General features: G+C 45.9%; 47 protein-coding genes across 47 annotated transcripts, besides 3 other annotated features; 23 read left to right on the top strand and 24 right to left on the bottom strand.

The window, feature by feature from the left end:
• Positions 1–1864: 1864 nt before the first annotated feature.
• Positions 1865–1870: a sequence feature (Short protein (VTN00DRAFT_5954, KAL2010147.1) was converted to a misc_feature.).
• Positions 1871–11505: 9635 nt separating this feature from the next.
• Positions 11506–11533: a sequence feature (Short protein (VTN00DRAFT_5955, KAL2010148.1) was converted to a misc_feature.).
• Positions 11534–11648: 115 nt separating this feature from the next.
• Positions 11649–11674: a sequence feature (Short protein (VTN00DRAFT_5955, KAL2010148.1) was converted to a misc_feature.).
• A 7680-nt stretch (positions 11675–19354) lies between these two features.
• Positions 19355–23608, top strand: VTN00DRAFT_5956 (uncharacterized protein; the record flags this gene model as incomplete). The annotated part of the gene is made up of 4 exons (XM_069432538.1): positions 19355–19681; positions 19752–19821; positions 19875–23198; positions 23247–23608. 4 exons carry the CDS (start codon positions 19355–19357, stop codon positions 23606–23608), a joined length of 4083 nt encoding a protein of 1360 aa, XP_069288388.1.
• A 699-nt stretch (positions 23609–24307) lies between these two features.
• VTN00DRAFT_5957 (uncharacterized protein) lies at positions 24308–25558 on the top strand (the record flags this gene model as incomplete). Its single annotated transcript, XM_069432539.1, has 2 exons — positions 24308–24464; positions 24516–25558. The coding sequence occupies 2 exons, from the start codon at positions 24308–24310 to the stop codon at positions 25556–25558; spliced, it is 1200 nt and encodes a 399-aa protein (XP_069288389.1).
• Positions 25559–25638: 80 nt separating this feature from the next.
• Positions 25639–26547, bottom strand: VTN00DRAFT_5958 (uncharacterized protein; the record flags this gene model as incomplete). Its single annotated transcript, XM_069432540.1, has 2 exons — positions 25639–26459; positions 26511–26547. 2 exons carry the CDS (start codon positions 26545–26547, stop codon positions 25639–25641), a joined length of 858 nt encoding a protein of 285 aa, XP_069288390.1.
• Positions 26548–28186: 1639 nt separating this feature from the next.
• Positions 28187–28473, top strand: VTN00DRAFT_5959 (uncharacterized protein; the record flags this gene model as incomplete). The annotated part of the gene is made up of 2 exons (XM_069432541.1): positions 28187–28222; positions 28282–28473. 2 exons carry the CDS (start codon positions 28187–28189, stop codon positions 28471–28473), a joined length of 228 nt encoding a protein of 75 aa, XP_069288391.1.
• Positions 28474–28521: 48 nt separating this feature from the next.
• VTN00DRAFT_5960 (uncharacterized protein) lies at positions 28522–29189 on the bottom strand (the record flags this gene model as incomplete). The annotated part of the gene is made up of 3 exons (XM_069432543.1): positions 28522–28710; positions 28774–29070; positions 29145–29189. 3 exons carry the CDS (start codon positions 29187–29189, stop codon positions 28522–28524), a joined length of 531 nt encoding a protein of 176 aa, XP_069288392.1.
• Positions 29190–29701: 512 nt separating this feature from the next.
• Positions 29702–30557, top strand: VTN00DRAFT_5961 (uncharacterized protein; the record flags this gene model as incomplete). Its single annotated transcript, XM_069432544.1, has 4 exons — positions 29702–29750; positions 29799–29988; positions 30047–30402; positions 30463–30557. The coding sequence occupies 4 exons, from the start codon at positions 29702–29704 to the stop codon at positions 30555–30557; spliced, it is 690 nt and encodes a 229-aa protein (XP_069288393.1).
• A 364-nt stretch (positions 30558–30921) lies between these two features.
• On the bottom strand, positions 30922–32057 carry VTN00DRAFT_5962 (uncharacterized protein; the record flags this gene model as incomplete). Its single annotated transcript, XM_069432545.1, has 4 exons — positions 30922–31109; positions 31168–31412; positions 31505–31943; positions 31997–32057. The coding sequence occupies 4 exons, from the start codon at positions 32055–32057 to the stop codon at positions 30922–30924; spliced, it is 933 nt and encodes a 310-aa protein (XP_069288394.1).
• A 2648-nt stretch (positions 32058–34705) lies between these two features.
• Positions 34706–36880, top strand: VTN00DRAFT_5963 (uncharacterized protein; the record flags this gene model as incomplete). Its single annotated transcript, XM_069432546.1, has 1 exon — positions 34706–36880. One exon carries the CDS (start codon positions 34706–34708, stop codon positions 36878–36880), a length of 2175 nt encoding a protein of 724 aa, XP_069288395.1.
• Positions 36881–37000: 120 nt separating this feature from the next.
• VTN00DRAFT_5964 (uncharacterized protein) lies at positions 37001–37768 on the bottom strand (the record flags this gene model as incomplete). Its single annotated transcript, XM_069432547.1, has 2 exons — positions 37001–37463; positions 37515–37768. The coding sequence occupies 2 exons, from the start codon at positions 37766–37768 to the stop codon at positions 37001–37003; spliced, it is 717 nt and encodes a 238-aa protein (XP_069288396.1).
• A 903-nt stretch (positions 37769–38671) lies between these two features.
• VTN00DRAFT_5965 (uncharacterized protein) lies at positions 38672–39333 on the top strand (the record flags this gene model as incomplete). Its single annotated transcript, XM_069432548.1, has 3 exons — positions 38672–38687; positions 38803–39107; positions 39199–39333. The coding sequence occupies 3 exons, from the start codon at positions 38672–38674 to the stop codon at positions 39331–39333; spliced, it is 456 nt and encodes a 151-aa protein (XP_069288397.1).
• Positions 39334–39374: 41 nt separating this feature from the next.
• On the top strand, positions 39375–40328 carry VTN00DRAFT_5966 (uncharacterized protein; the record flags this gene model as incomplete). The annotated part of the gene is made up of 2 exons (XM_069432549.1): positions 39375–39418; positions 40157–40328. 2 exons carry the CDS (start codon positions 39375–39377, stop codon positions 40326–40328), a joined length of 216 nt encoding a protein of 71 aa, XP_069288398.1.
• Positions 40329–40361: 33 nt separating this feature from the next.
• Positions 40362–41297, bottom strand: VTN00DRAFT_5967 (uncharacterized protein; the record flags this gene model as incomplete). The annotated part of the gene is made up of 4 exons (XM_069432550.1): positions 40362–40386; positions 40435–40928; positions 41004–41083; positions 41156–41297. The coding sequence occupies 4 exons, from the start codon at positions 41295–41297 to the stop codon at positions 40362–40364; spliced, it is 741 nt and encodes a 246-aa protein (XP_069288399.1).
• A 480-nt stretch (positions 41298–41777) lies between these two features.
• On the bottom strand, positions 41778–42690 carry VTN00DRAFT_5968 (uncharacterized protein; the record flags this gene model as incomplete). The annotated part of the gene is made up of 2 exons (XM_069432551.1): positions 41778–42145; positions 42387–42690. 2 exons carry the CDS (start codon positions 42688–42690, stop codon positions 41778–41780), a joined length of 672 nt encoding a protein of 223 aa, XP_069288400.1.
• Positions 42691–43801: 1111 nt separating this feature from the next.
• Positions 43802–44458, top strand: VTN00DRAFT_5969 (uncharacterized protein; the record flags this gene model as incomplete). The annotated part of the gene is made up of 2 exons (XM_069432552.1): positions 43802–43954; positions 44042–44458. 2 exons carry the CDS (start codon positions 43802–43804, stop codon positions 44456–44458), a joined length of 570 nt encoding a protein of 189 aa, XP_069288401.1.
• A 562-nt stretch (positions 44459–45020) lies between these two features.
• Positions 45021–46064, bottom strand: VTN00DRAFT_5970 (uncharacterized protein; the record flags this gene model as incomplete). The annotated part of the gene is made up of 2 exons (XM_069432554.1): positions 45021–45771; positions 45835–46064. The coding sequence occupies 2 exons, from the start codon at positions 46062–46064 to the stop codon at positions 45021–45023; spliced, it is 981 nt and encodes a 326-aa protein (XP_069288402.1).
• A 1083-nt stretch (positions 46065–47147) lies between these two features.
• On the top strand, positions 47148–48671 carry VTN00DRAFT_5971 (uncharacterized protein; the record flags this gene model as incomplete). The annotated part of the gene is made up of 4 exons (XM_069432555.1): positions 47148–47271; positions 47336–47453; positions 47514–48288; positions 48342–48671. The coding sequence occupies 4 exons, from the start codon at positions 47148–47150 to the stop codon at positions 48669–48671; spliced, it is 1347 nt and encodes a 448-aa protein (XP_069288403.1).
• A 1603-nt stretch (positions 48672–50274) lies between these two features.
• On the bottom strand, positions 50275–50553 carry VTN00DRAFT_5972 (uncharacterized protein; the record flags this gene model as incomplete). The annotated part of the gene is made up of 2 exons (XM_069432556.1): positions 50275–50349; positions 50431–50553. The coding sequence occupies 2 exons, from the start codon at positions 50551–50553 to the stop codon at positions 50275–50277; spliced, it is 198 nt and encodes a 65-aa protein (XP_069288404.1).
• Positions 50554–51752: 1199 nt separating this feature from the next.
• On the bottom strand, positions 51753–52356 carry VTN00DRAFT_5973 (uncharacterized protein; the record flags this gene model as incomplete). Its single annotated transcript, XM_069432557.1, has 3 exons — positions 51753–51904; positions 51998–52277; positions 52333–52356. The coding sequence occupies 3 exons, from the start codon at positions 52354–52356 to the stop codon at positions 51753–51755; spliced, it is 456 nt and encodes a 151-aa protein (XP_069288405.1).
• A 765-nt stretch (positions 52357–53121) lies between these two features.
• VTN00DRAFT_5974 (uncharacterized protein) lies at positions 53122–54423 on the bottom strand (the record flags this gene model as incomplete). The annotated part of the gene is made up of 1 exon (XM_069432558.1): positions 53122–54423. The coding sequence occupies one exon, from the start codon at positions 54421–54423 to the stop codon at positions 53122–53124; it is 1302 nt and encodes a 433-aa protein (XP_069288406.1).
• Positions 54424–54753: 330 nt separating this feature from the next.
• On the top strand, positions 54754–55122 carry VTN00DRAFT_5975 (uncharacterized protein; the record flags this gene model as incomplete). The annotated part of the gene is made up of 3 exons (XM_069432559.1): positions 54754–54850; positions 54907–54988; positions 55050–55122. 3 exons carry the CDS (start codon positions 54754–54756, stop codon positions 55120–55122), a joined length of 252 nt encoding a protein of 83 aa, XP_069288407.1.
• A 485-nt stretch (positions 55123–55607) lies between these two features.
• On the top strand, positions 55608–59209 carry VTN00DRAFT_5976 (uncharacterized protein; the record flags this gene model as incomplete). The annotated part of the gene is made up of 2 exons (XM_069432560.1): positions 55608–55875; positions 55935–59209. 2 exons carry the CDS (start codon positions 55608–55610, stop codon positions 59207–59209), a joined length of 3543 nt encoding a protein of 1180 aa, XP_069288408.1.
• Positions 59210–60068: 859 nt separating this feature from the next.
• On the bottom strand, positions 60069–60928 carry VTN00DRAFT_5977 (uncharacterized protein; the record flags this gene model as incomplete). The annotated part of the gene is made up of 4 exons (XM_069432561.1): positions 60069–60163; positions 60242–60590; positions 60659–60720; positions 60841–60928. 4 exons carry the CDS (start codon positions 60926–60928, stop codon positions 60069–60071), a joined length of 594 nt encoding a protein of 197 aa, XP_069288409.1.
• A 296-nt stretch (positions 60929–61224) lies between these two features.
• On the top strand, positions 61225–61882 carry VTN00DRAFT_5978 (uncharacterized protein; the record flags this gene model as incomplete). The annotated part of the gene is made up of 2 exons (XM_069432562.1): positions 61225–61689; positions 61787–61882. 2 exons carry the CDS (start codon positions 61225–61227, stop codon positions 61880–61882), a joined length of 561 nt encoding a protein of 186 aa, XP_069288410.1.
• A 286-nt stretch (positions 61883–62168) lies between these two features.
• On the bottom strand, positions 62169–63157 carry VTN00DRAFT_5979 (mitochondrial 54S ribosomal protein uL3m; the record flags this gene model as incomplete). Its single annotated transcript, XM_069432563.1, has 2 exons — positions 62169–62275; positions 62362–63157. The coding sequence occupies 2 exons, from the start codon at positions 63155–63157 to the stop codon at positions 62169–62171; spliced, it is 903 nt and encodes a 300-aa protein (XP_069288411.1).
• Positions 63158–64578: 1421 nt separating this feature from the next.
• On the top strand, positions 64579–65249 carry VTN00DRAFT_5980 (uncharacterized protein; the record flags this gene model as incomplete). The annotated part of the gene is made up of 2 exons (XM_069432565.1): positions 64579–65011; positions 65098–65249. 2 exons carry the CDS (start codon positions 64579–64581, stop codon positions 65247–65249), a joined length of 585 nt encoding a protein of 194 aa, XP_069288412.1.
• Positions 65250–65733: 484 nt separating this feature from the next.
• On the bottom strand, positions 65734–70245 carry VTN00DRAFT_5981 (uncharacterized protein; the record flags this gene model as incomplete). The annotated part of the gene is made up of 11 exons (XM_069432566.1): positions 65734–65952; positions 66063–66232; positions 66298–68548; positions 68619–68636; positions 68698–68745; positions 68801–68941; positions 68995–69045; positions 69098–69220; positions 69290–69374; positions 69501–69544; positions 70030–70245. 11 exons carry the CDS (start codon positions 70243–70245, stop codon positions 65734–65736), a joined length of 3366 nt encoding a protein of 1121 aa, XP_069288413.1.
• A 444-nt stretch (positions 70246–70689) lies between these two features.
• VTN00DRAFT_5982 (uncharacterized protein) lies at positions 70690–71142 on the top strand (the record flags this gene model as incomplete). Its single annotated transcript, XM_069432567.1, has 2 exons — positions 70690–70776; positions 70855–71142. 2 exons carry the CDS (start codon positions 70690–70692, stop codon positions 71140–71142), a joined length of 375 nt encoding a protein of 124 aa, XP_069288414.1.
• A 93-nt stretch (positions 71143–71235) lies between these two features.
• On the bottom strand, positions 71236–72466 carry VTN00DRAFT_5983 (uncharacterized protein; the record flags this gene model as incomplete). The annotated part of the gene is made up of 2 exons (XM_069432568.1): positions 71236–72356; positions 72448–72466. 2 exons carry the CDS (start codon positions 72464–72466, stop codon positions 71236–71238), a joined length of 1140 nt encoding a protein of 379 aa, XP_069288415.1.
• A 2787-nt stretch (positions 72467–75253) lies between these two features.
• VTN00DRAFT_5984 (uncharacterized protein) lies at positions 75254–76869 on the top strand (the record flags this gene model as incomplete). Its single annotated transcript, XM_069432569.1, has 3 exons — positions 75254–75408; positions 75476–75859; positions 75927–76869. The coding sequence occupies 3 exons, from the start codon at positions 75254–75256 to the stop codon at positions 76867–76869; spliced, it is 1482 nt and encodes a 493-aa protein (XP_069288416.1).
• A 922-nt stretch (positions 76870–77791) lies between these two features.
• Positions 77792–78128, top strand: VTN00DRAFT_5985 (uncharacterized protein; the record flags this gene model as incomplete). The annotated part of the gene is made up of 2 exons (XM_069432570.1): positions 77792–77811; positions 77912–78128. The coding sequence occupies 2 exons, from the start codon at positions 77792–77794 to the stop codon at positions 78126–78128; spliced, it is 237 nt and encodes a 78-aa protein (XP_069288417.1).
• Positions 78129–78162: 34 nt separating this feature from the next.
• VTN00DRAFT_5986 (uncharacterized protein) lies at positions 78163–80513 on the bottom strand (the record flags this gene model as incomplete). Its single annotated transcript, XM_069432571.1, has 3 exons — positions 78163–78406; positions 78469–80199; positions 80257–80513. 3 exons carry the CDS (start codon positions 80511–80513, stop codon positions 78163–78165), a joined length of 2232 nt encoding a protein of 743 aa, XP_069288418.1.
• A 4743-nt stretch (positions 80514–85256) lies between these two features.
• On the top strand, positions 85257–87242 carry VTN00DRAFT_5987 (uncharacterized protein; the record flags this gene model as incomplete). The annotated part of the gene is made up of 4 exons (XM_069432572.1): positions 85257–85678; positions 85735–86853; positions 86914–86992; positions 87060–87242. The coding sequence occupies 4 exons, from the start codon at positions 85257–85259 to the stop codon at positions 87240–87242; spliced, it is 1803 nt and encodes a 600-aa protein (XP_069288419.1).
• A 1433-nt stretch (positions 87243–88675) lies between these two features.
• VTN00DRAFT_5988 (uncharacterized protein) lies at positions 88676–91768 on the bottom strand (the record flags this gene model as incomplete). The annotated part of the gene is made up of 1 exon (XM_069432573.1): positions 88676–91768. The coding sequence occupies one exon, from the start codon at positions 91766–91768 to the stop codon at positions 88676–88678; it is 3093 nt and encodes a 1030-aa protein (XP_069288420.1).
• Positions 91769–92229: 461 nt separating this feature from the next.
• VTN00DRAFT_5989 (uncharacterized protein) lies at positions 92230–93269 on the bottom strand (the record flags this gene model as incomplete). Its single annotated transcript, XM_069432574.1, has 2 exons — positions 92230–92491; positions 93208–93269. 2 exons carry the CDS (start codon positions 93267–93269, stop codon positions 92230–92232), a joined length of 324 nt encoding a protein of 107 aa, XP_069288421.1.
• A 2408-nt stretch (positions 93270–95677) lies between these two features.
• VTN00DRAFT_5990 (uncharacterized protein) lies at positions 95678–97192 on the top strand (the record flags this gene model as incomplete). Its single annotated transcript, XM_069432576.1, has 3 exons — positions 95678–96239; positions 96293–96800; positions 96871–97192. The coding sequence occupies 3 exons, from the start codon at positions 95678–95680 to the stop codon at positions 97190–97192; spliced, it is 1392 nt and encodes a 463-aa protein (XP_069288422.1).
• Positions 97193–98317: 1125 nt separating this feature from the next.
• Positions 98318–99076, bottom strand: VTN00DRAFT_5991 (uncharacterized protein; the record flags this gene model as incomplete). Its single annotated transcript, XM_069432577.1, has 3 exons — positions 98318–98376; positions 98473–98561; positions 98790–99076. 3 exons carry the CDS (start codon positions 99074–99076, stop codon positions 98318–98320), a joined length of 435 nt encoding a protein of 144 aa, XP_069288423.1.
• A 2081-nt stretch (positions 99077–101157) lies between these two features.
• VTN00DRAFT_5992 (uncharacterized protein) lies at positions 101158–104596 on the top strand (the record flags this gene model as incomplete). Its single annotated transcript, XM_069432578.1, has 5 exons — positions 101158–101455; positions 101508–101628; positions 101680–101728; positions 101783–102170; positions 102222–104596. The coding sequence occupies 5 exons, from the start codon at positions 101158–101160 to the stop codon at positions 104594–104596; spliced, it is 3231 nt and encodes a 1076-aa protein (XP_069288424.1).
• A 1680-nt stretch (positions 104597–106276) lies between these two features.
• On the top strand, positions 106277–108867 carry VTN00DRAFT_5993 (uncharacterized protein; the record flags this gene model as incomplete). Its single annotated transcript, XM_069432579.1, has 2 exons — positions 106277–106644; positions 107457–108867. The coding sequence occupies 2 exons, from the start codon at positions 106277–106279 to the stop codon at positions 108865–108867; spliced, it is 1779 nt and encodes a 592-aa protein (XP_069288425.1).
• A 47-nt stretch (positions 108868–108914) lies between these two features.
• Positions 108915–109507, top strand: VTN00DRAFT_5994 (uncharacterized protein; the record flags this gene model as incomplete). Its single annotated transcript, XM_069432580.1, has 2 exons — positions 108915–109057; positions 109222–109507. The coding sequence occupies 2 exons, from the start codon at positions 108915–108917 to the stop codon at positions 109505–109507; spliced, it is 429 nt and encodes a 142-aa protein (XP_069288426.1).
• A 411-nt stretch (positions 109508–109918) lies between these two features.
• Positions 109919–111347, top strand: VTN00DRAFT_5995 (uncharacterized protein; the record flags this gene model as incomplete). Its single annotated transcript, XM_069432581.1, has 3 exons — positions 109919–110255; positions 110328–111285; positions 111341–111347. The coding sequence occupies 3 exons, from the start codon at positions 109919–109921 to the stop codon at positions 111345–111347; spliced, it is 1302 nt and encodes a 433-aa protein (XP_069288427.1).
• A 3357-nt stretch (positions 111348–114704) lies between these two features.
• VTN00DRAFT_5996 (uncharacterized protein) lies at positions 114705–115029 on the bottom strand (the record flags this gene model as incomplete). The annotated part of the gene is made up of 2 exons (XM_069432582.1): positions 114705–114899; positions 114946–115029. 2 exons carry the CDS (start codon positions 115027–115029, stop codon positions 114705–114707), a joined length of 279 nt encoding a protein of 92 aa, XP_069288428.1.
• Positions 115030–116428: 1399 nt separating this feature from the next.
• Positions 116429–117182, bottom strand: VTN00DRAFT_5997 (uncharacterized protein; the record flags this gene model as incomplete). The annotated part of the gene is made up of 2 exons (XM_069432583.1): positions 116429–116514; positions 116837–117182. 2 exons carry the CDS (start codon positions 117180–117182, stop codon positions 116429–116431), a joined length of 432 nt encoding a protein of 143 aa, XP_069288429.1.
• A 5549-nt stretch (positions 117183–122731) lies between these two features.
• VTN00DRAFT_5998 (uncharacterized protein) lies at positions 122732–123496 on the bottom strand (the record flags this gene model as incomplete). The annotated part of the gene is made up of 1 exon (XM_069432584.1): positions 122732–123496. One exon carries the CDS (start codon positions 123494–123496, stop codon positions 122732–122734), a length of 765 nt encoding a protein of 254 aa, XP_069288430.1.
• Positions 123497–123790: 294 nt separating this feature from the next.
• On the top strand, positions 123791–124351 carry VTN00DRAFT_5999 (uncharacterized protein; the record flags this gene model as incomplete). The annotated part of the gene is made up of 1 exon (XM_069432585.1): positions 123791–124351. The coding sequence occupies one exon, from the start codon at positions 123791–123793 to the stop codon at positions 124349–124351; it is 561 nt and encodes a 186-aa protein (XP_069288431.1).
• Positions 124352–124663: 312 nt separating this feature from the next.
• Positions 124664–125230, bottom strand: VTN00DRAFT_6000 (uncharacterized protein; the record flags this gene model as incomplete). Its single annotated transcript, XM_069432589.1, has 1 exon — positions 124664–125230. One exon carries the CDS (start codon positions 125228–125230, stop codon positions 124664–124666), a length of 567 nt encoding a protein of 188 aa, XP_069288432.1.
• A 2226-nt stretch (positions 125231–127456) lies between these two features.
• VTN00DRAFT_6001 (uncharacterized protein) lies at positions 127457–129996 on the bottom strand (the record flags this gene model as incomplete). The annotated part of the gene is made up of 6 exons (XM_069432590.1): positions 127457–128636; positions 128690–128983; positions 129032–129078; positions 129131–129457; positions 129512–129797; positions 129842–129996. 6 exons carry the CDS (start codon positions 129994–129996, stop codon positions 127457–127459), a joined length of 2289 nt encoding a protein of 762 aa, XP_069288433.1.
• Positions 129997–131341: 1345 nt separating this feature from the next.
• On the bottom strand, positions 131342–133359 carry VTN00DRAFT_6002 (uncharacterized protein; the record flags this gene model as incomplete). Its single annotated transcript, XM_069432591.1, has 2 exons — positions 131342–133248; positions 133308–133359. The coding sequence occupies 2 exons, from the start codon at positions 133357–133359 to the stop codon at positions 131342–131344; spliced, it is 1959 nt and encodes a 652-aa protein (XP_069288434.1).
• Between the last annotated feature and the right edge of the window lie 1230 nt (positions 133360–134589).

Genomic DNA, 134589 nt, shown 5'->3' on the forward strand with positions numbered 1-134589 from the left:
CGGACCCGCACGAACACAGGTCCACCACCTCAACAAAAAACACCATCTCAACACAAAATATTTTGTATATTCAATAAAGATGCATTTTTATCAACCACCACAATGCCTAAATCCTATCATAATATAGAGCATGAAATCCAGATGGCCCTGCAGATAATACAGGATGGTCATTATAGCTCTATCTCAGCTGCAGCCTGCACATTAAATGTGCCTTACTCAAGGCTATATGTGTGTTCAAAGGGATGAGAATCTTGCTCCACACAACAATCAACCAATCTGACATTTTTGCCAGCTTAAGAGCTTGCATTATGCAGCTATATTAATATCCTAGATGGCTTTGATATCTCATCTACCCAAAAGATGATACAGAAAAGCACCAATTCAATTCTGAAGGAAGCCCACAATACTCCACATACCCTGCCACCAAAAGTGGGAATGCATTGGACCAAACAATTCCTTAGACACCATCCAGAATACAACAGACAACAACAGTGAGTTATTGAACAAGAAAGGAAAGAATCTTATCATATTGATAAAGTAAAGAGATGGTTTAATCAGCTCCAAGAAGTCATTGAAAAGTATGGGATTACAACTGCAGATATCTGGAATTTTGATGAAACTGGCTTTCAAATTGGTGTTGGAAAGGATCAATGGATACTTACCTGTAAGCCTAAAAAGAAGCTTTTTATTGCAAGCTCTACCAATTGTTAATATGCCACTGTTGTTGAAGCTATTTGTGCAGACAGATCCTATATTCAACCCCTTATTATCCTCTCTGGCAAGATCATGGAAAAGCACTGGTTTGCAGATCTTAAAGCCCATACTCACCTTACTGTCACAGAAACTGGGTATATTAATGATCAAATTGCATACCAATGGATTCAACACTTTCATCAGGAGATAAAAGCTTGCCAACAAGGGGAATATCAGCTTCTAATCTGTGATGGCTTCAGATCGCATTTGATATATGAATTTGTCAAATATTGTGAGGATAAGAAGATTATCTTATTCCTCCTACTACCCCATTCAAGCCACTTTCTTCAGCCTTTAGATGTTGGAGTATTCCATATTTTCAAGCATAATCACAGTGAAGCAGTCAATGCAGCAAGTCAGAGTGGATATACAAAGTTTACAAAGCTTGAATTCCTTATGGCAATTAAATCTATTCAAAAGGCAACCTTCAAACTGCAGACTATCAAACATGGCTTTTAAAAGACTGGAATTGTACCATTCAACCCTGCAATTGTACTGGATAACCTGGAATATATCTGTTCTTTCTACCAGTACAAGGATTCAACACCCAAACCTCCTGCAAGTGCATCTTCTGTTGGAAGCACCCCAAAAACCATTAAAAGATTCACAGAATTTGAAGCTAAACTGCAGAAGCTTCAATCTAACTCATGCAAAATATCAGGAGGCTTTGGAAAAGCTATATAAAGACAGTGTTGCACAGTCTTAGTTGGTTATGGAACTACAGAATGAAATCTGACAAAGTGATGCCACACAAAAGGCTTATTCACACTGGTATGATGCTTCTAGAAAGTGTCTAAACTGTGTAGAGGTTGTATCTAGTCAAGATATGAACTATATGGCAAAGATTGAGCAAAAGGGTACAGATCTTAAGGCTTTAAATTATCTTCAGCCTAAATGGCACAAGGTGATGGCTGAATTGAAAGCCTACTGCATTCAACAGGGAATTAGGTTAAAGCAATAAAAATTAGATCTTATATAGTTTCTAATCTATATTCATATCTACTGTTGTTTTTATATGCATTTTTAATATAGTGGTTGAATAATTTGAATATATATATTGAATATCTGAATATTTTGTGTTGAGTAGGTGTTTTTTGTTGAGGTGGCGGACCTGCATTCGCACGGGTCCGGAATATCCTAGGATATGGGAGGGGCTGGTTATACTGCAGATTATTTTGCTGAAATAACTCTCTTTATCTATATAAATACTAACTTTATCAGCAAAGATGTAAGTATTAGTGTTACTAGCAAAGCTGCAACTTATTATAAGATAAAGCTAATTACTGTTGAAATTGCCTATTATTAAACTGTATATATATCTGAAAGTGTTATTAAGTAGTTGTCCTCTCTTGTTAATAGTTTGAAAATTAAGAAAAGAAGCAGACTCTTATTCTGCAATAAATATGTTTAGAGAAAGATATATTAACTTCTAATTAGCAAATAATTAAAGCTAATCTGCAATAAATCTAATAAGTATATTATTTTAAATATCTGTGGCCTATTCAATATATGTTGCAACTATTTATAATAAATAATACTTTTCTACTCTTATAGATACTGCTATCTGCTTCTGCTAAGTATTTCTTAAATATAAGAATAAGATATTTAAAAAGTTTAAGATTTTTAAAGTATAGCTATATTGTCAGTTTAGCTACAAGATTAAGATTGTTAGCAGTAATAATTTATATAAAAATAAAGCTATAATTTCCTTTAATAAAGAAGAAATTATCTGAGATTCTGTCTCTGTATATATTAAAAAACTTAATAACATTATAAAAATTTAAAATTAAACTCTTATTAAACTATTAATTGCAGTTCTTATTAAGAATCAGCTATCTTATTATCTCTGAAGAGACATTATAATTATAACTTATTATATTAAAAATTATTTATTATATTATATAATTAGTATTACACTATATAAAGTCTTTTATAGCAGAAAATTAAATATTTATTACTTTTATATGTTTAGCTATTAATATTAGACACCAATTTTTAAGAAAATTTATAATAGCAAGCTTGATCTATATATAATTAAATATAAATTTATTAAATATGTCTATAGATACTATAAAATTTATAATATTAAGAACTACAAAATTATACTATCTAAAAATATTATTTTTAAGAAAGCTAATATTATCTAACTTTCTAACCTTCTTTACAATCTGGATAAAAGCTCCATTCTACTAACAGATAAATAACAAGCATAACAAGTTATCTGCTAGCAGATTCTTTATAATTTTTTAGATATTATTTCTATAATTTCTTCTCTTATACTGGCAGCACTGCTAATAGTATTAAAGCTACTATAACTACCTTCTTATCTGCAGACTATAAAGCAGCTTTCTGCACAGTATCTATTATCTTAATCTGTCTAATCTGTTATTCAGACTACAGCTTCTATGCCAGCAGTTTTTCCAGCTTCTGCTGTATAGTATAAAAACTCTTTTAGAGTTTATATTTAATAATTATTATTTATTTATAATTTCTCTAGATAATTATATAAGATCTTTTACTATATTCTACTATAATAATAATTTTAGATATTGTAGTTTTATTGTAAAGCTAGTTTTATTAAAATTCCAGATATTATCTTTATAAATACTATATTTCTAAATAGCTTTATACAGTTTTAAACTACTATTTTATAATTAATTTTAATTCTTCTGCTTTGCTTACTAATATATAATTCTCTAATTATATCTTATATATAGTTTAGAATAATATTTAATAAAGAAATAGACTTAGTTAATTTTAATAACTACAGTAGAATTTTATAAATATTTATAAAGTAAAATCTGTACTATTTTATATAGAAACTCTGGCCAAATTAAAAAGCCTTATTTATCTGTATCTATGCAGTCTCTTAATAAGAACTTTCTTTTTAGAATCTGTTAATTTATAGCTATTAGCATATATTTCTATATATAATCTTCTTTAAGCTGACAGCAAAGAGTAGTCTTAAATATATTAAATATCTTAGCAGCTTTTAATTTTAATTTAATTTTTTAGATTTTATAAGCAGAAATAGCTATTTGTATATAATTTTCTTAAGATAGAGACATTTTGTGTAAAAATAATGATAAAAATAACATATTGATAAATATTAATTTGAATATTTTGGTAGATGTAGTGAAAATTCATTACTTTAGTTGTATTTATTACTTGGCTGTAGACTACATTATTTCATGTGTATATAGCTTTAATTTAGAAAGTATTGTAGTAAGATAACTAGATATTTAATATAATAGATGTTGGTTAGTGGCCTACTTGATGTTCTGGCCCACTCAGTGTCTGATTATATTAATGTAATTGCACACCAAGTAGTCTGAAACACTAAGCAGTTTAAACCTCTATTGTGCACCTTAACTACCTCTTTATACCAGCTTATTTGGCCACAATGGTGCTGGATAATAATACATTAAAGAAAGAATATTTCAATTAGCTCTTAATACTTATAAAAAGAGTCTTTTTAAGTTAATTTCTAAAGCAGCTTTAGCATACAATATCTCTCTAACAATATTAAAAAAATGTAATGTAATCAGACACTAAGCAGACTAGAACATTAAGCAGGCCATATAACTAACTAATATAATATATTTATCAACTTCAACTACAAATATGCCACTAAAACAAGCAAAACAAGTGGATTCAGCAGTTCAGCAAGAGGGCCTATCTTGCTTGCTATCAAAGCAATTCAATCAGGTCAAATAAAAAGCATTCAAGCAGCTACAAAAGCATATAATGTGAAGTAATCTATATTAATCTACTAAATTAATCTATACATTACTAGCTTACAGATACTTAGAAGCTTGCTATATGCATATATTTAAATGTTTTAAGCAATATTAGTATCTGTGCCCAGCTTTATATGGAAACTGCACAGATTTAATTCTTTAGTAAGATTATTTAGACTAAAGTACTTAGAGTTCTTTACAAATTAGTAATTATTAGTTTTTCAGATTTCTAAAGATATATTAAATACTATATAAAAAAGTAGAAGACTGAATATTTTATACTTGTTAGTCTAAGAATATTTTAGACTAGTTTTAATAGTTTAAGAAAGTAGTTAATAAGAATAGTATATAATCTGAAGATATCTATAACTTTAATAAAACTAGGGTTAAGAAAAATATTAACAGATAATCACTTAAAATTTTATTCAGAATAGTCTCTTGTGTTTTAGTAGCTGTAAGCTTATTCTATTATAAAAACAATAGGTAATAATAGAGCTTCTCTACTACCTTTTATACTTATAATGTCAGCTAATAAAGTAGATTAAATTATAATATAAGAAATTACAAGATAACTACTTAATAAAAGTCTCTAAATTAGACTATTTAAATAATAAATTAGTCTATCAGTAGCTTTAACACTAAGAGATATAGCTACTATTACTTAAAAAGTAATTACTAGCTTCTATTATTTAACAGGCATAATTCTTATTATATATATAAATTAGATTTATAATAAAGATCTACTTAAATTTTTAATAATATTATATTTTAACTCTACAAACACTATACTTAGATAATTAATATTATTATTTATATAAACTATATAAAGTTCTCTTAAATCCAAATTTTTGTATTCTCTTAAATCTATGTGTTAAAAGGTCTTTAAATTATTTACTATATACAAGTAATTTGGTCAGACTAGTCTAATATTATATAATTCAGATAGTGTTATAAAGACTAGAAATATATTTTAAAATTAGTTGTCTTAGTCTTAACTTTATATATCTTATCTAGTCTGCATATCTAGATCTATTAAAAATTTTAAACACCATACTAGATAGATCTGTAAAGGCATTCTAGATAAACTTAAGTAGAATTAGTATCTAGATCTACTATTAAAAAAGGCTATTTAGCAAGCAAATTAAGAATAATCTTAGAATAGTAAAGCAGCTAAAAGGAAATAGAAAGTTTACTGCAAATTTTAACATGAATCTACATACTAGAAAGTTTTATATATCTGTAAAGCTTGCTGTATAACTAAGAATTAGAATAATAAGGTTGTAAAAATATAATAAGCTAATAAATACTGGTAAGAAAAGAATATAAAATAGTATACAAAGTATTTTAAACTGCAAACTGTGAGAAGTATAAAGGAGTTTTAATACTAAAATAAGAGATTTTAAAAGCAGTTAGTTTAGTAGATCTTTTCTAATAGCAGGTTGAATTTAACTTATCTATAAAAGATTGGTGTTAAGCATAAAGTTAGAGTAGCAGGCATATTAAAAATATACACTTAAATTTTAGAAAGTAGAGTAGCTAGTCTCTATAGACTAGACTTTTAAGTACAGATAATTATTCTACTATATATACTACTATGTTTCTTCTATTTTCTCTAACTACTTAATATTAGCTTAATAATATAAAATTTTACTTTATATATTACTGCTAAAGCAGTTATTGCTATAACTATAATAGCTTTAAAATACTATAACTTTAAATATAGAATAATTTACTTAATAAAGTACTACTAGACTATATAAAATCTATTTAATTTTAATATTAATCAATTCCAAATTTAGCTTATAATTTATTAGCTCTTTTATAATACTAAAATATATGAATTATCTTATATATAAATTACAAATACTACTATATTAATGTGTCTCTTTTATTTTTCTATTATTTAGCTAAAGCTATTTTTAATAGATTATGCTAAATTATTCTATAATTAAAATAATAGTAACATTTCTAAAATTAATTATCTGCTAGATACTTCTAAGAATAAAACAGCTAGCTTTATTATAATAGAATTATTAAATATTTTATTAAATAAAAATATTATAATTAAATTTAATATATAATTAAAGAATATAAAAATAGTCATTTTTAAAGTATTTATATATTATATCTTAAATATAAAATATGCACTAAAAAATTTTATAATAAAATTATATAAATATTATAATAGACTAAGAAAGTAGTGAAAATATTTAATTTATAATAAGTATAAATTATAACTTTACTAATTAAAGAAAATCAGCAGCTTTTAATAATATCAACTAGCAGCCTATAATAATAAAGTTAGTATTTTGTCTTATTTAAAAAATAGATAACATTATAATCTATTTATTAATATAAATTACTAATTAAAGAAATATAACTGTCTTCATAACTTATATAATAAATAATGTTCAAGTAATATAAGATTTAAAAAATAATAAATCTAAGAATCTATATCTAATATAGATATAAAGTTAAAAACTTTAATATAAAATAATATTTTTTTAAATTAATTAATAAACTAGCTAATATAATCCACAATTGAGCAGTTTATATAACTGAGCAGTCCATTTTTCATGCAACCACAAGATATTTAAAGCTTTTCAACTACAGAAATAGAATTTAATCAGTCTAACTAACAGTGAAATATAAAGCTATTTACTAGAGCAGTTTCTTATAATATATTTAACTATTTAATAGCTACTGTAGCATTGTGAAGCACATTATTAAGATATAGATATAGATTTATTAGACTACTTATTAAACTATATATTAAGCTGCTGAATATAATTTTAGCCTTTCTGTATAGATAATAGAGTATTATTTTCTATAGTAGCTTAATTTCTTACTTTTTTTAATTTATTACTTATTTTCTGTATGTAGTCTTGATTCCATTCTGAAGAAGATTTATATTTATAGCTATTTAAGCAGCCTTCTCTAGATAATAAATATAAGATATTAAACTTCTACATAGCTTTCTTGTACTAAGACTTTTCTGCAAGCTGCAAACTTTATAATCCAATTAATAAGTATTATGAGATGTTTGAAAAGCAGAAGATATTAAGCCTTCAGCTAGTAGTGATGGTGTTAATATTTAAAGTTAAAATGTGATTTTTGAAAGAATATATTCTTAATTAAGTAGTTCAAGGCCTGCTTCTGCAAAACTACTGTATATATTAGCTGAATTAAACACTTCAGTTATGCAGATAGATATAGAAATTCTTCTTTGTCAATATAATTGTTGCTAGCAATTATTCTTGCTTTAAAAAGCTTTCTGTATGCATATTTAAGCAGGCTAAAAACACCAATATCAAGAGATTGCAGGTGAGAGACATATATAGATATACAGAGACAGATAATTAAATTCTGCTTGCAGAAATTATTAAATTTAGCAGTTAGATAGTTACTATAGTTATTAAGAATAAGCAACTATTTTGTATCAGTTATATAGTATCTGAAATATAATTTAAATATCTCTTTTAATTAGTAAAGGCCTATTTTATCTGTTATTCAGCTATTCTTGCTAGTTACAATTTACCAGTCTTTAGAAAACGTAAATTCTTAATATTAGATAGTCTGTTAATTTATTATCTTAAGTATAATTACTAATAATATATACACTTCTTTTAAGCTTACAGTTTTAATAATAGTAATTTATTTATAGTTTCTCTAAATAACTTTTTTAGATTTCTTACTATATTCTACTGTAGTAATAATCTTAATAGTAGAGCAGATGTCTTTTTTTTTAAAATTTCAGATAACATATATTATAAGCAAGTAAGACAGATAAGCAAGTGAGACACTCAATTGCACCTTCTTAACAAGAAATATATAAAATTAATTATAATATTAGAAAATTAATTAAAACTATTCAGTATTATCTTTATTAGATATTTTAATATCTTTCTTACAGATTCTTATATTATATCCTGAATTTCCATATGTTTTATAGCACTATTTTTTTATCTTAGCTCTTTTTTATAATTACTACTTTAATATATTTCCTCTTTTAATCTGGTTCTTTATGTCATTTTAGGTCTGAATATCTTGTCCTTTATTAAGATTTATACTTCTCTCTTATTAGAGATATATCTTTTTAGCTCTATAACACTTACTAAGTGCCTTATTTTGCTTTTAAAGAATCTAATTCTCTATCTTTAATAATAAGGCTATCTGGTGCATTATTTATACTGCTCCCTTTAATAAATAATTAATAGCATTATAAATTGAGCTTATTAAGCTATTTTAATAATAGGTAATCTGATGCTTAATAAATTTTAATTATAAGATAGTCTGTTAGGTTATTTAGTGTCTTAAAATCTTAAGAAATAGAGATTTTAAAAACCCTCTTAACAGACAGTAGTGTCTGCAGTCTTATATCTAGCTTTAAAATAATGCTTTCTAGGTTAAAAGGAATTAGATCAGCCCTTTAAAAATCTTCTTAAATATTCTTTACTGTTATTGAATTCTGAAACACAGCAAAAAAAGTGGAAAGTCTTTTTTGATAATATAAATTAGACTAGTCTATATCAATTTCTCAATTTGCTGACTGTGCAAACATTCGATATTAAGAGGCTGAAGAATATAAGATAAATAAGGCATACAATGTGTGATAATATTATTCACCTTATAAAAATCTTAAAATCAGTAGAGTAATAGCTTTTATGCCTATTAAGAATAAGAAGGCAATATTAATCTGTAGTGCAAGACTTAGTATACTTATTAAGATGCTGAATCTATTCTAAGCCCTCTCTTATTGTTCAGCCATTTTCAGATATAGAAATCACCCAATCTTTTAGTAAAGAACTATCAATATATTAGATTAAAAGATAATATTTGCCTGCAACAATAATAAATAGTGGAATTGTCCAGCCTTATAAATTAATCTCTTAGATAATTGTAACTTATTTATAATCTTCAGAATGTACTAATCTTGTATTTAAGTGTTAATTAGTGTTTGTAACTACCATTGCTGTTAAGATAATTTTTATTATAAATTTAGTCTTTTAAAGTTGTAGATATCTAACTCTGCCATATTATATTTTGTAATTATATTTGTATAAGAGAAAATTAGCTATAAACTAGAAGTAGCTAGTTAAAGCTTCTATTTAAATAATATTTTTAAGTGATTAAATTCTAGAGTTTATTACTAAGCTTATTAAAGAGTTCTTATATTTCTCTAGATAAATATAAGATTTATCTGCTAATTAGCAGAATTCTGTAAGTTATAAAACTTTAATAAGACTTTATCTGCAGATTTTGGAGCTAATATTAAGCTGTTATTTGTTAGTTAAGATTAAAAGAGATTGATTTTAGATATATAAAAATCTCTAGTATTCTATAAATATTCTGAATTTTTACAAAATTAGAAAACAGTAAGTATATTTAGCAGTATAATTATTAATTTAATTCTGAATATAGACAAATATAATTAAATACTAAGTAGTCTAAGATATTAAGTGGTCTAAACCTCTATTATGCATTTTAATCACTCTTTTATACTAGCTTATTCAGCTACAATAGTACTAGGTAATAATATATTAAAGAAAAAATATATTTAATTAGCTCTTGATACTTATAAAAAGAAGCCTTTTTTAAGTTAATTTCTAAAGCAGCTTTAGTATACAATAATTCTTTAATAATATTAAAAAGATATATTAAGGAAATCACTATTTATAAAGATTTAATTACAAATTATTATAAATTAATAGATACTAAAGAATTTATATCTTTAGTATAGATTCTTAATCTAGACTGATATAGCTTATCTTTCTGAATATTAACAGTATACTATTTAGTGTAGTTATTGCTTTCTGCACAGTTATCTTTATCTGAAGCAACTATTAGTAAGAAATAAGTTAACTTATATTAAGTGCTATATAGAACTGTGCCCTAAATATAGCTAAAAGTATAATTATTAATAAGCTAAATATGAAGATTTAGAGCTTATTAAGAAGTAGTTTAAGCAGTTTTATAATACTATTTAAAAGTATAAAATTTTTAAGCAAGATATTTGTAGTATAGATAAAACTAGCTTTTAAATAGATATATATAATTTTAACAGCTAAAGTTATCTGCAGATTAGAAATATATAAGCTATACAAAGCTATACAATCTGGGAATTATAAATAGATAACTATAATTATTATAGTAAATATAGCTAAATAGATTCTATATCTATAGATTATTTTTACAGTAAAAAATCATTAATCTTAATAGTATAATGTAATTGGACACCAAGCAGGCCAGGACACTGAGCAGGCCACATAACCAACCAACACAATATATTCATCAACTTCAACTACAAATATGCCACCAAAACAAGCAAAATAAGCAGATTCAGCAGTTCAGCAAGAGGACTGTATCTTGCTTGCCATCAAAGCAATTCAATCAGGTTAAATAAAAAGCATTTAAGCAGCTGCAAAAGCATATAATGTGAAGTAATCTATATTGACCTACTGCATATATGGGCATTCTACATATGTTGATGCAGAGCCAAATAGTCAAAAGCTTACTGCAACTGAAGAATCTACACTTATAAAACAGATCTTATCTATAGACTAACAGAGCCTATTACTAAGAATCAGCACTGTATAAGATATGGCCAGTCTTCTACTATTAAGTTAATTAAAATCTCTAAGCCCTCTTAGCAAGAAATGGGTGTAACAATTTATTAACTACCATAATAAGCTTAAATTAAAATACAGCTGCAGATATAATCATTAATAGGCTCTATATGAGGATCTAAAGATTATCAGAGAGTGATTTTAGCATATTCTTAAGATTATATAGCAATTTAATATTACTAAATAGAATATCTATAACTTTGATAAGACTGACTTTTTAATAGAAATAATAGTAACTACAAAGATTGTTACTAACTCTAAGATAAGAGGCTGGTCTAGAGCAATTCAACCAGGGAATTAAGAATGGATAACTGTGATTAAAGGAGTCAATTCAGCTGGCTAGGCCCTGCCCCCAATGATTATCTTTGTAGCCCAGAATTACCAATCTAATTAATATCCAGAACTGCTAAAGGGCTGAACAATTAGAATTAGTAAAAATGGCTGAACTAATAATTAGCTTGGATATGTTGGCTAAAGAATATTTTTGATAAATATACCAAAATCTGTATAGCAGGGAGATATCACCTACTAATTCTTGATGACCATAGCAGCCATGTATCTGCTGAATTTGATCAATTCTGCACTGAGAATATGATCATTCCTCTATATCTTCCATTATATTTATCACATCTATTACAGCTGCTTGATATTGTCTGCTTTGGCCTATTGAAACACACATATGGGCAGGAAACACAGATCTATATGCAGCACAGCATCAATCATATTAATAAGGAAGATTTTATTGCAATCTATCAGCAAGTATGCCTGCATGCCCTGACAGCATCTAATATATGCAGTGGATTTGCTGCAGGAGGCCTGGTTCCATATAAACCAGAGCAGATGTTTGACCAGCTTCATATGCAGTTGAAAACACCTACTCCATCCACCAGGCACATCCCATAGCAATCAATCATCTAGCTGGACTGCTGAGACACCAAAGAATGCTAGGGAGCTGGAGAAGCAGGCAAAGCTTATTAAGCACCTCTGGTGACAGCATACACACAGTCCTCCTAGCCCAATCAGTGAAGCAGTTGATCAAGTGGTCAAGGGCTGCCAAATTACAATAAATAATACACTGCTTTTAGAGCATAAAATCAAACAGCTATATACAGCAAATTAATATTAAAGATATAAATAAGAGATAACTAGATCCTATATTGCTATGGGGGGTATTTTGACTGCTGAAGAAGGTCAGCAGCTCACTCAGCAAGCTACTTAGATGCAGTCAGAGGGGGTAGAGGAAGATGATAAGCAGCCTAGGAAATATGCATTACTGCAGTGCAGCAACTGCAATATTCAAGATTATATTAGGGTCAGCTGCCTAAACAGATAGGCAATTATTTTATATATATATAGCTTCAATTTAGGGGGTGTTGTGGTGAGATAACTAGATATTTAATATAATAGGTGTTGGTTGGTGGCCTGCTTGGTGTCCTGGCCCACTTGGTGTCTGATTATGTTACTAAGTTACTATTAGTAATAATAGCTGGATAAATAATATATTAGGCCTTAAATAGCTTTAAAAGATATTTAAAAAGTATACAGCTTCTTATACTATTAGCAGATATTATCTACTAATTCTAAATAATTGTAGTAGTTATACTACTGCAGAATTTAATAGATTTTATATAGAAAAGAATTATTTCTTTATATATACTATTTTATTTCTTGTATCTGCTTTAACTATTAAAATATAAAATATCTGTATAGCTAGAAGACTGTAAAGATAATATAGAATAGAGTCTATTTTATTAGTAAGAAAGATTTTCTATATATCTATTTTACAGTCTATTAACAAGCTTTATCAGCAGTAAATATAAATTTCAAAATAAATTTACTGCAACTAGTCTAATTTCACTATTGTCTACAAGAGTGCTTTTAAAGCTTTATATTAAACTAAAAAACTAATACTAACTAATACTACTATTAACAGTATATAGTAATTAGTCTTTTAATTTAGAAAAATAATATTAATAATATAGTATAAATTTTTGCTAAGAACTAAAAGATAGACTAGTTAAGTAAGAAGCTTAACTACTAAATAGCAGACTTATTCTGTATTATTAAAAAAGTAAATAATATTTATAAGCTTAATTTATCTAAGTTATTCAATATATACTCTATATTCTTACTAGACTAGCTGTAAAAAACTGTAACAGACTCTCTATTAGAGCAGATTACTAACTCTCTACTACTAATAGAAGTTAATAATAAAAATAGAAGATTGAAAATATTCTAGTAATTTAGCTGTGCTGCAGAACTCTTTAGTACTAGATTAAATAAGTTAGTTATAATAATAATTCTATATAGTATTATAAACAATTTTAAAAGCTCTCTCTATCTGCTGTAGATATTTTATAACTATTACTCTAATCTCTTTAAATTCTTAAAACAGTTGAATAATTAGCTAAAATGGTAGAAGAATAGAGAAGAAATAAAAAACTGTAGAAATAATAATAAACTGTTTAAATAGACTTAATATATCTAAGAATAGGTATTTTGTTAAAAAGATTAATATAATAATACAGTGTAGACTAACTAATAGAACTAAGTAGATAAACAGTTAGATAAACAGTTAGATAAACAGTTAGATAAACAGTATAGTTCTACTATATTAATCTGTTTATATCTTAAAACTTCTACTATGTCTATAATTTCTCTTTCTTTTTTATGCTTTAAATCTTGTAGAACTAGCTACTATAGTTAATATGTTAATTGCTATATCTGAGCACTATTATATTAATATTATCTACAGTTTAGCACTCTGTATAAGTGCTACTATAATGCAGTAATTGTTATATTATAGAATATAAAGGTTACAATATTTTAATTATAGTAGTAATTAGTTTTTATATAAAAATACATTTTTTATATAAATTAAAAACAGGTCTACTTTTTAAATATGGCTAGAATTATATAGAAGGTGCACAGCTTACTTATAGATTATATTAATAAATAAATGCTAAATATAAGCTATATAATTTAAACTTAGTATATATAGCTAAAAATAAAATATATAAATTTAAAATTATAAAGATTAGAGAAAATAAAAAATTAATATATAGTATAAGTATAATTATATTAATGTAATCAACCACTGAGCAACAAATACCACTGAGTGATAAATTTTTGCTGCACCCACTATAATTTTGAAGCTTTTCAACCATCAATACAATTAAATTAGACTATCTAGTAGTTGAATATATAGCTATTTATTAGGACAATTCCTTATAGTATGTCCAATAGTCCCACAACCACTGCAGTGTTGTGAAGCTTACTGTTGAGGCATAGATATGGGCTTATCAAGCTGCTTATTAAGCTGTGTATCAAGCTGCTAAATGTGATTTTGGCCTTCTTGTATAGATAAAGGGTATCAGTATCTAGAATAGCATATCTTCTTGCCTTCTTTCTAGTTTTCTGCTTATTCTCAGCTTGTAGAGTCCTAATTTCATCTTAAAGAAGAAGATTCATATTTATTGTTATCTGTACAGCCTTTTTAAGATAATAAATATAAGATATTGGACTGCTAGAAAGCTTTCACTTTCTTATATTAAGACTTTTTTGCAAGCTGCAAACCTTGTAATCCAGCTGGCAAGGATTCTGAGAAGTTTGAAAAGCAGAGGAGACTGAGCCTTTAACTAAAGCTGATAATGTTGATGTACAAAGCTGAAAGATAATCTTTGCAAGAATCCACTCTTTATTAAGTGGCTTAAGTCCAGCTTCTGCAAAGCCTTTATATATATTATCTGGAGTAAACACTTTTGCACAAGCAGTTGGATATAGAGATAGAAAGTCTTCCTTGTTAATATGGTTATTGCCAGCAATCATTCTCTTTTTAAGCAGTTTTCTGTATGCGCACTTAAGTGGGCCAAAAACACCAATATTAAGTGATTGCAGAAGATAAGAGGCATATACAGGCATGCAAAGACAGATAATTGTATTCTTCTTGCAGAAAGTATCAAACTCTGCAGTTAAATAGCTACTATGGCCATCAAGAATAAGCAACCACTTTGCACCAGTTATATAGTATCTGGAATATGGTTTAAATACCTCTTTTAACCAGCAAAGGCCTATTTTATCTGTTGTCCAGCCATTCTCACTAGTTACAATCCACCAGTCTTTGGAAAGTGCAGATTCTTGATACCAAGCAGCCTGTTGAGATGCTGCTTTCAAGATAATCACTGGTGGTATATAAATCCTCTTTAAGCTCACAGTCTTAATGATTGTAACCCATTTGCAGTTTCCCTGGATGACTATATAAGGTCTTTCACTGCATTCTACTGCAGTAATAACCTTGGAGGTTGAGCAGAGCCCCATAGCAAAGCCAGTTTTTATCAAAATTCCAGATATTATCTTTATATATGTCATATTCCTGAATAGCTGCATATACAGTTTAAAACTACAGTATTATAACTATTGGATTCTCCTGCTTTGCATGCTGATATATAATCCTTTAATTATATCTTGTACACAGCTCAGGATAATGCTTAACAAATTTATAAGCCTAGTTGATGCCAATAACTATAGTAGGATCCTGTAGACACTTACAGAGTAATATTTGTGCCATTGTATATAGAAACTCTGGCTAAATTGGAAAACCTTATTTATCTGCCTCTAGTAATTATTGAACAAGTGTTACCTCTTTAATAGCCTTTAATCTATGGCTATTAGCATATATTTCTGCATATGATTATCTTCCTTTAAGATGAGTATGAAGGATAGTCTCAGACACCCCAAAAATCTCTGCAGCCTTCAGTATTAATTTAACTTTTTAATTTTTATAAGCTGTAATAGCCATTTGAATTTGGTTTTCTTAAGATAAAGGCATTTTTAATAGTGGTGGTGATAAAATAATGTGTTGAAAAAAGGAAGTGGTAGGGTGGAGGAAAAATTTGTCACTTAGTAGTATTTGTCACTCAGTGGTTGATTACATTAAGCTAATACTATATATAAGCTAAACAAAATAAAAATAATAAATTTTTAGCTTAGCTAAAAGTTATAATTAAATTAAACTAATATGTGCAGTAGATTTAAAGTTTCTAATTTAGTTTCTTTAAATTGCTAAAGAATGCTAAATAAGCTTATTAAAAATATTACTCTCTTAATTACTACTTATAGATCTGCAGATAATAAAAAAACCTTTTATACTACTATTAAAGTGTAAAAGCAGATAGAGCTTATTAAGCAACTTATTAATTGCAATATTTAAAGTTCTCTAATTAAAACTATCTATTAGCTAGCAAAAGCAGCTGAATCTATTATATATAAAGTTCTTTTTCTAGATTAGAAGGTAAAAAAGCTTTATACAGTAAATAAAAAGTAAAAATAAAAGTATTTAGCCTCTAGATCTTATATTACTATTAAAAATATTTTAATAGAGTTTAAAAATTAATAACTTACTTAAAAAGCTATATAAATAATAGACTTAGTAAAATTAGTTTCTAAAAAGTGTGTACTATTATAATGTAGTAACTGCTATTAAATTAGTTATATTAGAACTAGCTGCTCTAGTAAATCTAGATAATTTAAAAATCTTTATATTGATTTAATTATGTAGTAGTAAGATCTTATAATTTTCAACCTTAGTTAAAATTATGTTTAGCTGTTTTGCTTAGATATCTTACTTGCTTGTAAATTATATTAATATAACAACTTTATTAATTTCAACTATTAAGATGCTATTAAAACAATCAAATTCAGCTATTTAATAAAAAGGCAGAATATTGCTTATAATTTAATTTTAAATAGTTAAAAATTTATTTTTACTAAAAAATTTACTCTTCTATAATAAATATTATCTGCAGATTAATATAGTTTAGTCTTGTATAAAATATAGCTAGTTTATTACTTTTAAGCTGCTTAAAATATCTAATTCTGTATATAGAAAAATAGATACAGTACTTTATTAATTACTATAAAAATATTAAATTAAAATATAGCTGCAGATATAATTATTAATATACTTTTTATAAAGATTTTTAGATTATTAAAAAGTAGTTTTAGTTGATTTAGAATACTATAGTAAAATATAATATTTCTGAATAAAATATCTACAATTTTAATAAGACTAGATTTACTATAAAAATAATTTTAATCTTAAAAATATTACTTTTATATTTTATATATATACTTAGACTAATTTAGAAAGATTATTATCTTTTAAATTAGCAGCTATATTAAAGCTATTCAATCTGAAAATTATAAATAGATAATTATAGTTAAGACTATTAACTTAACTAACTAGTTTTTATTATCTGATTATTCTAGCTAGTAAGCAATATTAATCTTCTTAGTATACAGAACTACTATCAGACTAAATAATTAAGGTCAGCAAGAATAGCTAAATAAATAATTAACTAGAAATACTTTAGCTTAAAACTTTAATAAGCATATTAAACTGTATATAGTAGGCAGATATTAGCTGCTTATTTTAAATAGCTATAGAAGCTATGCAACTATAAAATTTAATTATTTCTATACTGAAAATAAAGTTATTTCTCTTTATCTACTATTTTATTTCTGTCACAGAGTGGCTTTTAGAGAGTATTCTAGAAGCTAAACTACTATACTACTAGTAAAAAACTAAAATATAAAGCTAATAGCTTTGTATTACTCTTGCTTATATAGCTTCTTACTATACTAAAAGCATTTTAGAAGCTAAACTACTATACTACTAGTAAAAGACTAAAATATAAAGTTAATACTGTTTATATTATCTCTATCTTACTTAGATACTGCTCTTAGTGTAATAGCACAGCAGGCATCTAGGCAGTAAAATAGGCAGTGTTGAGTATTTCTTTGTTAGAAGTTCTAGATTCTTAATTCTGGATATTTAATTCTAGGAATTCTTGATCTGAATCTGTAGGTTCTGAATATTGTTGATCTGGATCTGTAGGTTCTGGATATTCTTGATCTGAATCTGTAGGTTTAGAATATTCTTAAAAAGGTTAAAGTAAAAAGAAATAGAAGATGCTTTTAATAATGTGATGGCACTTAGTTATAATATTATTTAGAAAAACTATGGTAGCTTGTTATACAGAATTAAAAGCATAAGAGGAAAAGAAAGAAAAGAATTTGCAGAGCTTTTGCAACATAAGATATATAGGCAAGTAGAACCAGCAGTATCTCAGAGATAAAGAAATGCTCAACACTGCCTACCTTACTATCTAGATGCCTGCCGCGCTGTTACACTTAGTATCTTCAGGTTTTGGCAGCCAGACATGTTTATAAGCATTTTAGAAGGCTATATAAACTAGTCTTTAGAGATTATAAAGGCACTTTATTAGCTGCAAGATTTTTTTAAATAGCTAGTATCTATTAATCTGAAAAGAGTAAAATGTACTTATACTTAGTTTAATTTAAACTTCTAACTAGTTAGCTTTATATTATATTATAGAGTAGCTTCTAGAAAGTATTCTAGAAGCTAAACTACTATACTACTAGTAAAAGACTAGAATATAAAGCTAACAGCTTTATATTGCTTTTACTTATATAGCTTCTTGCTATACTATTACACTATTAATAGATAAGTCTATTATAATTAATTTGTCTTAAAGCTATTATTATATATTTTTATTATATATTAAAAGTAATAACTTTAAAGCTTAAATTATTAAAAAATAACTATATATAATTAATAAATTAATAGTTAAATAATTATATAATTATAGTTAAAAGTATATAAAAGTTATAATTAAAAACTAATTTTTAAAAATATTAATTAATTATACTATCTTTACTACTCTAGTATTAATATTTTTTATATTTTTGTATACTTTATTTAAATTTACAAACTAACTAAACTTCATTATTATAATATCTCTTATTATAATTTAGTAAAGCAGTTAATATAAACAATTATAAAGATATAAAGATAGGTAGATCAGTAAGTGCAAGAGCTTTATTGCTGACCCAAATTAGCAGGAAGCAGTATGTCACGTGATAAATACTGTATGGCTGATACCACCAAGTGGAACTGCAAGGTATTCGTAGCCACGCCTCCATACTGTGTGCACACTTAGAGGTCTGTTCGGTCCGCACCGTACTTAACCTAAATAGGACCGCCTAAGTGTTCACCGCCTTCAACAATAATCAACACTGCAGCAAGAACACCCCCAATCCCCCTTTCTATTCCTTGATAACATCCCTACAACCGCACTGGGCGCTGCTTAGTGTAAACCACGACCACATAGCAAATGTGCTTGGTGTTTCGAGGTTCATAATTTGTTCTCAGCAATGTTTGCACCCGACGCGGCCGTTCACTCAACGGTTTCCTCGCTACGAAACCCTCGAAGGCGTCAAAGAACAAATTCAGATGATTCCGTCAAATATCCAAAAGCTAAGAGGCAACGATCCCTCCTGCGAGAGGATACCTTTGAATTGCCCAGGTGTTTTGGGACAGAGCACGACGGTTGTGAACAGTCCTACGAAGTCCAAACATCTGCCGCTCCTGCTAGCTCAAGCATTGTCTCCGAGGACAATATTGCTCAGAAGCAGCTTGTGTTTAGAGGGCCGAAAAAAACGGATAAACAGGGCGATCATATCAACGGGACTGTAATATTGGTAGTGAACATCATTTTCATCACCTTCATATGATGAAGTGACCGAGACTAACCTGATTTCATCACTGCAGTCCAAGAATGATTATTACATTGTTTCACAGCTTCCCTCATTGCCTGACCAGATCCGTGGGATAGAAACTGGTAAAGTGTCCAGTGTCACCTTCAATAAGTTGCTACTAATTTAGTCATTTTAGTTCCTCCGGAAAGCTTCTTTGCGACTGATCAAGGTTACGCACTTATCTTGACACAATGCTATGCAATAGTTTGGCCATACGCCATTTCTGAATCCTCTCCATCCCCCGCCGACGTCTTCACTGTTATGATTCCTGATTCCTGCAGAGATCCTAGTGGTGGCACACCTCTTGGTGTCTTTGTATCGAATACCTCGACTGAACTCCCGGGGTTAATGGTTGTAATACCATCCACAGGGAAAATAATATACTGGGAAACCGTGTCACATGCTGCAGTTCTGGGACTAGTTAAGCAAAAGCAGAACGGACTACAAGGTTCAGTTCCAGGCTTGCTCTCCGGAGAACGCGTTACCGAAGTTATAAACGCGGAACCTTCGGGCATCATCGTCACCTTTTCTTCGGGTCGAGTAGCCCATGTTGCTGTGAGAGACCCTCAGGGGAAACCAACAGTAATCGTCAGTTTTCTTCGCAGTATGACTAGGGTCAGCAGTGGAGGGTTCCTTGGCGGGATAAAGAGTGTTCTGGGAGGTAGTTCCTGGAGACAAGAGGTAGCTGCTGCAAGACCGGGTGAATCTTTACAACGGGGCCAACGTGATATCATAATCGCTACCTCTACTGGCCTTCTGGAGATATGGGATACGCACTGGAACAACGGGAATACGCTGAAGAAACAAGTGGATGTTAAATATGACATCTGCGAGGCCCTTGGACAGGATTACATTGAGAGTGGCAGTCAGCATAACCTTAAGGTTTTAAATTTTGTGTGTGCGCCATGGCAAGACAACGACGCGTCTGACCCGGCCATTGACCGAGCAATGTCGCTTTTCTTCCTGGTTGCCTTGCATCAACCGCAAGATCTAAAAGCATTAACAACCTTGGCAGTTGTCAGGATGAATATTTCTATCTCAAGTAGCGAAACACATATTGTTTCGACTCACCCAGTTGAACGCCAGAAGCTTCCTTCAAACTTTGAAAAGCTGAAGCCAAGGCTCCATATTCCAAAGCCCTATGATACCGCTTTCATTTGCTTTGGCCAAACAGTTGTTCTGTTGTCGTTGACAAAGATGAAAGAGTCGCCATCATCGCAGTTACTGGTTGATTCAAGTCGCATCCCTGTTCCTTTTCAGGACTGCATCCGATTCCGCGATGAGGAAAAATATAAAGTACTAGGCAGTGGTTTTGAAGACCAAAGTGATGAACAAAAACATGCAGCGTGCCTGGTCATGGTTCGGGGCTTTGGCATAATTCGCATCACCGCCTTGCCGCGCCAGAGTCCAGAAAGCGACTTCGAAGATGCCCAAATAACTGCGAAGCACAAAATCGAACAGGCTGTTTTTTATGGCAATATGTTGGATAGCCCTTTGGACTTTGCCAACGGAAACGAATTGGACTTTCCGCCGCAGGAGTTAGAACAGGCAGCACTGGACATTTGTAAGGAGCTGCTTCAATCAAGCTCTAAGTTCATATCGAGTGCAGCTCTTTCACTTGACCAACATCTGCGCTTACGAGCAAAAGCACTTGATGATTTAGCACTTCATCTGATGCGACATGGTTGCCCGTCAAGGTTAACCCGTTGGCAACTGCTATGGGGTGCCGAGAAACTTGCTGCTCAGAGGGCTATGTGGAAGGTCGAAGAAGGATTTAGGAAGAAGAAGAGTGGAAAACCGACATTTCTGGCTCGTGTGATTGAACTGATGAGTGAAAAGTTCAAGACAAGATATGAATACCAAAATGGTGAAAGCGATCGTGTGCGGCATTGGTTCATACATGATACGTATAGAATGGAGCATATTATTCCATGGATCTTCAATGCTATTCGAGATCCAAAAGGAAACATTTCACGACACGGGCAGCAGTTCTCGGACCAGGTTTTGGAAGCCAGCGAGCTTTCACTTTCAGTACTGGAGACAGCTTTCCGATTCAGAGAAGAGCATTCTGGACTATACGGTCTCGGAGACGAAACACTCGAAGATGGCGTGCTGGCTTCTGGATATGAAGGATTGCCTGAATTTTGGACTTCTCGGAGCGTAGGATACGCTGAAACTGGACATCTGTTGGATCTGGAACTTGATAGCTGCAGATCTTGGTTGCAGCAAACAGCACCAAGGAATGAGACACCCGATCCTCTTATAATCAGGCAGATCGCACGTAACAGTTCCCGCCAACTTCGAGTTCTTGGGCAGATGCATCGTGAACGAGTTCGTTGGCTCTCTGCGCAGTCTGACTCAAAATTGATAGATGAGAGCCTGGCCATTGAGACGGCTCACTTAAGACAGAGAAAATGGCAGCTGTTCAAAATGGCAGGCATCGGGCAGTTAAGAGATGCTATTTCCTTGGCTGAGGAATTTCGCGATATGGGTGCGCTAGTGGAGCTCATAGTTGAACTCCAGGATCAGGCGAAAGGCAGGAATGTCCATCAAGGTGTGTCGGAAGAGGATTCTCACGTTGACGAGGATTTGAAGCGGTTTGGGCAGAGAATCGCAAGCTACTTCGACAGATTTGGTGAATCTTGGGCAGATGCATTCTTCTCCCGGCAAATATCTGTTGGACAACCTGGAGTCTTGCTGGCGATGCGGAGCTACCAGCCCCATGTCACCCGCTTTTTGCGCAAGACTCCTGGACGTTCACGGCTGGGTTGGATCAATGATATAGTCGGTGAGAATGATTACAATACCGCGTCGCGCTCTTTGGAAAACCTAGCTATTGAGCATGAATCTGATTTATGGAGTCAACGTGTCGAGATCTCTCTTGCGAAACTTACGAGGTTGGCATCATGGGAAAAGAGCGCTGCGTTCGAACAGTCTGATGTTCGAGAGGAAATAAAACGCCTTGACGATTACGCGGAAATAGGTATGGTTCAGGAATTAGTTTACGAACATGTCCTACCTGCATTGCACGGTGCGATCGATCACAAAGCTGAACTTGAACTGGCGATCGATCATTTTGGCAAGCTCACTGAAAATCAACCGTCGCTCCGTGAAATTCTTGAAGACGCTCTCGGGAAGCTAGTTGCCAGAAAAGTAATCGATGTTGAGCAGTTGGTCGATTTGTTAACCCTGATGGATCCAGTACAGTTCCTTGAGGGCGAAGACAATGGACTTCTAGGACGCGAATTTTATTTGGCTCTACATGTCCTTCGACTCAGTGGCTATGCCCATACAGACCCAGCGTACTATGAGATGTTGCAAAAGCTGGTGTGGCGGAGATGCATGATCCGTGATAATTGGGAAGTCATCGGAGAAACATCTCAGAAGCTGGATGATGAGGTCGAGGCTCATGTCCGTGATACGGCCCTGTTTCGCACTCTGGCCGAGTGTCTCAAAGAAGGTAAAAGAGATAAATCCTTTCCGACTTATGTTGCTGACTTTTTCATAGAACGTCTGGAAGGGGTTGACGATCGCCCTGTGTATGCCCGGTATTCTCCTTCAGAAATTCTTAATCACACTTCTCACTCCGGTTTCCTCAAATCGCGGTTCCGCCCTGAGCATGGTGCTCGGATACTGCATGATCTGGATAATGAAGCCGAGATCTTACGTCGTTATGTCGAAAAGGGAAAGCTTGAGGTCTGGTTCAGGGATATTTTGGCATCAGTGGAGGCATTTGTGGGGGGCTCATCATCTGCAGGGCTGGCCACAGTTCATCTGAAAGCTCAAAACCAAAGAGCCGGAGTGCAAAAAACATTGAGCCCTAGTCCTACCCGATCATCAGATGTGAAAACCAGACTGAATTGGCTTTAGATGTAGAAAACATGTACACTACCAAACATTGATAATTTATGGTTTGTATCAGTAATAGAATCTGGTTGATAATGTGGATTTACTACTCTTTTAATAGCCATTTTGTGACCAGAATAGCCGTCATGGCAAGAATAAAATGATGTAGAATGTCTATATTAGTAGGGTACGGTATTGTATAAATGCAAAAACTCAGCATTCTATTCTCTTTACTTGAGCTGCAGTTGATACATGAGATGAGCTGTACAGTACAGTAGGTTGCCAAAACTTTCGTATACTTTCGCCTTGCTGCTTAGTAGCTTGGTGGATTGCTGTTCTATAACCATGTGACTTTGAAGCTATTCCAAAGCCACTTGCACATTGTGCTAGGTAACAGATGCTAAGCAAAGCCAGCTCAGCTCAAGATATAGTAAAAGCAGTGAGGTAGATGGATTGGACAGGGGACTTTCCTCGATAACAGAAATGTTGGTTAAGGAAGGAAAAAGAATGAAACTTTCAAGACAATCAATCACATGATGGTTGTCACGTGTTCCTATCTCTCCCTTTGCAGAAATAATGATCAACGGGCAATGGTAGCTTATGCATGAAAATGATCCTGAACGTCCAGGGCCATGATGGCAATAGTTATGAAGCTACCATAAAATGCGATGTTCTTAAAAATCAGCTGACCTCGAAGAGCTCATAGGTCTGATCTCTGAGAGGATGTTACCTGCCCTTCTCCGCCTTAAACGCCCTCTGTGTCCGGTACGAGTCGGTAACTATGCTGAAATTCGGCCTTCAATGGGCTTAGGAGCAAGCGCAGTATGGATTCGTTCTTTATCCACCAGACGCAATTTGCGTACTGCTCTTTTTTTCCCTGGTTTGAGTCCTTTGCTGATCCATTGGGATGATGTGCGCTGAGACTTGACAGGCCACGGGGTGCATCGCGTCGGCATGGCCACTCCTTGGGTCGATAATTTTCCAAATACTGCTCGACCATTCATGGACGAAATGGACAGTATCTTAGGATTCCATCTTTCTCGTATTATATCGGATGGCCCAAATTCGGAACTGAACAAGACGGAGAATTCTCAACCGGCAATAATGGCTACCTCGATCTTGATCCTCCGAGTGCTTGAAAAGGAATTCGGTTTTGACACAAAGTCACGCGTGGATGTTTCTCTCGGACATAGCCTGGGAGAGTATTCAGCTCTGGTTGCGGGTGGCTACATTGATTTCAGTTCAGCACTCAAGATGGTTCGGCGTCGTGCTGAGATCATGGCTCGATGTAGTCGCGACGCTTCCCAGCTATCAGGCGACAGTTACGGAATGGTAGCGTTGGTCTGCGAGCCTGATCATCTCGGTGAACTGATTGTGGCTATTCACGAATTTCTAGGACTTGGGTCGGCAGGCTCAAAGGACGATTCGAGTTACGAAGTGCCTCCCATCCAGCAAGTCATGATTGCAAATATCAATTCCAAAAACCAAATAGTACTAAGCGGCAGTATTGAGAGGATCAAGACTCTACTTGTCCAACTTCGTCAGTTTGGGGGTCACGATCCACGCGCTGTGAGGCTGAAGAGTGAGAGTCCATTCCACAGTCCTATCATGGCACCAGCCGCGAGCTACATGAGGAGCGCGCTGGAAGAGGTTACGATCACCTTTCCAGCATTGATGCCATGCATATCGAACGTTACTGCCCTCCCATTTCAATCAAAAGACGAACTTAAAGACCTCCTGTCCCGGCAGTGTATTGAAACTGTGAGATGGTGGGATAGCATAAGATACTTGGATCAAGAGCAGGGGGTAAAACGGTGGATCGGCATCGGTCCTGGTAAAGTTGGCAGAAATCTAGTCGGAAAGGAAGTCGGCAGGATCATGACCAAGGGTGGAGGCGTCTGGGCTATTTGTGATCCGAGAGAAATCGAGGATATATTGACGGCCCTTGAAAAGACTGAATTTGACGATTCATAGGGGTTTTTGAAAGATCAGCAAAACCCGAACATTCGGCAGAGAATTCAATTTTAACTAAAATCTATACTGGTCAGTCTTCGCTAAGCGTTGTTCTTATCTTTCAAACCCTCTGGTCCTTGACCCCATCGCCCAGCTCTTTTACCCCATTTTATCATGCCCCATGCGTGAACCCAACTAAAACTCGGAGGACTGTTGCTAGCGTCTGTTTGAGTTACACCATGGTGACGGGCAGGTTCGCTGTCGTTTTGCGATGCCTTATTGCAGGATGTACTTGAGGCTCGAGATCGCGATTCCCAGTGTCTATTGTGTACATTCAATGGGCGCCACCAATTGGATGTGGTTCTATTCCACCAACGAGACCCACACATTTCCCAGATTCTACTCTGTGCTCGCCTGAAGGCAAACTTCTCATCCTCTCCGATATAGAGTACAGGACGTGTAAAGTCCGGCCTCTGTCCAGAACAGTGTTCTGCGTTGACTCCCGGCAATCTATTTTCTGATGGACTGTCATTGTCGACCGCCTGATGATACGTGGAAACATCCATCCTTAGTCCAGAAGTCTGTGGTCTATCTCTTTTAAATTCACCCAGGTTGGACGGCTCGCAGGGCTCATATTCGATTAAGGTGCGCCGCTCTCCATCGTATACTGAAGTGTTCGGTCGAAAAGGGTAATTCGTATCCTGATAGATCTCTGAAAAGGTCTCTTGCCAGACGTTGTCATTGTCGATGTTTTCCGCTGATATGTCTTTTCCGTTGCCCCTTGTTTCTGGAAAGAATAGATCGTCGATGTTGACGTCTGCGCGTATAAGCAATCGGCAGCGTGCCTCGTAAAGAGCATCGAGGAGGGTAATAAATCTTCTCGCCTCGTTTTTTAGGTCAGATGAGAGAGCTGGGACTCTGTCTAATATAAAAGTGTGGTAAGAGGCTGCTAGGGATATATAATCAGCCGGACCTAAGTTCGAGCCGCATAGCTCGGTAAAATCCCACATTGTGATGCCTGCACGTTGTCTCGGAACATGGAGCTTTCTTCCATAGACGTAAAGGTGACCTGTTTGCCACTGATCTACAGTCAAACCGACCTCGGACAGAACAATATCAACTATACGTGTCCATGCCGGGCATTCTTCGCCTGGCAACGAGGCCTCTCCAGACGAATGGACATAGAAATATGTCGGCGTAGAATCAGAATGGATCTGATGCTTTGCTTTACATTCTCGCACCTCTTTACCCCTTTTGATGATAGAAGTGTAGTCGGGATCGAGGTCATCTAGGTGCCCGTCAATGGAAATCTCTTCACTTCTGTATTCTTCCCTCCTCCAATCCTTGTCACCTTCCATCTCCAAAGTATCGCACCTTGATCTGAGGATATCCAAGAAAACATGGAAGTCGTTCGATCTTGCAACCTCGTCTATTTGCGCATCGAAGATCCCCCGTCTGGAGGCGAGGCTATTAACAGATACTTCAGGCCTCGAATATGATGAGCGGAAATCGATGCCAGATGCCTTCGCAAGATCTTCTGGAAGCCTGTTGCTAGTTGCTATAAGGACCCCGCCCATCTGGAAAAATGACACCAGAAGAGGACATAAGAGTCTTGATGTTGCTCGATCGGGCAGTTGGAATTCATCCAGGAATATAATAGGAGACACTGATACGAAATCTTTGGCAAGGGCAGTAATCGAATGTTCTTCATATGGATCCCGGAATGAAGTAGGAGAAGGTGCTGCTATTCGCTGCTTTTCCAGTCGTCTGATGACTTCCAGAATGAAATTATTGAAATGCCATCTTCGCTTCCGGTGTGTAGGTAGTGAATTGGCCAGTAAGTCAATGAGCATGCTCTTGCCTCTGCCAACTTCCCCATGTAAAAGTAGTCCTCTTGGTGAGGCCATATTTCTCACTGAATCTAGATCACTTTTTGAGAGGGTGAGAGCCAGCTCCTCCTCGCTCCGTCTGTCTGGTGACCAAATGGACGTCCACGGGCGCATGCGTTCGCCTAACGCACGAATAGACTGCACTTTTCCTAAAGAGCGACTGAAATTGTCCAAACGATCTCGATAGTCCAATTCTGGCTCGTAATCCTTGAGCTCGAAATAAAGCTTCTGCAAATGCACTGCCACTCGAAGCTGGGAAGCATCCGGCTTCAATTGCTTCGTCGCAATTAGTGTTCTATACTGTATCAGTGGATTAGTTATTGTTAAACTTGTCGATCTGGGTGTAGCGACAGCCATTGGTGGATGTTAGCTTAGGCGGAAAATCCAGGGAAAATCGACGGGCAGCTGGGTCTGCTGGCAGGTAGACTTTGGTGTCAACTGTGATGGAAGCTTTGGTGACATTGATAAATGTTATGCCTGAGAAATTTCACGTGCCATACCCCCCACATTAGGTAGACGAAATCGAGTAGCGACTGGCTAGTGGGAAGGCGGGTGTCGACACGCACGCCTGAGGGCCTCGAAGAGGATAGTCTTCCCAACAGAGTGATAGCTTTGGCGTGAATCTCTTTATATGATCGACTGATCTATAAAGGGGATATCTGCCCAATGAACTCATAGTATATAGGATGCTGAGACTTATTTATATGGTTGGATTCTTGAATGAATGACATTCGAACGATTCATTTTAGGCCAAACATCAATGGTCAGCTGGACTACGTTAATAGAGGTTAGGAAGGTCAGGATCCCTTCGGTCTGACAATGTCAAACTGTGTAATTCAACTGTGATATAAACAGCGAACGTGTTCCATGACTCTAGCTTGCCACTACTTCGTTTCAGGATTTCTTAGAGCACAACTGAACCAAAGGACACTGGTACCGGATACTTTCCAGCGGAGTAGATCCCACCCACTATTCTCTGACTTGATATCCGTGACATGGACTAGGTCCAAGACACATTTTGGTGTCCGTAGCTCTGTGCACAGGTAAATCCCAATCTCTGACAGCTCAGAGAGCAAAAACGAAGTCTCGGCGGTTTTAGATATTAGCCAGGCCGGGAGCCCATGAGTCCCCGATTCGCTTGACCTCTGAAATAAACGCCTGGTTTGTGATTTGCGGAGTACAGGAGGGAGCTAGGGTGGCCTTCACAGTAGAGACGTGGTCGTCAGGGGCATAGAAAGGATTCTGCAGAAGCTGGATGTAGGCAGTTTGCAGAGCTCGAAACGCCTAGACCAAGAGACGTTACATTAGTGTGGATTAAACAAAAGAATAAGGCCAAGCTGTACACACCGGCTTCAGGTCCGAATCTCTTAGACCGGCAACTGCAGTCCCTTTGCGTTTCTCCGAGTCCGTACTCATTGGGCATCCTGCCATGTCGACTATAATCAAGAACTTCACTCCCGTGTTTGTTAGCCAGCCATAGGCCGCAAGTCTCTCATCAACCGCATGTAGCAGGCCAAGGTCCTGATCGACGGAGGTCTGCTTCTGCCGAATCTCGAATATGTCGAGACATGAGTTCAAGAGAAAAGAGAAGTCTAGGCGCGACTCTAGGTGAGGCGGGAAGAGCGAGACATGAAGCGGCTTATCCTTTCGGCCAGTTAGCCAGCTTGTGCGACTGAATTGCTGTTGTGTTGGTTCAACAAGTCGGTGCACTCTCGTACATTCTTTCCGATAATCCCAATGCAAGCTATTGTAGGGCCCGCCATCTGTGAACTACCCTCTTGCGGATGTCTGTAAGCCGTTAACATCCGAAGGGGGGCCACAAAGACTCTCAACGAGGTGTGGGCTCGGAGTCGGCACCTGCTCCAGACTTCCGGCTTTTGTGGGTGTACGAGTATGGAGAAATGCGGGCGGGGGCCAATTACAATTAGGGAGCTTGTAATCTAATTTCAAGCCCCATACAGAAGCGTATCGTCACGAGGTTCCCTTTATTCAGCAATTTATTAAACTTGGAGGCCCATGCAGCACTCTGATTTGCCCGACTGGCGATAGTCACTGATACTGCGCTAGTACTATATATGTTTAAATACTGCCCGTTCATGATGATAGGTACCACTATTACAAGCTTTTGATTTCAAAGAGCCGCGGCCCGCACGGGTACTATGCCCTGATCTCCACTTGTCGCCACCCCCAGGATCAATTGATCGTGTCAACCAGTGGACGACGTAGGGCACTCGAAATCCCACTTTCTCCTTTGCGCGGTTACTGTCGACATTAGATGGCCATGTTGTCTTTGTCCAGGACTGCAGTGCCTAGTGCACTGCGTGGTAGGTTTTGTACCAATGCTACAAAGTGAATATACTGACCAGCGATAGCCCAACTGCGACTCGTCTCATCTCCTCGCATACAGCAGGCCGCATCAATTTCAAGTTCATCATCGAGGTCTGCATCAGCGCTCGAGCAACGGGGAGAAGCCGGTCCACCTCTCACTACCTCTGGAAAGGTGCGGAGGGAGGTGCCCTTACCCAGTCAGGAGAAGAAGGAGGGCGCATTGCAATATGCCTTGTTTGTCTCCCTTTGTCGACTTCATTTATGTGTAGGCACTGATTGTGAAATAACATAGGACAACTCTTGATCAAGTTGCAAACTGGGCCCGTCAGAGCTCTCTATGGCCCATGACCTTTGGTCTCGCCTGCTGCGCTGTTGAGATGATGCATCTATCAACTCCACGATACGACCAAGATCGCATGGGAATAATTTTTCGGGCATCTCCCAGGCAGTCGGATGTCATGATTGTAGCCGGTACATTGACAAATAAGATGGCTCCGGCTCTCAGACAGGTCTATGATCAGATGCCTGACCCGCGCTGGGTTATCAGCATGGGCAGTTGCGCGAATGGAGGTGGCTACTACCACTACAGTTACTCTGTTACTCGAGGTTGTGACAGAATAGTACCAGTCGACATTTACGTGCCCGGATGTAAGTTTTTCATTCTTCCCTTCTTCGAATTTTCATCATTGCTTATTCTGGTCGTCGAAGGTCCACCCACATCGGAGGCACTTATGTACGGCATCTTTCAGCTTCAGAAAAAAATGAGGCATACCAAAATTACACGTATGTGGTACCGACGATAGAGCGTTTTGCGTTCTTTCGCATCCGGGACTGTGTCTAGCTCAGTACAGCTGGGGTGAGTGACTAGCGGAGATATCTGTTGGAACATGGATTTGCGCAGAGTAGACCTTAGGTTCAGTTTCAACTCGATGGTTCAACTAAGCATGCACCGTTCTTTTTCCCTTTTCCGTTTCATTCAATGCTTGAATACATACCATTTACTGGGAGAATTACAGCCATAAGAACCCATCATTGCCTATAGAACACGTCATCCGTGCATTTGTCGCGTGAAATAACAGGATCAATCAGTTAAATGTTTTATACACTTGAGACTTCGAAACTCCTATTTGACCTCGCCGTGCCGGTTGCTCGCCATACTTCTGCTGCTTACCCGTTAACTACGACACCTCCATTTGGATGCAAGCATTGTCCCGAAATATAACTGCTATCTTGACTTGCAAGAAAAACGAAGCATGTTGCGATTTCACTTGGCTGCCCTGGGCGACCCATGGGGACTGCGCTGAACTGTTCCATAGCCTGGGTATCCATAGTCGACGGGATGAGAGGTGTCCACACTTTCAAAGCCCCTGGTTAGCCACGGTAGACAAGTGTATAACATATCTCTAATCATACCTGGACCAGGACACACGCAGTTGACACGGATGCCTTTGCTGATCTGTTGATTAGACAATGCTCTGGTAAACGCTACGATTGCCCCCTTGGTGGCTGTGTAGTCGAGAAGATCTGGTCGACCGATATAATGATTGACCGACGAGCAATTGATGATTGTTGATCCAGCTTTCATGTGCGGTAGTGCATACTTGGAGAGATAGTAGAAAGGATAGATATTGGTTTCGAAAGTCCGTTCCCACTGCGCTCTATTGGCAGGGTGGTTAGTCCATCTGTCGCTACACACTTTGCCCCCGGCAATCCAGAGTCAACGAGAATTGACAGGGCAGGTGATACTGACTCCTCAAGATCCTTGATATCATGGATCATATTTTGGTAAGCGGCATTGTTCACCAGGATGTCGATACCTCCCATAGTTTGAAGGGCAACCTCAACGATCCTTTTGCAATTTTCTTTTTTGCGAACATCTATTGCCAATAAGTGGCATTCCCGGCCATTTTCCTGTACCCGCCTCTTTGTCTCCTGCGCGTCCTTCTCTTCCTCTGGCAGATAGATGATTAGACTTGAGGCGCCTTCCATCGCAAACAGTATTGCGATAGCGCGTCCAATCCCGGAATCGCCACCAGTGATAATAGCTCGTTTTCCCATTAGCTTTCCAGCCGCTTTGTACATCTGATAGCCACCATCCTCCGTGGGAATGTGGGTGGAGACGGGCTTTGGATCTTCCATTTCAGCTTGCAGCCCAGGCTGTCGTTGATGCTGAATGGGAATTTGATGCCCTACATTTCCTTAGGTCAGTGACCAACTCACATTGATGAGCTTTAAGACTAACCAGCTTGAAACTGAGATTCGGCACCGCTGGCCTTTCTGACTGTGCATTTGGCAGCTTCCATGTTGTTGCTTCGTTGATCCTTTGTTTTCCAAGGGAGAGATACAAAAGGGTGTGAAACCTGAGCGAGCCTACTTCTGTAGCAGAGAAAGGAGAAAGACGAATCATCGAATGGACTGGGCCTTAAAATCCGGACATCGAGTTCAGTGCATGTTCTCTGCCATTATAAATAGAGACAGTACCCTTAGGGGTTGCCGTCACTGTGACATGTACACAAACTATGTTAGAAAAATGCCTCCGTTTCCTGTTAAGGTGATCTATGCTTAACCTTGGAAGTATGAACCGCCAAAGAGCTCTGCCTTCACAAACTTTTGGGTTATGTGCGGGTATTTTAGTCTAGTGCATACCATTAGCACGTCTCAGGGATTGAAAAGGCCGGTTATCACTTCCTGGTAACCTATATGTTTGGCCTCGAGTTGCGTCAATCTATTTTCTCTGGCCGAGAGCGAATTCAAATTCTGTGAACATGGCATTTTCTGCCGAACAAGGTGGCGTCGTGCCCTCTTTCTATGACTGAAACATTGTTATTCTCCAGTTGATGTAACATCCGATTGACGGCTTTACCCTCCTGTATAGTCTTCTGGTGTCATCGTTCGCTTGGTGTCCACATCCTTGACACATGTCCATCGGAGCAAGTGCCTAGCTCTAAGGTATTCAGCGACTATGGGCGAAGTACCTCCTATGGAACATAGGGAAGGCTGCGTACTGTCAGAAGTTCCATTGCGCCGCTGATGAGATGATGATACAACGTGAAGCCACTAAACTACCTAGCCAGTTACATCAGCCAAGACCTTTGGTGAAGAGGTGCGCACAATCCGTGTTCGCCATCCATCCTTTTTGCTCCATAAATCCTCTTTGATCCTGACGTCAGAGTAGTCTTGTAGGGTAAAAGAGCACTGTTCTTGCCATCAGAACCCTCGAAGAATAATAATAATAATAATATTAATACTAATAACCGTCAGCAAAAAATGGCCTGAAAAATTTTTTATCCTAAGTCATGCTATGATATCTCAAAAGTGTCCACACCCATTTTTTCCTTGTCCATACCTTTTATCTATTCATTATTTTATTGTATCATGTATCATAGTAGGGAGTCTTATCATACTCCCCTGTTGCTTATCGGGAAAAAATTTTACTATGCTCTCAGATATCCGCATTAGTAATATTATTCTATATCTGTCAATATGCGTACTTTGACTGCCCCTTCTGACTTCACCATTATCGCTCTCACTTTACTGGGGAAAACTTCTCCACGAGGGTGAAAAACATGGGTACCAAACATATCACCACACCATTACCACAGAGACTTATGATATGATAAGGCAGCGCATCTGCAGTGCTGTTTACTGATTGGTAGTCGAGAATGCCAACCAGCACCCCTCAACTATATTGCAAGGCTTCTTTATATCTCGACAAGGCTTATATTGGTACATGGCGATTTTTGGTTCGCCATTACGGAGTCGACGCCGGTGGGAGTCCCTGTTGCGCGCTATGGACATGGACGCGGGCACGGACTCTGGGGTCAGATTTTGATGCAGCCCTTAGAGCTCACTTCCAGCAACCCTTACTGCCAGACAATCTCTGAACCTCTAGCCACTTAGCTGAAAGCGTTCTGATGTAGTTTGAAGTCACATTTTTCTGGTGAGTTGCTTACAAGGATTTAAGAAGGGTGTTATACGGTTTCAAGAACTACTCTATTCTTAAAAGTAACCAATTCAACTTTCTGCCTATCAAGAAGATTCAGTTAGCGAGGATGGATAGCAGCAACCAAGATCCCTGTCTGTGGGTGTGCTGGGAATAATACTACTCCGGGGATCAACCGCAGTAGAACTTTTTGTGCAAGACTTAGGAACTTAAGCAAGGGTCACTAGAACCGCGGGTACTTCCGCTTAATAATTTCCTAGAAATACAACTACATTCGTGGAATCTTATGACTGAATATCGAGAAGCGAGTATATAGTGTCTCTAAGTGAAATTATATGTACTGAGTATCGTGTCAGGCAGACCTAGAGCTACTCTAGGTAGATAACTGGAGAGTAAGGATATTTGGCTAGTTTACTCCGTACTCAGTCCAATATACTGTGTGGAATCCCAAATCGGATTTGACACACTAGGCAGACAGTAATTATTGCCAAATTTGCACCCGTCTCACCTCGTGCCCATATCTGTTTCAAAGGGATAGGACCTGCGTAATTTTTCTGAAGGACCTGGGATGTTCTTGAACTGGTTGGGACTGCTTGACGGATTTCATTTAGTAGATAATTATCAACCGGAATCAGAATGCATGCGTGTCCACCTTTAATTCAGAGAAAGGAAACAAAGCTTAATGACTGAGATGACAATATGTATGCCCTGGTACCAGGTGTGAAGCAGGTAGGTACTTTCTAAGGTATCCATGTACCTATTATCAGCGATACAGAGCTAGCGTGCCAGTAATCCTGGAGTGAGGTCTGGGCATAGACGGTGGGTACTGTCCGCCCGGACCAACCAACACCAACTCACCTTCACGCGCTACCCAACGAGGTCTCCGCATACTCGCGTCCATTAGCAATTTTTTTTCTCCCTTCTCCACACTTCTAAGCAGTTGAAAGCACTGTTTCTCCCAACTTCAACAACTGCCTGTGAATATTCAAATCTCTATGCTCTTTTACGATGGCAGCGACACTAGCGACAGACAAAGATGGGTTTAATTCGGCTGACTTCGCAATCGGTGGCGCATCGCCTACCCCAGATGCTCCTCGGCGTATTCTCGATTTAATCTCCTCAACACCGCATTCCTTTCTATGCCCAACGAGAGAATTGTATGCTGCATCGGTTGCTTCTGCAAAAAGTTATCTGGATCCACTAGCCATTGCCGTGAACAGATCGCAGAGTGCTCGCCATAGAGAGAATGGGAGGAAACGGAAGAGGTCCGAGCTTGATGAAGATTTCGCAGGCTCTATCTTGCAGCTGCAGCAGCTATACGTGGAGGGTTTTACTGCCAGTCAAATCTGGGAACAGGCAGCAATAATCCTCAAGTCTAGTAAAAGAGAAATAAAGCGGGATCTTTCCCTTACTATATCAAAAAGATCCGCTTCCGCACCGCAGCCCGAAGTTGAGCTGATGCATTTTGGCAATGGTTCTGAACCAGAGAGCTCCGAAAGCTATGGCTCAAGCAGTCAGTTGGAGGATGTCTCGGAGCTGTCAAGCACAGACGACGCTGGCAACGTGGATTCCAGGTCTCGACATGAAAATTTGGGGAAGGAAGATTCAGACGCGGAAAGCAACGTTGGTGAGATGACGGATGGAGAGGGTGATACTACAGGATCTGTACAGGAAGGTCATAACGTTTACGTGCAAGATCCCTATGGCTTGAACGATGGTTTCTTTTCGATCGATGATTTCAACAAGCAGTCCGAGTTCTTCGAGAGGCAGGATGCCAGAGGTGACCATAATGACACTGCAAGCGATGAGGAAGACATCGACTGGCATGCTGATCCTCTCGCCCTTGGAAATTCCATCTCTGATACGAACAAGAGATCCCAAGACCGAGCGCCTGAGGCCGATGCGGGAGACGGTAACACCACTGACACGACCGAAGAAGAGGGTCCTACGTTTGGTGACGCCAATTCCGAGTTTGATTCAGACTCCGAGGAGGAGCGACCGTCACATACTGGCGCTGAAGACAGTTCCACCTGGATCAATACTAATGACATAAAGTACGCGGACTTTTTCGCTCCACCACCGCGAAAAGCCTCTAACAAGAAGATGCGGGCACTCCCAAAGACGCAACCAGATGAGGACGATGTTGAGAACGATATTCAACGTGCCATGGCAGATGTCCGTCGTGATCTTTTCGAAGACGACACTGATGAGGATGTCGATTCGGTTTCGTCGAACGGCGATTCTCAAAGTCAAGTCCATCGCTCTTCCCATGAGAAGCAGCGTGCAAGAATAGCGGACGAGATCCGTCGACTGGAAGCAGCAAATGTCGCTAAGAAAGAATGGATGCTTTCTGGTGAAGCGAGGGCTGTTGACCGACCTGTCAATTCGCTTATTGAAGAAGACATGGACTTCGAGCGTATTGGAAAACCAGTTCCTGTCGTGACCCATGAAACTACTGAAGACATTGAAGAGCTCGTCAAACGGAGAATTCTATCCAAAGAGTTTGATGAGGTCGTCCGTCGCCACCCGGGTGCTTTAGCTGGTCAGGATCTGAGGAGAGGTAGATTTGAGCTCGATGATACAAAACCGCAACAAAGTCTTGCTGAGCTGTATGAGGCTGATCATCTCCGCGCTACCGATCCGAATTATCTGGATCAGAAAGACCACCGGTTAAGGCGCGAGCATGCTGAGATCACCCAACTATGGAAGGGGATAAGTTCCCAGTTAGATTCGCTTTCTAACTGGCATTACAAACCAAAGACGCCCCAAGCAAGCATAAACGTAGTCACAGATGTGGCGACCATCGCAATGGAGGAGGCGCGGCCGACGGCTAGTGGTGCCGTTAACACGACAGGCGCACTCGCACCGCAGGAGATATATGCCCCTGGAGATGATGGCAAGGTCGGCGGAGAAGTGATACTCAAGAGCGGAGCTTCTGTGGCCAAAGAGGAGATGACTCGGGAAGAAAAGATTAGACGAAGACGGCGACAGAAGGAGAAGATAAAGAAAGCTAATTCCGGAGCTGCCGAACAACAGTCCCAAAAGGCGACACAGAGGCAGCAACTCATTTCAGACTTGAAGAAAGGCGGCGTCAAGGTTATTGGTGATAGAGGCGAGATGAGGGATGTCTATGGGCAGAAGGTGACTTCGAGTGCAAATCAGGGAGATGTGCTCAAGCTGTAGAAGACAAGAAAATTTTTTGCACAAGCGGCGTTGCTCTACATCAAAACCAATATTTATCTATCAGAACAATTCATAAGTGCTTTGGCTTCAGCTATCATTAAGTTGAGATCCGTTGCATCATTATTTGTTCGCAGATCGTGGACGAATCAAATAGAGGAAAATATTTTCCTTAACGTAGACCTCCCGGTCGACGTCATTTCGGATTTCCACGACGTCGAATATCTTCTTTGCCTGCTTGATGAACCTAAGGTCCGCGCGTCGGCGCCGTTTGAAGCAGAAATAACATAATGAATCTGGACCCAAGAGACTCTGCAGAGTGGAAATCAGCAGGGGAAATGCTGGCTCAAAGTAGACGCAATCCGCCGCAAGAACGATGGATGGATGGGTAGGAATGCAGTCTGGGAGAGGGTCTCCCCAATCGAGGACGTTGGCTCTGACGGTGGAAGAGAGGCCATTCAGCTTTATGTTGTCTTCCATCAGAGACAGCATGAGCTCCTGGTCCGTAATGAAGATCGGTGCATTGACAGAACAACCGCGAGCGACCGCAAGCCCCACGAGGCCACCGCCCGCGCCAAGCTCAACTCTGCAAGGATCAGTCCAGAAAGTCCTAGGCGACAGATAGGGGCATACAGACATTGTCTTGCCAAGGAGATCGGTACGATGTTCGCGGAGCATGTACTTTGCTAGCACCATTCCAGCCGGCCAAAGTTGGCCGCCGCATCCGTCCTTGAGATCTTCCTTCAGCAGGAGTGGTTCCTGCAAAAGACCATCGAACGAGACGCTAGTGATTCCGGCTGCCTTGAGCTCCCTTGCGGGGACCAGGGACTCGCTGATACCGAAGGGAGCATCGGAATCTGATGAGACTGAACTGGTCTCGTGAGCCTCCATGCAGGAACAAGCAGAGGGGTTCGAATCGACAGGTGATTAATGCGGCGATAGGGTTCGGAAAATTGGATTAGACGACTAGAACGACTGGACGGTGTGTGCGGGGAGGGTTGAAGGTGGGAAGAACCAAAAAGAAATCGACCTTTGATGAAGAAGCACCATGAGGGCACCAATGGGTGCGAGGGATGCAATCCACCCCATCCATGGATGGATTGTTAGATCTGTAGTTACATTACGTGTACTGTAGTTTATACAAGTAGACATTTTGCAGGCTGCAGATCGTTTGACGTGCTTTTGTGGAGTTTTTGCCAGTTAAAAAACGTTTTAGGGTTTTGGGTTCAACATCTCCTCCACTCATCACGTAAGTACCTTGAAGGAGTTACCAAGACAGGCCGCTTCCGGCAGCGATGTGTTTGATCTTTTCTTGCTTCTGCTCATCCAGTTCCATCAGGCTGCTGCTTTCGTCCAGCTTGACGTCATGCTCCAACATGTGCTCTCTTCGCGTCCCATCTTCGGATTATGATGTTAAGTGATTATTTCGTACGGAAGACTTTGTACAGCTATCTATCCATCGATGTCGGATCATGGGTCCGCACCTTGTCCTTTGATGCCGGTTAGTAACTACGAAGTTGTCTACCTAATGTTTTCTTGCGCGTCCATCGTTGGCCGCAAGTGGCAATGATCATTCCTCATCATCACCCTTCGGTCATGACGACGTCATTGCATTTCTCTTGGACCCAAGCTTCAACATGTGACACCTCATACAGTGTCCGTTGAAAAGGCATAGAGTCGCCTCTGGGTGTTCTTGTTTGTAGCTCCGTTCCAAATCGTGTCAACTCGGAATATCTCTCTCTTCCTCAGTCGGTTTCTCTCAAAAGTCATCCGATTTTCAAACCTACTTTCACAATGACCACTCTACATTGTAAGTGTCTCAATCCCTAGCTAACAATTGCCTTGAAAAATGCACCAATTGCTAGATTCCATTTTCAGCCTTCCAGCTTGACATGGACAAACTTCTGACCCGTGAGGACCTACAGACCTGCCCCCAGTGAAGCCCTCCGCAATCGCGTTGGGCACCGTGTTTACTCACACGGCTTCTTTGGGCATACTCGCCCCCGTTTTCGGCGATACCTACCATCGTGCGCAGGCTGCAAACTCCAAGGAAGAATTCATAAAATCGAAAGAGGCGGCCGGCGCTGCGGCAGCCTGGGGGAGCTCTTTAATTGGAAGCGCTGTGCAGACCTATGGAGTGGCAGCTCTGATCAACGCAACTGGTACTTTGAGCTACAAGGGTGCTGCCTATCTTGGGAGTCTCATCTTCTTTGCAAGCTCGGCCCCGAGCGTACGTCCTCCCGTGTTTGCAACATTTTCTACTAGTTTTTCTCTTCAATTTGCCATCTCTGTTTACTAATTTATTTTCGAGGTCGGTACAGTTTATCACCCAGATCTTCGCTGAAAAGAGGCCGCTGGATACTGTCGCTGTGGGAGCAGTAAGCCGAGTCTTCGAAACTGTAGGGCTGAGTCTATTCCTTACCTGGTGGGGAACGCGCACGAATCCTTTCGATTAGAAACCTGTTTGCATCGGAAACTTTTTGCATGTCGATAGAAAATGAGATGGCAGCGAAAGCGGCTGTCACTTAACCAACCTCGACTGTCAGCTGTTTGTACCTACTAGACCTGAAACTACTGAAGGTTCCAAGCACTCTAAGCCTTGAATACGCACAATATCTGCTGGTACTAGGTCCCAACAGACCTGGTTTGTCCATTAGTCTTAAAGGAAGCAAAAGAAGCACATATCGCCATTGCCTTCATGCGTAACACGCCACGTCGCTGTGCGGCCTTCATATATAAGATTCGAGAGTCTTCCAACTTGAAACGATCATTCGAATCGCACTGAAATGGCGAGGTGAAATAAAACTTGCTCGGCATCCAACTGCTGGCCACTCTCGGGTCAGGTGTAACGAGGAAAACAGTAGGAGGGCCCGCAGTAATTCTGCTGTAAACCGTCCGAATACTGCCCACAAGACCTGTCCTGGTCTCAAGTCTGCCGTCGTGTTTGTTTTACTTAAACGTAAGCTGATGGTGTGTTCGACGCCCAGATGCTTAGAATACATTGACAGCAGGTACAGGGGGTTAGTAGTGGTAGTGGCGGTGGTAAGAAGAGGCAAACAAGAAACATGGACAACCATCGTTTCCGGTTCAACCCAGCCCGCGAATAATCCGTCCGACGTAGCTCTTGATAGAAACGGCGGGTACAATGTTGCCAATATGGAAAAATTTAATTGAAAGACCTGATTCTTCTTTTTTATGGTTTGGCTGGCTTACGGAGCATAGTGATGAGACAGAAAAGACTCAGTGATTAGCGACTCACTCTCGTGAAATGGGAATAAGAGTGTTGTCCAAAGACCACTGTAGCATTGCGGTGACTGATAACGAGACATTTAAATGCAGTCATTGGACAGTAATACGAACAAGTTCAACGCATATGGTCGGAGAAAGATTGACAATCGATCCCAAGTCTATCCACCTCAGCCTATCTATGGAAAGAAGTAGAGAGATGTAGAGAACGTATTCCTTGAGAGTCTTATCACACAGGTCAAGCAAACGTACGACACGGGTATCTGTACAAGGATGTCAGCTTCAAATATCAATGGAAGGATAAGACTTACTTCTCTGGATACCCATGCTCTGGGTCAATACGGTATTTCGACGAAGAATTCAAATTACACGGCAGTGGAGGTAACCCATTAGGTTCCAGAACTCCCTGAATGCCCTTTTTATCTTTCTCGAACAAAGGGGCCAAGCCCCGTTCTTCCCCTTCCTGCTTTACCGCGACCAACTGCTTTGCACCAGCTTCCCCTATTTGAAGGACATGGTCTTTGGGCGCCGTCTGGCTGCCTACCGTGAGAAGTCCCACAATATCTGCCTGGTTGATCACGCTCAGCCTGGGATAATTCCTCCGCACATCGCGTTTCCAATAAGGGTTATCGGCGATGTCGCCTGCCGGAACAGTGACAGGGTCATCATAAGACTGAGGAGGTAAAGCTCCTGGCGGGGGGTTGCGGTACTGCGGATTCAGTGGGACACCCGTCGAGCGGTTAGGATCCAACGCTAGAAGGCGCCGGAGACGCTCCCATATTCCAGTGGATTGGACAGTGTATTTCTATACTCTTTTAGTAATGGAAGATGACAGGATGATATCGAGGTCTACGATGCCGACCAACGATGGGACACTTACCTTGTGAACCGCAATAGCATTCGAGGCCGATTTGGCCGCTTTCAGAACTTCGCGAGTCATTATGGGAAAGGGGACGAATTCTAGTAACTGTAAGTTGCACTGGACCAATTTAACCAAACAGAATGGCATGTGGGTGAAGTTTGTTGGCATACCTTCCCTACCCCAAAGGTTCCTGGGTCTACGGATGCGGAGAGGTGCTGTTGTCTGGGGTCCCGTACGGGGGGGGATGGAGACCATACCCGGGGTAATTATATTTCCGCAACTCAAACCGTGGGGAGGCGGGATGAACAACATTTGAAATTAATCGTGCCGCTGACAGCCTGCCCACCATGAGCGGTCTGTGGAGCAACCGTATTTTTGTTAATGAAGAATTGACTTCAGTTGGACTCTGTATCGGCATCACCTGAATGTCTTCGTCACGTAAACTCCTACCCGATATCCCCAGTACCTACCTAGGTACAGCGCCGAGCTCCTCGAGGTCCCCAGAGCCGATGAGACTAATTCATGGCAACACTGCGAGTGGGAAGCCTAGTATTCTACGTTGCCCATTCAAAATTAGGCTACTCACAATAGCATGCACGCAATGCAATTCCGACATTCGTTCTAATGTAACCAAATAGACCTCTCCAGCAGGGGGTAGCAGCAAAAATAGCGAAAATTTATACCAGCTTAATATCTCGAGAATCCTAATACCGGCAAGAAATACAAAAGTTCATCCATATATCCACTCTGCCAAGGTAATTGATTGGGGGTTATATGCCAGTATTCTAGCAGCTACACCCCACTGGGAGATCCATCACGTCCTTTCTCTGTACCTTTAGGTGCCTCTTGGGTTGAACTCGCAGCTACCAATCCATGCACTGCATTTACAGTTGCAGCCGGCCCGCCTTTTTCTAGAAGCAATATTTTGCCTACTTTATCCACAACGGCAACCCCTCTGATGGTTCCTTTGGGGGTCTTTTTAAAGCCAAGAGCTGAAATCAACGTAGCTTTAGGATCACAGAGAAGGCTGTATGGAAGGTGCTGTTTGGTTTTGAATGTCGTATTTGCCTTGGGTGAGTCTGTCGATAGCCCGTAGATTGACAGTCCAGTCGACGTGAGGTTTTCATAACCATCACGGAACAAGCAAGCTTGCTGTGTGCCTTCATTGATGTCAGCTTTACTGTAGCAATATTACGTTTCTCACCGGAACAAAAAAAGTTTATAGCATATGTGGCAAACCCCTACTTCACCAGCTCGAGCAGGAGGCATAGTGGGAGAACCCATGAAGTCCAAAGACAGAATCTACATCAAAACCAAGAGAAACAGTAGTAACTGGCTGAAAGAAAAAGGACCAAGACTAGCATCGAAAAACTGTTCACGGAAATGAAGTTGGCAACTTACATCCAGGAGTTGAGGCTCTGGGGTATGTGAAAAGCACTACTCCCGATTCACTAGACTCCACCAGTGCTTTCAGTGTAGTCTTTACACCCTCGTTTGTTTCAATCTCGCCGCCAAATCCATCTAAGGAAAGAGTGTCGCCCACGCTGGGAATGCTGCCTGTTGGAGAAGTATCCGCAGAACTGGTGCCAGCTTGCTTGTCTGGTACTTTAGATTTCGTTTTGGAACGTGCCTTCTCGACACCCTTTGCCCTTTTCTCGGACGACTGAGACTCTGCAGGTGCCTTGCGCTTTCTGAGCTCGACCATCTCCACAGACTGACGGCGCAAGATATTGAAAAAAAAAATAAAATAAAATAAAAAGAAGCAATGGAAGACAATGTAGAACAAAAGCGAGCGACCAAATGCAACGACAATTTCGAGTACGATGGTATGGTAGAAGCTGGTAGCGATGCTTCAATCAACCTCACCGCTTGCATTAGGAGGACAGGAGGTCGGGGAAAGGGGACGCCGATGTGGGACGCGGGAGGCCGCCCGTGTTGGAGACGCCCATGGATCGGATCGCGTGAGAGAGTTCTCCGTACACACAACAAGTATCATCGCATTTTAAGGAGTACAACAAAGGTCAAGCGAGTCCTCAGCGATGACAGTCATGTTCTCGGTGCGGCCGCTAATCGGTGTCCCTCGCAAGGCATCAGCAATCCTCACGTGCGTGTATTCCCGTTTACTCCGGACGTCAGGATGCTTGCTGCAAGATCACCGGTAATAGGTCGCCGACCTTTTACTAAATACCAAATAGTCCAAAGACCCCGCCTTCTCCGATTTTCCTTGGCAATGAACGTAATCTGTCGAAGAATAATAATGCCCATGACATTTTACTGTGTACATACTCTGCGTAGACAGGTTCGGTGACGTTTCCAGCTGGTCACCGGAACATCCCGACCAGTTCGGAGTTATGAAAGCCCCAAGCACCTACATTAAAAGTACGTTTGTCGGGTCAGTCGGCTTTTGCTGACCGGCGAGAAGCTGTAGTTGAATTTGAGCGGCGAGCCAAACTCCAGTCTCAAGCGGCCCGCTCAGGGACCGAGCGTAACCTTGGAAAAAAGACTTTTTCCCGACCTTGCGCATGTGAGCCCGGAGATCTGCCATCCACTTTTCATCCACCCGGTGATACCCTCATTCTTGCCTTTGCCTTGTGTCTTTTTTGGCCCTTCCTCTTCGTCTGTTGGTGCTCCGATCAACCCACGATCTCCCCGCATTGTTTGCCTGGTCCTGACCCAAGTCAGGCTGCTGTTTTTATCGTCTGCTTGCGTTTCCATTTGCGCGTATCCGCATCCGAATCCCCGGTCTCTCAATATTTCCCTACCACGCCAAGGCAGTTTGTAGGATCGCTCTTCTCCCTCCTTCGCCTTGCTCCGACATGAAGGTATTTGCATCGTCCTGCACCTTTGACTACTCGTGGAACGAGGTGTCTACAGCAAACTGGCGCAAATATTGTCCATGGAATGACAAATCTACCCATGTCGTGGCTGTAGACACATTGTCGAGGGTTGTCGACCCACATACAGGCATTGTAAGTCAACCCGACTGTTCATCTTTTTGGAGTCTTCTGCGTAATGTCGATGGAATATTGCTGGGCTAACCATCCTGCCATCACTAGCTGCGTACGGAGCGTCTGATTACTTGCAACCAGTCGGCACCACAATGGGTATTATCATTGTTCGGGGGCAATGCTACCTCACACGTCTACGAGGTTTCTTACGTTGATCCGGTTGCGAAGAAGGTTACAATGTGTTCCACCAACCTCACGTGGTCAAATGTTCTCAACGTTAGAGAAATGGTTGTATATCAACCATCCCAGTCGATGCCTGATTCCAAGACCGATTTCAAACAAGAAGCAAAGATCACTGCAGTCTGTAGTGGGTGGCAAAAAATCAAAAATAAAGTTGAAGAAGCGAGCGTGGAGAGATTCAGTCAAAACGCGAAGAGGGGTCGCGAAGGTTTCGAGACCGTCCTTGAGATGAGCCGAAGAGTCTTTGGTGAACAGCGCGAGCGTGAGAATCAGAACATGCGATGATGAGTGTTTAGAGCTCGCCTTCTGCATTTCGGTTGACATCTCTCCGTGGTCCTTTGTGAAGCGATTGCATATTCTGGCGTCCATCTGTCTATGAAAGCATCTGGCATGAGTTTGGCGTTTCCGTTTTACTCTTTCCATTCTTTTTGTACTTTTGTTATTTTTCAAGGCTGCGGGAAGCAAAAGTTTCGGTTGACGGCGTTTAGGATGACATTCACGCTTCTACCATTACGAGACGAGAGACAAGAACGGTTTGAAAACAGTGCTCAGTGCCGGATCTTTGTTACAACCATTGTTTTTCAGCAATCTCTTTTGTATTTTCTGCTTTCTGAAGAAATGGGGGCATTGGTGACTGCTACCATAGAAGTTTCGTGGAATTCGTTGAAAGGCAGTATATATATAGTATACACTGAGCAAGCATAGCATTACATATATCCCCTTGCCAAAAGGTCAGATAGTCATTCTCCATACGCCTGGATCATATACATCCCCTTGTATACCGGAACGCCTCCCTGGGCCGGTGTGCAATCATGATCATGGGAAGTACCTTGCGAAGACCAAGGCATCAACCTAGAAGACCACCCAAAACCACACGTCCGACTCCAGCGATTTCATTTTTTGCGCCACTTCTGCTGGCGTCTTCAAATTCACGCACCACACCCGCAACCATGATCTTCCGCAGTTTTGAATCAGCCTTGGAGAACATCTCACCTAATGCGGCTGTGCAAACAGCAGGACTCGATACCAGACTAACGAGCCGGGTATAGCAGTCTATTAATACATCGCAAAGCGTAGCAAACGTCTCAAAGAAATCGGGATCGAATGGCAATGATGGTGTAAGAAGATAGGAGTACTCTTCTCCGGGAAGAAGATCCGAGGACTCTGTATTCGGGAAAGATGTTGCCGCAGTTGCCGAAGAGGTAATATTCCCCGTTATAGCTTTGCCGTCGGGAGCATCACTAGATTGCATGGGGAGACCGATTTCTGTTGCGGAGCTAGCTCTTCTCGTTTTGCTACCCGAATGCGTTGCCCTTCTGAACATCTGCGGTATTCTCGCTCTTGCCAGACTTGACGATGAGCTTCCATCGGGCGGGTGCACTTGTTGAAAGGTCTCGAATTCGAGCAGGAGAGCGTTCAGGGCACGAAGATACTCGAAGGGGGTCGAATTCACGTCGAGAATCGGTGGTAGGGAAAGTCCCAAAAGTAGATAGTTGATTGCACGGCGGGAAAGCTTCCGTGGGTCAAAGTATGGCATCTTGGTGAGATCATTTTTGGAAAAATGTACTGTATTAAACCAATAAACTCGGCCTTCATGACTGTAACCCGATGAGTATCGCCAGTTTTATGCACGTCTCTCGGAAGAGCGGGAGTCAACTCACGCTTTCCTCAGGTAGTCCAAAGTAGATATTCGCTTTGACGCCATGTCGTGGATATGTTGATAAATGGCACTCGCGCTCTGCGGTCCGAGTGTTCCACCGCCGCTGGCTTGAGGTGGAGGAAGGGGCGGGACACCACCAGTTCCGTGCAGGGTCTCATGATTGGAATGTCCTGTGATTGAAGATTTCGTATCCCTTCGAGACAAACCCGGGCCAAATGTAGACGTAACCATCTTAGCGGGAAGGGGGTCGCAGTCGATAGAGAGGGTGGTGTCGCTGTTGTAAGAGGTTTGTACTTTGTACGGCCGGCTTGCTTACCCCTGGCTGCTTGCGTCTTTTACTGAATCGCCTAGAGGTAGTCGGGGAAGAAAACAGCAGGGGGAAGTCTACCGGCGGCTATGGGAAAATCAGTTGGAGGATCTTCTCTCTGGGGATTTTTTTTTTGAAGAGATAGACGGTCCGGGTCGTGGTGACGGGACAATATGCGACAGGACCCAACAACCCCTTTACGGAGTACCTAATGACCCGTGGATCTGGAGGAGCCGCGCCCGTGGAGGGACTGGCAGTAGCACGTAGTTAACTCCATCCACGAGCAGCTCCCGCTTCTCTATTCTGGCAGAGGTCGGTCTCTACGCTGCCAGCACCGAGACAGATCGATACAAACCTAATTGTCGGGCTCCTAGGTATGGACTTGGGAGACAGAGTACTACTCTAGGTAGTCTATGGTACGCAATGATAATAGCAGTCTAGCCATGGGGTTCGACTAGCGTGGGCCCGGCTCAGGGGCCTTAATTTAGGTAGTCTCTGGCGCTGAGGGCTGCTCAGTACTGGAATCCCATTTCAAGGAGTTCGTGTATGGCTGATGATCCGGCCTGAGCTTTGTCCCTAATCTGATGACATCACTGATGTGAACTTGAACTAATATATCATTGTTAAGAGAGCGATAAGGGCGTTTTTTCCCGATGATCTGCCTCCCGCCGGACCACTGGAACAGTCGGTCCAGTGTCCACGGATATCCCGTGCGGCGTTCGTGGAGGGGAAGGAGGGGTACTAATACTACTACTAGTGAAACGAAGCCAACGTCAGTCTTCTACTCCTGGGGGCGAGGGAAATTACATTGTCCTATTCTGTCTACGTACAGTATATAGGGACTACCAAAGGATTTTCCTAGAAAAGTTATCGAAGTTGAATCATCACCCCTTTCTTTTTCTTTTCTTTTTTCCCTTTTGACAGTCCCCGTCCCTGCCCCGCTGTTGGTGTCCAGCGCCGGCTACGGGTGTCAAACATAAACGCATAGTCAACGGACGGCTTTCCCTATGGGGGCTTCTCTCGCAGAACAGATTCCTCGACCCGGGGAATGGCCGGTGGATCCCCAAGAAGATATACCTATTTCTAAAGACCGCATCTGGGTAGATGGATGCTTTGACTTCAGTCACCATGGTGAGATGATAGCTCCCATCATTTGCCTCGATGTGCACCAGTTTGCTGACGGTGGCGCCTATAGGCCATGCTGGAGCGATGCTTCAAGCTCGGAGGCTAGGGAAAGAACTGGTGGTGGGTGTCCATTCTGACGAGGCAATCCTTGAAAACAAAGGCCCGACAGTTATGACACTTAAAGAACGGTCAGTGAGAAGGAATACACCGAGATTGCTTTTGTGTTGACGTCCTCGTGCCCCTCGTAGGGTTGCTGCTGTCGATGCATGCCGGTGGGCTTCCTCATCTGTTCCTCACGCTCCCTATGTAACATCCCTCCCCTGGGTCTCGCACTATGGATGCTATTACGTCGTTCACGGAGACGATATAACCTCAGATAGTAATGGAGATGACTGCTATCGATTTGTCAAGGCTGCTGGGCGTTTTCTAGTGGTGAAGAGAACTCCTGGAATATCCACTACCGATCTTGTTGGCCGGATGCTTCTATGCACGAAGGGACATTTCATCAAGTCGTTGAAGAACACATTGGCAGGAGAAGAAGGGTCTGGTAGTCCAGAGGAGCGAAAGCAGTTTGCTGCAGACCTCCTTCAGAGGATTCGGGACTACGCAACTGATGAAACTGGCCTCCAGCCCGGCCCCGAGGTCTGGACATGGACTGGCTCAGATTCAGCGAAGCTTGACCATACGATAGAAGAAGCTGGGTCATTTGAAAATCTTGTTCCAGGAAAGCCGCCCAGACCAGGACAGCGGATTATTTATGTTGATGGTGGCTTTGACCTTTTCTCCTCTGGCCATATTGAATTCCTTCGACGGGTCCTATCAAGGGAGGAGGAAGAAGGGCGCCAACGGGGTTGGTATGAACCGCAGCAAAGAGAACAGAGAATCAAGGATTATGGAGAGGACTACGGGCCTGCATATGTAGTCGCCGGCATTCACGATGATGATGTCATTAATCATTGGAAAGGTCTCAACTATCCCATAATGAATATCTTCGAGAGAGGCCTCTGCGTTCTTCAGTGTAGAGTCAGTTATGCCCCGCTTCCTCCCCAGCTGGTTTCTACTAACATCTTCCTCAGTATATTCATGCGGTTATATTTTCAGCTCCATTCACCCCGAACCAATCCTACTTGGAGGCCATGCCATTAGGTGTCCCAAACGCAGTTTATCACGGCCCGACGACATTCATCCCTCTCACATATGACCCATATACAGCCCCGAAGAGGATGGGTATTTTTAGAGAGGTTGATAGCCATCCTTTTCAGCATGTCAATGCCGGTGAAATTGTCCAGAGGATTTTGAAGAGCCGCGACGCATTCGAAGAGAGGCAACGTCTTAAAATGCAAAAGAGTGTTGCGGAGGAGGAATTCAAACAGAGAGAGGCAATGGAGCGCCAAAGCCAGGGTTAATGGCGAAAGTCAGCCTTGGAATAACGGAACACACGTCTACTACTTCTACTGATCCCTCGTCAATGTTGCAGGATGTTGAAAGAATTGTCGCAGATAGACAACTTTTGTTTACCAATTCACTGATCATAAAAGCTTCAAAACTTCCCGGCCCCATCGCGCACTATGTTTGTAGAAAATACATTTGATACGGTCCTAACTTCTTTTCTGGTTAGCTGTCTGTGTTAAGATACCTTCTATTTGCATAAGCTAAAATGATCATTGTTCTACAACACATTCAAAACTTGAAAAGATGAGCTGCTCAACCTGAATGGTGGGCGTACAAATACACTGACAGAGGGAAGTGGAGGGTATGTGTGTACTTAAGTGTCTAATTCCCTCTCGGTATATATTTTTAGTTTCCTTTACTACCACATTTTCATCTAAGAACTTCAGAATTTTGTCTAGAATCCTCGTATTGCTTGACAAGCTAAAGAATATCGCTACATGTACTCTTTATGGGCCCTGTGAAATGAGCGGGATGATGAGACTTTGGATCCTTTAAACGCAAGATTTATTGATTTGCAATTAGCAAGGACAGATTTTCAAAGTCGTCTAGCGTTTACCTAGCCACTTAAGATAGGCATTCAGGAGCCCGAAGCTGACAGCACATCGAGAATGAATGAATGACAACAAGCAGCCAATGTCTGCTTGTGAACTTTACATCAGCCAGATACTATTTTAAATACAACATAGATAGCCTCTTAGCATTAAATAGGTATCTATTGAGAGTTTTTCTTTGCCATCAGAATGGCAACGACGGTGGCACGGACCGTGTATCCGAATTCTCATTCTTCATTTTGTCAGATTACTCATGATAATATTCATTTGAAATTTTGGAACTAGAAGCTGTATGCTAGGTCTTCCTTTTTCTGTTCTCCTTTCCTTTCAATGAGCTCCTCTGGTCACAAGTCTTCGGAAGTGGGATATCACTGGAAAATATGTTATCACTGAGACTTAAAATAGGAACTGACAGCTACCACTACCAGTCTATCGTCTACAAGAAATGACTAAGCCTATAAAGTAAAACTTGACGATAGTCCGGAGAGTGCCGCAACTGTCAATAAAACCGTTCTACGTAATAGAGTACTAAGACTAGCGAGACAAGGATGCTGAATAGTCCGAGTTTAATAGTTACTAGAAAGATACTTTGGCATTAAACTCATTCTCCAACGCTTAATTCAGATGCGATTGATAATAGCAGATCCGTAAATTGAATAGCAGGATAAGATTATGAAATACCATATGAGCATAAAGGAGCGCAGGGATCAACAGCAAAACTGCGTACCAGAGTAATTGCGGTCACAATTTCAAGTAAAGCATTTTGTACTTGCTTAGTAGTACTGTGATGAGAAAATTCTGAATTTTCAGCGCTGTACAGAATTGAAGTAGCGCAGCATTTTCCGTATTGAATTCAGCCTCCGATCTGACGATTCCTGCACCGAAACTGAGCAAAATATTCCACCCAATGTCGTACCTCTCGAAGCAATAGAAGGGTAAACGATAGTATGGAGAAACAGTTGGAAGCTGCAGCAATGAAATGCATCCAAATACTGAAAGCTCGTTGTTAAGACCGGGCGGCTAACTTTTGAGCGAGATCACCCATAGCTTCCCAGTATTTGCGCTTTTCAGCCCTCCGTACCTAGCTCGCCAGTGAGTTAGAAAATGTATCAATTATGCCAGCTAGAGTGGGTATAATTGGCGAAGCTAGACTCTTTCTTACCTTCGTCTGAGCTTTCGATTTGCCGACAACCTTTTGAGTGAGATCCTTGATCTTATCCGCTCGTCCATGAATCAAATCGTACAGCTCCGTCATATGCCCTTCCAGGCTTTCACTGAGAACCATTGTACTCCGGAGCTCTCTTGTAGATGTGCTTTGGTTGCTTAGCTGGATGTTATTGAAATGAGAGAATCCCAGCGCGTCCAATCCAATGTGCACTAGTTCCTGCTGTATTTTGCTCCATTCTTTCCATAATTCGTTAATGTTACTGCCGTAAGTATGAAGATTATCATGAATCTCAGCCACGAGACCACCTAAAGATCCATCTCCTCGGCAGTCCGTTTGACGCGATCCGACCGCTAGGAGTCTCTCAACGTCAAGGGAAGCGAGGATGGCAATTTCCTTATGCTGCGAGAAGGAAAGACCATTCGCATGCGAGCGAATAGTTTTTTCTAGTTGCTGCTGAAGTTCAGTTTCAGCTCTAGAGAGCAAAGCTCTCGTATCTTCAGCAATCTCCAAGCGTGTAGTTTTGAGAGAATCTGTTGTGCAGGTAACTAGTCAGCGCGGATGTACAGATAGGTGAAGGGATAGTTACCAGAGAAATCATTCACTAGCTCTTTATTGGCCAAGGTCTCATTTTCCCTATAGCCAGCTGATATTTTAATGCCTGTGATTTTGGACGCAGTCTTCTCTTTGCCAAGTTTCGAGACCTTCATCGGTGACGAGCGTCTCCATCTCAGCTTGCTCTTTTCAGAACAGGTCCCTGAGTAGTCGCCTGATATTTTCGGTATACCTCGAGCAGAAATGTTGGCAACAGATACTGCTTTCTTGTGATTTCGCTTGGCTGATGCCCTGCGCTTGCTCATTCTGGGAAATGTGACGTATTTGCAAATCTATAGTTACCAAAGGAGGAGCAGAGTAGGCAGACAGTGCTTGCAAGTTACAAGATGGATGGATTCAAAGACCAAAAAATGGAGGCTATGCTTCATGAGACGAGAAATGAGCGGAGGTGTATGTCGTTGTTCGGGAGCGGAGATGGCTCAGGGACCTGAGCATTTTAACGTCCTTCGCGCTTTACACGAACGAAAACAGAAAGAGTTAGCTTAAAACCCACCATGAAATAGAAGGAAGGAATAGCAATTTTCTAATGAAAGAGCCGCGTCTGTATGATACGACCGTAGAAAATTGGAGCAAAGGATTGCTAGAAGCAAACAGATCTTCCTAACATACTAGACAAGGCAAAAATACAAACTCTACAAAGGTCACATGGCACCAGTATATAACAATTGCATAGACTCATCTCCCTGGCCCGCTTTCTTAAGTGACTACTCCGCTGGCACTAGAACTCCCTTTTCTTCCAGTAATTTGGAGAGTTCACCGCTCTGGTGCATCGACATCAGAATATCGCAGCCCCCAATGAACTCTTTGTCCACATAGAGCTGTGGGATAGTTGGCCAGTCCGAGTATTCCTTGATGCCTAGCAACACGAAGGTGACTATTAGCGGACAGATCACACAAGCGCGGAAAGAAAGGAAAGAGAATATAACAAACGAAAGCCATTGTAAGATACCTTGTCGCAGCTCCGGATCCTCCAAGACATTAAATGCTGTAAACTTCTTTGGATCCACTCCCTGAAGGCCCAGAATTTGTATACTTGCTCGTGAAAAGCCGCACTGAGGGGTTTCGGGCGTGCCCTTCATGAACAGGACGACTGGCGCAGACGCCACTGCCTTATCGATTGCTGCTCTAGTTTCCGCAGATAGAAGTCGAGCTTGGAGGGGCGACAGCGGGAGGATTGCAGCCGGACCTGATTTCGCGAAACACCTCGACCGCGCAGATTGCCGGAAGGCCTGTGTTTTCTGGTAAGGATGCAGGACTGAAGCCGAGAGTGTGTAATATACGTACCGAGAGAGCTGTCCTCGAAAACATTGTTGTATCTCTGCTAAGATAGAGGAAAAGAGTGGGCTGCCAGCTGTGCGTAGTCAATGGTAGCAATCTCAGTGATGGTGATCAGAAAGAATGGTTGATTACTGCGTACTTTTTTATGGCAACTCCAATTGATCGGAAGTGATGGATTAGTGTTTCTAGCAGTGCCACAGAATGCTGGAACTAGTTACGTCGATGGCTCCACAACCCCATACTAAACAACAGTACCTTTGTATTAGTAAATGGAAAACCAACCGATCAGCCTGACCTTTGGCTTCACACGCTGGACACATCCGCAGGCGAGTCATGCGCCAGAGGATTTGGACTGGTGCAGCAGTGCATTCCTTCAACCGTGCGTGCTCATGGATCGCATTTCTGTCCCTTTCTCCGCTGAACGATACTGCGGGGATAACAAACTCCATATTCTGTTAGCAGCTGGTGGTATTGCAACGATCAAACTTCGAAATATCGCCGAGGCTCTAGGCCGTCATAAGAATGTCTCTATACGCATAGTCGTGACAAGCTCTGCCGAGAGGTGCTCCAACGTGTCGAACAACGTCCGCCGAGACTGGTGTGGATGCACCCTTCTTAATCAGTCGGAAAAAAAAGTTGCAATGCGGAGATTTCGCTGAGCCACGGTGGATTGGAGAGAAATAGTTACCATTATTGGAAACTACGCTGGCCTGAGCGATGAAAACACATGAACCTTACAGTGCAGTTTATTCAACCATGCAGATTAGGGATCATTCAGGGAATCATGATCTACTCTTAGTTTGGGTGGGTTTCTGTCTTTTCATCGTACAGACCCAGGTATCGAGCCAGATACTCCCCGAGCAGCCCAAGTGTGATTCCTCCACCGGTAAACCAGCATCCATTCTTGAACCACCACCAGCAGTTCTTTACATCCTTCAGTTGAACCCGCAAGATCATGATACCGAGAGATAGGATTGCGCTGCCGCAGCTGCCGATAAAGAAAACAGGGCCAGCCCCCGCCGCCACGCCCGCAGCGGCAAGGAGCGTAACTTGAGTCACCGCTAACCCAGAAAGCACAGTCTTTGTATTGTGCTCATGACGCAGTGCAATTGATTTGATCCCTGCCGCTAGGTCATCCTTTATATCCATATGTGCATATATCATGTCATACAATACTGTCCAGGCGACACAGCTGGAATATAGAGCGACGGTGGCCTCCAATGCATCACGGTTTGTGAGAAGATCAACACCTAATGCTGGAAACCCCATGATCGCTCCCCATGAAAAGGTCAGTCCTAGGACAAACTGGGGGTAGTTCGTGACTCGTTTGGCAAGTGGATATGTTGCCACGAAGAGCAGGCTGGGAATGCCATACCAGAGGCATTGAAGAGGAAATTGAAGAAGGATCTCAAGGCCGGCCAGGAGCTGGACCCCAGTAAAAACAACAGCTTTCTGAGGAGTTACAGCTCTTCTGGCAATAGGGCGGAATCTTGTCCGTTCGACTTGCGGGTCCAGATTCCTGTCCCACAGATCGTTAATCGTGCATCCGGCACCTCGCATGATCAGGGCACCGGTGAAGAATAGCCCCGCCATTGTAGCAACCTGGAGCGGTGTTGCAATCGGGGCTGTAAATGGTGCTGCCATTAATGTCGAGAACAGGCAAGGGAAGAACAGGTAGTATGTTCCCGTTGGCTTGTCAAGGCGTATCAATTCTGCGTATGGTATCCATGACTTGGGAAGAGACGCAACCAAACCGCTTTTCGGCGGCGTATACCGAGCAACAACTGGTCCTGTTGCAGGATTGATCGACTGTGTTATGGGAGATGATGAGACACCGGCATGTTGTGTAGAAGCGACAGAGGAGTTGTTTCTAAACGGTTGACTTTCCTTGTTTGTTATATGCGGCCTTATAGATTGCTGAAGCTTCAGAGCGTCCGCAAACTTGAAGTTCTTGTGGAGGCGCGCGGCAGTTCGAGCGTGAGAGACATGACTGATCGATGATAAGTGACCCAGAGGCAGGAGAACCGTTCTGCTTCTGCTAGAGCGTTGGCTGAAGCATGCGCGAGAAGGAATGCTGAAGCAGTACGAAGGAATCATGTTGTTGGAAGCAATCGGGAGACTGTGCGAAAGGCTTTTGCATGAGAGGAACCGCATAAATAGCAAGACGACGTCGATTTTCAGGTCAGGCACTAGCCATGTCCATTCGAATGGTGATGAAGCTCGCTACTGCAGACCGTCCACTGAGGTTTGAAAACACTAGTTAACTCAACCTCAAAGCTGACCAACCGACCTCGCAGTATGGGCCAATTGGGCCACTAGGACTCTGATCAAATCACGAATTCACAGAAAACCATTTGAGTGAAGCAAAGGGTCTGTCGTATGTGAATAATGATAGACCATTCATAGACCTTGGAAATCAATCATGCAATGTTTGAACGCTTTGCAGCCGTCGATCCCGGCAAAGACCGTGACGTGCTTAGTCACCAGGCGGGTTCTCACAGGGCGCGCCGCCAGGTCCTACTGAGTACCTACAGCTCTCCCTGCGAATAACTTTAGAGAACTACCTAAGCACCTAAACAGTTGAATCGTTTGCACAGTCGGTCAAAGCGGCAAGGACGCCTAACAACATCGGGAAAGGTTACAGGGCCGCTAAGCTACCTAGGTACTTCCAGCGTCCCATCAGGTGAGAACCATAGGCACCTCCATACTAATACTACTCCCAGCTTCTACTCCGTGCAACGATTTACTCCGCACTCTGCACACCGCACTACTTCCTCAGCGCGACATCCAACTTGAGAAGTCTCCACCTGTAGTTATTTTGAAGAGCTCATTTGTCCGTCCGATAAACAGCTCAAGTATCCCGCATGGTGGGAGTCTAGTTCGGCCTTGCTTTGGAGTTCGCTATATTGCGAAGGCAGCTTGCGCGCACATTATTCCATGGGGGGGCACGAGGGGACTTAGTCCGACCACATAGTGAATACCTCTATCATCCTGCGATTCCCTTTTCCCTATCGGCCGTAGTGCCCAAAGTGTTACCGCATGGATTCGCTGACACCCTCTGGACCACAACGGTATTCCATCCTCGGTCATCCTTATAATAACTCACTGAAGCCATTGTCACCTTGTAAGGTTGCAAACTATGCGGAAGGACTCATACCCTCTTTCCATTCTCATCTGCGCCTTAGTTTGACCTCGTTCCTGCTTACTATGACGCACTCTGCCCGGTTGTCCCTCTAGTGATTTCGACGCGCTTCTCTTAATCCTCGTTCCGAACAATTAGGATGCCAGCCCAACGTCCCTGTGCGGCATTTGAACCGATCTCACCTGACCTGGATCTCACGGCTCTCGTGGAATCGACGCCGAACTTCGAATTTGCCGTGAGAATCCACTGCGATGCGATTGATGAGCAAGGCCTGGAAAACTTCGAGAAGTTAGTCCTTCTTCACGTGGTACTAGGGGGAAAGCCTTTGGTGATTGAGGGATACGATCGCCGACTGGAAAAATGGATATTCTCGGAGCAGTGGCTGAGAGACAACTATTCAACGAAGAGTATGTCATCCCTACTTTTTTTTGCATGTTTCTTTAGTTGTGGATCCTAACTGTATTAGCCGAAATTGCGCGGAACCTGACAACGAAATCGAACCTTCCTCTCTCAATCGGTCACTATCTAAATAGCATGGCTCTTCTAACCGACCAATGGAATGCGGAAAACTACAAGGATCCCAATCGTCAGAGAATCTATCTAAAGGATATAGACTGCCCTCCTGTGTGGCGTGAAAAGTTGGAAGAACTCATTCCTCCATTGCTCTTTTATCTCAACGAATCAACAGGCGATGTTGGTGGTCCGGGTGCACCTCTCGAGCCAAATCCGAATGGCCCTGGAATGAGAATTGGCAGGGGAATTGCGAAGGCAGGGGATTTAATGAGCAGCCTTCCGCCCGAGATGAGAGCCGATAATTTGATGTGTTATATTGGCCATGAAGGCACTTACACGCCGTCCCACCGAGAAATGTGTGCCACTCTAGGTCACAACATAATGGTAGAGGCTTCGACTGGGCTCGTTGAACACGGCAAGCCAACGAAGCCTGGGTCGTCCATTTGGTTTATGACGGAAAGCAAAGATCGTCATCTCGTCTCCGAATATTGGCTATCTACACTTGGCCATGACATCGAGATTGAGAACCATTTCGCTCAGATCAATGCGTGGAAGGCAGCCCCGTTCAAAACATATGTCGTTGAACAGAAAGTCGGTGATTTCATTATCATTCCTCCTCTCGCCCCACACCAGGTTTGGAATCGGGGAACTAGGACGATGAAGGTCGCCTGGAATCGCACCACTGTTGAGACTCTGGAGCTGGCCTTGAACGAAGCCCTGCAGCGGGCAAGGATGGTCTGCCGAGATGAACAATACAAGAACAAGGCAATCGTATTCTACTCCCTCGACAAATATTCAGACCTTCTTCGTCGGGTCTCAGAACAGAAGCTCAATAGTCCAAGGATTCGGCAACTGCAGAAAGATTTTCGGCGACTGTTCTCTCTGTATACTCAAATCCTTCTTTCAGAAAGCTTCTCGAGAGATCGACCAGAAGAGAAGAACATTCAGTTTCTTCCTTTTGACAGCAATGTGACTTGTGCATACTGCCGATGTAACATCTTCAATCGGTTCCTGACTTGTCCTTCGTGTATTGGCACTCTTCCATCAGGTGAGGAGGATAACTATGACATTTGCATGGAGTGTTATGCCATGGGTCGGAGCTGCGCTTGCATTTCAAAACTGAAATGGGTGGAACAGTTCCGCTGGAAGGAATTGACCGAGAAGCATGAGACGTGGAGACAACAGATACTCAGTTTCAGCGGCCAACTTAATGAGTACCCTCAGCCTTTACATATCGAGAGAGATCGATTGGGCAAGAGAACCCTTGCCCAAATTTGCCAGGAGGAATTGAAAAGACGCCCCTGGGTCGACATTACTAAGCCAGTTGCCCGCATCGAGGATGCCAATGATGATGTCGATGTAGATGACGAAGGCCGTGTTAAAAAGCGGAGAAAAATTCGCCGATCTGACAAGTGGCGCAAGGAGCATGGGAGCTGCCATATCTGCAAAACTCAAGAACCGACATGGAAGCTTGCTTCCTGTACATCGTGCGGTCTGAATTACTGTTACGGTAGCCTTTTCAGAGCTTTCGACATCATGCCGCAGAAAGTTATGGAGGAATATTATTGGAAGTGTCCAAAATGTCTGAAAATCTGCAGCTGCGGTGCTTGCAGACGAGATCCCACTATGACCCCATTTGAACCTACAGGAACTTTGCTCGGCAATGACACAAGAAAGATAGCAGATCCTCGAAGTGTGGAAAGTTTGGTGGACTTCAGCCACTCGAACATCGTTTGGCTCAAAAAGGCTGGCGATGATCATCCCCATGATACCCGTCGGTTAAGAAAACGCCAGGAAGAAGCCGAGAAGGCTAAACTGAGCGAGCCTAATTTGAATGAGCATTATATCGAACAAACGAGCCCCGGCGCCGTTGAAGTAGGGATTCTACGTTTAGCAGAGTATGAAGGCGTCCCCATCGACCACGGTTTAGGCTCTGGCAGTCATGGGGATGGTCAACATTTAGACGGACAAGAAGAGTCCCGTCTTCCTATAGATCCGGCGCTTGATTCGACCCATGAAATACAACAGCCTCAATTACTTGTGCCGAAGAACGGAGTATTGCGAAAAGACATGGAGAACGAGTATGAAGCCACAGAGGTAATAACGTTCGAGTATCCTGATCCAGAGGGCCCATCTGTAACCCCCATACCTTCGGCAGAGACATGCAATCCTCATTCCATGGTGCCTGAAACAGCCCAAGAACTGTCCCAACAAAGCAGCGAATCAGTTATCAAAGTTACCGGCAGGAAACGGAGGCGGCCGAATGAACATGTCAAGGTACAGAATGGTTTCCAGTTGACCTACGATGGAGCAGGGGATATTCCAGATGAACGAGCGCAATCTCAGGAAACGCGGAATGTGTCCAAATCACCGGCTTCAGATGGAGGAAAGAATTCCGGAAGTGCAACTATAATTCAGTCAGATATCATACCGCTGGACGCGGAGTCGGGCTCATTCGGTTCTCAGTCTCGTCGGCGTAAGATACTGCGGATTCGGGGGGAATACGATGACGACTTTACCCCCACAAAAGGTTATTCTCGCAGGGCACGGCCCCGCAAATCGACATCGAAGACGAGGAAAAGGAGAGTGGGTTGTTCAGAAGATTCTGAGGTCTCTAGTGGCGAGCTTGATGACCATAGTCATAATGAGACGCGACCTGCCCAGGGCAGGCGCAACCCACCTCGCTCAACAAAAAGGCTTATCTCTGACTGCTCTGATGTTGAGAATTCCCAGGATATTTCAGAACACCCTTCGAATACACAGTCAGACAGAGCAGCCGCTTCAGACAGTCAACATGATGCAGTTCAAATTGCTAATGACGGAGATAACGAATATTCTCCATTGATAGTCGGTGAGAATAGAGGTGGTGTCCCTCAGAGCTCTCCGTCCTCTAGCTATACCCCTGAAGTGGTGGGTACGGCATATGACAACACTTCAGTCAACGCCAATGGACCCGGCTCTCAATCGAAGCGATCTCACCTTGTTACCGAGGCCGAGAAAAATCGCAGAGCCAAAATCATGGCTATGCAGTGGGCAGAGGGTGACTACGAGGATTTGGGCGGTGAAGCCTGGCTCTCTTCCGAGGAAACGCAAGCTGAACCTTTTGATATCCCTAGGGAAAACGGTCGAAACAGACCTCCAGGTTCCATTCCGCGTGGTACAGGACGGAGGACGGAAGAAGGCCGCCAAAGACGGGTAAATTCAGGGATGACGTTGATATTCACGTAAAGGGCGTGGAAGATATCGGTTCATGAAATTGGATATTTGCTTGATATTCCAAGATAGTCTTCAGGCGCGACTGTTGAGATGTGGCACACCTCGAGTTATACGGGTCTCGACTCGGTAGCCATACTATTTTACAGTTGGCCTTGTCTTAACTCATAATATTCATCTTGTACGATAAATCTGCCAATAGGACATCTCTCATAGGGCTACGAATACTGATGTATATGGTTTAACATGGATATTGGCTCTGGAAATTCAATCTGCTTTGTATTGTGCCTTTCTTGAAAATACATAGATGACCTCCACCCGTCTCGGCCCCTGGCCCCGTAAGTAAGCGTTTGTAAAATCACTCTATCAGGTAAAATGTCGGTCTCGCAAGTCAGCAGATGCTAATAAGCGCGTCGAATTTTACAGATGCCATCCTGTTAGCTTCGTAGCTCAGCAGCCACCAAGAAGAGACCGAAAACTCAGATTCTATAATTAAAAGCTTCGGCACTAAGATGACACCGGACGGTCCCCACGGAGAACCAGAAAGCACCAGATTGCGAGTTGCCCCCCACCCCCCTCCCCGAATGAAATCTGGCGCTTTGGGGTCATCTGCATACTGCGCCTTTCAACCGGGATGGCTGAGCGACCACAGGAGCGTACGGCAAAGCTTGGAAAAACCTCGGCTCACATGTTTCTGAGTCTGCCGGATCACGCGGTCTCCAATTACATTATTTCCCAGGGAAGACCTAAACCGTCCTATTTGACAGGGCACTGATGAGAGCCTATCGCACGGGATGGAAGTTCAAACAGAGTGCTAATGACATGAACTGTGGCTGTAATGACAACTTGAGTGTAGCTTTGGAAAGAAAACAGTTTAGGCACCCTTGTACTCATATCGAAGATCTTCGAGTTGACCAACATCGACAGAAGCCATCACTTTCCGTGCAACCAAGACGGTTCCAAGTATTGCTGTGTTTTTGAGTGAGCCCCGTTGCAACTTCAACCTTGGGATTATATGACATTAATTAGGTAGTAAGGTTCACCTACCTCCTGGGACCAGATATGGAATCCACTGGATATCATCAGATTGTTCTGAGCTACCAATCAAGCAGGAAGCCAGCGCAAGGAGTGCGCAGAAAGCGGCGTTAGCAGAGATGAGATGCTTCCTAAAAAAGGGGGTACTACTATCTTCTTCGACCTCTCTTATTAGTAGTCCCTGCTGGCCCTTCTTCCGATTTAATTGTCGCAGAGGGATATATCTCATGATATAAGCGGTTGCGAGAAGTGACACAATGCTGAGAAAGTGAAGAGTTCTTTGATACGCCGTAGCGGATGATGACAGCATCGCTGGCAGGAACGCAGCCGCCGACACTAACGGGATGATTGCAAAGGCGAGCTTTTCCCCCCTCTTTATTCAGCAACGGTGGAAATTGAAAGAAAAAGAATGGGGGCATCAACTCATACGGTGTATTCAGCATTCCGCTTTTCATTTTGCATTTGTAACTCCTTTATGACCTTTTCTTGCTCTACGAATCGTCAGTCAGTGCGAGGACCGCGATGGGTCATGAGAGAGAGGGTGATCAGCCGAAAAAGCGTGAGAGACAGCGGCGAAGTCAAGAGCATTTAGGTAGACGATTGTCTCCTACCTTCGTCATCAAGCTCCTCGCGCCCCTCGTTGTTGTCGTCCGTGTCTTCCGGATAACGGAAAGTCCTTCGTAGTCTTGCTGCAGCCATGTTTTTTTCCTTTTTTATATCTTGCTGAAGGCAGCAGTGGTCGGCGGATGAAGTTGGGATAGACAGAACAGCCAAGCACAAGCACCTTGCTCGGTGTTGTAGTAGTAGTAGTTAGCAGTAGCCGTAACGGTCCGCAATCTTGGCCGAGTTTGGGCTGTTTGGCAAAACTCCAGTTCCGCGAAATCCAAAAAGCCAACCCTGTCAGGCTCGCTATCCCAAGAGGAGCTTCTCACCTCCCTCTCTGCCTAAATATTCCAGTTCGCCTCGGGTCTGTACACGAGACCCAGACTCCCAATATGGCTCTGCGGGCTTTGCAGACCCGGGTGCGCGCCCGGCCTTCGCCAATGCTTCGCCAACAGTTTCTTCCCCGAAGTCGTACCTTGATCCCCGCCCCAAGCCCGAATTCAGGGCCCCTCATGGATCGCCGCCCGGATCGTGAGCTCCCCTCGGTCAACACCGGATGGCGTTGGGTGCGCACGCTTCCCATCTTTGCGATGGTGGTGGGCGCCGCGATGCTCGGTATATTCAACTACCAGAAATCATCTTCTAGCGTCGTCAGCAGCACGCTTTACGCCCTCCGAACGTCGCCTCGGGCCCGAGAGATCCTCGGCGATGAGATTTACTTTGCACAGAAGATGCCATGGATTAGTGGCGAGATGAATCAATTGCACGGACGAATTGACATATCTTTTTGGGTGAAAGGAACAAAGGCTAAAGGGAAAATGAGGTTTAGGAGTGTCAGGCCGGACCGGATGAGTTACGTGAGTTCTACCCTCATGCAGAAACCTCTCGTCCAATTACAATCGTGTCTTGCGTTCTAGTGAAGATAGAGAGCTGACATTGTTTGCTGCAATGCAGTTCCGTACTGAAGAATGGAGTCTGGAAACGGAGGATGGAACAGTGGTACATCTCCTCAATGATGGTGAGAGGGATCCTTTCAGCAAGACGAAATGAGCTTTTTACAGCCTTAAAGGCTCCTTTTTTTCCCTAATGACGGGAGTGATATGTATTGATAGATATTGATGGTTCTGCATTGTACCCGGCGTTTGAGAAACAATACCATGGCCATACTCCACGTTCTGAGGACTGTTATATCCCGGAAACGAAGTGGAGGGGGGGGGGGGGGGCGAAGATAGGAAGAGAAGAAGACATTGGATATCATATCACATGTATCTTATACTAGCGCCGCTCCAATAAACTGTATAATAGTACATCCAAGAAAAAACATTAGCCGTCTAGCTCAGGCTGCCGCTGAAGCCTTTGCCTGTTGCAGAGCTTTTTCGGGCCATGGCTTTTTGATAGCATCTTGTATTTTGACGATGCAGCCCTTTGGTCCACTGACAGCACCTGTCGACAAGAGTTCATTAGGATAACGCTTCCTAGATCACAAGGACGACGGTGGGGTTCCGCCAAAGGGAAGTAGAGTAGCTTACCGTTAACGACAACGATTCCATTTTCAGCATCTACCTTGAGGACTTTCAAGTTCTGCACAGTGTGTCGCTCATTGCCCATATTTCCAGCCATCTTCTTCCCGGGATACACTCTCGAACCACCTCCCTGACTCGGTCCCGCAGATCCCAGCGAACGGTGCGTTAAACTGACACCGTGACTGCGATCCTGACCGCCAAAGCCGTGCCTCTTCATGACACCGGCGAAGCCCTTGCCCTTCGTATGTGACCGGGCATCGACATACTGGCCTTCTTCGAACCAGTCCGCATTGATCGTCTCCCCGACGGCCAATAGCCCGCTCTCATCCCTCACTCGGAACTCTTGAACATATCGTTTCGGGGAAACTCCGTGCGTCGAAAAATGGCCCAGTAAGGACTTCGTCATGTTGGTATGGTGTTTCCAGCCAGCACCGACCTGCACGGCAAAGTAGCCATGTTGCTGGCGCGTCTTGTGCGAAACGACCTGGACTCGGTCGAGCTGTAGTACGGTGCACGCGATCCGTTTGCCGGTCTCGGGGTCGTAGATGGCGGTCATGCCCTTCTTGATCGCGAGAGCGCCCGTCCGGAGAGGCAGAGTATCCGCCTTCGCCTTGCGCTCGAGGGCGGCGGTGGGGGTCGACTTCAGCACGGGGAGATCGGGGCCGGCATTGAAGCGACTCGGTCGAGGAGGGTTCAACGACCGAATGCCAAACGTCCGTTTCGGGGCATTGCAGGTGAAGATCTGAGGAGCCCAGAAAGACGACGAAAGCGGTTTGAGGTTCAGTGAGAGACGCGGCGGCATTGTGAAAGGCCTCTCTCGTGGGGAGCGACACTGCTGATCCTGGAGCCCTGGAGTATTGAGATTTTGCTTCCGCTGCGGAGAGAACGTCTGCAAGGTGCCAAGCCTGGCCCGCGCTCCGGCGCGACGGAGCAGATCCCCGATCGCCTGATGTTCTCTTATCTCCGATATTATGACAGGAAGGTCTTTGCAATAACGAAAGAGACTGGACGAAGAAAAATAATAAAAAATAAAAATAAAAATAACGAGCAGGATAGAGAACAGAAATATCTTGGGATCGAGACTGCTCTGCTGACACTCCCATCTGAGCGGTCCTTTGACTGAGTTGCATTAGCTCCAGGTGTTTGCACCTGAGAATGTGTTGGGAATGGTCGGTCATCGTTCTTCCTGTTCTGTTAAGCCAATATGTGTTTTTCATCTGATCGGGTGGTGTGCTTTGCAGGCTGATAATACAATTGTAACTGGAATTTATCCTTTTATACTTCTCACTGCCCCGACACTGCGGCTTCCTAGAATTCTCCAGAATGAGATGAACCTACTGGTACTACTCGTACGTTCGTCTTTTCCTTTGACCATAGTCGATGTCTTTATGTAGATACGTGCATGATTTCATCCACGGTCCACCTTGCCGCTTTTGCTATACTTTGATCCGGGCTGGCTTTATCTACGGTCTGTTACCTATAATAGTGTCTCTCCAATAGAATAGCAATGTGCCAAGAGAGGTACCAAGGTGCCGAAAGACATGGCACAGTACTATAGTCAGATGGGTGCTGAAAATCGGATACCGCAGGGATCCGAATGTTGGCAGACAACCATTGAAAACAACAACTCGTCGCTGACGGAACCATTTATTCCCCCCGAAGCAATTCTGTTAGCAGATTGAGGACTAGATACATGGAGTGAACGTACCATTGGACGACAACCCCGCGGACAAGGGGTGTGTAATGTAAGGCTTCCAGAAAGTCAAGTCCGACTAAACTAAGCCTAGGCGGAACCGCCGTGCCCAGCCGAGCAACAACTTTTCTCACAAGACGTCATAAAATTCACAAACCTCTTGTTTCTGTCTGCAGGACGCTGCACACAGTGTTGTTCTTTTCTTTTTCCGGGCCCCCATTTTTTGTGGGCTTTTCCACTATTACGCCTCCTTTTCCAATCCTTGCCCCAATACTATATCAGAGGCAGGCAGAGCGGGAAAAATAGAGTGAGAAAGGGGGATCCTACCGAAAAGAGGTGGACAATAGACAAGCAGTATGCCTCCGCGGCATCCGCTCATGAGTCGCCTATTGGAACGACAGACGGAGCTCTTCCAGCAAGCAAACTTGCTATTTTCCCCGAAAAGTCGGCCGCTCTCCATTTGGAGGCGCGCAATTCTTCGAAACTCCGCTGCGACTCAACGCTGTACCCTTTCGACCTGCCCTTCTTCCATGGTCCGGACGCCTCCACTCAAGCACAGATCCAACGGCTGTGCGACCTGCACGGTGCATTCTCTGCCAAGAGTACGAATTGTGCGCCGGTTCAATTCCTCCAAAGCCGACCCCTCAAAGTCCGAGCCCCGTTCGCTCTCGCAGCGATTGCGCCAGCTCTCCCGCGAATACGGTTGGTCCGCTCTGGGTGTCTACCTGCTGCTTTCAGCCTTGGACTTCCCTTTGTGCTTTGCGGCCGTGCGACTCCTAGGGGTAGACCGGATCGGACACTATGAACATGTGATTGTTGAAACAGTCAAGAGCGCAGTCAGGGCTGTGTGGCCTTTTTCGGGGGCCAAGGAGCCTCGTGCGGAAGATGACAAGGACACAGACAGACATACGATTGATCATGGGGTTGCAGAGGCTGAAAAGAGAAACACCGGGGAAGGAGCGAGTACGTGCAATTCCCGCTCCCTTGCAGCTTATACTTTAGAAGCATTGCCATCTATGCTATACTGCGCTGACATAGTCCCTTGTCAGGCATATGGACACAACTTGCGCTTGCATACGCAATCCATAAGAGCTTTATCTTCCTGCGAGTCCCATTGACTGCAGCTGTTACCCCCAAGGTTGTCAAACTGCTGAGGCGCTGGGGCTGGGACATCGGAAAACGGAAGCCTAAGAGCGGATGATATAATAAGCATTGTCTTGTCCGATGATCAGGATTTTACTCAATCCTGTTTCTCTGTAGAATATACCATGGGTGCGTATTTGCATTAGATCGTGGAGTCCGGTCAGAATTTTTTTTTTCTAGACTTCGTTGTACATTACTAGTTGATTGCATTTTAAAGCACATGTGCACCCACCCAATGTGGGTTCTCCACTCAACCTAACAGGGGTATGCTCAAGTTGCAAAAATGTAGGGATTTGCCAGTTTTGTAAGAAAAAAGACACATGCCTTCGGGTGAGGAAAAGGGGGGGAAGGGGCTGTGGGTAGACAAAGAGTTTCAATCGTGACAATATTGGGAACGCGTATTCAGACAAAATGCCTCCATGGCAATGGTATATATAAGTATATATATCTGGAAAGCCAAGCCGATGGTGTTCGAAAGCCCATTATCTTCATTATCCGACAAGAACCGCTTGAGGCAGAAAACGGAAATGGATGTAGAAAGGTCACATGTCAATCGTATCGTTGAATCTCAAGACACCGTTGCCTTTCATTACGCCGTTAACACCCTCGGGCATCCGGTATGCCCATTCGGCAGCAACGCCCATGGCGCTCGCAGCTGCCAGAGCATCGGGTCTGGTCGGTTGTCCAGTCTCGTCGGAAGTATCGGCCACCAAGACAAGACCTTGCTCCTTTATTGTTTCCACAAGTGCCGGCATTACATTCTACAGTTGAAGAAAAAGGGTTAATAACAATATTTTTAGACGCAGTGAGCCACACGATAGATCCTGTTGGGAACCGCTATCGCGAGGAGCGAAGGAATTAGGAGACGTACCAATAAGCTGGAGCGACATATCAACCCCATGAAATTATTGCTCTGTGCTATTCGCGCGGACTCCTTTATAGACATCGAAGCTCGGCCACTGCTCTGGACGAGAGGTTGTGGACCAACATCGTGAGCGAGATCTCGAATTTGCCCTAGATCATTGCACAGCAGCACTGGATCTGTAAGAAGACGTAACAGTCAGCTATTTGAAATGCTTCTATCAAGAACCCTGCAGAAGCCTTACAATTTGGCTGTTTCCAATTCAAAGCCGTGCAGATATTCGCATTGTATGACGTAAAAACAATTGAGCGCATAAAGTCAGGGTTCTTTTCTCGCGAAGCCCGTGCATGGTCAAAAACGTCCGTAAGTATGGCATCAGCGAAGCTGTTGATATCGGCCAGGGATGTCATGTCTAGCTTCTGCTCCTCTACTGTAGACGGGTAGAGAATGGACAGATTGACATGTATACCAATAGGAAGGTGGCTAAGTACATCGCGTAGGGAGAGAAACGACGCAGCCAGGACTTGGTGGACTTCGGCGATGTGGTTGACATTTTTGTTTCGTAGCGACTCGAGTATTTGCGAATAGTTCACACCCCTTTCTAAGCCAATTGCTCTGAATTGGTCGTAGGTCAGACGACAAATAGGTATGTCGATACCATGATGATCGAGCACAAATTGCGGATACAGTACAGGCACTCTATCCTTTGTCAGCTGCACAAAAAGCTGAACATAGTCGCCTGAAAGACTGGAGCCTGTGACGAGTCCATTATGGTCTGAGTCGAGGGCACTTGTTGCTTTCCAATAGGTCGCAAAATGAGTGATTTCGAGCGGATCCCCATGGTAAGGTTTGATGACTTGGAAGTTAAAACGGATTTGACCTACGGACCGTAATCTAGGGTCAAATAGTGGCAGACAACAGGACCCTGAGCTCGACTTCTCTGCCTTGAATACGGACGGCAAAGCCACACTCTTTGCTATTACCTTCGAGCCAAAAGTCGGGAAGATCTCAAAATCGACGGCGAAGGTGTCAAGGTTATCTATCTGGAACGACACGGTCCTCGCGTCATCCTGGATTGGAAGCATAATAGTCCGCGGAATCAAGTCCGACAGCTTGGACGAAATCGTCAGCCGAGCTGCGGGATAGCGTCCGGCCTGATCAAATAAGACTGATCCAAAACCAGTCTGTTCAAAGGATATTTGAACAAATACTTTCGTGTCCAGAAAGTTGTGCCCATAACGCCTCAAAGGTATGATGGGAGGCGGTAACGATAAATCCGGGATACCATCAGCCGTCTCCATATCTGCTGACACGGTTGATTCCGCCAAATATTGGTTGGAGGCAGAGGTTGACTCCTGCAGTCTCAGGCCATTGAGAACATCAAGGGGCCTCTGTGGAAGACTGGAATTGGACCGATGAGACCAGAGAAGTACCATGCACTCTAGGTGTCCTTCCCACGCAGCATAGTACATTGCAGACAGGCCCTTCTCGTCAACAGCGTTGGCGTCAACGTCTAATTCCAGTAGCGTTCGCATGCAGTCCACGCATCCTTCGCTCGCAGCATGAAAAAGGGGCGTCCACTGATAGAGCTTATCCTTCTGGTTAAGGTCAGCTCCGTGTTGTTTGAGCAGCAACAACAGCTCAGGCGATTGACCCGATCGTGCCACCATATGCTGAGGATAGAGACCCTCCGCATCTGGGAGCAGGCGAGCATTCCTTTCAAGAAGCATCCTGACAATGGGTAGCGACCCATGTTGGCATGCCAAATTTAGCGGAATATGATCGGATTCGGAAGCTGGATTAATTCTCGCATTGTTGTAGAGTAGCTGCTCCGCACATGCCAGTTGGTCCTTCACTATGCTATGGATAAGTGGTGTAAAGTTATCGTGGTCCATCAAGTCGACGGTATGAGGACCAGCGGCTAGTAACTCTCGTACCATTTCAACTCGACCATGCATACATGCATAGTGAAGCGGTATCCTGCCGTACACATCAGATCTCGAGATGTCGACGCCTGCTAAGAGAGCAGCTTTAAAAACGAAGTTCCTCCCCGAAATAGCCGCTTCGTGCAGGCAATTGCGTTCGTTGATATCGTCTTCCGCATGAACATCGACCAGACCGCTCTCTAACAGAAGACCGAGGACATCGTCAGAGAACTCGTTGATCGCGGCAAGAAATGTACGCGTTATTCGGTCTTGAGCATCGGGAGCGGATTGAAGCTTGGCAATCCACTCGCGCAGTGTCTGAAGGTTCCCTGAGGCAGCTGTCTGCAAGATTTGCAGGTCGAATTCATCCTCCTCTGTACCAATGTGCTGCCCGGTAACTGTTCGCTCGGAAGGACGGGCTGCATCAAACTGAATGTTCTCTCCTTCTGCCCACGCCTCAAGTTCCAACCGTGCCGTAGTGGCTCGGTCGGATAAATCACGTAGCACTTCTCTGTTGAAGCATGGTTGCACCTCGACAGCCCGATGGAGGTACAGTTCCTTCATCCGGGACTGAATATTTCTATTAGCAAAGACCACCTAGTAACATTTACAGGCGACTGGGGAACATTGCAGCTCGGACCTTTGAGGTTTTATCCCACTACCATTCTCGTCAGCTATCCCGATCCCAGCAAGCCCAAGATTCCGCCATATCGACGAACCTTTTTGAGTATCTTTGACACAGCAGTCTCGTTGACTTCGACAAATTGCTGTCCTTCGTCAGCAGTCGCTCCAGGAACTTCCCAATTGAGTTATTGGACTTACTTGGAGCTTATTGAGGTCGCCATCGAATTGTTGGAAGCCTTCAAACAAGGCAACAAAATTAGCGGGGGCCTTGGAGTTTGTAACTGTACGCGACTGGACAACGCGTTTTTTATCGAGTAATGTTTTTAGTCGCAGCGCGAACTGTAGCCGCAGTCAGCCCGGCGAGCCTCATTGATCTCAAGTTAGGGTCCGACCTCAGCTTCTTTTTGGAGATAGAAAGCATTAACTTTCTCTATCTCACGTTCCTGCGGGGGCCGATAAGTATGGGGCACGCCTCTCTCGGGAAATAAGGCATACCAGTCGAAAGAAAAACACTTCCTTGTTTGCCCGCAGCGCAGCTTGTGAGTCGAGCGTTTCCTGTACAATATCTGTGGCACCCTGAGCGGGGATTGTTGGGGTTGCACTCAGCTGCTTGATGAGCTGTGGAATGAAGGGTTAGTAACCGTCAGAATCTCACTACAAGTATGTGTGCAATCACATTGAACTTGCCTTTTTCAGGGCCTTATAGTTGACAAAGCTAGCGGCATACTCGGGGAGGTCAAGCTGTCTCCGTTGGATCTGCTTTCCGAACTTCCTGCGGACCGACATAGGTCAGCATAAAGATACAGTGATTGAAAGCCAATCGGATTGTCTCGTATAGAGGTGGCTTATCTGTCTTTCTGGAGAAATCGGCGCGCTTGCTAAGAGAATGAGAACGTACATCTTTACTCCACCTCTGTGAGAGCCAGAGCTCTCGCCTACCCTCTAATCAGACTGTTCTCGTACTCAGCAGGGCAGAAACAAGGGGGTGACAAGAGGGAGGGACCCGATAAGAAGACCGGAGTGCAACGGCAGCTTGAAACAGCGATGGCATGGAATGAAGTGAACCGCTGGAGCTCTGCTGACGATCAAATGGCCCGGGGGAGTTCCACGAAACAGCAAAAAGAAAGAAGACAGCTGCTCCTCAAGACAAGAAATACCGCAATTGCAGAAGGAAAGCAAGCGACACGAGAGGGGGGCAAGAGAAGGAAATGACCATGCACGAGGTGGGGCAGGCAGTAATAATAATCCAGGTGGTGCAAGGTGGGCAACAGGAGTAGCACGAGCTGTCTGCCTCTGAAACGAGGGGAACTGCCAGCGACTGGCTGCGACAAGAGCCGGTGGGAAGGAGCTCTAGACACGACGATGGGTTAGATGAGATATAAGGTGAAGAAGGATGAAGACGATGATGGCAGATGGACTCCAGGAACCCGTGCCGGATCGAGAATAGAATAATCACAGCCAGAATTGGATACGAAACGTGCGGGGCTTGGCGGCAAAGCTTCTCGTGACTCCGCAGCGGGCTTTCTGGGACTCCGGCAGAGGGTGCTCAGCTGCTGCTGCTCAGCAAAGGCCAGGGAAAGCTCGATGCCGGCGTGATTTGCAGCGCGTCTGCAGGAGCATCGATCGAAGCGTTCACCAAGCATGTCGTCGTGGCGCACCAATCGCAGCCGCCAGCCGAAGCACGTTGTGGCCTACCGGGCGCCACCGCAGAAACGCCTATGCGCCAACGGGTCCGCGCTAAGCACCTCGGAGATCTGAGGCTTCTATTCCAGGTATCTACCTCGGCGCCTGAGGTATCCAGGCACCTGGGGTACTATGATCGCTCCGACTACAGTCGATCCCTTAGGTCGGATTAGCTACCTACTAAAGGCACCCAGCGGCTGACCCTATACACTGGTACCTAGCCTGTATAAGTACGTACCTACTCCGCTGCGCATCTTACTCGTCTATCTCCCCATCTTGTTGCCGCCGTTACCGCTGTAACCGTCTTAGAGGGATTGTGAGATGAGATCCCAACGACGCCGTCCTGCCTACTACTCAAAGACCATTCCATATAGTAGCAATGATAATAGTAAAATAAAAATCACATGTCGTCCGATGCCTGTCGTCGTGACATGGCCCCCAGCTATGATATCAATGCAGCAACATCCTGCGGCACGGAAGAAGAACCGACTGTGCAGATATAAGAATAGACAAAGGTCAAGTGCCTCTTTTGTAACGAGAGTGAAAGTACACGAGGATAAATGCAATAGACACAGCATGAGAATCAATTTTACGGTATCAAGAGGTATGCAAAGGCAGTAGTATGGGCAACACAATTTGACTCAATGGTTAGGGAAAGAGAAGAAAACAGTTGTCGGAAATGGGGACTGACAGTGAAATTCGTGCGGATGGCAGCAGTAGTATTAGATCACATAGAGGGATTCTGCAGGGCTTATGCTTACATGCAGATTCGCAGTATCAGGGCTATTCACAATATGTTCCTTCGGGGCAAAACACACAAAGCTCTTTCAGGAAGAACCGCAAAACTTCAAAAATAGCCTCGAAACTCCTTCAACGATATAGGTTCAGGGGACAAAAAAGGAAGAAGGACACATATAAATAATAAAACAGCGACGCATCAAGGGAAGCCGCTAGAAATTCTGCGCGATGCCAGCGTTTCCTTGCTTCGGAAACACAGACGGGCTCTCGATCCGGGTGTTCCGTCGCGCCTGGACATCCCGGATCACAGGCTGCACGCCTCCATACGAAGCATCCCCGTACGGGCCATGTTGCTGTACATCATTGTAGTAAGAATTTTCATCGTAATACGCGGCAGGGGGGACGCCCGCCACAGGACTGTCCTCTGAGCCTTCAGAGCGATTTGCCGTTGAATACGCGGAAGACGCGTTTGACGGGCCTCGGTGAACTCCTGTATTCCGATTGTTAGAACCAGTAGGAATAGCACCAAGGACTCCAAGGCTTTCAGAGTCACCCGAAGTCGGTCTACCCTGTCCGTCGGAGTACTGTATCGTTCCCTCGCTCGGTGATGCCGCATGATGGTATCCAGGCGCGCTTCCATCGGAGGATACCGATATGCCGACCCCAGGGCCGCTCGAAAGATTAGTGGAGGGCTTGCGGGTATTGGATGTTGTCCCCCACCCTCTGTACCCCGAATTATCATCTTTGGGCTCCAAGTTGGCCGCCATGCCCATAGGCGGAAGAGTCGGATCATTGTTAGGATTAAAACCATACTCTTCCACCTCTTTCCTACGTTCCTCTTCAGCGAGCTTCCTTGCCCTCCGCTTTCTCCACCAAAAGATCAGGGCTAAGATGATCAACGCAACCGAGACGACCGGAACTACCACTGCTACCGCTATAGTTCCACCAGCAGAGAGCCCACTAGAGTCTTGAGCACCATCTGTCGATGATGGGAGTGAGGACGCTTCGCCTGTGGTCGTCGCCGGAGATGCGTCACTTAATGACGGTGCATTTGTTTGCGATGGTAAAGAGGCCGTCGACGTTATAATAACGGTAGTGGCGCCTGAAGAGCCACTTGTCGGTGTCTCTGTGATCACAGACGTAATAACCTCGTTTGACGTTTGTGGCGGTGGAGCTGACGAAGTTGTGGTTGGCGAGGGAGCTTCCGTAGTTGTAGACGAACTGCTGGTGGTAGTGATCGTTGGGGGTTCCGACACAGTCGGTGTCGGAGATGTTGTTGTCGCTGACTCGGTCTCCGAGGTAAGACTGCTGACGCTGGAGGTAGTTATGGGTACTACAATGAAAAGAATTACAGCTTTAGCAGATGTTCCATGCTTGCGATGTTCGCAAGATTGTATGTCTTTCGATGGAGGGGTCAATCATACCAGTGGAATTCCCCGACATCTTGAACTGAGATTCAGCAATTGGGACCCGCGCGCGGTGTATCCGTAAGAACAGAGGAAAGGAAAAATTGGTCCCGCCGATTTCTTGTAGGTGTTCCGACTGCGTCGCCTATGCAGGAAGATATGCGGCTCTGGGCTCTCGCGCAGGGCAGCGATTTCAGAAATCAAGCACGGACTGGTAAAGTTGCAGGTGGAGGTCGGCAGTGCGCGTCCCAGTTCAATGTCCTCCCGTAACGGGTGCTTGCGGTTGACAATTGCATGTACTCACGGCAACGATCGTACAGCCCGAGACGAAGGGAGGAGGCTCTGCAACTCAGATCCCATGGGATGACGCTCCAAGGACGACTAACACGCCAAGTGTTCGCAGGTCGACGTGTGTACCGTACAACGGCGATTCTGGCGGATTGGACGACGCGACAGAACCGGGGCCTGCAAGCTTCCTGTGTTCGCGCAACAATCCTAACAGAATCTCTTCACTGCTCGAGGTGAAAAGGCGAAGCCAGGGCTCGTGGCTCCCCAGGTAGTCGTACAACACCAGGCGGTCGTCAGGCACGAGAAGTAGAAATCAGAGCCGACGCTGACGGGGGCCACGAGACGACGAGAGAGGGAGGTGGACCTGGAAGTAGGGCAGAACTCCTCATCGACCCAGCTATTCTTGGAATAACGATCGGATCCGGGAAACAGAAGGTAAGCGAACCGCTGGGGCTACTCCGTATCCGGCGTCCAACTTCTCTGCCATCCGTCGGGCAGGGCGCTGCGTATGTGCTTAGGTAATCCGCGGTTTAAGGTTGCATCGCACGCTGACGGTTACAGATGCGCCGGTGAGGTCACGACCGTAGCGGCGCGTCGCTTTTCCTTGCATTCTTCTCTTTTGCCTTCTCGCCGCGGTCAGTGGTTGGATGTCGGGGAGGCTGGCATGGAGCATTGCTTGCTTACCTGTTGGGTCCGATGGAGACGAACTAGATCGAGAGCATCGTCCATCTTCCGAGTCCCGGCATCTCCTCCTGCTCTGCTCTGTAGGGCTGCAGATTGCCTGCGTTGAACCAGGTTCCAGCAGTGGCAAGGGTTAGTTGCAAGAGAGGCAGCGAGTGTTCGTTGGCCAGTTGAGGTACGGAGGTACAGATGAGTCCTAGATGCAGCTGATTGCGGTAGCGGCCTTCAATCTCTATATTGCAAACCGGATGTTTCCTTCCGAAATACAGAATTCAGAGTGGGAATATCTAATTCTAAATATATGATAAGATACCCAATACGTTCAGCTGCTTCCCTTTTCAGCCAATCCACAACACTTCCAACGCAGAAAGTTACCTGCCTAGTATATGTATTGAAATAAAATGAACGGAAAAGTCTCGAAGATTCATTTATCAGGAAAACGAGGAAGAACTGCAAAAAGCTATAGGACCTTCTTACTACTCTTGTACGCTAAGTTTCTCTACTGGGTTCCCGGTAGACCAAGGTAGGTACCTGGTGCCTACCTAATCTAAAAAGTAGTATCTATATGCGAGCTCGGAGCAAGCTCTCTGGTACTGTGTCTGCGACTTGCCTAAGATCTTTATTATTATGCTCGTAGTACCAGTTTGTTCACTGATACAGGATTCAGGATCGAGGTCCTAAGAATCTAGTTACTACAGGGATGAGCAATAAATGCCATGGAAATTTTTCTCAGCTTCATAATAGATACTGAGGCCATTGCATGCCGAAGGTCGCAAAGGGTGGGAATCAAATGCGCTAGAACACGCAGGACTTCGAGGTGAAGGTCACCAAGAGTGATTCTGCCCCTAGGCACATGGACGCGAGAGAAGCACTGAGATATATCTACGCTCACGTCAGTTCCAATCCACAAAAGCCAGGATGTTTGGAAATGTGTGCTGCAGATGGAATATGTCTCAAAGATAGCAGAGAAACTCAATTTGGATTAGATGATTGCCGCCGAATAACGAGGATGTGCCGCAGAAATTACGGTGCGGATCCATGGGTGGGCCGTGTTGTTATCGGTTATTAGTTGGATGTGGGGGAGTCCACGTTATCTGCGGATGCCCACCAGCCTCTGGTCCATGCTTGACAAACCGATACTGTACAGTGATATACAGATTTTCTATAGCACTCCCAAGGTCACTGAAAATTCACCCATACAAGTGGAGCCGCCGCCTTATATAGCCAGTGGCTGATACCAGGACTGTTTGTACAGGGTAGCACAGGTTAATAACTGCGCGCCTAATGGAAAGTTCTCCCTTGGACGCTGACAAGCCCGGGGCTAATTTCAACTGACATAGGCCTCCGTCCTGAGTTTCATCTAGAGACTACGGAGCACGAGCAATGTAACAAAGTCCTTGTCCATGTAGGATGCCTTACATCGTGGTGCTAACTAGTGTATAGGACCAGTCCTTAGCAATGCTGGGCGCCTAGAACTTTTGTAAAGGCGCTCCAGTATGAGATAAGATCCAGTGGCTGACAACTTCTGTAACTGGAATTCGACGACCAGGTATGCTCGCAGTATGATACGTTCCATCATGCTCGTGGCCTATACCTTGTTACCTATGTATACTCCATATATCGGTGAAAATACATCCCTCCACGGCAAGCAGGACCGCTCCGATCACTCGTCGGGGCGCCATCGAGAAAAGCCGCTCCCGTTCTCTTTGAACCTCGGAACGAGGCACAACGGCATCCAGTGATCAAGGATTCTTCGTAGCCATTATCCTGGTTTATCGTAGGATAGTCAACTGATCTGATCCCATATCTGCTTTCTGAAAGTTGAAAAAAAGAAAAGCTTAGCTGGAGGATCGTCATGACCCGCGTTCCAGGCCCTCCGCAGGGAGTGGACAGTCAACTGGGGTTCACTATGACCAGCGAGTGGACCGTTGACCCACAGAACCCGCGAAATTGGTCCTTTAGAAGAAAAGCCGTTTCTACGACAGTTGTATCTGGCATTGGTTTTATAAGGTACCTATGAACTAGAGTCCCCATCCATTACTGCCAACCATCGTCCCCCTTTTTGACAAGTTAATAGCACATTAGCAGCTTCAATCTATGCCCCCAGCTATGAGGCCGTCTCCCGACAATTCGCTATCAGTGAGACCCTGGCCTTATTGCCCCTGTCCTTTTACAACCTGGGTATGGCATTTGGCCCCGTCATCTCATCACCGCTGAGTGAGACCCTGGGCCGGAAGGCCGTATATCTTACTACAACCCCGATCTTTGCAATATTCGTCCTCGGATCCGGCTTTTCGCAAAACATCGCGGCCCTCACGATATGTAGATTTTTCGCGGGGGTCTTCGCAAGTGCAGGAGTCAGTCTCGCTGCCGCGACGATTGCTGATATCGCAACTCCTGTTGACCGAGCGATTCCCCTCGCGATGTATTACGCCACGCCGTTCGTCGGTTCTCTTCTTGGGTTCGTCAGCCCCTTCCTCGACCTTGCTGATATTTTGTTGAATACCTGGGTATTAATCTATCTGTAGTCCATTGATGGGTGGATTCATTGTTGAAAACAAGGGCTGGCGGTGGACTCAGTGGACTGTCCTCCTTTTTGTCGCAGTTTTCTTCCCACCCGTCCTCTTTATTAGAGAGACCTACAGGAAGATAATACTCAAACGACGTATGATCCGTTTCAACCTCGAAGAACCTTGCCAATATCAACACAGCCTCGGTCACGATGTGCACTACTTTCTGACCAAGACCGTTGCCCGACCAATCCATATGCTCTTCACCGAACCAATCGTCAGCTTCGTCTGCCTCTATACGGGCTTCCAATTCGCTCTCCTGTACACCTTTGTCGTCGCCAGTCCGCATGTCTTCCTGACAGTCTACGGCTTCTCCCCGGGTGCTCAAGGCCTATCGTTCATCGGATTCATCGTCGCCTGCTTGCTCTCTCCTATCCCGATGATCCTTATGGACCGCTACGTCTACCGGAGGAAATTCCAGGTCTTCAAAGAAGAAGCCACACAAACAAATGCAGTAGCAGTAGCAGTATCTGATAGCCAAGAAGAGTTCCCACCCGAACATCGCCTCTACTGCGCCATGATCGGCAGCGTAATCCTCCCAGTCGGTCTGTTCTGGTTTTCCTGGGCCGCAAACCCCTCCGTGCACTGGATCTGCGCCATCGTCGCCCAGGCAGTTACCATGTTAGGCAGTCTCCTCATCTACGTCTCCGCCAGTCTCTACATGGTCGACACCTATGGACCCCTCTACGGTGCGTCCGCGACCGGCGCGTCCTCGCTGTCCCGGTATACCCTGTCAGCGGGGTTTCCGCTCTTTGCGCTGCAGATGTTTACGCGCCTGGGAGTCGGGTGGGCATCGAGACTGCTAGCATTCTGCACATTAGCCATGGCACCGATACCGTGGATATTCTACCGGTGGGGTCCGAATCTGAGGGCTCGAAGCAAATACCAACGTGAGAATTAAAAAGGCAGCTTTGCTTTCATTGCATGAGTGGGAGCAATTGGTATATTGAAGGGCTGTAAAGTTCTTGAATAGAAATTTATGATTCCAGGATGTGGCTGATGGGTATAGTTTTTAGGTCTGTGTGGTCAGAGTAGTCTTGTAGATAAAGGTCACGTTTCTTAAATTAAAAAACGCAGCAAATAACCCTTGAAAAAAAGTAAATTAGAGAAGAATACACCCGACAATCTTCTCACATGCCGCTAACCGTTAGACGGGACCTGACGGCAATAGTCGCACACTGCCTGCCTGTGCTACCGAGTCATGCCAGCGGCTAAAAACCACCTGGATACAAAAAGGGCCATTCGCACCGCACCGTCCGAGACCCATAAAATGTATGTACTTTACTGTGTATGTATCAACCCAAGAGAACTCGCCGTCTGCAGCGACATGTGGAGTACAGTACATTGACAACTTGGATTATCGAATTCTCGCTCCAAAGGCTGTCAGTATTTCTTTCCAACTTCGGATTGTCCGCCGTACTGGATGGAGCCACTGTTCTCTGTATCCAGAACCTTAATGAGCTACGCCTACGGGTCACTGCATACTCAAGAGTTTGGACTAGTGAAGACCTGATGTTACACCCAGAGTGTACTTCAAGCCAGGCATATCATATCCGGCCTGCATCATGCAGTGTAATACATTAATACATTTGAGATCGATGTTACTGACCTTAGCAAAGGTAATCTCGTTGCTTCCCGTTAACAAGTCTTTCCTGCAATTGCTAAAATTACCAAAAAAACATATATATATTGAAAAAGCAACATTGGCAGCATTCAACAACGGGCAGAACTCCCATCCAGCCAGCTAGAACGATATTTCCAGACGCCCGGTGGCTCACAACTGCAACACTCCTGATTGGGCTCGGCAAAAAATTACCCATACTATGTGCATAAAAAAGGAGTTGTGAGTGTGCCGGCAGGGTGAATCAACCATAGTATCCCGGGCGACACGGGCTATCAGCACATAGATGCCAAGGCTAGATCTTTGACAAATATAAGAACAGAACCTATAAGAAACTGCCCATAGAAGGCATCAATGAAAGAAGTAATATGGCAATAAGAAGCAATCCAGATAACGTCTATGTACGCCCTCGACTCAAAATCGGAATATGGACCCAATACCCACTGTCGAATCCGGTTGTATTAGGAAAAAGCTGGACAAGGAGACAGGTCATAACGTGGTCTCAAGATACCCAAAGCATCATTAGACAAAAGTGGTGAGAATAGTGACACAGCGGCAAAGAGATGTCTATAATCAGCGGCTCATATCCCACTTAGGATGCAGGCTGGACGTGATGTCCTCCTTGGTACCAACGGTGTCCGCTGGAAGGCGGCTGATACGGTACGCGCCAGCGCGGATGTTGTGCAGATGGACAGGTGAAATTCCTGTCCGGTTGCTTCGGATACTACCGGCATCGCTTGCAGTATCAACATTCTTGAAACGAGGAGGTGGGGCGAAGTCGAGAGCCGTAAATGTACCTGACTTCCGCAATGCGTGCCTAAAATCTGGTCAGTCTGATATCCCATTATCTGAGCATGTGTCTACAGGTGGGAAACGTACGGGCTAGGCATGACTGCGAGATCATCATAGGCCGAAGCGAGTGGGCTGTGTGCCGGCACCGCTGGGGAATACGGCCGAAGTCCACCGGAGGGCGTGTCTGGTCGGCCCTCTCTCTGATCCTTGTAATTCTTCCCTGGTGCATAATCAGTAGCGAGAATTGACACGTCGTCCTTCAACATGTGGGGGGTCGGAAGAACGTGAAGCGGTTCCGGAGGAGGCATCGGTTTCCGCGGTGCTGGCGCCCCTGGAAATCGGCCAGAAGCAGAAGAGAACGCACGAGGAGGTTCCGGAGGCATGAACCCTCCGAGACCCCCAGCCGAATTGGTAGGTGCATGTCGGGCGGCCCCCTGGAACCGTGGAGGTGCGCGAGGCGGAGGTGTCATAGCACGACGGCCAACAGGTTCAGCGAACGGTCGGGTCGGCCCAGCGATGTAATCTCCTGTGGCTGGGTCGTAGACTGCACCGTCACCGTAGAACTCCGGACCAAAGTCTTCCCAGTATTCTTCCTGTCCTCCTTGCTTGTTCTCATCGAAGTATTCCTTGTAGAACGATCGAATTCGGGCAGCGCGCTCCTCAGGATTCTCTGATGGATCCTCCGGAGGTAGAGGGCGAAGACCAAAGGTCAGTCGACGGGTATCCCGACGGGCATCGTTACGTGATGGTTCTGGAGGCGGTTTTGGAGGGCCGTTAGGGTTTTCATTATGCTGCTTGTCCTGATCCTTATCGTCATCGGCGGAAAGGACATTGACCGCGGGAACCGTAGATTCCGATTTCCGGATATCCCCGTAGTCACTGCCCCCATCACTGAAGGGAAGTGAGATCCTTGGGAGTTGAGGCGCCTGGCTGGGTATCGTAGATTCAGTTGTCACGGAAGGTGGATCTTCGAACGGTGATCGCTCCTGTGTTGGAGACCCTGGACCACTCACGACGGAATCTCTGGTTGTCACTGCTTGGCCTGGAAGGACATTACCCCCATGTTGATCAACTGGGGTTGGGGAAGCGTTTCGGCTGTTGATAACAGTACCCAGATAGTCATTGCTCTGCCTAAAATCTGTGCCGTTCATGCTGACGCTGCTAGCAGCAGAGGCCCTTTGCTCCCTTTCAGCTGCTGCAGGTGGTGGGAGAACAGCAGGACTCGGAGCTCTTGGCAAGCCATTCTCCGCGCTCGTGGTCTTTGCGTGAGGGTTCATATCAAGGTCACTTTCAGCAAGCGAAGCCCGCTGCAACGGTGGGGAGGACCTTGACATCCTCTGGGCGTTTTGCAAGAGGTTCTGCCGCATATCGTCGGCAGGTGCCAGCCTGTTGCTCGTAAAGCTGGACGCATCATCCTGTCCATATTTTCGGTATGACCTCGCATCACTATTTTCGTTTGTCATATACGATATCGCATGACGGTAGTTATCATCTTCTCCTCCTGCACTGATCGATCTCGACAGGGAAGTCAGAGATTCCCGGGAGCTGTGTAGCCCTGGTGGGAGGAGATAGGGGCTGTTAACCATGTCCAATGACACCCCTCTGCCGCCTTTACGCTCCGATTTCTCAGTGTGGGCCATCGACATCTCGACTCCAGCATTGTTGCTCCTGCCCCTCTTGCCTGCCATGCCCGGTTCCACGATATCCAAGCCGAAATCTAACGACTTATGCTTATCGTTTGCATCTTCTTGTCGAAGTCTTCTGAGGTGCCTTCTGTGCAGAAAGAACAGAACAACGACAGCACAAACGATGGGTATCCTAAAAGACAATTAGTTCGGGAGTTGGCAGTGATCGTGTATATAGATCTCAACATACACAGCTCCTAATACAACGGGCAAAGTGGTAGTGGTCATCGTACTGGCCGGTTTCTCACAAGCCGGGGAGTCATCATTGGGTCCACAGGTCGAGCGTGCCGAGCTTGAACTTGAAGCTACCATCGGACTTCTTCTCACGGGACTTGGCCCCTCAGGAATCGTGATATATGGGATACGATTCCGAGGCACCGGCTCCGGGCGGGCCTGAGCTCTCCTCCGCACATGGGTAGCATGGTGCACGGCGTGCGGATGATGCATATCGTCCTGGCTGCTTGGATGGTCCTTTGTCAGTCGAACTGGGGAGTAGCCGCGAAGATGCGTTGGACTGAACGGTGGCGATGTTTCGAAACGATTACAAGTCAATTTTGACGAGCAGACATCCGAATGAAACGACAAGGGCCTCAGCAACGAGATCGTTCCGGGATCATTAAGTTGAAGAAGTCACGGAGAGTCAGGGGATCTATAGACAACGGGACGACTTGCGCGACCGTGCCAAAAATGACCTCGAGAAAAGAGTGATCGAGGTAATTGCTAAAAAGAGTGAACGGGACAGTGCAAGCCCCGGTAAAGAGCGGCAGCCAAAGGCCAGGTGATGAAAGAGCGAAGATTAAAAGACAAACAGAGAGAGTGGGAGAGAAGCAGGGAGGGAGAGAGGGCACTCTGGAGATGACATCCGGAGAGTGAAGAAGAGAAGAGAGCCAGAGCAGTCCAAGGGCCCGCCGGTTGTGCCTTCCTAGCCCATCTGAGATGGCGCGGCAGTTAGCTGGAGGCTTGCTCCAGCGTCAGAGTAAAATGGGGGAGAGTCGAGGTGCCCCTGGTGGGGTCCGGGCGGTTGAATCGGGCGTGTTTACGATGCGACCGTGCTCTTCTAGCCCTCGATTTAACGAGCTGGTTTGAGCCGGAGCAGAGAATAATTGGCAAGCAGAATCCAGCGCCATCTCCGTACTGCATGCTGCGCACTCATGCTGGTAATCTGCTGAGCGCCGACTCCTGAGCCGGCTCCAGAGCGCGAAGATCTGTTCAGAGGCTGGCAGGCCTTGGCGTCAGGAACACTGCAGGGGCTGGCCAGTCCGAGGCGCACGGCGGAGATCCACCCGCTCCCGCCATCGCCCAAAGCAGCCTAGACGGTTGAGGCTATCGGCTCAAAGGGGGCGCACCAAGGGGGCTTCCTTGGAAGTCTCGAAGATATCAGTAGTGGCTTCGAGACAGCCGGCGCGCCACACGGCTTGCCCAGTCCTATTCTCGTCACAGCTATTAAATTATCTATTATTATTATCGAACCTGCAGTGGGAACGGGAGCCGCCACCGTCCAAGGGGAACGGTGATGTCAAGTCGCATCATGAGCGTCACCGCAGACCAGCAAGTCTGCACATAAGAACAGAAGCCCAAGACAACTCCTGCAAAGCCCGTTCTGCAGAAGGGACTGAGCCGATCCGGAGATGATCTTGCGGACTTAGCACGGACGATAGCGTCCATCGGTTTTATTGGCCTTCGACTCGACATCCTCCGTACCTTGCATTACCCGCGCAGTAGATAAGTATAACGATGCATTTTCCCACAGTGGTCAAGCGAGGAAGCGGGTTTGGAAACGGTCAAGGTCACGCGAGCCGCCAATAATGATAATATGCGGCGTGAGTGAAACAGCAAGGGCATTTCTTCCGTATCGAGATCCCCAGTCCTTCAACGTCCAAAACAAGGCTCCTTTCTGCTCCTGACTTGGACCACGGGCCCTAGTGAGTTTTAACAGAACTCGGTTTCGTTCCGCTGGCTTGGCAGGACTACTTACCCCTTGACCTGATATCGGAAGGTGTGGCAGTGCAGTATTCCGTATATTTCTGTATATTTCTGAGACTCTTCAGGCTTGTGTCAATTACTGCGTACAGCACTGCTGCATTGCTTCCTGCACTTATGTTGACGAGGACGGTCAGTGACAAATCCAAGCTCGTACCCGGTGAACTAGGGCTCATATCACAGAATATGCTCGTCTCAGATGCACAGAAAGGTATGTTAATTGCAACATTCCTACATCTTTGGCGCGATTACTCACATTTTCACACACCGGTGGTGGCCAAAGGTACTGTGCTGTACAGTGGAAGAAGAATGCTAATGAAAGGGTCCACAGGGTAGAAGAATAGAAGACAAATAGACGATATCGATTGATTCAACGACACGGTACATAATGGTAGCACTATACCGGTGTCTGCAGAGTATGGATGACTCCTGCGTACATCTTAATTCGATCCATCCTGACAATCAATGCGGTTTCGTTTTGTGCTGAGGTGTGTACATACACTTTGGGTCATCATTGATTGAAGCTGTCGAAGACGGTTTGTTTGCTTCTGTCTTCTCAAAGGACATTTTTATCTGATAACAGAAACTGAATCAGACAGCCCTGAGCCCCTTCAGCGGCTCCTCCAATAACGTGTCGAGATACTTCCCTAGCTGCCATCTTATGCACTAATGCAAAACAGGTCATGACAGGTGCCCTATACTTTGGCATTCGCTGTATATTTCCTTCAGCCTTGGAGTTGGGTTGGTTAGCGACGGGTAATATCATAGCTGGCGCTGGGTTCGCCAGAAAAGTTAGAACCGTCATTCTTCCAGCGAAGCGGCCATGTAGATAGGCAGGCTAGAAGGGCAGGAATAGTACTGCTAATACTACTACTGCCAGCACGTCATCTCATTTGTCTCCCTCTGCCTCTATACACAACGTAGCAAACTAAGGCTTGCACCAAACCAAACCCCATATTCATAATCTTGGCCTCTTGTCTTCGGTGACAGCTACAGCTACTGCAATTGCCGCTTGCCAGGCCTCAAGGAGACTTGATGACTTCCATCTCCTCACCTCTTTTTACCCCCGTCTGCCCTGCCCTCGTATTTTCTATACTGGTTTCGCAGCTGCATTTGACTTGATACTATGGTAACACGAGAAAGTCCGTCTATTGACAAGCTTAGATATCCACAGTACATATCTCCATGACACTCCACACATACTTGAATTGAATCCAAGGTGGATCTCTGCCTTGTGGTTTTTGTCTTAGTGCTATGATCTACATGCTCTATGCAAGAAATATCCCCAAGATAATGGCCGGTATCAGAGATGCGGTTCCGGAGAGATACTACGATAATTAATACTTTTGATCCAGTTGGTATCGCACTTGATCAGCGTAGCTTGGATCCACCTAGTATATGGTGACATTTGTCGATCATTGAAATTTTTAACATGAATTCTTTTCTTGTCTTTCTTTCGTGGAATCCAGACTTTGAATCTGTGCGTCTCCGTCGCCTCTAGATGGGCTAGCAGAGCAGGGCTATAAAGGTAGATATATTATATAATGCTGTTTACGTGGTACCCGAAATGAAGGTCCAAATTGTTTTTTTATTAGTTAGAAGAAAAGAAAATGGCCAAGTGGTAAGATAGGTATGCTTAAAGGAGAGGTTCGGGATTAACTGAATGTTTGGCATATGAGACAAGAGAGTAGGCATTGTGTCAGATAAAAAAATCCTTTAATTTCTGTCGTGGCTCTATACCATGTATCTAGAATCACGGTATTTAGAAACGATGAACGAGTTTCTATAAACTGGTGATGTTTGCCAAGGGTGGCGATATGGATCATACGTTATCCGGGGAACAATGCCATTTATAGCAGAATGTGACGGGCGAAAAACCTACGATTTGTCCACTATTTTAAGTGATATATGGGTTATAAAAAAAGGGTTCCCTGTCCTTCACCGACCTCTTCTAGCGGAAACATCGGCGACAAGAAGCATGATATATCTGTTCCATAGATAGAGGCGTGGGATCCTTTTCCGCGTCGCCAATGGCCGCACGCGGTCGGCGCAGCCCGAAGGGCATGACCATGACGCAAGTGGGGATCCGCCTGCCAGATGTAGAAACCGCCTTGAATAGCCGACCGTCGAACGAGCCTGAACGTGCGCCCAACAGCTAGAAAATTCTTTTCCCGTCGCGCACGGCTTTCATCCGAGGAGGGAAATCGCTTGACCGCCATTGAGCTTGGCCGGTTGGGCGGAAAACGTTTCAGGCATTGCATACACAGGAAGATTAAACATGCAGCAAGTCCAGTCTGTACGGGGTGTCTCTCTTTTAGCAGGTTTATGAGGACCAGTAATATTAAATCTACAGGATATCAGACAGCTTCTCACCGCTGTCATACTCGTAAGGCGCAGAAGTGCAGGATCTAGACTGCAGCGGAGTTAGGAAATAATGAAAACAACGGTTGCAACTTGCGGGAGCTTTTGTGGAGACAGAAGCAGGATAGCAGCCGAAAGGTGGAGCCGTCGGCATTCGCGAGCTTAGAAAGCATACCGGAAACATCAAGATGAGCTCGTTGTTTTTGTGTCCATCGACGTTTTCTAGAAGCAGTGCAGCGTAAAAAGTTAATGATTTCGGAGACGTGCACGAACAGCTTTCTCGGCGTCGCGTCCGTGGTGGGAAAAGTTTTGAACGCGCGGGGGACAGCTGTCAGGGAGAGCCTGGGCCCTGGGCAGCAAAGGCAAGCTAGATCGAAACCATCGGTCAGCATGCATAATCGCCGGACATCATCTGTAGAAGCAAGGAAGCCCCTGACGATTTCGGTTATCAGAAAAAAGCAATAAAAAATACATCAATAAAATTTATGAATAGAAAAAAGAAAAAAAAGAGAAATAAAAAACTAATAGGAAATGACTAGAGAATACCTGGTCGCTACACGCGCGGCAGATCTCAGATGGCGATGATCTGCCGAGGGCGAGATCAAAAAAAAGCCTTGAGATCATCGCAGTCGCCGTCGGCCGGCCCACGTCTTGCTCTTCCAGCGCCTTCTCCCCACAGTTGGGCCTGCTATTTGTTTACCAGGGACCTTCTTCTCGCCACCTCTTCCTCGATGTCTCTGCCAGGCCTGAATCCGTGCCTCGATCTCCATCCCGCCGCGCTCTGCTGCTTCAATTTCTTCTCGCGGCTGTAGATCAGATTCCCTGTTGGACCATCGCAGGTTGCCCGCCATGGACGTTGTGTCGCGGGACCTGGAGAAGGCCGAGCTCGACGCCAGTCGCACAGCGCACCGTCAGAGCGTCGACAATGGCAGTCGTGCACATCGATCAGCTTCCCTCTCGTCAGAGGGGTCGTCGTCCGATGACTCGTCCTCAATCGATTCTCGTGATGGCACCATATCTAGGATCCAGACCGAGAATGACCTCTCGCTGGAGCGGCACCCTACTGCACTCAGTCGCATCGCAACCCAGAGAAGTCAGCACAGTGCGACAGTTGGTGCCAGCCTCAAGTCCCGCGTCTCCAAGAAACCCTTGCCCCCGTTCGGTGCGGGCAAGCCCTATCCGCCTCCGCTGCCGGAAAAGGAGGAGTATGTCGTCGAGTTCGACGGCCCCAATGATCCCCTGCATCCCCAGAATTGGACCTTCAAGAGGAAGTAAGTCTCATCGAATATCTGCTTTCCTGATCCATGTTCGCTGACTGTGCTATTAGGATTGCCACGTCCCTGATGCTCGCATGGACGACTCTAATCTCTTCGTTCACGAGCAGCATATTTTCCACGGCTACGACAAATATCGCTGCCATCTACCATGTGTCGACTGAGGTTGGAGTGCTGGGCCTCTCCCTCTATGTCTTGGGTTTCGCCACAGGTCCCATTGTATGGGCGCCTTTGTCAGAGCTGCGTGGTCGACGCTTGCCGATTCTCATTGCTATGTTCGGCTTCACGGTCTTCCAGTTTGCCGTTGCTACGGCAAAGGACCTGCAGACGATCATGATCTGTCGATTCTTTGGAGGATTCTTTGGAGCGTGTCCAATCGCGGTCGTCGCCGCGGTTTTTTCTGATATGTTCGATAATCGCTCTCGTGGTCTTGCGATCACGGTGTTCTCAATGACCGTCTTCACTGGACCTCTCCTAGCCCCATTTGTTGGCGGGTTTATTGTGGAGAGCTACCTGGGATGGCGGTGGACAGAGTACATAACCGGTATCATGGGGGCCAGCGCGTTGGTGCTAGACTTCTTCTTTCTCCAGGAGACTTATCCTCCCGTTGTTCTCATTGAGAAGGCAGCAGAGCTGCGTCGTCGAACGAGGAATTGGGGTATCCACGCTAAGCAGGAGGAGATCGAGGTTGACTTTCAGGAACTGGTTCAGAAGAACTTCAGCCGTCCTGTCAAGATTCTGCTGACAGAACCAATCGTGCTGCTTCTCAGTATATATATGGCATTTATTTATGGCCTGCTTTACCTATTTATGACAGCCTATCCGATCGTCTTCCAGCAAATTCATGGCTTTAACAAGGGCATCGGCGGTCTTCCCTACTTCGGCATGATCGTTGGTCAGCTTACAGCGGGTATCTTCATCATCCTTCAGCAGCCATCGTACAATAGGAAGCTCAATTCAAACAACGGCATACCTATCCCTGAATGGCGTCTGCCCCCCGTGATAATCGGGGGAGTCGCTTTTGCTGGGGGTCTCTTCTGGTTCGGCTGGTCGGGCTACAAAGCTAGCATTCACTGGATCGTGCCCACGTTGTCCGGCCTTCTAACTGGATTTGGCCTGCTTGCCATCTTTCTTCAGTCTCTCAACTATATCGTTGACGCGTATCTGCTGTTGTATGTCTTTCCCTACATAGGACCTGATAGAACCTTACAGATGCTTACTATGTTCTTTAGTGCCGCTTCCGCTATCGCCGCGAACACTTTCCTCCGTTCTGCCGCTGGTGCAGGATTTCCTCTTTTCGCGCAGTATATGGTACGTCCCTCTACACTTGCAGGTTTCCTTATCGCGAATCATCTGCTTACTTTTTTCCCTTCCACAGTTCCACGGGATGGGTGTCAACTGGGCCGGCACACTCCTCGGTTGCGTCGCTGCCGTGCTGTGCCCTATACCAGTCATATTCTACCTCTACGGCCATAGGCTGCGTGCAAAGAGCAAGTTTGCGCCGACCTACATTACGACAGTGCAAGCCCAACAAGATGACGACCACCATCGTGAGGAGTAGCAGAAAAGAATAACCCCCCATGATCGAAAAAGCTGTTGCAGCGAAACCACAGAAACCTGAGCTTAACCTTTCTGTTAATAATTTTATGACGATGGGCATTTTATCCTTTGTTGTCATCGTGATTAGATACCCAGAGTTGCAAGCAAGCCGCCTCGCTTTTTCATCTTTTGATGCTTACAGAAAGAGAAAAAAAATGTCCCAAGTCCCAACATGTGAGAAACTTATTACCAGTTGATTGAAGTGCTATTTTTTGTTTTATTGTTTATGAGTAACTGAGTGTATGGATTGACTGATTGATTGGATGGATGTATGTATGATAGCACAGAGCTATGTTCTTCATATTATTAATGTGTGTATGTGTATGTCTATGTACATACCTACCTAACCTTCTTATGGGTCCGAGTTAGAGAGTTGTTTATTAATAGTACAGTCAAGAATTGTTGTTTATGTGAGGTTGACAATTTCAGTTCAGGACAAGCAAACATGATGACACTGCATATGCAGGTAGGTAAGATCGTCAAATAAAACACAGACGTGATACCCGGTCGGATTCCTAGTAGGTTTTCACACGCATGGGCCAGTTCTGATGCCGCCTTAAATGTTGCCTGAAATGGTCATAGCGGTTGCAGTGAGGTCCTCGATCCTAGACTTATCAATACTAATTTAATTAGGTGAGGATTTGGTAGCGCAGTTGAAGGGCAGATCAAACTAGCACCCCTCCAAGTGGACCATACTAGGAATCTTTCTGGGTTTCACCGCAGTAAAAGAGCTAGATCAGTCAGTGGGATTCGAGACTGCAGGTGTGCCTACTTACCTTAGGTAGGTAGGTAGGTAGGTACATGTACAGTACTAACTAGCTCTTGCAGCCTAGAATGGAGAAGATGGAAGATCCTTCACTTTCATAATTATAGTTATCCAGCGAGGAATTTGTTTTTGTCTTCTTTTTTTCTTTTCAAATCTTCAATTCGATTTCTATGACATGACATGTCATGCGTTCGACTTTTTATTCAACGTACTCTATCAGACAGAGTTCATATTACATGCAAACCATTACGCCATTTTCCCGTACCACATGGCAGGAGCGATCGATTCCCTCGCTCCTCGCAAGATATTATGACAAAGAACCAATGGACAAGACAAACAAAACAGACGAAAATCGGAGGTGCAATGACCTGCAGCAAAATGAAAAAGCGTGACAATGCATCTGCTCATACAATGGCCAATGAAAAAGACTGCCACGGTGACATTACCAGTAAACCCAAAGAAGAAAAGGAAAAAATATACATGAACTCTTTCACCTGAGCAAGGTGCAATAGTCATTGCCAAACAAGACATGTCTTGACAATACATCCGCACCAGATGTTTCACATCTCATATGCAAGAGCGTTCGGGTTAGCGCTTCAATTAGTTGGCCTGTATTCAGGGCCTCAAGATTATTCATTTTTATTTGCCAACTCGTCCGTTGACAGATTATGTGAAGGTTGATCGAATATCCGGCTGAATGGAGGATCTGGGGGAGGCTGCTCATCGTCTGTTGCAGTGGCGGCCCCTTCTGCTTTGCGGATTATTTCTTTCAGTGCACGAGTCACAACACCCGCACGCACCACAAGGTCTCGGAGAGACTGCGTGTCGAAGGGCAATTTTTGCTGGGGATGGCCATTAGCATCAGCAGAAAGTGGATCGCGAGAACCACGCTGCTGGTATATTGCCTCAAGCACAGACTTGGCTTGCACGGAGGACTCTTTGTGAGAGCGGCCAGGTGTTGTGCTGGAGCTGGAGGTCGTCTGTCCAGAGAATGACGACCGCCGTACCTCAATGCTGTTGCGTTTCCTTGTTTTATTGGTAGAGGGCGATTCTTCCTCAAAATCAATGAAGCTGAAAGTCGGAGATGACGGAGACTGCGGGAGTGAGCATCCGTCCTCCTCATCGTCAACCGTTGCTAGATTGACTATGCCCTCTGCTTCCTTCCATAGCTCATTCGACGGCCCATGAACGATATGCAAAACGTTAGCTTGAAGACGAAGTCGTTTGAGTTCTTCGACTAGTAGAGTCAATTCCTGGACCTGGCCAAATTGACCCTGAACACTAGCTTGCCGTTCCATGATAGCTTGCGGTACTTTCATCCCATAATGGCTCGTGTTCATACTTGATTTACCGTCATTATCCTTTATTGAATTCTCGTCGGAGTCGTCGAACTCGAAATCGCTGTCCCAGTCTTCACTAGCGCCCTTGCTACCCAAACCCCAAGTACCAAATTTGCCTGAGGACTGACGGGACTCATTGGATGGTGCCAACTCTCTTGCCACGGGAACACTCTGACTCCGCAAATGCAGAGCAGCGCTTGGTGCTTTCCGCCCCGGTATGCGGATGCCTCCCATATCACAGCCCTGTTTTCCGTGCACAGTCTTTGGACGAGGAGTGGAACCTTGGTCGCTCCTTGACTGTTCTGACCAGTCAAAGAGACTCATTCTTGTCCCTGTATCTGGGTTTTGCTTTACATATCCTGGGGAATCGCTCTGAACCGTGAATACAGGAACAGCGTCAGATTCTGCGCTTGTCCCATCAAATGACACGTGAAGCTCGTCATAGTCATCCTCGTACCACGGAGGCGGTGTACTTGCGCGTTGGGAGTATTGTCCCTTCGTTTCATCTGCCAATGCCAACCAGAGACTACTGGAGTCTCTTTGATGTAGGGGAAAAGACAGGAATGGCTCGCTAGTGCGTATCGACGCATCGGTTGAATAAGATGATAATCGGACAGGAGTGGATTCTGAATTCATATTACCGTTAGACGCACCAGGATATTGACCAGGCAGCTGTGTAGAGAACGGGCTACAAGGGATGAGGTCCTCGAGCGCCGCAAGTTTCTGCTCCATCAGTTCCGACCGGGAATTTTCATCAAATATGGTTTCAATGCGTGGACCACGAATCCCCGAGTTCGTGCTTGTAGTCGCGCGCGTACGAAATGAGTCAAAGGCAGTATCGCTCTGGAAATCCGTCTCGTCTTCCTCCCCGGACGTGAATACGCGGGTGTCGTCAGAACCAAACAGGGTAGAGGCAGGGTCGGAGGTCGCAATAGAAACCCGCTTCGTTTGTGAGTGATGAAGAGCTGGCGGCGTAGAACCTAAGCTGTGTCGACCGCCAGGTGACTTCCGCTGTGATGCCTCTAGATGAGAGGTTGATGAGCATGTGAAAGGGTCAATTACATAGTCCATGTCAAGTTCAGAAAATTGGGACAGCGATGGAAAAACGTGGTTGGGGCTGTCCGGAGCCCCTGAGAAATGGAATGCATGGATGGACGATTCAACCTGGGAAACAGTCTGAGGTCGGCGGAAAACAGTAGGGTCTGTGAAATGTCTTTTCCTTCTGAGTGGAGGCACTCCCGAATTTAACATCTCTGATTTATAACTGTCCGAGCGCTGAGGTAAGGGACTCGAAATATTCCTGACTTTCCCTTGCGAAACAGATGCGTTGCAGGTTCTGCGAACACTGCCTTTCTTCGACGCCGGAGAAGTCGGCAAGGTCCCGCGGACCATTTCATTAAAGGACAAGGATCGCCTAGGTGACTCTATGTCGTTGGAAGACCGAGGTGTTGCTTGTTTAGAGGACGGCTTCGCTGACTGGAAAGGATCTTTAAATTGTGGTCGAGGGGTAGGTACAGATTTGTCACTTTCCGGCCCATCTACAGAGGCTCCATGCATTATGGTGCTAGCAAGAAGTAGAGTAGGCGGAACTGGCGAGTCTGTACCTACCCGGCGAAACGGCTGTTCACTGTGCCTACTTGGAACCGAGCGTGTCTTGAACTCATCCTGAATCGAATTGAAATACGGCCGCCAGACTGCATCTGTATGGCCCTCTGTTATATCAGTCCGTGCCGCATCCTGCTGATAGTCGGTTGTCATAAGTGGCTCAGGTTCTTTTTTATCGATTGCCGCTTGACGTCGCAAATTTGCATATCTCTGATAACTTGTAGCAGGTCTACCGAATCCAGATGACGTTGATTTTGATCGCGATGAGCGGCCATGCAACGAAGCAGGGAGCGAATGTTGTGAAGTTGGCCTCTTTACAAGCTTGTTTGGTTCGCGGCGCTGGCTAGAAGACCGGCGAAACAGGGGGGTGGTGGACCCGTTGATCGACGGAGACGCGGGGCTTTGACTTGAAAATAGACTCTCAGTACGGGATGAAAGGAATGACATCCGTTGCAACCATGACGAAGACTGCCGTCTGGCGTTGGAGACCTTTGACTGATCTTCGGGAGCTCTCAAGGGGCCGCTGGTGTACGTCTGACGGCGAGGATGCAGCCTTACACTCCCAGGTGTTGGCTCTTGCGTCGAGTCCAAGCCCACCAACGAACGCCCATCATGCAACTCCTTGTCCTCATTTCCGCTTGAGTTGTGATTGAAAGACACCTCCGCTATCACTTGTCCGGTGCAGGATGGAGACGGGGTAATCAATTCCCGGCCAGGACTTGGCGAAGGCCTATCTGTGGATGCTGCAGGGAGGGAGGACTGATTACCCGGAGACATTGTATTTCTCTGGTTTATGGCTGACGTACGGCGTTGTTCTCGGCGTCCGAAAGCGAAGCCCGTGGCAGCAACGCCCACGGTGCCGAGTGCGCAGAGCTGCGGGGATAACACAGTGTTAGCTTAAGGTGAACGTGTAGGCATCGAAAAAGTAAAGCAGGCTGGAAACGAAGCTCCGGTCCTTGAGTCTTAGCTAGCTAAGGCCCAAGGACGTAAGTCACAACGTCTTTTGAACGTGTGGTAGGTGCAAGGTGGAGGGCGGAGGTGAGTGCGGAGAACAACGACACAATGGATGGTCAGAAGAAGTGCAAGAGGACAAAGAGATCACGGCGGGAAGGAGCTCACCGTAGACACATGCTCCATCCTTGAGGGGCGCACCAGAAGCGTCAAGCAGCGTGAAGCTCAGCTGGCAGCACCGATGTTGTGTATGAGCAACATCCCATCCACATGGTGATACCCAACGCTCACTGATCCAGGCTCATTGGGCGGAGATCTGGGACAAGGGCAGACTTTCGGTCGAGACTCGTGGATAGCAACAGGCGGACACGAGTAGGAGCAATCAGACAAGCCGCCGTGAGAGAGGACTCGGAGGATCGACCGGTGGTGACCGCAGTCGAGGGCGACGCGCAGCGGACGTGTTTGTGGAGGGCTGATCTGGGAGGAAAGGTGCCGCCGGGACTCTTGGACAGAGCCTCCTCTGAATCACAGAGACAGCCAGTCGTAGGACTAGGAGAAACGCATCACAGCAGGTTTGAGACAAGGAAACCCGGCGGATCTGGAGCCAGAGGCGGGCCTCCAGAGAGTCTAGGGAGCGCTTCTGGAGGCGCGGGCCTGGAGAGTGCAAACCGACAAGCCGGACAGCCACACGCGAGGGAGCACAACAGGTCGACACTCAACAACGTTCGGCTGGGCGCGCAGCAGCTGACGGCTTATTATTATTGTTTTCCAGACCGTTGTAAACAGAGCAGGGGGGAGGACAGAAGGAAATAAGGCGCCTGGGCCATTGCCTCTTGTCCCCGCGATTCCTATATCGACTCTTGCGATATTCCTCTATTATCGTGGGTTCTAGTGCCGTTCTGCAGAACGACTATTGATGTTTCTTGCAGCTGTCATGCCTGCATCTTCTACATACTCTACCTAATCGCACTGTTTTCGGACAAATCGGACGCCAAACCCCACAGGAGTAATCGCATCCTTGACCATCACCATAGTGATATATGCAACATGGTGACTTGCCCGCATCCCTTACGGCTCCCTTCCGGATTGAGGGCGTCAGAAGCGAAGGTCTCGATGATGGCGGCATTGGCAGATGCAGAAGATCTCTAGCCACTGGGTCGCTCTTCAAGGTTCGGAGGCCCCGCCGGCCCCCCTTGCCATCTTGCCCGTAGCTAAGATCACGATTTGCCCCAGTGCGGCCGATCCTCAGGTTTCTAGAGGCTTACCGCGTAGCGCCCAGTCCCGAACTGCGGTTGTCCAGCTCCCGAAGCCTCAGATCTCGCGTCATCTCAGTGTTCGACTCGGCGCTTATCCACCCCAGCCGTGTCCAACATAGTTTAGATGGTTAAGCTGTGCTCATGGCCAAACTTTCTCGGATAAACGACAGAAAACAAGCCAGATCTTTTCGGTACATGACAGCCGCAGCAGCTGTCTCGGATTTATGCAGCACGAGCAACAGTCGGTGGTCGTGCTGATGCTTGACCGTTCTTTCAGACCCTTTTCCGCTTGCGGGACGGTGTAAACCGTAAACACAGCACTCCGCTTGTTCCAGCCTTGCAGCTTCGGCGAACTCCAGAAGGGCGATTACCATTGTGGGTCGAAGGGGCCGATTGCACCGCCGGCCCGCAGCCCAGGAGCCACTAAAGCCACTCAACCGGGCGAATTACCTATGAGTATTGACGTGTCAGCGTTGCATTATTCGCCGAGACCTTCTGCAAGCTCCCCAAGCTGCGGCCCCGGAACTCCTCGCACAATACGGTGTGTTTTGGAATCTCCTGTTCGGGATACTGGACGTCCTTGGCCTTACCGTCTTTTGTTCTTCAGGACCCAGGTACTCTTGGCGGCAAGGCCTTCTGTCCGTGTTCCAGAATGTACTTACCCGCTAGACTGCGCAGTAGGTGGCAACTCGTGAAAGGGCGGATCATCAGATCCGAAGTATAGGATAGAAGATTTTGGTCGAACGATAGTAACCGTCAGTTGAGTAACTGGCTTATCACTGTAAGCTTTTGCTCTTCTTGAGCCTTCAGGAACGATGAATGGGTTTGGTCACACAGCGATGAGTTCTCAATCGGCCGGTAATAATAAAATAACAATCTCGCGGTCGAGCACCACCGTACTCTGTAATGGAGTTCCAGGCCGTGGATCCGCGAAGTGGAACCTTATTCCCTACCTCCTGAAGGCTTCAAGAATTTTGCTGACCGAAAGAAAGTCCCGGAATTAGTGTTCCTGTCAACATCGGAGTGCTCCGTAGACAAGTCGTTCTCTTTCACTTGATTCAAGTCGGCGGAAAAAAAGAGCAAAAAAGGAAAAGAAACTCTTGCTGCTGCATTGAAATCCGAAAATCCTCTAAATATAGTAGCTGAAAGAAGATGCATATTTGCTAGGTTTCTTTGTTTTATAAGACGAAACAAAAGAAAAAAGGTGGCACATTATTTGTCATCCTGTGACAATATTTCCGCCATAGAAGTCGGGAAACGAAGAAAAACTCGCTTACCTCCGATCTTGAACAACACCCAGAATGAGGGGTGGAGCGGATTTTAGACTTGTATCTTGTGCATTTAGCAGATCGTATGTGTTTGCATCCTTCAGTATGATCTGGAAACACCACCAGATGCGCCAATAAATTGGCCCGCATGGAAACCAAATGCGCAGATTCTGATGGTGGCTGTCCATTCTATGGATGCCTCTCATCATGAGCTCCAGAGGTGCTGTTGGAGACTCGATCAGTGAGTCTGCAGAGTGACGCTGGATCAACTACATGCCTGAGATGAAAAGCTCTTGAGGCTTCGTGAGCGCCTAGATATAGAAAAATAAACGATAGGAAGGATAAGTGAAACAATTGCTTCATTGTGAAGCCTTTCTCCATATTTTGTAGGTCTAATTTTTTACTGCTTTTATATCCACTCTACCCGTGTGAACACCCAGAACAGGCCATTCGAATTTGTCAGCTAACGAATAAATGTTCTTATGTCGACGCGAATATCAACCCACTGCCTCGATCCAGATGTCTTGTACGTATCGGCTTGGAGATCTCCCGGATTATCTGCCCCGTGTGTCAGATTTTGATCCACTTCCAACCAGTACTTCCCGTCTGAGCCTTATTGAAGCCAATCAAGCTTGGTCTGTCACCACCACCATACGGGCATCAAATGGAATAATCATCGTCAAAAGTCAATAGCCCTTCACTGTCTCTTATTCCGTTTATTGCTGTCCTCCAATAGATAGGGTTTCTCATTTATTCCGTCTATAGACGGTTGCGCACCTGATGCCATGGGCCGTGGTGAAAACACCACCATACGACGCTGCCTGGGGGCCTCCCCTCCAAAGCACATCCGTCCCCATGATGAGCCCTAGGTCTCATGAGCAGTCTCTACTCTCTGCCGTCCACTTCCTTGTGTTGCTTCCATACTTAGACCAGTCTCCCCGTTGGCCACATTAAGTCCTATCCCTTCTTCTCACTGCAAGTCAACTCTCTATAAGAACATCATCTCTGCTTTTCAGAGCGTCTCCTGTCTGTCATCTCTCGAACAACCCTTTACCCCATTCCCCAGATTTGTTGAGAGATATCCACCATATTGAACGAACTGAGTGTACTTATTATTTGGCTTGCCCAAGAGGCAGTCATCCACAAACCGCTGGCCAAGTCTGAAAAGCCTTGGATCGCACAATTAACTACGACACCTAGCAAGAATCACGATGGTCTCTGAAACTTACCCCCTTTCTGCTCAAGCAGTGGTCATACCGGTTCTGTCTTTCTTTTCGATCATTCTGAGTATCCCACCCTTAGTCTGGCACTCGAAGAATCGCAACTTTCCTGCATCATGCCTTATCGTCTGGTTCCTTATCGACAACGTCTTCAACATAGTGAACGCTGCTATCTGGCCGACTGACAATATCGATTCGTGGTGGAGCGGCGTTGGCCTCTGCGACGTCGAAGTTAAGCTGATGGTAGCCAGCTATGTGGGCGTACCTGGAGCCCTGATGTGCATCTTCCGTACCCTTGCCCACCTCCTGGACACGGATAGCGTCACTCTGGTCCCAAGTCGCGGACAGTGCCGAAGGAGACTTGCTTTCGAAATACTTTTCTGCTTAGTCGTACCGGCTATCTCCATGGTGACCCACTACGTCGTCCAGAAGAATCGATTCATGCTCTACACGATTGCTGGGTGCATCAACTCTTTCGACGAAAGCTGGGTGACGCTCGTGCTCTCTTTCATCTGGCCCACGGTGATCTGCCTGACTGCCGCGTACTACTGCTGTATGGTTTTCTTTCCTTTCATTTGGATCTCCAAGACTGACGAGCCGTTATAGGCATGGTGCTATTTCGCATCTGCAAATACAAGAATCAATTTGGGACGATTCTCAAGTCTTCTGATAGCAGCTTGAGCAAATCAAGATTCCTACGACTTTTCTTCCTTGCATTTCTGACGCTTCTCGTTATTCTCCCCGCACAGGCTTGCGTTCTCTACACCAACGTGGCACTCTCACTTCCATGGCACCGATACTCCTGGGGCAATATACACGGGCCGAGCTGGTATACGATAACCAAGGTGGCTACGCACGGCCAGGCCTTCTTCGACCGTTGGATTCCTATTGCCGGTGGTATTCTGCTATTCTTCTTCTTCGGTTTTGGAACAGACGCGACCATGATGTACCGCTCGTTCCTCTTGAGACTGGGACTCGGACGTTGTTTTCCCGATCTGTCGCGCCCTCGTAACTGCAGCGCTCGCAGGATGAGTTCAATTTCTGTAGGCCCAGTAGAATCATTCAGCAGTCGCGCGAAGACGCTATTCAGTCGAACGCAGGCTATGGTTTCAAGGTAAGGTGTTCTAACTGCACTGTGCAACTCTCCGATCATCCTTAGACCGAATTATTTACAAGCGTACTAGGACCAATTCTATCGCCACGGACCCCTTCACGCCCTCTTCTTCCAGCGATATTGAGAAAGGATTCCCCATTTCAAACGGTTCCATAAACACCATCCCACATCGTCACCAACTTTGGGGTCTATTCACTCCTAACGGCCAGCGTAACCGTAACATGTCCGTTCCTCATCTTCCGGGCTCAGAGAATACGGTTTCCACCACAGCTTGGGCTGGGAAAGACCAGCGCCGCTCGAGCGAAACCGATGCAGAGACCATCCCGTCTTCTGTCAAAAATGACATTATAAAGGTGAAGCAGATGATCCGGCAGACGAGCGAGAAGAGGTGATCGTTTGCTGTGAGTGGGGATTATTCAAGTTGCGGAGGTTATGTCTCACCACTGGGGATAGTGAAAAATATCGCCGTGTGAAAGTTGATGGACATCACTTGAGGTTAATATGTTTTGTGAATTCATAGCTGCTACTATTTTACGTATCTGGGACATCAAGCTGTGATTGAATTGAATTGAAGTTCTGTTCGTTAAACAAATCCATCTACCTGGGAGGCTTCGCGCTCATTATCAGAGTGCAGTGGTCATGGATCATGATCACTCCATCCGGCTAATCTAAATCATTACGCTCTCTGTTGTACTCTTGTCTTATTTTGTTTTCGGATTTCTGGATCCTTGCTTGTCTATAGTACTATATCTTTCCCCTACTCCATTCTGTATTGTACTGTACTCTATCTGGTGTGGCAGGCGTTCCTCCGAAGCTAAGATTCCTCCATCATGTTGGATGGGAATCTTTAGGGTTCTTTGAGCGGCGACATCTCTACATCGTTTAAACTCCGAGGACTAATCAAACCCTGGCGAAAAAGTATTACCGACTCCCTTATCGCCTCCATTAGAAGATGGAGGGACAGTATGTATGTACCTAGATATTGCAACCTTATGCTGCTGTAAGAAATCCAACCCTGCCTCACCAAGAATGACTCCGAGATCGATTCCGAGAGCTGAGCTAGTACTACTCCCACTTGTATATGGTGCTGATCAAGCCTGAAATGAGCTACGAGTCACACATCGAACAAGTCATTTTTCGTCAAAAAAAAGAATTCAGAATAGAAGAATGTGTAGGAGAATGACTAATAAAACACAGCGGCATAGCCACTTAACTAGCCCACTTACCTTCCGCCATCAGAAACATTAATCGTACATAAGCAACAACAATATACCCAGACAAGTAATCCTACAAATAAAACCTGCTCTTCATCACACATTACAATCGTTACTCTTTGACATGGAGCAGACATTTGAACTTGAGGTGTGGGTTTGCAGGACGACTTTTTTCCCGAAATAAAGAACTATTGAAGGGGGGTATACATGGCAAATCAACCGGCGGGTAGGTAGTGATTCACAAATAAATCTCTTTAGATTGAATGGTTCTTCAGGAGATATTTTGTATCGTAAGACCGCCGTTTACTGCGCTCCCTCGGAAGAGGAGTCGGTATATGGGCGCTTCAGAACCTCGAGAGTCCCTTGTGAAAGGCAAACGTTAATAAATATCCATATTGACTTTTTTTGTGCACATTCAACTGCTTAAGAATTGAAATATTAGACGGGAAAGGACCTACTCTGTACGATGCTCAGACTGGACTGCTTCCTGCCTTCCGCATCTTCATAGCTCCGCAAGCTGGCGTCGCCTTCGACGTACACGAGGGTTCTATATTAAAAGGCAATGTGTGAGTTCAATTATCCTCTTTTTTTTGAATTCCACGCCGCAATGCATGGCGGACAGGTAGAATGGAACTTCGGCTTTTCGCGAGCTTTGCGTTTCTTTTTCCCACACTGATTTTTTTTTCTCAAAGTGTAGAAATTTTCGCACCTCAAAACACCGTATCTTCCTACTACCGCAGAGAAGGAAATCGATATCTGAAGAACTCCAACTTACCCCTTCGGCAGACTTAGGAGGTGATCCCTCTGCGGGCCTTCTGGCTGGAAGCTCGCAATGCGGAACCAGCTGGTCTGGCGGTTGTCCTTGGGTCCGTACGAGGAGCCAACGACGTACTTAACGACATCCTGTCCTGTGGAAGTGGCCTGAAGCTCGGGCTCAGCGGCAAGGCGGCCCGTGATGATCATACGAGCAACGGAGTGGGACGGCGACGAGCTGAAGGAACGGGCACCCGAGAGCGCGGAGGGAGCGCGGAGAAAAGGACGGAGGGGAGTGAAGGCCGGCATCGTTATCTGAAGGGTGGATTGAAGTTCTAGTTGATGGTTTCAATGGAATTGCAGTGTGCCGGCGAGAGCTGGTGTCTTCCGAGTTGCTGCTCCCAAGCACGACGTTGATGCGCGAGAAGCTCCTGCCCGCGATATCACGTGACGAGCAGCTCTCTTTGTCTTCCCTCTGGGCCTGAGGAACGGAAATTATTCCCGCAACCTCATTCGAAGAGGTCTATTCCCATCGAGTCTGGGATTGAAACGAGTGGAAAACAGGCTGATGCGGATCATCGGTATTGTCTATATTATGCTTGATCTTTACCTTCTGGCTTCTGCTGAATTGAAAGCACCGCAGTGTGACCTGTGCGAGTCCGAGCAACCATGATTGCCAACTAGTACTGGCCGCCTGGCTCCTCTTCTATCCTCTGGGACGCGGGGTCTGCTCTGTACGGAGCAAAAAAGTACCGAAATTATCAAAACAAGATTCCGCTCATATATTAGCACGAGCGCGACCTCCCAGGCTTGATGAAGTCTGGACTGGAAATTTGGCGCTGTCTACTCCGTATGCCCGTTCGCCAGCCGGGTGCAGTTAGCGCAGTAGATCCGCAGATCTTAGGCTCAGCAAAGCCGCGCACGGTACGGAGTCCCCCGTAAAGGAATCTGATACCAAGGCTATGTATGATTTCTAGAGCCTTTTCCGCATGCGCAACAACCTCGTGAAGTGCAGCAGAATAACATGGTCTTATTACACGCCAACATGGCCATTATTGTCCTGACCAGGTACCAAGATGAGCGGCTCGAGCAGTTCGAAATGTGAATTTCTTACACTTGCGCAGGGGTGACAAATGCTCCTGCAGTCCGCATGCCATGACCCATGCCGCGCCTTGCAGCAAACGGAAATGCAAGTTGCAACCCCGTGGTCAGACACCCCGATGAGCTGTACCTGAGATTCGAAACTCCATGTCCAGACGGCTGTTCCAATGGGTAGCGGTTACAAGTCCGTATGTTCCACGTCTTCTGATAGGACTATGGGTTAACCGCCTGCTATTGAGTTTATCATACTCCGAAACAGATGGCATGAAAATCCGACACGTCAATTTATGCAGCGATCGCCTTTTGAGTTTAACTAATAATATTAGTCAGGAACCCGCGAGAGATTCATGAACTCAGTTTATTCTCCAGGCCTTCGCGACACTCTCTGTGAGCTTCTTTTGTTCTGAGTGTCTTTGAATGATCTGAGAGCAGGCTTGCCGCTGGAACTCATATTTAGACCAGTTGCAAATTACAATCACGTAGTTTAGTCCATCCTGGAATGCGCGAAACGGAGCCCTTGAGGGTACCCAGTATGTCGACCGGGCACAATTGGACTCTGCAGGCTGAAAGGCTTTGCTTTTCTCCAGGCTAGATAACTAACGAAGCCGCTATCAATCTCCACAGCGGCTCTTTTCTTGCATGAGACTCGGTGCTCATCAATACGATCTCGAACGATAACGGCCTCTCCCACGCCTGCGTGCCCGATCGCGAGGTCTGGTGGGTTTTGAACCCGACCCTAACCCAGTTCCGTTGCTCTAGCCAAGGATTGAGAGATTCCTGAGGTGACTATCATGCTCTTCAGCACCCGATCATTGCCAAATATGCCTAAAGTTTCGACAGGATAACATCTCATCGCAAATCCGGACCAGCAGTGTGGATCTCTCATTTCACACGTCACTCGGTCCCATCTTTTTGGTTTGATGGAATGCACCAAGCGTTGGGGGGCGATGGCGGAACAAAAACAAGAATTACGAGTGCCTTCCGGTACCTAGGTGTAGTTAACAAGCATGAGTTCTCCTGTGGCGCAAGCTAAATTGTTCTCTTCACACGTCTTCCCCTGTCTTATACCCGAGTACCCTTTTCTACTGTTGAGTACCGACCGCCTCAGAACAGTCAAGCAAGTGGATTTTTTCCTCTCTCCTGCTTTTTCCGATAACTATTTTGATTATAATTTAGTAGCTATGCAGGTGAAGATTTGAGAACTGTGACATTGATCTCGATGGCCAAAGATATCACTTTACAGACTTCCGTATTCGAGTACCCCGCTTAATTCCTCCTGATACTTCACCATGCGCATTATCCTTCTGCTTCTTGTCCTGTATATCGCGTTCGACATTGTTGCTTCCGCAGCGGTCATTACTCTTGACAGGAGACAAGATACAGAAGCTGTAAACACATCAGCTTCTAGTACAGAGCCGCCTGCGAGCACCACACTGGCGACTAGCTCTTTTACTTCTGGAGGATTAGAGACAACTACCGCTAGTGCTACAACAACAGAAACTCATGCTGCTGCGAGCTCTTCGATTACGACGAGCACCGCGTCTGCAACTGCTGCAGCACAGAACCCGACATCAAGCGCGGGACATGGTTAGTAAAATTGTCCTCCTTTTACAGAGGCCTTCTGACATTACAATCCCAGCAGAACAAGATGCGAATCATCTCCCTTTTCAACCCAAGATAACGCCTGCACTGGGTGTGGCTGGTGTTGTCCTCATGATATTAGGTGGCGTGTGTTTTTTAATTGGAATAAAAAATCAATGGTATTTGAAACCCGGGTCCACCAAATGACAACGCGACTGACAACGGGGCAGGGTCCATGTATTCCTGTCGGCAGCATTCTTGGCAAGTCTGGGAGTTACGGTATAGCCTCCCTCGGAGTCCTGCTTGTGAAAGTTGCCGCTGATTAGTTCCTAGGTCCTCATAATATATGTCATGAACCCTCCTGTTCGTAATGCGATACAGGGAGCATACTTTGTTGCCGCCTTCCTCACCGGACTGGCGTTTGGAGCTCTCTCCCTAGTTTTCAAGGAAATGACCGAGGGGCTCGGTTGCATTCTTGGAGGGTTCTGCTTGAGCATGTGGCTACTTTGCCTTCAGCCTGGAGGCCTCCTAAATTCGGCGGGAACGAAGGGGGCCTTAATCGGGGCGTTATCGGCTGGCGCCTACGTCTTGTCTCTATTTCGTCACACGAGGCCTTATGGATTGATGGGTTCGACCGCATTTTCTGGAGCTACAGCTGTCGTTTTGGGGATTGATTGCTTCAGCCGAGTAGGATTGAAAGAATTCTGGCTGTATATATGGGGTAATTGACACAGACTTGCCCGTTAGAGCGCTGCTGACTTTTGCATTCCAGGTTTGAACGATGACATATTTCCCCTCGATACTACAAGCTATCCGGTTACGCGTGGCATCCGCGTGGAACTCGCCGTGATAATGATCATCTGCGTTCTTGGCGTGATATCGCAACTCAAATTGTGGAAGGTCATCAAAGAAAGACGTGAGAGACAGCAGAAGTTAGAGAAGGAGGAGCGAAATAAGAACGAGGAGACTGAAACTGAAACGGCAAGAAAGCTGGAGGAAGGCACCATGCGCGAAAGAGCCCAATGGGAGGCCATGTATGGGAACAAGGAAGCTCGGCAGTCAGAATCCGGTCTTGGAACAGAAGTTCCAGATGACTCAAAAAAGTATGATACCACGGTCGAAATGGCAGAAGTCGAACAGAGCGATGAGACAGCATCGAAATACTCAAGCCGCCCAGCCGACCATTCTAACAAGCTCTCACAACGTGACGGAGAAGACCAGATGGATGAAGGCGGTCCCTTGGTCTCGCAGACGCATGAAGATTCTCAAAAAGAACATCGCAACAATGTACCTGGCCTCCCTGAGGATTTGCCGCAGACTACTATGCCAACTCAGACTGTCACGCCTCCCGGATTCAAGGTTCCAGATGCAGTAATTTCTCCAAAGGACGATGAACGTTCTGTCGCTGCGACATTTGCTGGCTCTGAACCTTTGTCACCACGACGATCTCGATCCGGACATTCACTATTTAGACGGCATTCTCAAGGGAGCAGTGCACATATGACAGCTCCGTCTGAAGAGGCACTTATTTCTCCTTACAGCCCAGCGTCATCGGTGGCAGGACAATTAGACGACATTATAGAGATACAGTCTGAGAAGCAAAGTCTTTCGATGGAGAATGATAGTAATGATGCTAACTGTGGTCCTACCGCTGTTGAATCTATTACAGGCGAGCATCCAGACAGTCATCTGCCGAAAAAGTCCCAGCAGGACTCATCAGAAGAAATGACTAAGGAAGATACCCAAACACAGGATGAAAGCGAAACTGGTCTGTCTGTGAACGCCGAGAGAATACCGAAGTTATCAATCAAAACGGGCCAGGAAGAAACTTGCTCCTCGCCTTCGGCTGCAGACGTTTTGCCAGCCCGAGAGATCTTCTCGCTGTTGCCGGTGACGAGTCCACCTCCTAGATCCCCAGAACAGACGGAGTCAATTCCTCCATATGATGCATATGATGCGCCCTCTGAGTATTCACGAGACAAGAAAGCGCCTTCGTTGAAGGAGAAGTCCCAGACGAGCACAAGTAGGAGGGCAATTTTGACCGCTGATGCAGTGCAGACATTGCCTGATCGGGGGTCCAGGATAGTCGTGTCATACCGCACCAACGAATGGACGAAGCATCTGTCTGAAGCAGAGCCTCCCGAACTGGACCCTATAGAACCAGAGGACAAGGTGGAAGATAATGGCGATGGTGAAAGTCTACTCGAAGAACCGGCTGCACCTGTGAATATAGATGAGTTGCAACAGACGGCTCTGAACGCGCAACCTCCTCCATTTGTGCACAGGCGTGCGTCTGCTGCGGATCAGCAGTCGACTCCGATGCATAAAAGTTCGGTATCAAACGTATCCGGGCTCCCACCGGAGGAGTCGCCTAAGTCAAATCCTACAGTGAAGAAAACGTATAAACGGCGTTCTCAGATATCTGCAGGATCATCACCAAATTTTCTGCAATCCCCATCCGCTTCCCCCCAGATTGGATCCTCACGCAGACTTCGCAGCATTTCCAATCCTCTTCTAAGCAATTCTTTGGCTGCTGCACCGATCCACGAGAGTGAGGAAACTGACTTCCAGGGAACGCCACGAGCTGGCTCTCAGCCGCTCATCGCGGTGCGTGAGGATATCATGCGGAATCGAGTGTCCTCTACGTCTCTTCTGCCTTACGCTTCCAGGATTGAGAGATCAAATTCCAGGATATCCCTTGGCGGGCCCCAGTCGCCGCACCAGGGCAGCCAGTCCAGTCTCCTTGATGACGATGACATACCCCTTGCGCAACGCCGTGCCTTCATACAGCGGCAGAGCCTCAATAGAAAAAGCCCTTCGGGCGCCGCTCTTACCACAACACCGTTTGACTCGTATCAGTCTCTACAACAACAATCAACTGCTTCAAACACAAGGAGAAATGAAGCGACGGTGACTGCATGGCGGGAGTCTGTCCGAGGGGACACAAATTTCCCGCCGTCGAACACGAACTTCTACCGGTCCGGAAAGCTGGAGCAGCACCAGTCCTGGCAGGAGAAGCACGAGCAGGAGAGGGCGGCGAGCTACATAGACAACGCTGTTGCTGAGGGCATGCAGCGGGGCGAACTCCGAAAGCTACACCTCAAGGCAATGCGACGACTGCAAGCGGCAGCCAACAGACACATATAAGCTCGCAACTTCAGATGCCTGTCTTTCGGGTCTATTTTTATTAATATCTATTTTCACGATACGTGTATATAACTTTCGTTCTGGTTGGGTTAAGAGTTAGGGAGAGGTGCAGGGAGTTCTCTTCTTGGGGGGTCGGAATCAAGTTATTCGTGCCTCCTTTGGGGAGTAAGTTTCTTAGGGACCTCACCCGCCAGGACTCTGCCAAAAGAGAACACGAGGTATATCTGCTGGGCGTACTATTATTGTACCGTACATACTGCATGACGTCGCCACAACTCGAAGTGTGCGGTCTCTAATAATGCATAATCTTATCTTGCATGGTTTGTTGTTCGTATTAAGACTATTAGTTTTCAGGGATGCTCCCTGCAAGGCTGGGTTATGGTAACTTAGGTAGGTAGAGTGTACTCCGCACACCCTTGCTTGTCTCGGGAGTCAGTTCACCGAAGTGTCGTTAATCTAAAAATTTTTTAATCGTAAGTAGGTAATTATTCATTCCCCTGTAAAGACTCCTGATAGAAAAATCTTGTTTATTTAACTTATTCCTAGAGAATCGATAATCTGCTCAGGCGAAGGAGATAAATAGGTCACTACTTCTGTCCTGCACACCGCAGTTTTTATTCGGAAGTTGTATGTTGGACCGTAATGTACAGAGTACTTTACGCTCTGGTCAGAGCGGTCCGTCTTGTATGTGGTCCGGATGTGAATGATAAATGATAAATAATAATAATGACGACTAGGACCTGGTAATAAAAATTTCCTGGAGGTTCCTGCATATAATATGCAGAAACTCAGCACAGTGCAGTAGTAGTACGGTATGTACAAGTACTGCCGTTGCACATGGTACTGTACCTAACCTAATAATGTAGCCCTGCATGATGATAATTATTTCACCGGATACTACTGTGTACTACTGTGCCTGTACTGTACTAGCTGAGCAGCATTTGACGGGAGAGAGAGAAGCTTAGAGGACACCGTCGACTTCACCTGGATAATGCATATTTAGATGCTGCCACGTTTCTAGCAGCTTCCACACATCCAGAGCCTAGACCATGTGTATTCTGACCGTGGAAAAGACCTTTATCGGAGATAACCATAACGAATACGGAGTAACCTATTTCTTCTTGCTTATGAGAGCAACAACGGCCCAGACCAGACCAGAGCCCGGAGCGTTTTTCCTGCAAGGAAAAAATTTTTTCCATGAATTCATGCAGTAGTAGCAACCGAACCTACTGCGTAAAGTTATAAACTATTGAAATTGGAAAAAAAAAAGAGCAAAAATTCCTCCCCTGAGATGTCATCATCCGGTGATGATCTCCTTGGATCTGTGTCAAGGCGGCACGCGGAGAGAGAGCAAGTCAAAGATAGGCGAGGGACGCAAAGTTAACGAATAACAGCTTAGTTCGCAACAGCGGGCGCACTGGGCAACAAGGGGGGCTCCACCTATGAAAGGAACCGGTTGGAGGATACTTCTCCTGTGTAGGTTTAGTCTCTTATCCACTTCTCCTGATAGTTTGGAGATGGTGGTTCCTGGCTTTTCCCGGCCCCCAAAGTCTAATACAGTAAGGCTGACGTCGGCCCCCTGGAGTGAACAGTGTTTTTTTGTTGGCAACTTGGCGAGGCTTTACGATGGTGCTAACATTGATTTTTTTTTCCTGCTTGAAATCGTGAGTGCACTGCAAAATGTTTTGCTTCTTACGTCGTAGTCCTGCCGGCAGTTCCGGGGCTATCATGATGTCTGAGAGATCGCCGTGGATGGTCTTCCCCGTACTCCGTACTAACGGACTATCCTCCGTACCTGCAGACATGTCATGCCGGCTGTCGTCATACGAGCGATCGTTGATTACTCCGTCGGGAATCGCCAGCTCCCGCTCGACGTCGACGATCGCGGATTTTATTATAGACAGGGCTCTGGTTCGGCTATCAAGAAAGGGAAAGGGGTCGTATGGACGGCTATGCAAGGTTCAGCGCCTGTTCGAGACGAGAGGGCAGTGCCATGGGAAAGATTTCACAACAACCTTCCCTAGTGGCCGTTCGGGAAGATTATGGATGTCCGTGGGAACGGTGGACGGCCAGGGCCGTGGCCGTTCAGGTACCGCGAAGTTTCGATGACGATGATGTCTGTTTCTATCCTGTCTCTGTTCAGCAAACAGCGTAGGCCCTCCACAGCAACCAGAGCCATATGGGCGGGATTCTAGTCACCGATCCTAGACTCGACTCCGTGTCTATGGCAGGTATGTAGCCTCGTTCTGTCCGTTGGTGCTTGCAGGGCTTGTCCGCATCCCTGACGTTTGTTTGATTTGCGTTTGCGGACGGCCGAGGTGAAGAAATCCGGAGAACGACAGGCCTGTAGGATGCTTTTCCTTGCCAACGGACGAAGCAAGCCATCTTGTAGTCACATATATAGCTAAAAATAATAAACCCAGCCAGGGATGCGAGGGTTGGATGGACAGACGCAGGGAGCTAGGTCTCGGCTGGTGGCGATGCGCCTCATCCTCCAGTCAGTCGATGCGAAGGCCCCGATCGTCCATCTGAACGCCATCTGTTATATCGATTATTAGCCAGGCTAGGAATAAGCAAGAAGGCTGCCCAACGGATGGTTTGATGTTGCTGGTCTCCACCGATATCTGAAGAGGCTGTCGTCATACGTGCTGGTCTGGCGGTTGGCCTGGGAGGTGAAGCTTTAACAGCCCTTCTCGACTAGTCTCTCTGGACATCTTTTCTTTTCTCTGTCCTCGCATCTGTTCACATCGCGACCAGCGTCGATGTTGCGGCATGGTCGAGGACGCGGAGCGGCCGTGTCTGCCCGCTAGAACAGCGTTGCCCCTTTCCCTTTGCCGCCCGCCCGCCTCGCCTCGTGCAGTCGTCGAGCCTCGTCCAGCTCCTCCTCGACATCCTCGAAAACGGCGTCCTCCAGCAGCGCGCAACGTCCACTCCCCCTATCACCGCGGGCGGCTGAAACCAGCTCTTACTGTCACGACCACGATACCCACGACCATCTCAGCAACGTCCACGACCTCGCCCACGTCGATCCCCCGCCTGTCGCTGTCGAATCCTCGTCGGCCGCGCACCCACGGATCCAGGTACGGGTCCCCGAACCGCTCGTCCACCCGCCGTCATCTGCGACAGAGGCAAATCGCCCTCTACAACAACGTGGTCGCTCCTTTATCTCCTCCCTCCGCATCGCTCCCTATTTCGGTCCCGCCAACAGACCTCCCTCCTCGCGCCTCTGGAACCCGATCAACTACGTTCCGCGCACGACTCCCGTCACTGCACCGCGCCCGCAGCAGCTCTCCGACGACCATCTCCCTCTCGACGGCCATCGCGACGCCTACCCGCTGCTGACCATCCCCGAGCAGCGTCGCAGCCGGCAGAACCCCAGCCCCAGCAGCCTGCCGGTCGAACGCAGCGTGGGCGAAGCGGAGAGCGGGCGCACGAGCGTCGCATTGCCGCCTGGACAGAGAAGGAGTGGCAACTGGGAAAGCACACTCAGGGGAAAAATGGCAGAAACCACCGGCGACGAGACGAAGGAGAATGACAACAACCTACGTCCACCCGAACAGGCGCACTTGAGGCAGGAAGGAAACGGAAGGAGAGGCCCCGACGAGGGTGCGCTCGAACACCCGCGCCATGTCCAGTCGCAGCAGTCGCTACGATCGCAAATATACGCCTCGATTCCGTCTGGCACGGGCAACAACTCAGGATCTGGCGGCGGAGGGGAGGCGGACGTCGCGGAGGAACTAGCCTGGGGGCCCGCGCACCCCTGTTTCCCTCATTTGAACCCGCATGTCCCCATCCACTCAGACGAGTATGAGACGACCAGGATCATCCGCATACGACGCGACTGGATGGTGAAGGGTGATCTGGCACCGACCTTCTCGAATCTCTACCCGGAGATCCTCGACCCTCTACTGCCGGAACAGGAATTCCGCAGGATCATCGCGAAGATCAACACGGAGCTCATCAAGGCGTTCGATCCCTTCAGCCTTCGCAACTGGGTTGATGGAGCGATGGGTCTCCTGACCGGCTGGGTCTGGGAGGACATGGGTGCGCCCGTCGTCAAACACCGCCTGAAGAAATTGGAGGACTGGATAGAAAACTGGAATCGAGAAGTAGGCGCGAAAGAAGGCGTGCGGATATGGAGTCTTCGAAGAACGGCATACATGTCCCTCGATATCCAGATCCCCGATCCGAAGGTGGGCATTGTTGGCAGTGATGTGCACTCGATGCCAGGGACGAGGCCAAGCAGCCGTATCGGGCCCGGGGCTCAGTAGGATGCGGACGAGCGGTGTTATGGGACAATAATCTGGGTCGGAGGAGGATGATGTCGCCTGGCGACCGTGACTCCGATTTTTCCTCTTGCTATGCAGGAATTCCGCTGCCCGCATCGTTTTCTTTTATCTGTGTTTGGATTCTAGACCTACAGCGCGATGCATGTTCTGTTTGGGGTTTCATTGTCGATTCGTCTGTCTGTGCCGGAAAAAGTTTTCAAACTCCACCGTGATATCCAGATCTGATTGTTTTTTGATAATGTGAAAGTGATACCACCGCCTCTGTCAGCTGCCACTCAAGGTTATATAATACCTTTTTGTCTGACGAGATTGTTTCATTTGATTTGATCGAATCAGCTTGACTGCCAGGCTCATGCTGATCCCGCCCGAGAGGACGCATTTGGAGTTTTGCCTGCACATTCTTGCTTTTCTTCTATCAGGTCGGGGAGGAAGGAACCTGGAAAGAGAGGACCGCGTTCAAGACGCACGAGTCTCAGGGCTTGCTTTTCATCTGTTGTCCATAAGCCGTCCTTGTCTGGACCTTGATTCCCTTGCTGTATTTTTTCTGCCCTTTTGCTTGTTTACGTGTAATGTATACGGAGTGCCCCTGAGGTGGGATTTTCTGGCCATGAGTCTGGGCTGAGCCGATCTTGGTGAAATCATATGAATAAGATGAACGGAGGCTTTGTCTACACTGTTTGTCTATCTTGAAGAAAGGATCTTGTCTTTATCTCTGTAGTGCCCGGAGTAGGTATTAGTGTTGCTGTTTGACGTGTAGCATTCCGAGGATTCCCCCTGAAAAGTCCGTTGGATCATTTATCAATACTTTTCAGGAGATCAATAGTTTTGCGACCCCGCGGAGAGCGAGATATTTCTTCGAGCCTGAACGATAGGGATAGCTCGAGACGGTAACTCGGCGCCAACCTAAGCTTGCCAGAGCTCCGGGACCCGCGCCGGAGCATCCCCCAAACTTAACCCCGATATCAACCTCTCCGAACACTTAACGGTTAGATGCACAGCTCGTTGACCCCACGAGCTACAACCGCCCACCACCATGCTCTCCGGCATCCTCATCTTCAACCAGAAGGGGGAGAACCTTATCTTCCGCGCCTTCCGTAATGACTGCCGCCCGCGCCTGGCCGACATCTTCCGCATCCAGGTGATCTCCAACGCCCAGGTGCGCTCCCCGATCCTGACCCTGGGCTCGACGACCTTCAGCCATGTCAAGCACGAGAACATCTACATCGTCGCCGTGACCAAGAGCAATGCCAACGCAGCGCTCGTATTCGAGTTCCTTTACCGCCTGATCATGCTGGGAAAGGGGTACTTTGGCAAGTTCGACGAGGAGGCCGTGAAGAATAACTTTGTGCTGGTGTATGAGCTGTTGGATGGTGAGAATCGTCCTTTTCTTCCTGGTCTCTCTGCGTATGTTGTCTAGCTGCTGACCACAGCTCTTAATGTAGAGATCCTCGATTTCGGATACCCCCAGAACACGGAGACCGACACCCTCAAGATGTACATCACCACGGAAGGAGTCAAGTCTGCCATCGCCAATTCCGCTGCCGATTCGAGCCGCATCACCATGCAGGCCACAGGAGCGCTCTCCTGGCGACGGGCGGACATCAAGTACAGGAAGAACGAAGCATTCGTCGACGTGATCGAGGATGTCAACCTGCTCATGTCCGCCACGGGTACCGTCCTCCGCGCAGACGTGAACGGCCAGATCATCATGCGAGCATACCTCTCGGGAACCCCCGAATGCAAATTCGGCCTGAACGACCGCCTCTTGCTCGACGGCGCCGACGCCGCAGGCAACCGGACAAAGGCCGCCCGCGCGGCCGCAGGTTCCGTGACCCTCGAAGACTGCCAATTCCACCAGTGCGTGAAACTTGGCCGCTTCGACGCTGACCGCACCATCTCCTTCGTGCCTCCGGACGGTGAATTCGAACTCATGCGCTACCGTGCCACGGAGAACGTCAACCTCCCCTTCAAGGTACACCCGATTGTGCGCGAGATCGGCACCACAAAGGTGGAATACAGTGTCGCCATCAAGGCCAACTACGGCTCAAAGCTGTTCGCGACCAACGTCGTCGTGCGCATCCCCACCCCGCTCAACACGGCCAAGATCACGGAGCGGACGAGCCAGGGTCGTGCCAAGTACGAGCCTGAGCAGAACAACATCGTCTGGAAGATCGCGCGGTTTTCCGGCCAGAGTGAATATGTGCTCACCGCGGAGGCGACGCTAACGAGCATGACGCATCAGAAGGCGTGGAGTCGGCCGCCGCTGAGTCTGTCGTTTAGTCTGCTCATGTTCACGAGTAGTGGGCTGCTGGTGCGGTATCTCAAGGTGTTTGAGAAGAGTAATTATAGCAGTGTGAAGTGGGTGAGGTACATGACCAGGGCGGGTAGCTATGAGATAAGGTATGTTGGCAGAACTCCTGTCTTCAACTTGTTGCAGTTTCTAACTTCTATACAGATTCTAGATGAGTCGTAATCTCTCCTACGCCGTATGGGTTTGTATTGTACAGATAAAAATTTTTTAATAAGGGGGTTGTCTCCGCATGTTGGGAAGTTTTCTAAACGGCGACCGTTTCTACAGAGTGAAAGCGGTATACCCACCGACGTTCCGTGTCTTCAAAACCCCAAAGGCGCCGTTTTGCCTGGTATACGCATCGGACATCTGTCTATGAGCACAATGGAGTATCTGGAGCGAGTTTATCCCTCGGCATTCGACTCAAACCCGCCTTTCTTCAAAGGCCGAAACTTGAAGCTCGATATTGATAAGTGGGATTGTCTTGTTACGGCGTTTATTAATTTTCTGCCTTTTTTTGTTTTACTTTTCACCTTTGTCGTTATAATCTTTCTTTTGCGCAGATGATATCCACTGCTTTTTACTCTTTATCCCAGTGTCCCTGTTAGTTATGGCGGAAGAGAAGAAAGAAAGAAACTCTGGACTCTGTGTTTCCAGCGCGAGTTAGATGGGGATCAATCAGGTTGTATATATGTATACTTGCGTCTTTGATTACTAGTTATTATTAGGGTGCTAGGTAGGTAGTAAACTGACAGGGTTTATCGTCTATATCTTTTTTTTGTTTCTTATTCTCATTGCTACATATTAACTGTGTAGTAGTAGTAGCAGCAATGGTTATTTCAACTTGAATGTCGATTTTTCAACCACCATTCTAGATATCTACTTCTATGTATCAAATCGCCATTCATCATATATATATGTACGGTCTTCACCTCAAATAGACTGGGCAAGGCGAATTCCTCTTGACTTCAGCATAGATAGCCCTCCAGGATCGATCAATCGGGATTACTCTCAGCTCGTTGCGCCAACTCTTAAAAGTCTTCCACCGTCCACTTAGTCACAGAAAACACACCCGCTCCCCACCCACCGGTGAGCGCCTCAACGCTGACGCTGACAGCTCCGGGATCTGAATTGAATTGAAAACTTGAAGTAGCGTCCCGGATGGGCCATTCTGTTTCGAGTTCACGACGCGACGCGACACCATGGTTAGGTACCATCGTCGACTTTGTTTTTTTGTTGTTGTTATTGTTGTTGATGAGAATCTTGCAGAGAGGCTGTATTCTATTCTATTCTATCTTGCTCGTTGAAGATTGGTAGAATAGAGAGAATTCGAAAGAATGAATACTATACAGTACCGCTGAGATGAGACGCATTTATATCCATGTGTGTCTGGGTCCTATATCGTTAATACAATCTTCCCACTCTCGACAGCTTTCATTTCATACTTGGGATGTCCGCGTGTCCCTAAGGATCCATCGCATGTAGCAGTATCACTGTTCAGGCTTTAAGCCTAGAGGGTCAATGCTCCTCCTGATGTCTTGACTTTCAACTTCAACCTGCAGTATAGATACATCTTTCCAGTCGCTCTTCTAGTCTGCTGGATTAAAAAGTCCAGAGTCTTTTTTACTCTGGAGGCTGAAACCGAAGTGGCGCGTGTCGACTTGACAGTCTCTGGCTTATTCTAATTAATCTTTATTTAACTTGAATTCAAACCAGATTAAGACATCATTAGTAACGATCATCGTACCAGAACGAATAATCTGGTTTTCCCTGTAGAAGGTGACGCTTCGAGTTTGCTTGTTGTGTTTTTGCTTTATAATCATCAATTAGGTATGCTTTTCAAGCTGTCTGCATGTCAGACGTTAACTTTGGTTAAGGAAGATTTTTTCCAAGGAGGGTTTTGGGTTTATATAAGTACGGAGGAGGATGACTCCCTTATGTAAGAGGACTGCATATATAAACCAATTGATGTCCCTCGAATTCACTGTACTACCTCTGGTGACGTCGGTTCCTTCAATCGCTTCTCCTCGAAAGTTCCTTTTCACCACCCTGCGCAATGGGGCCCCATGCTTATTAAACGAACAGAAAACAACCCGTTCTTTTCGCGATATCCGTAGGGTGGTCTGGTCCGTAAAGCCCGATAGGGGTTCCCGTCTTCTCCATAGCGAGTTATGTAAAAAGAGTATATCACCAGTCCGAGGCTGCAGAAGACACCTGGTCCATCTTTCTTCACAGCAGAAATATGGTTGTGTTAGCATGGATATATCTATATTCTCTTGTGCTAGGTAGGTAGCCCTATCAGAACCAATCTAAGATTTCTCTAACTGTCTGGGCGAAAATTGAAGTGGCGCGGGCTTCCATTTCCACCCCAGCCTATATATTGTTATCTATCCATCAAAAGAGAGACAAGTCGATTGCAATTGTAGTTTAACGTCTTTGTGAATTGCGTCTGAGATATGCAATTTTGCCGGCACGAGGAGTGGTTTTCTGTTTGGAAAATCGAGGCTCAAGCTTGTCGGTGACGATGCCTATGGGGGTCATGAGAAGATGGTTGTGGCTATCTAGGTTGCTTGATGGAAGGATCGGTGGGCAATCAATTGGAATGGCAGCTTGTGATTGAAGAACTGGAAGGGGAGATTGGTGAAGTAGAATATCTGACCGGAGTTGAGGATATTGTTCAGGTTATCACGAAACTCATCATCACGCTTCGGTAGAGGTTTAACCCCAGAAGTTTCCGGTTTTAGTGGAAGGACATTCAACAAATTTTTCAAGGTAGCAAGTCGTGTTTTCGATCTGAGACTTTTGAGAACGTGTTGCTTTGAAGTCCCTTCAGCTGTCCATAGTACTTGATAGTTATAACAAGGAATGATGACAAAGTCACTGCTTTGATAGCTGCATTGATATGAACGAAATTTGGGTCCTCTTAGAAATCCTATCTGTATATCCACGCATATTTTTTTGATAGTCCCATCGTGCTTTCTGTCTGGAATTGTCGAAGCAATTGCAGATAAACAAATGACATGCTACCAATTGTATGGGCGAAATCCTGTATACAGCTTTGTAAAAAACAACAAACATTACAGCTTGCCGTGTTCGAACGCTCTGTATATGAAAACCAGACCTGTTAGATATTTGCGCTCTGGAGGAGGACCTGCTAAAACTGCTGAGAGTTAAAGGAGATGATCTGCGCGCATGCTCCCCAGAGCTATGAATGCCCGACGAAGCGCGGCAGTTGGTGGCGGGAGAGACTGATGACTCTAAAGGCATGGAAATCGAGGTCTTTTCTGGACAAGAGTCTCTCGTCCATGAAAATGACTTTTTTAAGGCGATGATTTCTGAGATTTGAGATCACGAGGTTCGACCGCTTTCTAGTATTGCCAAAGTCCTCTCCCTTTCAATTCCAAAGTTATCAACGGAGAAGTAAAAATGAAGGATCTGTGTCCATAAATGGTCCACAGTCTCTTGAAGGGAGAGCAGATGGCGTCGCCCGATGCCGCTGGGGTCAGGCCCGACCAGGTTGCGTACAAAGTCAAACTCCGGTGTGCTCGGCGGACCTGTGGAAGATGTAAAGAGGGAGTGCGTCACCAAACCGACGGGAGGCTTCCGTTAACCAGGTGTTGATGACACCAGGGGGGCACACCACCAGGGTCGGCCGGTGGCGGTAGCCGATCTGCTCAGACAGGGATAGTGAACTCAAGTAGATGAGTATCAATGCCGTGAGCATCTTGCCTAGGCTGCAGCCGTGGCAGAGGATGCCTGTGCATTCTTACACATGTATTTTGCGAGATGACGGTCAGTGGAAGCTGCTTGGAGTCGCCGATCAGCACGACCGCCTTGACACTGTGGATGGTCATGGCTATCATATTGTCACCCTCGAGGCATTGGGCAGACTCATCACAGATCAGGACAGTGACATAGAAAGATTCTTCGAAGGAGCTCCTGGGCAGAGTTGCTCAGGGTTGAGGCAACTATCCGTGTTTCTTTGGCTTGTACTTCGCCTTCCTTTCCACATCCTTGTGTAAGTAGTCAGTAGAAATCTCTTGGTAGAGTTGGACCCTTTTCTTGACTTGTAAACACAAAATAACTGCGATGATAGTTGTAAAGGAGCTCGGCAGTAGAGAAGCATGATCCCAGTCTGCCTCAACCGCCAAATTTGCCTGACAGCCTGCACCATCATCGAATGCGCCATTGCTATGTCAAAGGGTGTACTTTACCATAGAGGGCTTGCAAGTTTAAACCTGCAGAGCTATTTGAGTAGATGCAAGTAAGCAATCTCAAGTTTCAACTGTTGGTCGTTCTTACCACTGAAAGGTATATCCCTGTGCTTCAACATCTCTGGGGCCTATTCCAGGTGCGCTTTAGGCAGCGATTGTGACCTGATCTGCTGACGATGGTGGCAGTTGGGACGTCGAAACATCCGCTCCTTGCGACGATGAATTTAAATCTGGGCCTAGCAAAAGATCGCGCCACTCCGGATCGTCTTCCCAGGCCGGAAACGTCAGCGGAGGGGGAAGAGACGAGCTGTGATGACATAATTTTTTTCTTTCTTCTTCTGGGTGTGGTCTAAACCCCAAAACACCGCAGCATAAAATCAGGTCTGAACCTTGAAGTTGGAATTTACGTCTAAACCCCACAAACCCCACGCTGCCGAAGCAATCCGTCTGAAAGGGGGAGGGGGGGGGCTGTCCACATACGCACACGGTGTGCACACAGAATACACCGACAGTGGTGGTATCCTGTTTATATTAAAGACCTCGTATAGCATGGAGAATGGTAATACCGTAAGTCCATACATCCACAAATTAGAAACTCGAATTATATGGCATATTATATTAGACAGTGTCCGAATATGCAGCAGATTTGAACCGCCAGCAGCATTATGACCGTAGACTTCCAGGACACCTTTGACTCTTCCACCGGCTAGCTTTGACCATTTGATAGTAAACACTATTTGGACGCTAGGGGCGCCAACAATTATCCAGACATTAATATCCATCAAGAATAAGTAATATATGGAACAAGATTAGATCATATTTTCTGTGCCGTGTCCATCATCTTTAGGCCCTTCTGATCTTATGATATGCCAGCAATGTCCCTTGTACGCACTTGCGGCCAATTGCCGTATGTTGGTCGCCATGGCCTGCTGATGCACGTAGCAGAACCATATCCAGGTCGTCAGAAGAACCATTTCCCAATAACAGCCCATATAGTATCTTTGTCTTGTGTTCCTCAAAATGATTAGGATTATTCTGACTAGGCAAAGCCAAGAGTAGCAGGGAGGACAGTAGGATTTCCATTAGCATTTCTAGGCGTGGTTGTTAGCGCAACCCTCTGGTCATCTGAAATAAATTGCTTCAGTGAATCTGGCACTTTTCTGATGCATATAGTCTTGGCACTTGCGATGGTGATAATAGAATCTATTATAGTCGAAACAGGTGACCCACTATCAACCGATTGAATGGCTTTTCCTTCAATTTCAGACTGCTGGACTTCATTTCTGCATAGACTCCTAACCTTAGGAACGTCTTCCATATTTCAAGACCATGTCGAAGCGATTTTTAAAGCCTTCGTGTATAATTTAGGAAAAGATAAAAGTATAAGGATGGTGTAACAGAAATAATGAAAACTGTAAGATGAAAATGATAGAAGACCGCTAGATACCTGAAATGGTCCAAGGTCTTGTTCCACATGGGTATTGCGGTTGAGAAAGCCGCTTCTCCTTGAACTCATCTTCCTTGCTGGCGAGGTGCGCTTCCTTCTCATCGAGCTGCATTGTAGCCAGCCCGATCTGCTCCTTTGCTGCCTGTAGGTTTGACTCGAGCTCATCGACATCATTCTCGGTGACGGCAAGGTCTACGGTGAGCTCAAAAAACTTAGCACTGAAGACCGGCGGACCTGTCCTGCTCCTGCTGAAGGTTGGACTGGAGCTCAGAATTGGCAGTCTTGACCTCGGACATCTCGCTGTCAAGTTTTGCAAGACGATCCTCCGTGTGCTGCAGCTTCTCATTGCCTTAGCGTTTATAATAGTCTGAGGATCTGTTTCAATACCATGTACCCGCTTTATATAGGAGCAAAAACCTTGATCCGTTATAGGTTTTCTTGTTCCCCACTGCTCGACAAATTGTTTCCTCTGTTCATGGCTCATATTACTTCAAGTTGACCTGAATAACAATGTGAGCCAATGGCATTAATCTGGACACCAGCTTGCAAGAAGTACAGCATGATCTTGCTCATGTTCTTGCTACCAAGAGATAGATTTCCATTCTCTGTCCCATGGCATTGGAGGAATAATTTCACAACACCACCGGGTTTTGTGGCGATGACCTTCTCATGGATCAGTCTGTACTGATTGAACCAGATTCCTTGTCAAAGAGTAGACTTTGTCTTCGAATAGGATAAAAGCCTGCTGCAGAAGTGGACAGTAGCGGTAAACGACACTCTCTACATATGTGGGTTAGTAATTGTCTCGTGATTAGACTCAGAGAATCAAATACCTGTAGCAGCCTCCAATCATACTGTTGCCTCTTCCTCAAGTCCTTTGCTCACGGAATCAATGCAAGCTGATGAACCTGGAGATCCTGGACCAGCTCCTCCTCCAGTGTCCACTTTTCAATGTTCTTTTTAGCCTTTTCAATCAGGCTCTGAACGTGTAGGACTCTATTTATCTATGATCCAGTGTCAATTTTGATAATCCATAGAACAGACAGAACAAGTAAAGAGAAACAACATATCTTCTCTTGTCCACTACCGTTGACCCAAAGAAAAAAATACATTTTTTATAGAGTTTCACTTGCCTTTTTAAGAGAAGAGCTCTCAAACTTTGCGCCCTACCTGGGCTTTCTTTTCTCAATTCCGGTCTTGTTCTGGCAAGTAAGGCGTATCCAGAATCCTGTGTTCAGCCTGAATGCAAAGTAATTATTTTGCCATTTCTGTCTGTACACTGTTATTTTTCGTATAAAATAAGATACAAAATAACACGTGAACATGAAGCAACGGGGGAACTTATTACCAGAAAGGAGGATGTTCTCACTTTTTCTTTTTTTCCCACTAGGACTTGGACATCCAGCCCATGGCGTCTTCAGCGCAGTCAAATGCACATATAGATCCAGGAACCCATCTTAATTCTGTATGCGCTGGTGATACATCTGGCAGCAGATTAAATGAAGGGAAAGAGGGTTCGCAGAGCGCAAGGAAGCCCATCAAGGGATGCAATAATATTTAATTTTTGAAAGGGCTGTCTGTCATCTCTTCGCCCGGCCCAGTGCAGCACCACGAAGCCAAACAGGTTTTTGTAGCTGGACTTGTAGCCTCCAGTTAATCCCTGTGACAAATTTTCTTTGTGTACACCTCATCTGGCAGCTAGTACTCAAGTTCAAGCCAAGACAACCGAGACTCGTGTAAATTCACCGATATTGTTTTGGCAGGTTCCCATTTCATCAATAATATCCAAACACCATTTCTTGTGATCAGACTAATACAGTCTCTGGATCGTCAGAGAAATCATTGCTTGGACACATGGTGTCCTGTGTCTAAAGACTGGGCACCATAAGACGAGACCGAGACCGGTCAAGGTTGTCATGGTCGGTGTCTATTACGGCAGAACTTAGGTAGAAGGGGGAGTAAGAAGCGATATATCAGAGAAGTTCTTCAATCAAATATAACGTCTTCATTTTTGGGGGAATCCCTCTTCCGGAAATCCATTCCCGAATGCCAGGGTCATTGGTATCCAGCCTGGAGACATCTTTTATAATAATATAAAAAGCTCCCTAACGCTCCTCATAAAGCATACTTCTGAAAGCAATGTTGCCACATTTGTGCTACCGTCAGAAGCAAGAACTCCGATCTTGTCTTTCTTGCCTGTCAAAAAGTATCTGCCTCTTCGCCCTTTCCGGTGCGAGCCTAGACCAAGCCAGTTAGATCTGCAGAAGCATGGTTGAAGAATTGGAGTGTGCACAATAAATGCGGCAAATCTGAATACCTCTGATAATTTTCTGAAAAAAAGGAAAGTAACTGTATTAGAGATTCAAGTCCCGTCAAGTACCGAGAGTCAAATTTTCCATAGTTTCCAAGTGCAATGGCTCCCGGAGATGCTTGACTTCCCATTTCCGTGCACTCGATGTCTGGATGTGCCGGTCGGCTCCCAGCCCAAACAACGGTTTCCAGGATTTTAGATGTATCACTGAGGCTATCGGTTCGTTCGTTCGCGTCGCTCGTTTCTTTGGCTTATTAGCTGAATGGACTTTTCTTTTTCGCTGACACTGGTATCGGAACGATATTGGGGGATCTCGGGTTGCACCGATATCGGGCCCACTCAGTGATGTTCTCGCGGTGCCGTACTTGCCATGCGGTTGCATACCACATTGATCTTTAATAGAAAGTCGACAGACTGTTCCCCACACAGGTTCTGCCAGTAGGTTGGCAACTAACGCCATTTCTAGAGCGGCACAAAGAAAAGCTTGCACAATGATTAACCACGCCCTCCAGCAGCCACCAAACCGTTTTCATGCCCGGAGTACATACGGACATACGCAAGTAAAAGAAAGAAGACCCTGTCTGATCATATCAGATGTCAACATAGGTTCAGTCCCAAGGCCTGTCCCCGCGGATGTAACCCACAGCAGATCTTCTCAACGGCCGCGTCAGTTGCATCATGGTCATCATCCCCAGTGGTGAAAAGATTGCACAGGCGGACAACATCCTCCTCTGGAACTTCATCATTATGCATATACGCATGGAATGGCATAGGAAGAAAGTAGTAGCTGTTGCTCTAGTTCTCCATCTAGGGTATGCGCCAACATCCTTTTGCAGTTTCCTCGGTTGAGATACGTTCGATACGTCGAGAAGAATAACGCGATCAAGATAACCCAACCAAAGAGTGAACGGGGGTACTGGCATCTAGATACGTATGTACAGTATATGCCAGATAACAGAAAACAGCAACGAGCAACACAAAAGACAGAGGAATAAATAGATGTTTATAGGCAAATAAACAAGTACTTTGTGATGGAACGCAAGAGGAGTACTGAGGCAAGTAGGCAGATCGTGGTAATAAGCAAAGCCATTTCCATATCCCGCATGACCCCCACATAGATACGCGAAGTGACTTGGGCAGCCAGTGGCATTTATACGAAAGAGTATGGTGCAAGCACGGATCCCTTTAAGAATACCAGGAAGGAGCGCTAGAAAGATCTGTCCAACCTTTCCTTTTTTTTGTTGAAGAACTATCTCCTCATTTCCTGGAAGAGATCAGGAACGCCTATAAACCCCGAAGAGACGTATCTTTCCCGCTGCCGTTATTCATTCTTTTGCCGTGAATGCGGAGAACGGGGCAGGGTATGGGGAAGGAAGCGTGAATGAATGATCATGTCTTCTATTTCTTTGATTCGCTTCCTATGACATCAGGACTGATTAATTACTAGGTAGCTAGTAGGCAGTATAGATTTGATGATTATGATGATAACAGTGGCGATGAGGGAGGACATCGTATATAGATCTATAAAAGTTCCTCATGGATGTATAGTCAAGGAAGAAAGCAGGAACAGAAGAAAAAAGAAGATAAGCAACTAGCACATCCATCCAGCAAAGCCCAGAAAAGTATATAGCAAGAATCGCTGAACCGAGTCAAAGAAGCTCGATATCCAAGATGCCATTCGCAGTGACTTCTTCATTTGGAATTTCTTTTCCTTGTCAGAAGGAGAGGAGGGAAAGTGTGAATACCAATGTTAAGTTTCAGCGTGAATAGCAAGCATTCCCCAAGACAAGAACGGGATTTAACGGTAGATACTATAACTTCTATAGAGATCTTCGCCTTCTAGATTACCTAGTATCTAGGTCCCTTGGTAGTAATGATCTCCGGCTATCTTAAAATAGACCGTTCAAGTAAGGAAAAAATAAAGCAGTTAAATTGGCTGAACCGTTACGTGCCTTTCAGTTGAATTCTAGGTACATTTCATATTCCGTGTAGTTTAGGCGGTGGGTATGTCGGTAGGATGTATGTAGAAAGTGCCTGGAAGTACAGTACTGTGCTTGAGACGCAAAGCGGGGTACATACATACCGCAACCGATCATTTCACTGCGTTGTAACGTAATTAATACCCAACCCCGCCCTGTCTCCAACCAAATCCTTAGGTACCTACATACAAGGACAGTGCAAGTACAACGGTGACTACAGCACCACAGAAATTCAGATTCGACCGGTGAATTAAATCAGTCTTGCTCATTCTCCGGTTCTCTTCGATACTAATCCCCTCTGTGCATTCACACTCACACTCACAATTGTAGATGTGGATGTCTGATCCATGATGCTTTGAAAACACACTAATCTATCTATACTAACTGATCTACGCATCTGCTTCAAGTTACCTACCTAACCTACTTCGTTAGGTACCTAAGGTAAGTACACAGGCCTACCCTGCCCGCTGCTTCAACGCCTATCCGGCCCAGCCCAGGAGATAAATTAATTAATTAGTAACAGCAATGACGTGGACATGCATTTCACATCACAAAGTATGTATATCTATCTACCAGAGCGGGGTAAGGTAAAGTGCCAGTGGGAACGTGATATCTTAGCTTCCAAGGTTTGACTACCGTACTTGTACCTACCTAACTTACAGGAGCGTTCCATTCCTAGTGGCTGAAAGTTTAAAACTACATGCACATTTAATGCCTACACTGCATAAGGTTTGAACCGCCCAGCAATGGTGAAACAAGAAACGAACGAAACGAAACGAAACAGACTCCGACGGATAGATCGGCCGCTTCCGTTGAGGTTCGCTCGCTCAGACCGCGTGGTCCACTGGGAGCACTGCACCGCACTGTGACAGGCAGTGGTCTGAGCCTTGAGTCGGGAGACGGCAGTCGGAGGAGCCGCGATTCAGACGGGACGAACGAACGTGGTGGCAGTGCGCGCCGGCCGCACCGCACCGCACCAAGATCCATCTGCATCGTGAGTCATTGACCGGGGTCACACCTTGTCCAGGGCTCGAGGCGCGGACGCGTTGAAGATCATCGGAGAATATTTCTGTTGGTTGAATTCTCCAAGTTGCCTAGAGGTTACCTAACCAACTGCGTACGCTACGCCACAGGTTTACATGTCCAGCGAACATGGAGAGTGATGTGATGGATCGATCTGAACTTTGCCATATCATATGCATGATCCCGATATTTCTTGATTTGATTCCCAAGAGTCCAAGCTTGGCGTAATAATAGTACAGTACCTAACCATTGTAGGTAATAGTTGATGGGGTAGTAATAATAACAACAGCGGGAAAGACAACAAACAAATAAACAAACAGACCCAATGTCCGACAAACATAGGAATAGGTATTGATACAGATTGACACACGCCTGCTCGAAAAAAAAAGTATGCCCAGCCGAAGATAAAAAAAAATAACAAAGCCCAACCCATAATCAGCTAAACCATTGGGAACTGTCCGTATGTCCCTCATATTAATACAGTCATAAAAATTTTAAGGAAAAAAAAAATCAACAAGAAATCTCGTCCTTCGTAAGACGGGAAAATATGTCAAATCACCGCCATTCTTCATCAATGCGCAGTCAGACCATCCGCCGCCCTCGTAGGCCAACGTTGCCCTCCCCGACGAGGGCTCGCCATCTCCTCCCAACACTATCATGATCCTTGCCTATCCGCCGGGCGCACTCGTCCCAATCTCGTTTCGACAGTTGGAGCTTCTCCAGGACGACCTCGACCAGCCGTCGATCGTCCTCCGCCGTCCAGTCTGAGTCGGAGTCTGCGCTGTTGTCGTCAGGCACTTCTATTGACGGGATCACGGAATCTGGGTTTGGTGTTTCTTCGCGCTCCGCATGTTGTAGTATTCTTCGACGCGGTTGCTTAGGCGACGCAGATCCCGGAGTGTCAAAATCGGATGGCGCGAGACCCAATGGCAGGTCCAGCGGTGCGCGCCTGGGGCGTTTCGGGGTCAGGAACTCAGTTCCAGTTGTTTCCACATTGCTCTCTTCTTCAAAACAATCGCGCCTCCTCTTATTTACTCCGCGAGGAGGTTGTTTCCGTTGCGGTTGTTCGGGTCTGACAATGTTTTGTGATGATCGCGTCGCGCGCACGGGCCGTATTTGGAGTGGACTCTGAAGGCGCTCGGGCTTCGCGCGTCGCGGCGAGGGTGCAGGCGAGACATTGAGCAGGGACTGGAGCGCTCGACAGGTTCCCAGCAGGCCGTTGCCAGAGGGAAGGCTGTCGTCGAAGGGAGGAGGAGTGACCGCGAACAGGCGACTGGCGCCGAAATGCGGCCGGTTTGGGTGCTTTCGCACTTCACAGGGTAGCGCTGATGGGAGCAGCATCTTCATGGTACTGCTGAGGTGTAGAATGGATGATGTGTGTTATTGTTTTTGTTGTCGTTTTGTGTTGAGCGACTGCCGGCTGCTGAGCGCAGGCGACGACGCGACAAGCTGCTGTTTGCGCCGGAGACGCTGGCAGTGGACACAGAAGATTTTCGGTCGCGCAAAGGCGATCAATGGATCAAGCAGAGGTATGCGCCTTGATATCCTCGACTTCCAGACGGTGCGACGGTGGGATGGCGGTGAAGACGCGGTGGAAGCGGTCGCAGAGCAGGAAGGAAGCGGTGGTTTTCGCGGGGAGAGATGGGAATGGGGGAACGGGAGGAGTGGGAAAAGGCGAGACGGCCAATTTTAGCAGGGGAGGGCTCGGTTCCGGGAATGGACGCCAGTGGGTGCGGCGCAAACGCTAGACGAGCGGGTGGAGCGCTCCTGAAGACATGCCCCCTCGCAGCCGGCCAGCCTGGCTGGGGCACGCTGATCTGCTCCAGCCACCTCCAGGTATGCGCTGTTTTGGGCACCACGATGCCTGAGACAGCGCATCAAGGAGCCAAGACACACTGCAAGGTGCCCATGCGAGGACGAGGCCACGAGCTGTCCACGATGTCGTGTCAGTGTCTGCTAGCCTTAGGTCGGGCGCCGGTCGCTGCCGACATGCACCGTGCGTCTGCGAGGTACATCGATTTGCCTGCAGGGACTCCCCATGACGTGAAGATCATCCGCCTGGCTTGCCTCAGGACGAAACCGTTACCCTTCACCAGTCGTCTTATCTGGTTGCAGCTTGCACGGGCAGATAGGTCCTCTCCTCTGGTCGCCCAAGGTCGCATCTCCTCTGCCCCCGCACGGGCTGTAAGGCGCATCCTATGATTCCCATCTCTCCTCGAAACAGCCACTCCATACAGAGGTTGAGGATCTCCCTCCTGTCCAGTGGGGACATGGTTACACTGCTTGATTTGAGTCTTTGAGGAATGCAAGACATCTATTCTGCTACCACGGGCTTTCATGACGAGCTGTGCAGCTGGCCTTGTCCTGCCGAAACAACCGAAGCGGGTGATGACTACATCAAAGCTACAGACAAAGAACATCATGCGTAACATCATGTGTATGTCAATCCGTATCTCTTTCTTATCATCTGCTCCATCGTGACTCCATCTTCGGCAACCCCATCTAGCGTCCTGTCTAGAGCGCGCCGCCCCGCAAACGCGAGAAACGCGTCTCTGCGCGTCTGCGCGTCGCGTTCGTGTTTCGGCGCGTCGTCCAATCAGCAGGCAGTGCCTGAGACGTCCCTTCCTGGCCTCTTGACTGTTGGCCCCGATGTGGAAAAGCAGAGCGACTCGTGCTGCCCACGTGCAAAGCAAGGTCCTCGAGGGGTCTGTTATCCTCCATCCGTGCACCGAGCTTCTTCCAGCGCTCCCCTTGCGCCCAGACGACCTGGACGACGGAGATAACCGCCGCTATCAGTGACATCATGCCCCTCGGCCCCTTGCTAACAGAGACGGTCCCTTCAATTGTTTCGTCTGGACAAGATGACCACCTTGCCCCTCGAGAACCAAAACGACTATCTGATGAAAGGGAGACCAAGACATATACAAAGGGAGAGAAAGGATCTCGATGGAGGGTGTATTGCAGGGTGTAGGACTTCCTATTCTGCACCCCGCAAGCTTTGCAGTCGCCATTATCGTCACTGCTCGGTCTGCGAGGCAGAGTACATGCAACTCCCCAGCCTCCAAAGCTCGGTCTCTGCATTTGCAGGTGCACGGTGCGTATCCTGCGATTCGGCGTTGCTGCGGGGTTTCGAGGTTACAAAGAGCCCCGCTTGCGCTGCTGATGCCACCTAGGTGGACATTGATATCATCGTCCAAGATACGGAGGGGAACCAGCCACCAGAGCACCTGAGCGCTACGCGGCTATCAGTTTTGAGTGACTTCATTGCCGATGAACGGGCTTGTTGTTGAGCTCTCCCATCTGTCAAAAGAAGGGTCTTACCCTCTGCCCCGCCGACTCGAAATGAAGCTGGAACATGTGAGCACTTTACTGAGCGGGTATACCCCGCACCACCCATCCTTCCCTGGACAACGTCACAATCTAGGACCTAAAAAGATCCGATCTAACGCAAGGGGCGCACAACACCTGCGCAGCAGCCATCTGCCAGCAGACCGGTTCTGGCTTGGGCAGTACTCCGTTTGCGTGGTCACCTAGGCAACTCCCTGCCAGATTGGAATATAAGTCCGCTGCGCACGATTCGCAGTCGGTTAGGTGAGCCAGGTTAGGTAGGGTACAGAACTTACTAATGTATGCAACACTAATAGTTGACTGCTTGCAGCTGCAAGTCATCACCATCTGTGCGTCCCATCTGCTTCTGGTTTGGTCTGATCTGCTCTTCTCCCACGGTCACCTGGGCAGCCCTATATACTCCGACTCGGATTACCTAGCCTAGCAAGGGGATCGCTACGCTGGCAGGGTAACCGACTCACTCTTGTACCTTCAATCTCCTCCCTTGTTTCTTCAGGCCCTTTCTTCTCTCGACTACCTTCCTTTCTCTCCCTGGCTGGGAGAAACTCTGTATACCCAGGTACACAGGTATCTAGGAGTCTAGGACACTCAATCCAGGGAGAAGAGCAGGGCTCGCCAGGGAGAACCACTAGTTTCATTTGATCTTAGATCAGATCAGATCACCATCTCAGTTTCAGCAGATCAGACTTCATAATGGCAACACCAAGCTCATTCAATCGACGAGATGACACGGGTCTATGGATATTAATCTCGAATAAATAATTTGTGCAAGTTATTCCATTCTTATGTACAGTACAGCACAGTACTGTACACGCGCACATACATGGGACCATGTAATCAGCTCTCAGGAAGCTTCCTTTCCTTTCTTTTATTTCCTCCCTTCTCCAATTCTGCTGTTTCTAGCCTCTATTATACTAATAGATATACATGCTGCAGGTAGGCAGACAAGCAATCAAGTATATGAAAGATAGCATAGGTGCGGAGTACATGTACATACAGTATGTATGTATACTTAATGCGCTCTGTACAATACTCAATGCACAGCATGGCGGATGGTGGAGTACATTTACATTACATGCATTAGGTACCTACCTACCTACCTGGTACCGACATAGCAGCTTATATGTCGGGACTGTACATACACGACTGAGTTAGGTACCTACTACTGCGGAGTTTCCTCTACTACTTGAGGTGAACCTTGACTTGTTACGTGATTATGCTAATGCTACGACGATAGATCTCGAGTTTTGCCTGCCACGGCGAGAATAATAATAGTAGTAAGGAGGTACCTATCTATCTAAGGTAAGCTAGGGACAGGTATATCTGTTTGCCACATGGCGTCACATCATATGGAGGGACTTGTGTGGCAAGTTCGGCACTAGCTGGCTAAAGTGAACCCAGGTAAACTGTCAGAATATTCCGGAGGCTGGGACCACTGGGTCAGCCAGAGCCCTACGGATGGAGATGCCCACGCTAGTTTCCGCTGCCAGTTCTGGTGATGGGGGGAGGGTCTATCGGTGGGGCCCGTCTGCACGCCTTGCATTGTCTCGTTTCAGGATATACTAGTTAGTACTACCTCATATACCAGGATACTACGCTGAGTCTGTACCTCATGATCGAGAGGACTGATGACGGGCAGATAGTTAAAAAGAGATCTGTATTTGGAATCGACTACCTCAGCGACAGCAAGGGCTTACTATAAAAAACGTGGGTGGCAACCTCGAGGTGGTAAAAATAAAGGGAATTTTAGTTCATGAAACGCAGCCACCCCAAAGAGATGGAAAGGGAAAATGATAAAAGGAACAAAGGAAGCAGGGAACTCGTTTGCTGAAATTCAATTGAAACCGGATCAATCAATCTGAAAGAACTTGCCTGAAACATCCATTCTACTAACTCCAGTTTCCAACAGCGCCTATACGCCGGGTTGGCCGATTCTTCCGCTTTTGAAATATCATGGCATCATAAGTCATGTCTTCTTTGCCATTCGAAGAGTGCATCGCTCTCGAGCCTCTTCGCCCTGGCAGCTGTATTCGCACCGTAGATGACCTTACGACGTTCTCCGGAAAATGCGTTCTCAACCTCCTCGTAGACCTCATCCTCCTCCGGTTCGCCGATGCTGTCGAGCGGACGCTTCTTGCTCTGCATATTTGCTGTCTTGGAAAAACGCTGCAATATGTAGACTCTAGTGGATGTTCCCGCGTCCTTAGTCTCAGCTGTAGTTGGTGCATTGGTCGAGAGTCTTGTCGGGGTCATGGATAAGGGAAGTTGGAGTATCGTCTCTTCATTACTCTCCTTCGCCTCTGACAAAATAGAATCCTCCCTTCTCTCACGCCATGCGCCTGGACTAAATGGTAGGCGAATGCATGACTTAAGCCTGTTAGTTATTATGCCCAACCCTTTCGGGTCATCGAGAATTTTGGTCGCATTAGACTTGGGTCCTTTGCGCAACGAAATCTCCTTTACTTCTTTCTTTTTAGCAGCTTTACTGAGCTTTGGAAGATCTGGATCCGAAAGGGTAGGCGAAGCAGCTCGGTCTTTCCCAGATGGTGTGCAGACAGCGACTGAACGTGACGAAAAGTTTATACTTGGAGGGACCGTTCCGCTCGCGCTGCGCGGCGGCTTTGGGTATAAGATCTGGCTGAGTCGATGAGGATATGGTTTGTAGGGAGGATCAATTGGAACAGGCTGCTTTGGCTGTCTAACTTCCTTGTCTTTGTTACGACGCTTCCATTTCTTGGCGACAGGGTCGTACTCAAGAAATATTGGACCTCTGAAAGGGCGGGGTTTCCAGTCCTTAATTGCCCGTTTATAGAGCTCCTCAAACTCTGACTTATGCACAGGGTTTGTGAACCAGTCGTGCTGTAGGGCTTGTTTCACATCCATGCGTTTTGCTTCATCAAGGACTAGAAGCCGATAGACAAAGTCCTTCGGGCGCTCACCTGCACTGATCCAGTATTCGTCGGCCTCAAGTTGTTCAAGGTCACATTCTCGAGCATGCTTTTCAGAATATTTCGATGTCTTCGGGTCGTTGAACGGCGGACCACCTGTGAGCAGGACGACGGTAATACAGCCCAGTGACCATAGGTCTACCGCTTTTGTATAACCCTCCCTGTTCAAAGAGGCACTCCGGATCACTTCCCTGGAAGCTATCAGTTCGTATCTATTATCAATGGCTAGGACTTTTATACTCACGGAGCTGTATACTCCAGTGTGCCCATGAGTGTGGACATCCGTTGGAGGTTCGGTTCGACAACTCTTGCACACCCGAAATCTGTGAGGACCACTCGACACCCATCTGCCAGAGAAGTCATGAGTATATTATCGGGTTTCAGGTCCCGATGGACGATATTTTTGTCATGTAAGTATTCCAGTGCCATCAATATCTGTCGAACAATGACAGCTGTTTCAATATCATTCAGCCTTCCACCTTTGTATTCGAGAAAGGAGAAAAGATCGCCGGCGGTGATAAGGTCCTGAAAGATGTAACTGCCTTCATTTAGTCCAAATTTGAGTACTCTAAAATCTCAAACTCACATTGTATTCTGTGTCTTTATGACCTGCTCTAAGCTGATTATGTTTGGCTGCGACAGCTTTAGCGTAATCCAGCAGAGCATAACGGAAGACCGGACGTACGTGGCGAAGATTCTCCAGTATCTCAGCCTCTCGGTCGTAGACCTTTATTTTCTTTTCGATATATTTAGTCTGATAATTTCTGCGTGTCCACTTGTTGACCTCCTCCACTTGGGCGTGATCGTTCACTTCAGCAGCTGGTTTCCGCGAGTTGCGAAATGACGTCGATTTTTGTGCTTCTAATTGCTGTAGCTTCCTCCTGAGACCTCGAATATCGACCACCTTGCAAGCGACCTGTTGCCCGGTTTCTTTGTTAATGGCCATATGGACCTGTCCATATGCCCCTGAACCCAACTTGCGATTTGTAATTGTGTACTGCTTCTCGAAGCTCTGTAACAATAATTAAGCTTAGTATAAATTTCTTGAGATAGCAAGCACACAAACCTTCATCTCACTGCGCTGTACTCGGTCAAAAGCATCTTCTTGGGGTCTAGTTCCGCACCGGAATTGGATGTAAAACCGCGGAGATAACCTCAGGACGTCTCCGTCGCTCAGGAGAACTCCTCCGGTACCCTTCCCGATAAAGGAGCCATTCCAGGAGGTGCCATTCCTCGACAGGTCCTGGGCGTAGACTAAAGGTGCGACCTCTTCTGGGTTTTCGTGGTCGAAAATGATCGTATAGATACGAACGTGCTTGTTCGAGACGACAGGGTCTTCAACCACATATTGACTGACCGAGTGAGTACAGTGTAACCAGAGGAAGGATGTACCTACCACTTCTTGGGATCACGCCCAATGTATATCTCCTCGTAATAGCGGAACTTGAAGGGATTGCTGGCCGGACCAGAGACTGGATCCCACTCGAAGAGGGTGCCGACACAGTCGTCAAAACCCGGGGAAGATAGATGGCTCTGATTCCTAACGGACATGATGATATACGCATAAACGAGACAAGATTTTGGAAAGCAAGAGATAATGAGAAGTAGATTGCTTAAATGAACGGACAACTATCGGATAGTGACACCCAAGCTCAGTAGCCGAGTGCTGTGCTCATAGTACGGAATTTCCCTTCAACCTAAGGGCTCAGAGTGGAATGTGAAGATCAGAGTGAGTTTAGTCTTCGGTAAGCATTGCCTTGACATCTAAACGCCCATTGAGGAAGAAATGATCGGTAGATTAAGAGAGGTCAAGGGGAGATGGAGATGCTGGATCGCTTCAGGTTTGGCATCTCTGCGGCCTAGGGCGAGACGGCAATGTCCCGTTCCGGAAGGCACGCGAGTAGCGCCCTTCCGAGGCAGGAGCCCTGGGCTTTCAAGGTTCCGTGGGTCAAGATGCACTTCCAAAGGATGCATAAGGCTCCAGGGTTCCTTGTCCCACTTGGACTTCGATTTGTACCTTTAGGTAGTTGTATCCTGGCTGAAACTGTTGAGCAGAGAAAACATACAAACGACTACTTTAGATAGGTAACCAGCATAAGCAGTGATATGAATTTCAATTTTTACGTATTGCTTTATCTGCGCATGTCTATGCATATTATTCCGTCCTGGTAGCATGAACGTAGTACTTCACATAATAGGACTAGTACTGTATATATACTTCCTCCACTGGCGGGTCCAGCCCAAGATTCAAAAAAAGGTCACTCAAAAGTTTCTGAGAGAGACAACACTATGGGTGTCCACTCAAATAAATGGCGGTAAAAAGGGGCCAGCGAGCAATAGAAACACTGGCTTTCAATGAAGAATGTCTGCAGTGATAAGACGATGAACACATCGCACCTCTCAAGTTGCAAGTCCTAGAAAGAGGCCGTTCGGTTATGTTTTATTGGATGGAAGAGATATCTGGAGTACAGATGGCGGAGCTCGGGCAGCCCATTCTGTAGTTCATAATCCTGGATAGGAGTCTATCGTTAAGACATGTAGTTTGTGGCTTGCTAGAGCCATGGTGACAGGTTAAAAACGGATCATTAGCCTTCCTGAGAAGAAAAGTTATCCTTGTATTATGCCTCTTTTCGGCTTTTCTCATCAAGCAAGCTTGTATACTGGAAACAGAGGTATCATCAGACATGTTTGACTGTCTCCGGCTCTGGGCAAAGGTTCGACTACGATGAAGAGTCGAAGCTTTTTGTGTGCACATTCCCGGTTGACGTCTGTGTTCCTCTGGCTTCTCATACGCCAACCCGCGAATAAACAGGCTCCAGCCATAGATGACTATCATTGCATAAGCCTTTCGAAAAACTTGTTGGGACATTCGAGAGCAGATGGCCAGCAATTCGATCTACTTCCCCTGCATTTTCCGAATACGCTCCTCGGCCGCCCTTGCACGACGTTCCCTTTCTAATTTCATCCTCATTTCCGGGGTCATACCTCTCATTTCCTCTTCTCTCTTCTCGGCTGCAGTTTTCTCAATGGCTCCCAGGGTCCGGCCGCTAGTCTTCTTCGCTTTCTGCGATGCGGCTGCATTAGCAGCCTCCTCCCTCTTCAAACGCTCCATCTCGAGCTTGCGCCTATTCGCCTCCGCTTCCTCTGCTACCTTTCGTTCCCGCTCTATGCGGCTGTCGGCTTCAGATTTGGAAATCGGTGGAGGAACGTGGGCTGCATCCCAGTTCCACTTCGACTCCCCAAGCTCATGGCGGGCAACCCGGAAGGCATCCCGAGTGGCACGATTCCCTGCAAGATCGAAAGGGGTCTTGCCTTCACCGCTGACTATTGTAGGATCAGCATTTGCTTTAGTGAGAAGGGCTGTAACAATAGCAGGTGAGTTGGAGCTTGCAGCGAGATGAAGCGGTGTAGGAGAACGGAAGTTCTGTGAAGAATCCGAGGGATAAAACGTGAAAGATGGGGGTATAGAGTTATTGGATATGTAGGACAAGAGTGCCGGCACTTTCGAGCGGCGAATGAGGGCCTGAATCTGTGACGTGTGGAGGATGGCAGCTTCATCCTCCTTCGATATCTTTGGTTTTTGCTGCTGCTGCGATGGTTTTGGTGGTTTCGATACCGCTTCCCGCTGCTTGGTCTCAGCCGCCTGGAGAGCTGCTTCATCAACCTTGCTCACTTTGATGCGAGTCAGCTCCTTGAAGCATCGCATGAGCTCCCCTTGCGTAGCTCTCCGAGTGCTGAAAGGGAATCCTCTCAATCTAGGATCGTTCTGTCTTAGAACCTGCCCATCGTATGGACCAAATAGAATTCTCCGATTGGTGCTCCCTGTGGCCCGCACAAACAGCAGTTGTGCTTTGTTTATCATATCCTTCCACTCTTCCAGTAGCTCTCGGATTTCCTTCTCAAGCGCCGCTTCGTTGTAACGTCTCAGGCTTGAACCTGCAGAGTGCGCAGCACCCTTCGCTGAATCGTTGGCGGACTGCGCGCCACCTTGTTTCCTTCTTGTCGTATAGCGGTGAAAAGTTTTGTGTGCAATAACTCGAGCTTGCCTCTCTTCAATACCTCCCGGTCGTTTCTGTATCTCTGGCGCGAGTGACACCACCATAGCCGCAAAATGCCCACCGCCTATCATGCAGAGAAAGATGTGTGGGCTTGCTGCTGCAGGGGTCACTTCATAACCCGAAGCCTGTGCATTGGTTCTCTGCGGATAAACAGGAGAGAGTTGTTTCTTTCGCACGGATTCAACGAGGTGGTCCGGCTCGTCCTGTTCAGCTTCCGTGAAGATGGCTCTGTAGATACCCAGTGACGTATTTGGCGGTAGCAAAGGGCTTGTAAACCAGAATAGGGGATGTTTTCCGGCGCCTTTAACCTTTGGTGAAGGTTCCTCATCCTCAGCCTCCTGCGATATCTTTGTCTGCTTTCTCAATAAAGCCGCGAGAGTCGCGTCCGATGCATGTGTGCCGTCTTCTTCATCCTCGTCCGACTCTGAGGACTCTGATCCCGATATTGATTCGTCTATTTCTCCGATCGCTTTGTTAAATTCCGCTTCAGTCAAGGTAGGGTTTCCTCTGAGCTGTGATTTCAGGTTGTATCTATGGTGATCCGACCGGACGTGGTCTCGCTGCTCCTGGACGTTCAAAAACGATACCTGGCACATGGCACAGGATTTCGCCGTTGCGATCCCATTTTCTTTCTCTAATAGTTCAGATATTTCTGGTGTGACGGTGCTGCTGGTCTGAATTGGTATCTGCAGCTGGTTCGCTTTACTCGTCAAGGTAGAGAGGAGCTCCTGCGGGAGATCGTACACTGACCAATGTTAGAATGATCGAGGCTGATAGAAAATTTTCATAATACGAGGTACTCACCATATAACGGTCTTTTCAGGATCTCCTCCATGTTGGGAGTGTTCCGCTCCATTGCGAGAATCTGGAGGAACTTCTGCTTGTGGATAACGGTATCAAGTGTGGCGTTGCAGAGGGTTCGTCATGCGGCATGCCCACGCCCAGCCACGCCAACGCCTTTTATGATGCGGGGTCTGTTGCCCTATGCGCTGATACCACAGGCACGCCGCTTCGCAGCCTTCCATCATTATCGTCATCCCTGCAAGGCGCCAGAGTAAATACGGTTTCTGAGTCACACATCTCCAAAATGAGATACAATTCAGCTGTTCAGGCAACCGAAGGCTTGTCGAGATTATCCTTCTCAAAGTCAAACACTCATCGCCACCAGGCAATCTTCGCCCCTGAGTCATACCTAATAATCAGGAATGGCTGCCTTCATGCCTGTCCTATCTCTGGGCTCAGCTCCCACGTCACACAATTGCCTGTTTCTTCGCTGTCACGGAATTTAATGGTATGTAAGCGTGTCAAAAAAAAAGCCAGTGATTGACGGCTTCGTCTTATGGTTGCCTTGTGACATTGAGCGGTTCTCAGTTAATGAAGTTGCGATATGTTTATTTTCGATACGAAGCACCTCGACAATGTCCTCTTGTAGACCAGGGAGATGGCAGGAGCTCGCCTTGGGCTAATATATAGTTTCCCGTGGCACCATTCCAAGTTGCTCTTTGCAATAGTTCAGGGCAATCAAACCCTTTACTCAATAAAACTTGGTAATATATTATTGCTTTTCGTACCTATCGATCTCTCTATCTGGGCAAGCTGTTAAAACTATCCGCTTGGGGCTGAAGATTTTGTTTCGACTCGTAACGTTGGCCCGGTCTCTCGGGAACGGTAGCCCAGTACACTTGTGTATCTAATTCTGGCAACATGCCAAGCCTCTAATAACGATCTGGGGATCTTAAGAATGTCATCTTGAGCTTCGAAGCGGTTATTATTCTCGTATGCTTACAGTCATAGCACCCTGCTATCACCTTTAGCAATGACTCGCGGTTACGGTAGCACCGAGTTCTGGGCAGTCGAAACCGTTATTTAGGCCCTTATCGATTAGTACTAATAAAAAGGTCCGGAAAATTCCCGGGAACACAACAGCTGCAGTCACTATGATAGGGCTGACTAGGTAGGTATAACATCTGTGCTCCATTCTCGAAAGGTATAGAGGAACCGGAAGCTGGATCCTGTGTTGTCTCATCCACGACCAAAACTGTACCTAGCAGTTGGAACTACTGCATACACGGATCTCCCGTTCCGG

This window comes from Thermoascus crustaceus (genome assembly GCF_041956765.1).
Source record: "Thermoascus crustaceus strain CBS 181.67 unplaced genomic scaffold VTN00scaffold_3, whole genome shotgun sequence".
Classification (NCBI taxonomy): domain Eukaryota; kingdom Fungi; phylum Ascomycota; class Eurotiomycetes; order Eurotiales; family Thermoascaceae; genus Thermoascus; species Thermoascus crustaceus.